The sequence below is a fragment of the Manis javanica genome, chromosome 5, assembly GCF_040802235.1.
Source record: "Manis javanica isolate MJ-LG chromosome 5, MJ_LKY, whole genome shotgun sequence".
Classification (NCBI taxonomy): domain Eukaryota; kingdom Metazoa; phylum Chordata; class Mammalia; order Pholidota; family Manidae; genus Manis; species Manis javanica.
The window spans coordinates 138,055,878-138,200,056 of record NC_133160.1 but is presented as its reverse complement, the minus strand read 5'-3'; the positions used below and the strand labels follow the sequence as shown (position 1 = coordinate 138,200,056).

General features: G+C 37.1%; 2 long non-coding RNA genes across 2 annotated transcripts; one reads left to right on the top strand and one right to left on the bottom strand.

Moving 5' to 3' along the window:
- Positions 1 to 24,007: 24,007 nt before the first annotated feature.
- Positions 24,008 to 39,273, bottom strand: LOC140849407 (uncharacterized). The gene is made up of 3 exons (XR_012131156.1): positions 39,114 to 39,273; positions 28,743 to 28,958; positions 24,008 to 25,915 (listed from the first exon to the last, which is right to left on the bottom strand). It is a non-coding gene; the product is annotated as an uncharacterized lncRNA (long non-coding RNA).
- A 1,281-nt stretch (positions 39,274 to 40,554) lies between these two features.
- LOC118969231 (uncharacterized) lies at positions 40,555 to 139,883 on the top strand. Its single transcript, XR_005057176.2, has 4 exons — positions 40,555 to 40,827; positions 125,768 to 125,888; positions 135,472 to 135,531; positions 138,313 to 139,883. It is a non-coding gene; the product is annotated as an uncharacterized lncRNA (long non-coding RNA).
- The last annotated feature ends 4,296 nt before the right edge of the window (positions 139,884 to 144,179 follow it).

The window sequence follows — 144,179 nt, the reverse complement described above, 5'->3', positions numbered from 1 at the left end:
CGTATGCTGATCTCTCCCTTTTCTAGACAACCACAATACTCTCTGAACTATTACTCTGCTTCCACACTTGCACATATTGAGTCAATTTCCTGCCATGCAATCCCAGTCATCTCTTTCAAAGAATAACCAGACCACATCATCTCCTGGCTCAGAATCCTTCAATGGCTTCATATTTTACTAAGAATGATGTTAAAAACCCCTACTGGACCAATGCTTCACCCTGGCTACTCTGCACATTCTCCATTTTTTTACTCAAGTCACCACAGCCTTTTTGCTGCTTTTTAAACATGCCAAGCGGGCTCCACCACTAGCTTCTGTACCTGTTGCTGGAAATTTATTCCCACAAATGTCTGTGAGTTTCAGCTTCACTGCCTGTAGGTCTCACTGAAATGCCACCTTCTCAAAAAGGATTTTCTTTAATTTCCTTTATAAAATAGTAACTTCTCATGTATTCTTCATTTACTTACCTGGTTTTATTTTTCTGTAATATGTTTATTGCCTCAAGACATGACATACTGTGTCTTTTCACTTGTCGCTGTGCTCCTTTCCACCATGAAGATTCCCATATGGGAAGATTTGGGCCTGTTTTCTGACTCTTGCATCTCCCCACAGTAAACCAGGCAAACTCTAGGTTCTTAGCAAATATTTGTTGAGGAAATGAAATACCCCTTGACGCTCTGATCTGTTTTCAAGACCATTTTTCTGAAACACTAACCATCAAAATAGCTTTTTTATTGCAAAAATGTTTCCTGAGTTCTTGCAAATCAAAACGTCTTAATTTTCAAGATACAAAAGAATTTAAAGACATCTATTTTACAAGTTCTAGTTACCATTACTTAATGAGTGTTTCCACTGGGCTCAGCATAATCTGAGCATTTAATTTACTGCTAACTCATTAACAACATATGTACTTTTATGGTCTCACATTCCCAGGGCAAGTAGATACCCTTGAAAAAACGAATACCTCTAGACCATTTTGGGGAGCTGTAAAGGGCAACTTGACAAAAAAAATGCAAGAAATAAAAAGTTTCTGAATACTCAGACCACAGAAGATTGAAAAGACCCCTTCTCTGTTCACCAGGGACGAATCCTTACTTAGGAGTTCCGAAGGTCAGCTTTCTACTGCTAGAGAAACTGAAAAAAATGACACCTACCAAGGGTCCCACACTCTTGGAATTATGTAAAAATGAGTCTGGCAGAGCAGACTTTTGTAACAAAAATAAATAAATAAATTGAGGGAGAGGGCTTGTATTCTCCCCAAGAACCCTCACATGCCTCTAATTTGCTGCAATGTATAATACCTTTAGGAATAAAGGCATGTGCTCATTCTCATGGAAAATTGGTCATGACTGGCTGAAAATCAGCATATCTTAATACATGAAAGCCCACCACTTAAATATCTAATCAGAAGATTTATTGGCATTGTCACTGAACTACTAATTAACAATTGGGCATTTGAGTGAAAAATCGATGAATAAAGAGGTGACAATTAGCCTAGAAGAAAATTTCAGGTGTTCTCTTTTGTTAACATATCTCATCTCCTGCTTTAAAGCCAACTTGGCTTTATTTTTTTTCTCTTCTTTGTTAATAAAATGTGATTGTGTCTTGTAACGAATGGACCCGTAAACCATCTGGCAGTTGTCTCATGGCTCATTAGGTGCTATGGGCCATTCAGAGAAGCTGCCTCAAGTGACATTTAAACCAGTGCATGCAGAGAAAAACCACTTTTCTATTATTGAGATCAAATTTTGGAAAAAGTAGAGCTCTCTTTCTTCCTGATATCAATATATGAGATAAAGCTGTAGTCAAATAGTTAGTTAAATAATAGTCAAATAGTAATCCAAACCATAATTCTCAGTTTGGAGTCCTAAATGACGTTCTTTGCGCATACATATCTATATGCTTTTACATGAGTTAAAAAGATATGTTTCATACACTAGGCCTGTTATGATTTCTAGCACATTTTTCATTTCTTAATTATTAATTATGTATTTCCATATTACCACATAGTTTTGTAAAGTAGTATGAATATTTCATGGAGACTAGGAACTTGGAGTCTAAGTGGCATTCCGACATTCTTCCTGGGATGAAATTGTGCCCCTAGAGATCTCATCATCATGGGCAGGTGAGTTTCTTTCCAAGGCATGTCACCATGTACTGCATTTTTGGTTCATATCTTCCAGTTTTAATATTGTGCTGTCTCCTGTGCATAATATTTCTTCCTGGCCAAAATAAAAATTAATGCTCTGAATGGCAATCTGTCATTCTGTTGTCAGTTAATGATAAGTTTACTATTGCTGGAAAACTGTGTGGAAACTGTATTTTCAAAGAAAAATGCTTAGAAAGCAAAAAAGCTTAGAAAGTGTTCACAAGGCACAACTGAGATAGAGTAAACATATAATTCCATTCAGGCAGATTATATCATAATTCTGCTGCCTAGCCATGAGATAGATCCATAATCAAAGTACATGAAAGCAACCTGCAAAGAATATGTATCTAAATAATTTTTATGTATTTTTCCAATGGAAATAAAGTTTTTAAATTGCTTTATTATTATCAAAGAGAGAGCATAACTTTGCATGATTGATGAAGGTCAGAGGACAGAGTACTTAAAGACATGGCTCTGGTGTAATGAAAATTGAAAAGCAATTTTGAAATTTCAGGGAAGGAAATCTTGAAGAAAAACTTGTTAAAATTTTACTAGATGCCTAGATAAACTTAATTGGCTAGTTAAGATAGTATAATATTTGCCACTTCTGTTTCGATTTATTTTATGAGACAAAACCCTGAAATAACTCCAGTTATAAGAAACAGTGGTAGTCAATGGAATACTATTCAGCCATGAGAAAGAAACAAATCCTACCATTTGCAACAACATGGGTGGAGCTGGAGGATATTATGTTCAGTGAAATAAGCCAGGTGGAGAAAGACAAGTTCCAAATGATTTCCCTCATTTGTGGAGTATAACAACGAAGCAAAATTGAAGGAACAAAATAGCAGCAGACTCAGAGACTCCAAGAAGGAAGTAGTGGTTACCAAAGGGGAGGGGTGTGGGAGGGAGGGTAGGGAAGGAGGGAGAAGGGGATTGAGGGGTATTATGTTTAGTACACACAGTGTGGGGGATCACGGGGAAAACAGTGTAGCACAGAGAAAAAAAATAGTGAAACTGTGGCATCTTACTACACTGATGGACAGTGATTGCATTGGGGTATGAGTGGTGATTTAAGAATATGGGTTATGTAGTAACCACATTGTTTTTTCATGTGAAACCTTCATAAGAGTGTATATTAATAATACCTTAATAAAAAATTTTAAAAAAAGAAAAGAAACAGTGGTAGTTTATTTTGACCATCATTGTGTAGTTGATTTCCAATTGGATGTTAAAATACACACAAATGCACAGGGAAAGAGAGATGTGAATTGGTCAATAAATACTGGGAAATAGTATTCTTGCAAGAAAGAGTTATAATAAAGATAAAAGACTGGGTGGTTGTATTTTAAGGTCAGATGATGCATTTGTGTGTCTATAGATATGTGGCTAAGATTCTTCGCTGTAAGATTTAACACACAAAAAAATTCTGGACTAAGAACCATGAAACTTTAGACCCTGCTCCATCTTTTCCTTCCTCTGTGGACTTAGACAGCTCATCTCCAAAATTCCAGTTCCTTCTCTGCCAAATGAATTTAATAGTATAACTACAATAGAGATAGCTGCTTCATAGATATCTAATGAAGTTAATTAAAATAGTTGAAAGCATTTTTAGAGTTAAAAAGCATTTTCGACTTGAAATAATAAAATACAGAAGGTAAATGCTTTAGTTTTAATATTGGTTTGGTTACTACTTAAACACTTTGGCCTAATTATGTAATATTGTGTGTGTGTGTGTGTGTGTGTGTGTGTGTGTGAATATGGTTGTATCTTTTTCACGTTGGCAACTTCTTCTTCTTCTCCAAATGCAAATCTAAATAGGTCATTCCCACATTTGTCCTGTAAGATAAAACCCATATTTAGTGTAATACTTGCTCTGAACTTGGTCTACTTGTACAGCTTCTCCACTTGGCAAGCATTGCACTTCATGTACTTGACCAACTACTTGGTTTTTCTCTGAGCCTTTCTTAAGCTATGTTTTTATATGGAATATCTGCCACTGCTCTTTATTTATCTGCAACCCATCCTATAAAATTCGATGTATTTGTGACATTCCTGAATCCCCAAAGTGTCCCTACCAGGCTTCCACAACACATAGGCTTAACTCTACTGTAACACTTGACCTAACTACATTGTGATTACCTGTTTGCATCATGTCTCTATCAAATTCTACGTTCCTAAGGAGGAGATGCATTTATCTTTATGTTTATTTTCCTTTAGATGCAATATGGAAAAGATGCACACAAACTACTAAGAAGTGTTTGATTCTTTGTATCTTCTCTAATGTCCAAAAGAATTTTAATATTATTTCCAAAATCTAATGCTAAGTTTGGACAGAAACTGCAGGAATGTGGCACTACATTGAACGTTTTTTGTTCATTTTGGGTGTACTTATTGGTGCTGCACTATTCATCCTACTGTGTCAGAGAGTGAGCACATTTCAGAGTGTGCAAAATGACTGACTTAGTTTACAAGAGCAGTACAGTCTTAGGTGAATGTTTTAGTGGATTCTGAAAGAGCATTCTCTTACTTTTGAACTCATACCTCTTATTGGTGGGAATTAGTAGCTTCTCTGAGTCACAAATGGAGACTTCCATCTGACCTCAGCTGTTGCCAAGGAAGTCCCACACATTTTAAACCTGTGACTCAGCAAGAGATTACCAAGGACTGGAGATCACCATTTTGGGTACTTGGCTAAGGTACATATCTCTGAATTACAAAGGTGCCTGAGAGCAGAGCCTGCTAGTCTTCTTCAACAATATTAATCAAGTACATTTGATCATCAGCACCTACTGATCATAAGTCAAATGGAACAAGGCCAACACTCAGACAAAATCAGACTATTTAAATTATCCTTCGTGATTAGGCTTCCAAATAAGATAAGAAGAACCATATGTACAGCACTTAGGAAAAAGAGGAATATACTGAGTTCCTAAGGGACGGTGAAGAAGTACTGATATTTTAGGGAGGTGTGATGGGAGTCTTTAAGTAACTTATAATAATAGTGAAGGAGAAATCACATATCCAAAATTGTAGAATCATTATGAAACAATGCATTCCATGAGGATATTCCATTATTATAGAACATTTAAATATAAGATACATTTGAATATACTCATAAAGAAAGAAAATCCTCAAAACCTCCCAGTGAGAGATGAATTTTCTTCACTTTAAGCATTAGAATTCTTAATAAGTAGGTATACTTACAGAGAACAACTAGATTTGGGCAAAAATAATACATTTCACACAGTCACACACATACACACAGTCACGTTTCTGCTTGGCCCTCGTAAACCTCTAATACAGTAGATGTTACAATGATTCTTTCCTCCCAGCTTCAGACAGCTGTTAAAAGCTACTATAAATCCTATTCTCAGGCATAAAAACCAATTACAATCATAGTTAGGAATGAATTTTCCTCTTCCCTTTATGCCACAGTGGCTTATTATATAATTAGCTACATAAGAAGATGGTACATTTTATCTCAAAGCATTTGTTCTTGTCCACAATGAGAAGCAACCACGTTATTGTGGGTAAGTTGTGTTGTGGTGATTCTGTTATTTGCAACTGTGTAGAATATCTTCATTCAAAGGAAGATCCTGGGAGATAAAAAAAGAACTTCCATAACTGAAGATAAATCAAACATTACAAGAAGATGTTGCAAAGAGCACATTGGCACATACCTAGTTCTGTAATAAGCCTCTATTTAGAGCTTCTTGACTCTATGACTCAATGTCTTACATCAGTGTTAGAAAATCCAAGACAGTATCTCCGTAAATATTGCTTTTGTTCTATTGTTCTCTGCTTCTTCCTGAACTTGAGAAGAAAGTGCTAGATCTTTTTCATTAAGTTTCATTAAGTTCTTCTCTATTTTGTTTCTTTCTCCTCCTCCTTTTTAATTTTCAGGCTGCAGTCTGGATATTTTCTGTGGTCCTATATTTCAGTTCAATAATATTATTTCCTGCTCTGTTTGAGTAACAGTTCATCTTGTCTATTAATTTCTTTGTATTAGCCATTACAGATTTAGTTCCATTTGAGACTATGTATATATTCTATTACTCTAGTGAGATTCATGATGTCTTTATTTTCTTGAATATGAAAATTGGAATGATTTTACTGTTCATGTCTGAAAATTTCAATATTTGGGTTATTGGGGTTTTTTTAATTGCCTATTTTTCCATCTCTCATTTTGATTGTCTCTAGGCATGCCTTGGTGATTTTAAATCATTGTATAGTAAAGTACTGTAGAAACTCTAGATGATATATTCTACCCCCAGACGGAATTTTCTTTTAGAAAGTCAATCAAGTGAGGCCAGATAATCTTGCACCAATTTGAGAGGAAATGACTTGAGAGGAGGCTTTAAATCATTGAAGTTTGGTCTACTTCCAGTTTGCTTGACTCCTAGAATATCTTTCAGAGGTCGCTTTTGAAAGCTTGGGATGTTTACTAGAGCCCTTCTCCCTAGTCGACTCCGAACTCACAATTTTATCTCCTCAGCATGACAGAATTGCTAAAGAGCTTTCTTTATATTTTAGCCTCTCTGTTTACCCCTTATCTTGGTTTCTTTGCCTCTCCTTTTATTCATCTTCAAATCTTCAAGTGCTATGAGGAGAAAATTGGGGCAGAAGGCATGGGTTCTCTAACTCCTAGCTGCACCTGTAGCCCGGAACTCCATTTCTTTGTCTCCTGGCCCTGGGGTGATGACAAACGCCCTGACCCCTGGCTTTCTGCTCAGTTTCTGGACTCCGCAGCACTAAAGAACCTACGAACGCCTTATTCAGATTATTTTGAGATATTTGTGTTCTTTTGGAATTTGGCCACCCACATCTTGACTATCTGGGATACTCTCTGATGGCTTCAACAATTTTGCCTTTGTTTTTGTATTTCATTCATCATTTATAGTTTCTGCTTTCAAATAGAGAAAACGGTAAAATACACGGGCTGGTAAAATAGTTTGTCATAGTCAGAAATGAAAGTTGCATAAAGCTTTCTTTAAAAGGTCCTAAATAAGATTTTGAATAATAAGTATAAACAGAAAAATTCAAAATGGGGGCGGGGGAATGAGAAATGGAAAGATAGACAAGGGATTCCTGGAAAAAAAGAGGTAAGAGAGGAAGAATGGCTTTCAAATATTTTACAAACAAGTCAAATTGAGATTTTAAATGTGTTTGCTTTGAAATGAAAAACACTGTCAGAACATAGGTATTTGTAAGGTATTTGCGATCTAGTCAAGTAAAACATTGATTTTTATCTGTAAATTATTACTGACTGTGAAAATCATCTGGCTTCTGTTTTTGGAAATCAGATCACAGTGCATTAGACTGAATAAATACGTTACCTAGTAAATTTGCTTGGTGCTCAGTTGTATTCAACTGGTGAATAGTTTAATGATTTTTTTCTCTAAGATGGGAACATGTTTTTCCCTAAGATGTCTCAAATGGTCTGTTTTACTCAGGCAAATTTGTAGGCAAAGAGCTTACATGGCTCACAAAAAGATAAGAGAAGCCGTAAAAGTGATGAGGCAAAACAGATAATCAAATGGCAAACGTGACCTAATTTATCTGTGAAGGTTTAACTGAAATTAATTCTTAAATGATTGATTATATTTTATAACAGCAACTGTAACTGCCTCTATGCATGAGTTAGAGTCACTCATTGTGGGGATTATAAAGATGATCAATGACTTGGCTTTCTGACAAGTCAAATCACAAATGCATTAAAATTCCTTGTGCCACTCATGAAACATCTATCCATGAACACATCAGTTGTCTGGAATTGTCACGTATAATTCATATATTGATTTTAATATAATTCTCTGAAGCATTGTCAATCATTTGTTATTAGGTGCCCTCTGACTATGTGACCAATTAACAGTATGAACATGTAGAAAATGTACAAATCTTTCAGGGAAAATGTCCTTGGAAGGAAAGATAGTGATGAATATAAATCCATTTGCTGAACAAAGGTGACCGAACATATAAATATCTCTGACATTTGGTAGGTACTAAGACTACAGAGATACCAGTAAACCACTCAATCCTTCTCTCAAGAAGAGTGTAAGAGAGTGAAGTAGCAGGCAAATAAACCAACATAAAGGGTGGGATGTGATAAATGCTACTCATTTATTTCCTTAATGAATCACTTTTGAGCAATTTTATGTACTAGGTTTAAGGGAGTGAGATTTAACGTAGTAAAATTAGATAATTTAGTAAAATAGTAAATATTATATCATAGACATTTGCAGAGTTTGTTATAAGATTTATGAGGAAAAACATTTAAAACAAATTGTGAAATTAGGAAAGGATTCTCTCTGGGGAAGGAGGTGCTAACTCAAGTAGATAACAGAATTGATAAGATGGGACTCTCCAGGCAAAGAAGAGAGCAAATATAGTGTGGTTGTTTTGTATTATGTTAATTTAGTTAAATAGAAATTAAATTTCCAGAAACACCTTCCTTGTATGGTGAGTGTTGGGCACAAGAGGTTCAAATGAGATTTCAAAGGTACAAGTGAAACAGCAGCTATCACCTACAGAAGATGACTACAGGTCCCCACGCTTCACCAGAGGTTGGCACGTCCTTGCTGACCCACTGGCTTCATCACTGATGTGCTCAGAGAACTGCAGCTCCTCTACCTGCTGTTTGATGTCTTCCTTCAGCTTCTCCAAGTACCTGGGCCAGATGCAGTTACAGATTACCTGAATCATTACAGGTAATGATAGAGTTAGAGGCAAATCTAATTTGTTCTTGAGGATTCCAGTTTATTCTCAGGGGTTCTAGTTTGTCTTTATTTTTTTGTTTCACTTAATGCTTTTCTCCTAACCATCTAACTACTGACCAAGGTAACCAAAAAGTACCTTCAGATCCACCAAAAAGTACATAAACAATTCACTCTATAGACTTCTTCACCAGTTTTCCTTCCTGGTCCCTGTTTAGTGATTTTTCTCCTAAGCTCCAACCATCTCCTTCCAGAATTTTATTTCACCAACTTTCCCCACAATTATGTAGAGGCTGTTCCTTATGTAAATGCTGCATTTCATAATATTAGAATGTTCTAGTTCCCTGATTGAATCCTAACCAATACAGAAAGGAATTTTTTAAAAATAGCCTCATCTGGCAACTACAAATAGATGATGTAGCTGGAAGGTAGGATAAATGTGGGGGAGTAACAGTAAATGAAGGCAGAAAGGGACCTCCATTATGATCTACTTTAGAGTAGGTTATATGTCTAGGTCTCCATTTTTTAAAAATCTCACCTGCTGCTTGTGAAAATAGTAGTGGTTAGATTAAGAAAAAATAACAAGTAGATTAGATTATTATATATTTAAGAAGACAGTGGTAAAAATGTCTACATAGGTAGTAGTGGGTGGACAGAAAGAGAGGGACCAGAGATAAGTACAAATGAGTTTTAATGAATGTTTTAAAGAATATATGTGTTCCTTCCTGTCATTAGCCTTTCCACTAACAGGTTTTCCAAAGCTAGGTCTTTAGCTCTGTTTTTAAAACTGCCTGTAAATCATAATGCTTTAAGACTTTGTAAAAGAATAAAGTAGAATAGAAAATTTCAGAGTGCATTAAAGTGAATGCAAGTAGTGATTGTAAAACTTGTTGAGTGTGTTTATGTGTGTGTATACTGAATGTAAATATGTTTCTTAATGCTTTCATCAAGAACATTTGAAATCTTCTACTTTATGGGGACCTAAATGGAGATATCTTCAGGATGGGGTCCCAGACTGGACCTCTGAGAAGACAGATCTCAATAAAATATCAAAGAAAAACATGAATAGTTACAGTGAAATAAATATTGCTACCTGTATATTCATATGAAGACAGAGGACAACTATTATTAGTTTTCTACTCTCAACAATTATTTAAATTGCTACTTCCTACATTTGGAAATTTGTTTCCCATGCCATTTTTCATAATATTGAAAGAAATAAAAACCTTTTAAAATTAAAAAGGTAACATACCTGTTTTCAAACCAAATATATATTCCTAAACTCTTCCAAATTTGTTATTATCATTTTTTTTTCTGGATAAATGAATTGAGGAATAAATAAACTCAGAATTATTTATCTATAGTCTCATCAATTTTTTTTTATCTATTTCTTCCCCTTTGCTGAGTCGAAAAGCAGCCATTTCAATGTAACTAATGTCTACGACAGTATCTTCACAAATTATTGCAGAATAATACATACTGAAATGGCAATTGGAAAGTATTTAAATTTTAATAAACTACTCAGGAAAATATCCCTGCAGTAATCAAGGTCAATAGCTGTTATCTTCAACACTAAATACATGTGACTCTATCTTAATGACAGATAGTAAATAGACCGTGTTCGTGGTGAACATCTTCCATTTGCCCATTCCCTTACACTTTCCCACGTTCTCCTCCTGCTCTGTGCCCTGAGGCAGATGAGGGTGATGATATAAGTGTATAGGGAATTAACAAGTCTCTCTTGCTCTCTGGCTCCTAGTTGGGTTTGATCAATGGAGACATGTAGCAGAGATTTGATGCCTGGAGGAGAGTGAGGAATGGTACATTTTCCCCAGACTCTCTGCCTGCTGAGAATTTGGGTTTTGGAAATGGTTCCCTTCATGTGTGCTGTCTGAGATGGGTTGGTCGTGGCTTCCCCTACATCTAGTCTCAGGTACTGAATTATTCCAAGTTGATACCTAAAACCCTGTCCACACCTTATCAAACAGTCCTTGAAAACAATCTATTCAAATCACCCAATTTGCATGTGCTATTTCCTGACTCACATAAAAGTGTAATTTTTCCTAAAACTATTTCATGCAAAATGTTGAAGTGTCAACAGAAATTGGGAAACACTGCTCCTTATTTATTCATTCATTCAGATATGACTTATTGACCACATATTCACAAATCACTATTCTAAAGGTATAGATGAGCTAATAAAAAAGAGAGATAGGTACCTGTCCTCAGGGAGTTTACATTCTAACAGAAGAGATGGACATTAAAAATTAATTATTTAGATACTTTCATGATAATTGCTAGATGATTGCAAAACTTTTCAAGCATATACAAAAAGATCTAATAAATTACTGGTGAAAGAAGAAGTGAGAATTTTTGTTGTTATTTTTGTTGTTTTTTAAACACTCAAAATGAGGTCTAAAGGATAAAGTTGAGTTTTCTAAGTAAAGAAAGAAAGCAGGAGAAAGAAGAAAGCATTTAGGATAGAATTAGCCTCTATTAAGTTCCTGAAATGATTAGAAGTCTGGTATTTTCAAAGAATGAAAGGAGGACAGTAATTGTACATTGGATAAGAATGAGAGTGGTTAAAGACTTCTGATATATGCATAGACATTCTTAAATTTCATGCAGACATTTAAGAAATACTAATGGACGTGGGGTTTTATTCCCAAAAAAAATGAAAACAATTGAAGGGTTTTAGGCTGGACTTGATGTAATAACCATGTGTTTGAAAGATAATGCTGACTACATTGTGGGAAGTAGTTTAGAATAAAATGGCAGAAAGTGAGTAGATGATCATTTGTGAGCATATATCAGAAATCTGCACAAGAGAAGATTGCAGCTTAGATACAATAAAAAGTGAAGGACCCATCAGTTGGGTCTTCTGAGAAATAGACCCTGAGATGGCATTAGGAGTACAAGAACCTATGAAAAATAAAAACGTAGAGGAGGAATCAGAATTGGAAAAGCCTTCAGGCCATAATGCATATAATGGACATTTTAAAGGATGCCAATATAGTCCACCTTCCCTAATTTTGGAATTGGTTCTTAGCAATAGATCCTAAGGAAAACCAACACCCAGCTTTCATATTTGTGCCATAAAATAGACTGTCTCCTTCTTTTAGTTTCCATGAGATGTCCCCTTATCCTTTCAGCAAACCACTTAGAGTTTGTGTGTGTGTGTGATTTATCTCATATGTACAAAAGATAACAGACAAAATCTTTAATAATTTTTGAGAAAATGATAAGAATATCCTTAATTTTATATTTGCTATTTTCTTGCTTTTCTTTTTAATATTCTTTGTTTATCTATGAGCAATCTATTTAGTTTTGCTTTATATAAAATAACACTGTATATCCTTTTCTAATTTTCTTTTTAAAACTTAACACATGTTTTTAAAAAAATTGTATACATGTTGATGTGATGAAAATTAATTTATTTCCATACCTCCATCATATTTCATTTTATGAATATACCACAATTTATTAATCTTTTCTTCTGAAGATGGACCACTGGGTTTCTCCTCTTAATATATTGAATCAATTCACCTATTTGTGGAGATTTTACATCTTTATGATTTTGAGTTTCCTTAATGTCTTGTAATAAAATTTTAAGATTTAAGCTGTCCCCTCCCCCCTTAATAATATAGAGGTTGAATGATTGACTTATTTCACATATATATTCATGTGCACCCTATATTATGCTGTCTTCTTAACATGAGTATTTATTTGTAAGTTTATCACAGTACCAAACAGATAAGTATCCAGAAACTCTACAGGAAAAAAAGTTGGCAAGTCACTATAATTAGTGACATTTAAAAAAAAATTAAGGGCAAGCAGAAATGAGACACTGTTTTCTCTGCCCCCACCATTTGCATACTTTTGATCATTTCTCCTATAGCTATACCGGTTAGTTGTCTATTCAAATCAGGTAGTATGCTTATGTCGCAAACCAACATTGAATATATTCTGCTGTGCTTATTGCTTATCTGCTGTGACTTGGGTTATTTCCATCCTGGCATGATTTGATCTGGCAGGAATTTGACTATTTCAGATTTGGATGGCTTCTGCTCTTCAGGGCAGAATTCTCTGAGGCCCATAACTCAATAGAACTTGCAACATGGCATCTCACTAAATGTGGAAAGAGAGAGAAAGAAAAAGATACTCATTTGCAGTAAAGGACATATGTCAGAATAGTCCACATGTATGTTTTGCCACATCAACATGTATTAAAATGTAAACTATCTTTAATATATATTGAGCTGTGTGAATCTCTATTTGCATGCAAAAGAATAGCTCTTTTTTATATGTAAGGCTAGGCTGAAAAATCAACAAATGGTTTGGATGAATGTTTCTTCTTCATTACTTGAATATTTTCACCGATAAAGCAAGGATTTCATCCACATTTTATCTTTACTCCATGCACAGTGCAATAGAGAAATACTCTATTTCTCTGTATAATTTTTAAGATAAAATTTGAAAAGTAATGTAAATATGGGAAGGAGGGATCTAAGAGGATTTCCTGGTCTGTAGTCATTAGAATATTCTCTCTATAAAAGATGACTTACAACTTTGAGCTCCCTTCTGTCTAGGTGGTTACTTCTGTATATCAAAGAAGCATGCTCCAAAGTTACATTCTTGATGTAAATAAGTATAATAATTAAAAATACTCTTTTATAGTGGTATCTTTTTGAATATGCATATGCCGTAATTTTCTGCATTCCTTTGAAACAAATATTAGCTGCTATGTTGATCAATGAGTACTTCATGACACTCACTTTTGAAATGGATATGGATTGGCTGGCACTGAACATTTTCTTTATGTCATGGATCTGAACTTTTTATTTTTGCTTTTTTAAAAAAATTTTACTTTAATCAGGGCTCGACTTTAAGGTGGCAAAGTTAAGAAATAAAGAACCAGAATAGTTCTCTTCTCCATCTCTTCCTGCGCTAATATTACGGTTCCCATATTAAATCAAGAGATAAGCAGAGTAAATAAATAAGAGGGACTAAAAATAGAAAAAACAAATATAGCAAAAAGCAAACTATATCTAGTTTTATGGACTTCCTTTAGCCAATTTCTCAATTTCCATTCTCACTCTCACAATATCCATGTGCCCACTATTAGCAGTGAACTGGGTATCCTCTATTCATTAACTATAACTCATTTACAAAATATTTACAAAATATTACAAAATATTTACAAAATACTCTGATCCTCTCAACTCTGTTGCATTTGTTATTCCAACATGGCCTCTGCTGCATGAAACTTATAAAAAGTATTTTTGATGCTACATTCTATTATTTAATGCATATGTAATTTTGAAATTCAAAGAAGTGTCACCTTTTTTGATAAGTTAACATCTTCCATTCACCATTAAACACCTTACATGCATTATCTTGTTTAATTCCTAAAAAAACATTGCAAATTTATGTGTTATAGATAAGGTAGCTAAGGTTTAGAGAGAGTACATGAATTCAAAAAGTTATACAATTGGTATGTGGTTGAGTTGGGATGCAAGTTCAATTCACTGCAACCTTCCTAATATTCTGCCACCATAAAATTGAGAAATTTATCCACTTTCATAACTGGTAAAGTGGGTGTCCTAAAATCTGTTTCACGGGGTTCTAGAAAGGATTAATCCCAAATTTCTATTGTCAGAGTTTGGAAAAAAATTAACTAGAAATTGATTATTCCAATATAATCTCATGGAAGTCCAATAGTAAAAGAGGCACAGGAAGATAATAATGTTAATTATTAATGTTTAGAATATTAATCTTTGGTCTTTCTGTTTCCTTTTTTGTTCATGTGCCTTTCTTTACTATTAGAGGACTCCACATGTCCTTCAGAAGAATTAGGATTGTTATAGAAGAAATAACAAGAACAATAGGATCTATATCCAATTTATGACTTCCAAATAGACTTTGCCACCAGCATTGTATATAGTTATTCTTAAAAGGAAAGCTTTTAATATTATATATACTATCCATGACTTATCAAAACATGGAGCAGGAGATAAATGTTTATGAAAAAAGAGGGACTTCCTGTTTTGGGCTCTGCATGTAAGGAGCGTGGAAGTCACCACTGTGTCCTAACAATTAGTAAAAAGCTGAACAGACTGAAGAATCTACAACTCATCTTGGCTCTGTGAGAGACGGAGGACCCAGGGCAAAATGATGACCCAAGACTGGATAGACAGACAGGTGAATACTAGGAGCTGCAGCTTACCAGAGAAGACTCATAAGCAGAAGCTTCCATGGGAACCAGTACTGGGGTAGGTATTGAAGAATTACTGATATCTCACTGTTTACAACTTTGAGAGCTTAAACAACCACAGAAGTGCAGTCATAAGGCATCCCGCCATTATTGTGAGGTTTACCTCCTGGAGCTCAACCAGACCACAGAATACCTGAGAAACCTGTCCATCCTCCTGTGCTCCTAGCGGCGGAGGCAAAAAGGAACCTCTACAATAGGCCAGAGAACCTATTCTTTTCTTTGTTCTTCTTCGTATTTTTCCATCTTTATTGAGATATAATTGACATATAACTTTGTGTAAGTTTAATATATATAATATAGTGATTTTTATAAATAGGTAGATTTTTATAAATAGATAAAATGATTACCACAATAAGGTTAATTAACATACACATTGCCTCACTCAATCTACTCTTCTTAACAGGACCTGCTCTCAGGGAAACTGGCTAACCAGAGCCTAAGCTGCTGATCAGAATATAGTTTACCTGAGAAAGCAAAATACACAACTCTAGATCACTCCAGCTATCCTATCCCACCTAAAGAGGAAGAAACGCAACTAAGAAACTCTCCTTGTAAAGTTCACAGTACAGAGGAATAGGCTCATTAAAAGACCAAGACCCAGTTAGAAGATCATATAATGCTTCCCCTACCCCACACCTCACCACCACATTACTAAGGCCTATTTACAGCAGTTCCTTTTATCTAGTATATCACAGCCAGCTTTTAACAAAAAAAATTATGACATATCAAAAGGCAAAAAACATAATTTGAAGAGACAGAGCAAGCACCACAACCAGAAATGGCAAGGATGTTAGAATTACCAGACCAAGAATTTAGAACACCTATGACTAATATACTACAGGCTCTAATGGATAAAGGAGAGAGCATGCAAAAACAGGTAGGCAATATGAGCAGAGAGATAGAAATTCTAAAAATAACAATAGAAATGTAGTGTTTTTGATGGGATTGTTAGTAGACTGATGGCTGAGGAAAGAATCTTTGAACTAGAGGATCTTTGAAAAGATCAATAAAATTCATAAGATTCTAGCTAGACTCACTAAATAAAAGAAAGAGAAAGAAGAGGAGACATAAATTCACAATGTCAGAGGAGTCATCACTCCATACCCTATGGACATTACAACAATAATAAAGGAATACTAGGAACAACTCTGTGTTCCAAATTTGATAACCTGAATGGAATGGACCAGTTCCTTGAAAGACACATTTTTCCAAAATTCACACAAGAAGAAATAGACAGCCTGAATAGGTCTATATCTATTAAGGAAATTGAATCAATAATTAATAACTTTCTGACATAGAAAGCACCAGACCAAGGGATTCACTGGTGAATTTCACAAAACATGTAAGGAAGAAATTCATTCGTATTTCCTTTAACTCTTTCAGAAGATAGAAGCAGAGAGTACTTCTCCCAATCTATGAGGCCAGTATTACCTAAATACAAAAACCAGACAAAGGCATTGTAAGAAAAGAAAACTAGAGATCAACATATCTCATGAGTGTAGATACAAAATTCCTCAACAAAATATCAGCAAATATAATCCAACAATATATAAAAACAATTACATTTGACTAAATGGCACTTATTCCAGTTATACCAGACTATTTCAATGCTAAAAAATCAATTAATACAATCCATCATATCAACAAGCAAAAAAAAAAAATCACACAGTTGTAACAATAGATGCAGAAAAAATATTTCACAAAATCCAACACCAATTCATGATAAAAACTCTCAGTAAGTTAGGAATAGAGGCGAACTTCTTTAACCTGATAAAGAATATCTACAAAAAACTCACAAATAACATTATGTTATTTGTTAATGGCATGATAGTTGAAGATCAGATATTAAAAAATGATGTTTTCAAACACCACTCATTTTCAACATCATACTGGAACTTCTAGTTAATTCAATAATAAAAGAAAAATAAATAAAAAGTATAAGGATTGGAAAGGAAGAAATATAACTGCCTTTGTTCTCAAATGGCATAGTTGTATAGGTGGGAAATCTGAAAAAATCAACAAATAAATTGAACTACTAAGTGATTAAAACAAGATTGCAGGATACAAGATTAATATACAGAAATCAGTCACTTTCCTATATCCCAACAATAACTAAGTTAATTTGAAATAAGAACATTAACATCAACAACCAAAAAATGAAATACTTGAGTTATAGATTTAAGAAAATCTGTACAATATCTATATGAGGAAAACTGTACAACTCTGGTGAATGAAATCAAAGAACTGAATGAAAGGAGAGATATTCCTTGTTTATGGATGAGAAGACTCAATATTATCAAGAAGTCAGGTAATCCTAACTTGACCTATAGATTCAATGTAATCCAAACCAAAATCCTAGCAAATTATTTAATGGATATCAAAAAATGTATTCTAAAGGTTGTATGGAGAAGCCAAACTCAGAATATCTAGCACAATAGTGATAGAGGGAACAAAGTTGGAGGACTGAGCTACTTGACTTCAAGACTTAATATAAAGCTATGGTAATGAAGACGGTGTAGTGTCAGAGAAAAAAATAGACAAATAGATCAATGTAATGAAATAGAGATCCTCTAAATAAACCATATAAGTAGAGTCAGCTAATCTTTGACAAAGGAACCAAAGTAACATAATTGAATAAAAAGATTGTTTTTTCAACAAATAGTTCTGGAACATCCACATGCAGAAAAATTATCCTGAATATTTATTAAACTCCTCATAAAAAATAACTAAAAATGGGTCAAAAACCTAATGTAAAATGCAAAACTATACAATTCCTAGAAGATAACAAAAAAGAAAACCTAGATTACTTTAGGTACAGTGATGAACTTTTAGATAAAACACTAAAAGCATGATCCATGAAATACATCATTGATAAATTACACTTCATTGACATTAAATATTTTGTTCTATAAATGATAATGTCAAGAGAATGAAAAGACAAGCCACAGACTTGGATTTGCAAAAGACTTATGATGAAGAACTGTTACCCCAAACATAGAAATAACTCTTAAAACTAAATAATAAGAAAAGAATATGACTAAAACATGGGGCAAAGAACTTAACAGAAGTTAAGTTCTGTTATTAAAGAAGATACGCAGATAATATAAATAGGTTTATGATAAGATCTTCACATCATATGTCGTAAATTGTGAGATGCAAGTTAAAACAATGAGATACCACTACACAACCACTGGAATGGCCAAATCCAGAACACTGACAAAACCAAATGCTATCAAGAATGTGGAGCAACTCTCATTTTCAGCAGGTAGGAATGCAAAATAGTACAGCCACTTTGGAAGATAATTTGGTGTTTTCTTATAAAACTAAGCATAACTTAACATATAATTTAGCAATTGTGCTCCTTGGTATTTACCCAAAACAGCAGACACATATCCATACCAAATCTTCATGTGGATGTTTATAACAGCTTTATGCATAATTCCCAAAACTTGAATACAACCAAGATGTCCTTCAGTAGGTGAATGGATAAAAAATTTGTGGTACATCCAGACAATGGAATATTATACATTTCAAAGAAGCAATGAATTATCAAGTCATAAAAAGAAATGGAGGAAACTTAAATGCATATTACTAAGTGAAGGAAGGCAATCTGAAAAGGCTACATACTGTAGGATTCCAAAAATATGACACTCTGGAAAGGCAAAATTATGGAGATAAGCAGTTGTCAGGGTTGGAAAGAAGGGGATGGATGAGTAGGTGGAGTACAGAGGATCTTTAGATCTGTGAAAAGGCTGTAGGATACCATAATGATTGATGCATGCACTATATATTTATCCAAACCCATGGACTTTACACACTGAGGGTGAATCTCAATACAAACTATAGACATTGAGTATTTATGATATGTCAATGCAGATTCATCAGTGTTACTACAAATGTACCACTCTGCTGGGGTATGTTGATAATAGGGAGACTACACATATGTAGGGGCAGGGAATATGGGAAATCTCTGTACCTTCCCCTTAGTCTTCCTGTGAAGCTTAAATTGCTCTAAAAATTGTTTTTAATGAAAAGAAAAACATTAGAATACAAGAAAAGATAGGCTCTCTTGTTCCAAACTAATTACATAGGAACCACTAGGAATGAATAAGTAAGAGTTGTCTGGAGCTTAGTCTTGTTAAAGTTTGCAGGGGGCATCCAGGATACAAAGACTTTCAAATAGATTGTGACATCATTAGCATGCAGAATTCTGCTTGTAGTGGTAGTGTTGATGGGATGTTATCATATTGACTTGAATGGGACAAGGTACACAGAGTCCTCAGACCTGGGAAAGAACTGGAACCGTGCATTATTCTTGTCCCTCTGGGGAATTCAGGCTTTGGAATCACTTCACTGAATGGAACCAGCTTACAGAATAAATGCTTGGAGGTCAAACTGAGATACTTCATCCCCATTTCAGTCCTCTCAGGGTGGGGTTGGGCAATGCCTAAATTGCTCCAGGACTCACTCCAAGGAGTTGTCTTGGGGCCTCATGCTGGGACCAGTTTCTAGTAGGATGATCTACTTGATGGGCCAAGCACTCATCCTTGATGTCATAATATTTCTTTCACAAGATTAGCCTACTGGAATGGTGCTCACAAACCGGCATTGGGTGAGGCCAACTTAAATTTGATACAAGATATGATCAGGCTCTGGGCTATCATCCTCTGCCTCACCTTATGCTTGAGCCACATGTGTGGACCTGAGTTTCAGGACTTGCCCATGTTACGACTGCAATGCCACCTTCCAACATTAGCATCTCTATGCAGTGAGGTTGGTGGTCGGCATCATATACCATATGCCTACCACCTCCTCCCTACTTGCCTCTAAGGCAGTGATCCTAAATCGTTCATGGGCTCTTCAGTACCAAGCATAAGCACTGGCTTAAGCTATCTCCTTGAGCATTTACAAAACCATTCCCAGGAAGGGAAGCTTGGTGTGAAGACTTTGAAAAATACCTAAAAATATATAGTTTCAACCATTCCCAGAAGCCTGACAGACTCTTGACATCAAGCCCATTAAAGGTTGGTGACTACCTGGATGCTAATGGGGTATGAGGGCATTATGCACAGGTAGGGAATACCTGTTGTTGGTGATGTGGTATGGAAGGTGAGGGTTCAGTCAACATCAGTAGATCATGTGCTAGTAATGTAGAGACAACATGTTTGAACAATGTATTGTTCTATATTTATGGTATTGCATTTCAAATAGTAAATTTAACATGACCAGAAAAGGAATTATCATTTATATATTCCTGTATAATCTAGGTAAGACTTGGATTCAAGAAAGTCATTAGATGCCAGTAGTTAAGGGTGGCATGATGGATGATGGATGATGGATGGAGCAGTCATGAGTGTCTGAGTAAGAAAGGTGTCATGAGTAAGAATCTAATCAACATTAAATAAATGGCATTAGGAGGGTGGAGCTAAGATGGCGGCATGAGTAGGACAGTGGGAATCTCCTCCCAAAAACATATATATTTTTGAAAATACAACAAATACAACTATCCCTATAAGAGACCAGAAGACACAGGACAATAGCCAGACTACATTCACACCTGCCAGAACCCAGCGCCTGGTGAAAGGGGTAAGATACAAGCTGCAGCCCGGCGGGACCCGAGCACCCCTCCCTCCAGCTCCCAGTGGGAGGAGAGGAGTCAGAGCAGGGAGGGAGAGGAAGCCCAGGACTGCTAAACACCCAGCCCTAGCCATCCACACCAGAGTGCAGACACACAGTGCATGCATGGGGTGCTGAGAACTAGGGAAGCAGGATAGTAAGACCTGTGAGCAGGTCCCGAAGCTGGTGCCCCTGGGACAAAGAAAAGCAAGTGCTTTTTGAAACTCTTAAAGGGACAGGGACCCCACAGATGGACGGAAGCATCCTGGGTCACAGTCCAGCAGCTGAAAATTCCAGGGAACTCTGGGTGCACTAACCCCCTAGGCAACAGCTCTGAGACCACTCAAGGAGGTAAACAGCCAAACAGCCCCTCGTCCATTACCCCTCCGGGGCCCCACCATAGCAGAGCTGCAGCCTGAGGCTGGTCACGCCCACAGCAAGGGAGCTTCCTCCATACCGGCTAGGCAAGATACAGAGACCCAATCTACACACAATAGCCCAACATAAGCCACTAGGGGTCATAGTTGTCTTAGTAAAGAAAGGCCAGGAGCAAGTGGAAAGAGTCTTGACTCTCCCAGCTGACAGATGAATCAATAGCACACTACTGCACCTATCAACATGAAAAGGCAAAAATATTTGATCCAGACAAGACTAACCCAGACAGCTTCAACATCTTCTACATCTTCCCCTGAGAAGGAACCTGGGGAGATAGATTTAACGAATCTTCCTGAAAAAGAACTAAAACAAAAGTAATGACCATCCTGATGGACTTGCAGAGAAATATGCAAGAACTGAGGAGGGAGAATACAGAAATAAAACAATCTCTGGAAGGACTTCAAAACAGAATGGACGAGATGCAAGAGACCATTAATGGACTAGAAAACAGGGAACAGGAATGCAGAGAAGTTTATGCAGAGAGAGGTAAAAGGATCTCCAGGAATGAAAGAATTTTAAGAGAACTATGTGACCACTCGTAACGGAACAATATCTGCATTATAGGGGTACCAGAAGAAGAAGAGAGAGAAAAAGGGATAGAAAGTGTCTTTGAAGAAATAATTGCTGAAAACTTCCCCAAACTAGGGAAGGAAATGGTCTCTCAGACCACAGAGGTACACAGAACTCCCATGACAAGGGATCCAAGGAGGGCAACACCAAGACACATAATAATTAAAATGGCAAAGATCAAAGACAAGGACAAAGTATTAAAAGCAGCCAGAGAGAAAAAAATGTCACCTACAAAAGAAAACCCATCAGGCTATCATCAGACTTCTCAACAGAAACCCTACAGGCCAGAAGAGAATGGCATGATATACTTAATGCAATGAAACAGAAGGGCCTCGAACCAAGAATACTGTATCCAGCACGATTATCATTTAAATATGAAGGAGGGATTAAATAATTGCCAGACAAGCAAAAGTTGAGGGAATTTGCTTCCCACAAACCACCTCTACAGGGAATCTTAAAGGGACTGCTTTAGATGGGAGCACTCCCAAAAAGAGCACAAAACAAAATACCCAACATATGAACAACATATGAAGAAGGGAGGAGGAGGAATAAGAAGGAAGAGAAATAATCATCGGACTGTGTTTATAATAGCTCAATAAGCGAGTTAAGTTAGACAGTAATATAGTAAAGAAGCTAACCTTGAACCTTTGGTAACCACAAACTTAAAGCCTGCAATGGCAATAAGTACATACCTTTCAATAATCACCCTAAATGTAAATGGACTGAATGCACCAATCAAAAGACACAGAGTAATAGAATGGATAAAAAAGCAAGACCCATCCATATGCTGCTTACAAGAGACTCACCTCAAACCCAAAGACATGCACAGACTTAAAGTCAAGGGATGGAAAAAGATATTTCATGCAAACAGCAGAGGGAAAAATGCAGGTGTTGCAATACTAGTATCAGACAAAATAGACTTCAAAATAAAGAAAGGAACAAAAGATAAAGAAGGACATTACATAATGACAAAGGGCTCAGTCCAACAAGAGGATATAACCATTATAAATATATATGTACCCAAATACAGGAGCACCAGCATATGTGAAACAAATACTAACAGAATTAAAGGAGGAAATAGAATGCAGTGCATTCATTTTGGGAGACTTCAAATAAATGGCATTAGGAAACTGCAGAGGCAAGAGGACCCAACTTTTTTCAGTACACAGTTGGGAGTAATGACAGTATTACTATGTTTTTTCCTCATAGTTGGAGATATGAAATTTGCCAGAAATGATGCATTTGAAAGTAAAGAACATGAGAATATGGTCCTGGTCATGAACTAGAAGTGATGGTGCCTGGACATTATGAAGAATTTTCAAGTGTAGTAATTGGAAAATAAATATATAAGCACCTCTTTTCCACCTGTTAATTCTAAATCTTTCTGGATATACCTCATGATGCTGTGAAATATTTTAAAACCAAACTGTTTATATGGAAAGGGTTCCACAAAAATATTTGCCTGGGGTCTGCACACCCTTTGGGACCTAGTGATCAGGACAGTGGTGAAATTTCCCACTGTTGAAAAAATGAAAGCAGAAGCAGAGATGGAAGACCCAGAGCCCTACTTCCTCCAGTCCCTCCTTAATTCCTTCTTTCCTTTTTTCTGGAAGATCAGCAGAGACTCACTAAAACTCCACTGAACACAGTTGAAAATAAACCCATCTTTCATCAGCAAATTAATTCTAATCTAGGTAGAGGAATGGTACAGAGTAGGACTTCCCTTTCTCTTAATTAAAGTAAAACAATTGTTAAATATCACTGGATCATTAAAAAATCTGGAAAATATGTAATTCTGCACTAATTTTTAAAAATCAAGCACCAGGAATAAAATCACTTTATTAATACTAATTTGGAAGACACAAACTATCTTTTCAGTATTTTAATGAGTTTTAAAATTTTGTGATATTTATAACTACACCTGTTTTATTAAACAGTTACAGGTTTACTAGTTAGTGGTATTGTTTTATTTTGATTGTTAAAGCTAGCATGTGATCCTTGAAAATTTATAAACATAACTTTCAATGAAATTCTCACTGGATCTCCAAATATTTAGGCAAATATTATTTTCTATTGATTTTCTTTAATTTAAATATTTCATATTTATCTAAATACTTTGTTATTTATATTAATTTAAATATTTCAAATTTCTATGTAAATATAGTAATTTAGTAAGGATTTTTAATATTTTACTTGAAAATGCATAGATAACAAAATCAAACAGTAGTTATATTTTCTTCCAAACAACCAAATTTATCTCTAAAGTTTGTATTAGACCTCTCAGTGCAAAGTTGTATAAACCACAAAAATGAAATAATGTTTTACATTGCAAAAATTGTTATTTATACATTCAACTACCTAAATAACCAGCAATTACTCATATGTACAAATCAATGAGCAAATCTAATACTAATATGTCAAACCACTCCAAATTTTGTTCACTATTTATATATTATCCATTAAACATGAAAAAGAAATAATTCTATGTAAATCTCTTCTTTCTACCAATAGATGGCACTGAAAATGTGTAGATTTCAATAGTAAAACACATTCACCACTATGTTGAAGATACCTTCTTATCATGCACTTTCAGCTATGGTTTGAGTGAAGAACAACTATCAATTATAAAATTACTCTGATGTAAACAAGTGTTTCAATATGCAAATAAAATATAAAATGTTTGTAATGATGGACCATTACATCAAGAATATTTTACTTTACTGGTATTATAAGATTTATATTGTGCTCAACTAAAATTGTATTTTAGTTAGTAAACTGGATAACATGTTTTTCTCTATTATTTCATTATTATCTGGGAAAATTGCCATTTCCATTTTAGTCTGGGATGTTGGTGTTTATCTCAGTAAACTGTGTATATCAAGACTTTTGCAGAATTCAGAAGCATTTTAGCTTTGCTTAGGCTATTTGTAAATATATCCTACGATATTTAATGCTTAATAAAACTGGGAGCAAATATCTGAATATTTGTATTTGCATTAATTTTATTAGCAGTGCTCTTCATTTTACCCATGTGTAAGCAGTTAAAATTCTTCACTTCCCAGAATAAAATTCTGCTAGTTCAACCATTTAGAATCCTTTTAAATCTAGTTCATTCAAGAGGTTTGTTTCAATGAATCACAGAAAAAAAGCCTTATAATGTTCATTCTGAATTTTTAGCAGTTTTATTAAAATGATTTATTGCTGTAAGACAAATCCTAGTAATATCTCTATTTTATAACTGCATTTTATTGTGGGCTTGGTTGGAGTGATTTATTCAGATGTCCCAAGAAAATCTGAAACACTGTGTTGCTACAGCTATTAGATGGCAAGTGTGTTTTACATCATAATAATAAATATACATATTTTATACCCAAACTTTTTGATAATCAGATATTCTTCAGTAGTTTCAATGTTTTTATTGGATCACAGTGAAGTCTCATTATCTTACACAATTTGTCTGAACTACCTTTCCAGATCACTACTATTTTCTGCTCTTTCAGACTGTGTGTAAAACAAACATACCCAACATGGGGCTTTATTTAATTTTATTTCTATTGTCTCATCTCTGAGTAGAGATTGCTCAGTAGAAAATATTTTTCTTTCTCCCATTTGCTATCAGAAATTCAGCTTATCTGTTTTCTTCTTTCTGAGCTGCCAAAACCTTATTTCCACTCACATAACTACTTGTGAAGAAAAATACACACTCATCAGTCCCCCTTGATAACCCTCATCTCTTCAAACCACCATTCTCAGCTTGTATGTTTTTAGCATTTGTCGAATAAGACAGACAAAATATTTAATCACTATGAGGGACCAAAAAAAATGTCTTAAGGGGAAGATGTCTGTTTCTTTAACTTGAAAATGTAAGAAACGTTTCAGATATTGTCAAACATAGATGAATCTAGGACCATGTGGTAGTCATTCTCCAAGATGGCCCCTGACGATCCATACTTCTGGAATTTATACTGTTGTGTAGTTGTCTCCCACATTGTGCCAGAGTTGATTTGTATGACAATAGAAGTGATCGTATGCTGCTTACAAAATTAAGTTTTTGGAAGACTGTGGTTTCTGTTCGGGTACTCTCTTCTTCACTGTATCTCTGTCAGTTGCTTTGATACCATTGAAGAAACCAGATGCCATGCTATGGAAGTGCCACTGGAGGAAGAAGAGAGGTTTCCAGTCAACAGACTACAGGGAAATTGAAGCCTACCAAGAAATCATATGGGTGAGCTTGGAAGCAGATTTCCTAGTCCCAGATGAGCTTCGTGAGAAATGCTGAACCTGAAATACCAGTTAAAGTCACTTCTGTATTTTTGACACACAGAAACTAAGAGGAAATAACTGTGTGTTATTTCAAGCTGCTAAATTTTGGGGGTAGTTATGTGAAAATAACTAACTAATTCAGTCCTCAAATAATATTATCAGAAGTCTGTCAGAGTCTCTTTATACTTGGTTCTGATTATATTGGTTTACATCAATTACAGATGCAAATGGATTCAAGTGATCAAATGATGGCAACCATAGCTGAGTCCTTGTCACATGGATTCTGTATCAGGTATCTACATACTGTAACTTGATAGTCAAATCAGGCTTGCCACTCATTTTTGTAAATAAAGTTCTTTAGAACACAGCCCCATCAATTTGTTTATATTTTGTCTGCTACTTCTCTCCTGTCTCAGTTGCAGAGTTGAGTAGTTAAGACAAAGGCCATATTACTCACAAAGCCTAAACTATACTACATGATGAGCAGCGCACACCTTGGCTTACATCCTTTCAAATTAGTAACAACTACAGAAAGAAAAATAAAGACTCTGAAGTTGACAGAAAAGGTCTGAGAACCCTGATTTACCTATCTTGGGCATTGTGCCAGTTGAAGACAGGTGAAAATGTAACTCTAATTGGTTGAGTTTAGATCATGTGAGCATTCTTGCTTTTAGAGGAGTAGCATATCTACTCAAGCCAGGTGAAATTGGTTTCCCACAGGAAAAAAGGGTTTTCTTAGGAGAAATTAATAGTATCTATGTATACTTGGTGGGGAGTAGGAAAACTGAGTGAGATGTTCACATGAAAACATTGCAGAAATACACTACAGAAAAATAGCCACTCTAATGAAAATCACAAATAGGGATTTCAGAAATGCTCCAAAGAATCATGTTCTTTATTCCTAAAGACTGTATGAAATTCCCTTTCTTAGTAGGAGAATGGTGCCCTGTTCTTTCTTTTTACTCCTGAGGATGAAAATCATGTACTTCCCACTTCCCTGTTCTTAATTCTTTTCTTTTCAGGTAGATCTATTCCTGAGTTACACAATTGGGAACAGGAACAATAGCCATCATCTATGCAAGACCCAGAGGTCATGTACAAATTTGGTAAACTTCACTTAAAGTTCCACATTGCTAATATTAATCATTGAATTATTACAGTGATTTCATGATTTCAGATTCTTATACAACTTTTTGGCAATTTTTCATATAATTTTCAGGTAAAAACTGGTAGATAAATATTTTATTGCTATAGTGCCTCTAGTTCCCCTGGAAAATACTAATTGGAGTTTATCCAATCTTTCACCTTTTCTTCACCTGGTACATAATTTGGGCACTTTATATAAGCTCATGATTTCTTCAGAAATTGAGAAGCTCACACACATAAACAGGTGAGACAGCAAATCATGGACTTTGAATATATACTTAAATCTTTATTTTGCCATTTACTAACTGTGACAAGTTAATAAGTTAATTTGTCTTCTGAATTAAATTTTTCTCCTTCATAAAAATGGATATGGCCGTATTTACTTGGCAGAGATTTTTAGATTATATAGACCAAAGTCCTGAGCACATAATAAACACTCAAAAACCATTAGTGTCCTATAGTCTCAAAATTGTTTAGATCCTACAATTTAATCATCTGGCAAAGGACCATGGATGTTACATTTCTATTACAAGTAATACACAGCCAAGTTTAAATATAGCAGTAGAATATGCCCACTAGAAAAACATGTTTTTAAGAATCTGAGTTTTATAGGAAAACTGAGTGTAATTTTCTTTATATAGAATAGTCATGTTCTTGATTAAGTTGGTTGAATTCTACTAGTTAATTATGCCTCAATTGTATTAATTATGAGGAGAGTTTTCACCCAGCATTTTTTTCACTGATTAATCTTTGATCTAACTTTGGCTCCAGTACTCAGTGCAGATATAAGATGGTTTAGTCCCTTTAAGGACAATCGCTTTTTCTATTTTCTTAATTTTTAAACTGATCACAATTGATATTAGATTGTCCTCTACCACTATATTCTGGATTAAAATAACCAGTTTTCTCTACAAAATTATGTTTTATAACAGTGTTAATGCATGATGGATTAGAAGAGTATATTTCATTGGTAAAAAAATTCTTGGTGCCTGTGGATAAAGTAAAGGTTCTTGTGGCCTGGCCCTGGTTGGCTAGCTCACTACACACATGTGGACAATACATTGTTATTGACTCTGTATAAAGAGCTCTTCCCAGTGCTCTGGGCAACATGGTGTCATAGCTGCAAGGCTGCAGGAGAGCAGAGCAGAGGCTAAAGTGGTGGCAGCACCGAGGACAGAGACTGGGATGGCTGTGCGGGCAGAGAGGCCCAGAGGCAGAGAGCGGCTTGCTGCATGAAGACTCGCTCTGAATGGGTGAGATTTTAGTGGTTGACCAGCCACTGTGAAAATAAAGTTGGGTATAAATCCTTTCACTCCAAGAATGTTTTACTGCCATTTATTTATTTATTTATTTATTTTTGTATCATTAATATACAATTAAATGAGCAACATTATGGTTACTAAACTCCCCCTATTATCAAGTCCCCACCACATACCCCATTACAGTCACTCTCCATCAGCATAGTAAGACGCTATAGAATCACTACTTGTCTTCTCTGTGTTCTACTGCTTTCCCCATGCCCACCCCTCTACATTATGTGTGTTAACCATAATGCCCCCTTTTCCCTCCTTACCTCTCGCTTCCCACCTATCTTCCCCAGTCCTTTTCCCTTTGGTAACTGTTAGTCCATTCTTGGGTTCTGTGAGTCTGCTGCTGTTTTGTTCCTTCAGTTTTTGCTTTGATCTTATACTCCACAGTTGATTGAAATCATTTGATATTGTCATTTCTTTGGTCATCTGGAATCCATAGTGAACTTGCCTGGGGCTGAAATCCATTGGCAAGACAGTGCCTATAATACAGTAAGAACATAGGAGAGGAAATGAGGACCTCCCCTTCAGTTTTCATATTTGATGAAATGTTTAAGTATTCAGTTTGATTTCTAAAAATATCCTCTTTGGTTTTCTTATTTTTTTCTTAGGATTTTTTTTTCTCTCTCTAATGGCTTTAATTTGCTGTTGGGTCACATTCTTGACTCTTGCATTTCCAACCTTTATGACTTGCAGCAAAGAGCTCTATGCTCGTGGGTTGGTAATTTTCTCTACACTGACAGCTACATGAAATCATGGAGCTCAGAAATCTCTCTTATTTCCTGTTCTTCTGACATATATATCCATGTACCTATCTTTAAACACATGAGAGATTCTTAGAATCAATACCTCTGAGAATATAAACCATCTACAGAACTTCCTGCCATCATTAATATGATTTTACTCTTCCTCTATTTTCCTCAACATAACTTTACTTTCCAGAAAATTATTGGCTAGGAAGAAACATGTTGCAAATAACATTATTGTTCATTCCAGGAAAATTCTGAAAGACCTGTCAACTCTTCAGTAGAAAGCCCAAAGTGTAGTTTATACCCCATGGCTCTCTGACCCCTTGTAAAATTCTCACCTTGCTGTGTCCACCAATCATTAATCATGATACCATGGTCCTACCTAGTCATCACAAAGCCCTGAACTCCCACACCCCATTTCTCTGTCTTAAATTGAAAGACTCACCTTAAACTAGTCTTTAAAATCTCATAAATATTCCAGCTTTGCCCTTTTATTCTCTGAGATGCTACTAAAACTGTGAAGCATTGCTCTCAGCACAGTAAGCATTAATTCAGCTTTGTCATCTCAACACACTATTTGGTGATATTTTGGGGATTCAGCAACCAACATATCTAAAACCAAATGAGTATTTCTTTTCTTAGTAACTCTTGCTCTCCTTTATTCTTACTACAGTTCTGATAGAAAAGTTGATTTCAGTTTCAGATTACCTGGTTTGTTTCATGGATTTGAAGTAGTGCTCTAATATGTCTATACTGAAAATAATAACAGACCACACTTATTAAATTCAGACTCTTCTAAGTTCTGGGTTAAGAACTTCAGCCTACTTATATATTTATATATTCAATCATTGATCTTTCTTCCCTTAAATTGATATTCCATAATTTCCTATGTAAGTCTATTTATTAACAACACTGATATCAACATTCACCAATGGCTGGATAGAAGAGGAACTATTTTTGCCATGTTTTTCTTCCAAACTATCTTCACATCTTGTCATTTCTGTTTTAGAACTGTAATTTTTAACTTCATTCCAATCTTACAGCAGCTTCAATACATTTTATGACCCTAACTAGTTATAATAAATTCTTAATTTTTCTTCCCTGGCTTTAGAATAATTCTTAATACTATTAATGCCACAAATGAGCTGGATTTTTAATGTTGATTTTAGCTTAAATATGCAAAAAATCATAAATATATTCTTTACTGAAAGGCTGATAAAATAAATACATACAATGTGATTAGGAATAGCATAATAGGTCCAGATGCTCGTATATCAATAAAAATGTATGAACAGTACCTGGTCCATAATGAAAAATAAATGTTTGTGGAATAAATACATGGAATTAATGGGTGAAAATAAAATTTGGCTCCTATGGTATACACTATTTATTCCAACATCAACAGTCTCTTTTCCTCCTTCTTAAGAAAACTCTAACTTTTCATGTAATACATCATGACCAGGAATAAGGGTCTTCACTTGCAGTTAGTTGATCATGTGACTAACTTTCATTCAAGGAAACGCTTGTAGATATATTATATGGAAATATGCAAAGCCTCCTTAATACATAGACTTCTTTCCAAAGATGAAATAACCCAAAGAGCTATTTCAGGACCCCTCATTTGCTTGGACGCCTTCTGTATATATTTGTAACTAAATTTCCAAGTTATCTTCATTCGAGTGTATTATTTATTTCCTCTCAGGATCCTGACTGATACTACACTTTTGAAACATAATTCATAATTTATAACTTCTTTCCTTTAGATTTATCTCTGATCTAACACCTGCAATTCAATATGAAGGGTCATTGCTTACAATTTAACTATAGTTTATACAGTTATAACTTTTCAGATCCTCTCTATCTTTAGTTTTACCAGCATTTTTATGTTCGAATCTTTTGACAATTTTGTTCATCTGATCTCAGAGATCTTAGAGATCTTAAGCAGGTTGATTATTTTTAGCAAATTGTATGCTGTAAGAATCTGAATATTTCAACAAAAATTTCTGATAAAAATATCTCCTAAATCAAATAAATGTAGTAACGTCAGCATAATAATTAATAATAAAATGTAAACAATTAGCATGAGCATACTTCACAGTGTATCATTTTTAAAATAATACATGATTACAACAGTGGCTGAGAATGAACCATAGAAAGTAGTTAATTACAGATTTAGAGAAACATCATGAGGGAAATCCATTGCTCCAAGAATTGAATTATTCCTATACTAAACAATTCATCAGTGAGAATTGCTAATTGCTGAGTAAGGTAAAGTAGAATGCATATGCCACCTCTGCAACACAGAGCAATTAAAAGTCCTGGAAATAAAAAACAGAGTGCTTGCCCTGTGGATCTCGTTAAGATGAAATTGGTAACATATTTAAATAGGGTGGAATCTGAATGGCATTATATGAGTAAGGGTATTATAGATTGATAGGTATTAATCATATCAGTTAAAGGAATAAAATAGAAAAAATAGAAAAGGAAGACTGAAGATATTTACAGCAAATGAGTGGGAACAAAACTCAGAGAAAGAAAATCTTTATAGTATAAGCAATTAAGCATAGTCAATGTATTTGCAATTTAAAAAAATATTGTATTTGATCTGCTTTCCTTATTTCTTAAATTAAGTATACACATTAAAGAGATGTTATTGAGTTTAAATAATGACAAGAGATGTTAGCAGTAATAGACACAAAAATTTAGTTTATTTCTCTAAATGCTCTTACTTGTAACTTAAAATTAGGAATTACTTATTTTTAAAAACATTAAATAGAATTTTTCTAACTACTCTGCAGCATATAAATCAAAATAATTTTTATATTTTCTTTTGAAAATGTTCTAACAATTTACTTAATTTATTTATTTTGAGAAATTTTGCCACCGATACCTGTAAGGCTGGAGGCATCAGGGGAAGGGGTGAGCCTGATGGACAAGCTCAGGCCTCACCAAACGAGGTGAAAAGACCAGCAGGTTCTGGTCTGACAACATTCCAGAGCCTGCTCAGATAACACTCCCAACTAGAGCCTTTCCCCTAAGCTAAAGATTAGTGGTAACTTTCCAGTACCTGGCTAAAGGCCAATGAGAGACCCCAAGGTACCCTAGATGAGCCAATCCTCACGCCACTGTACACCTTTGCTCTCCCTCCCACTGCCTTCTCTAAAAACTTGCTGCCTGCCCTTCTGTGTGTGACTGCCCAGGCCTGTGTTTCAGACCGCGGAACATCACCCAGGGATTGCGTTCAAATAAACTGCCTGTCCCTTTGTTGCCTCTCCTCACCTGCTTATTTTGGTTGGAATTTATTGGAATTTATCTTACATTTGGTGCCAAAATCCCGGGAAGGAGCATGAGCACAGGCCCCGACTGGCCACCTCTGGCCCCACCCCCTCTTTCCCCCAACCCGGGACCTCAGCCTGCTTTCCGCTGCGTGGACTATTTTCCGGTGAGTCCTTCAGTTTCCCCGGTCTGTTTCCCTTACTAACTCCATTTCACCTGGTCCATTAGAGATCGTATGTATGTCTAGGGGGGCATCTGGCCCCTGGGCATTCAGCCCACCCTCTGCAGGCATTCTGCCCACTCCTGGCCCTGTGGTATGGGAGACATCCCTACCCCAGGCCCCAGGACATCTGCGGGCATCCAGCCCGCCCCTGGCCCTGTGTTGTGGGAGACGTCCCTCACCCAGGCTACCAGAACGTCTCCCCTGACTTGGTGCACTTGGGACGCTGGGCATTCCTCTCAGCAGGATTAGTTGGGGGGTGACACAGACATGGGGAACCAGCCCTCGAAAGCAGAGGCTCAGACTGCATTGGTGTCTCATTTCTAATTTAGCTACTCTTGGGAAGTTCGCAAATGGAAGCTGGTCTTCCTTTGCTCTCAGGCCTGGCTTCAGTATCCCTTGGACAACCAAACTCGCTGGCCCCCTGAGGGAACTTTCGATTTTGGCCTCCTCACCAACTTAACTAATTATTGCCATTGGAGCGGAAAGTGGACTGAAATCCCATATGTGCAGGCTTTTTGGACTCTGCGCACCCACCCAGATTTGTGTGTTAAGTGTACTCCTTCCCAAGTTTTGTTAGTTGAGGCCTCCACCAAAGACCGCCAATCTCTACCCCTCCTGTTACTGGGAGGCTCTTTGACGGACTTGGTGGAGGATTTCAGCTACCCCCTATCCGCTCCTCCAGGCCCACCACAGGGGCCAGCTCCCTTCCTCAGTGTATCTCTCCTCCATCTTGTTCTCCTTCTCTTCCAGTTTCTCTTCCATCTTGTTCTCCTTCTCTTTCAGTTTCTCCACCACCTTGTTCTCCTTCTCTTCCAGTTTCATCACCATCTCATTCTCCTTCTCTTCTGGTTTCTCCGCCATCTTGCTCTCCTTCTCTTCCAGTTTCTCCACCATCTTGTTCCCCTTCTCTTCCAGTCATGCTACCATCTTGCTCCATAGGTGCCAACTCCACTTTGGATAAAACAGATAAAACTCCCACATACCCCAGTCCCCTGCCTTCAAGCTCTGCATTGATTCCCAAGTTGTATCCCCCACTGCCAAGGTCGCCCCCTCCGTCCCCTCCTTCGAACCCACCACCATCTTACTCACCATGGCTGGCACCCAAATGGTCTAGCCCTCCTGTAATCCGCTCTAAGTCACAGCGGTCTCAAGCTCACATGATGTCTCCTCTGAGTGAGGTAGCGGGGGCTGAAAGGGTAGTGCAGGTTCATGTTCCTTTTTCTCTGGCAGACTTATCCCAAGTAGAACAGTGATTGGGGTCCTTTTCCTCCAACCCCGTAATGTTCGCTAAGCAGTTTAAATATCTCACTCAAGCTTACAAGCTCACCAGGCACGATATACATGTAGTCCTCCAATCCACTCTAACCCTGGAGGAATATGACCATGTCATGGCAGCAGCTCTAATCCTGGAGGAATATGACCATGTCATGGCAGCAGCACAGCACTGTGCCAATGAAGCCCATGCCACAGATGAATGGGAACCTATGGGCAGGGAAGCTGATACTCTACAGGAACCCATGTGGGATTATAATACTCCCGAGGGTGAGGTGTGCTGGGATCGCATGGCTCACTATTTATTGGCAGGTATGAACCCAATCACCCAAAAGGCTATCAATTATGATAAGCTTAGAGAGATTACCTCGAAGCCTGATGAGAACCTGTCAGAATTCCTCAAGTACCTAGAAGAAACTCCAGGAGCTTTTACTAAAATTTACCCGGCCTCAGTATTAGGTTCCTCTCTCCTAGCCATGCATTTTATAACTCAGTCAGCTCCTGACATCAAGTGCAAGCTTAAAAAGGGTGAGGATGGTCCCCAGATCCCTCCAGGAGACCTGGTAGATATGGCATTTAAAGTTTTTCATGCCCGAGAGGACGAGAACAAGAGGAGGTCAGCTGCCCGAATGGCAGAATAGACTCGCACCATAACAGCAGCTCTGCAGCCGGCTCGTGGAGATCCTTGGGGTGTCCCTGAAGATCGACTTGAACCTCCAGGCCCTTGTTTTTGGTGTGGTGAAGAAGGGCACTGGGCACGGAAGTGCCCCAACCAACCATGCAGACCAACCGTGCCCCAGCTGCGGTAAGTGAGGTCATTGGAAAGTAGACTGTCCACTTGGGGGCAGTCCTCCTCTGGTGGCAGAGCCCCATGGGGGACAGACACCCTCAAAGGACTACCCTTCAGACCTGTTGGGCATTCTCAAAGACTGAAGACGTCTGAACTCAGACACTCCAATCACCCTTGCTGAGCCCTGGGCCAAGCTGTGGGTAGCTGGTAAGCCCATCTCCTTCTTGGTGGATATGGGGGATACCTACTCTGTTCTCCCCTCCTTTAAAGGGCCTTTGAACCCTGTTAAGGGCTCCATAGTTGGGGTCATGGGAACCCTCTCCAAGCCTTTAGAGACAGGATACTATCCTTTCTAGGATTGGCAGGGTTTTTCAGACACTGAGTGCCTAACTTTGCCCTTCTGGCCAGACTGCTTTATGTGTCTGCCATGGAGACTCCTACTGGGCTGCTGACTTCACCCACCAAGGTGGCTTCTGCTTTCAGTCAGTTGCGGGATGCGTTGCTTTCATGCCCCCTGTTAATGTTCCCTGACTTAACTAAGCCCTTTACTCTATATACAGCAGAGAGGGCAGGAGTGGCAACCGGAGTGCTGGTACAGCCAGTAGGGCCGGGGTACCATCACATTGCCTTTATCTCCAAACAGTTAGATACCACTGCCAGGGGTGGCAACCTTGCCTCTGAGCCCTGGCAGCTGCAGGAAGTCTGGCCCAAGAAACCCTGAAATTAACCCTCCAACAGCCCATTACTGTGTATTCCCCATACCAGTTACAGGACCTTCTGAGTCATAAATCCCTGGCCTCCATGAGTCCTTCAAGGGTACAAGAATTCCATCTTCTGTTCATTGAACATCCACAGATAACCCTACAAGTCTCTCCACCGCTTAACCTAGCCTCCTTGCTTCCCGTCAGCGATCAGGCAGATCAGCCCACTCATTCCTGTGTAGAAGTTGTAGAGGCTCTTAGGAAACTTAGAGAGGGCCTACAGGATGTGCCCCTCGAAGACCCTGACTTGACTTTTTTGTGGATGGAAGCTCGGGGAAGGGGAGTGATGAGGTGCAAAGGGCAGCCTATGCAGTGGTGACTCTGTCACACGTGATAGAAGCAAACCTACTCCCATCTAGGACCACCTCCCAGAAAGCCAAATTAGTAGCTCTTACCTGGGCATTACACCTGGCAGCTGGGAAGAGGGCCACAATTTATACTGACTCTAAATATGCCTTCCTAATTACACACACTCATGCTGCAATTTGGAAAGAAAGGGGCTTCCTTACCACTAAGGGAACCCCGATCATCAATGGTAGGGCTATCAGCTGCCTGCTACAGGCCCTTTAAGGCCCCAAAGAAGTGGCCATCGTGCATTGTAAGGGACATTAGACTAGAAACAATCCAGTAACCAGAGGTAATGAGTTGGCAGATACCACGGCCTGAAAATTAACATCTGGGTTAATCCTCTGTGCTGTTTCTTTCCCCCTCTCTATTGCCCCAATATCCTGATGATGAATGGTGACTGCTTCTACATCAAGGGGGGACGTTGGGAGATAAGGGATGGATATATCTTGGAGGATGAATTGCCCTCCCCCAAGCCCAAGGCAGAGATGTCATATCTAAAATTCATCAGTTTCTACACATTGGGCTGGATGCCATGCACCGGTCTCTCTCCCCCATATTTGCCCCTTATGGTCTCTGCAAGGCCATAGATCAGGTGCACCAAGCCTGCACTACTTGTCATCATGTCTCATCTCAAGGTGCTCTGAAGATCCGGATGGCCCTCCACCAGATGAGAGGAACCATCCCCGGACAGGACTGGCAGGTCGATTTCACCCACTGCTTAAACATAAAAAGCACAGGTATTTACTAGTTCTGGTTGATACCTTTTCAGGGTGGATTGAAGCCTTCCCCACCAGCCAAGAGACAGCTTTGGTAGTGACACAGACATTGATGGGACATATCATCCCCTGCTTTGTCCTGCCTGCCTCGCTACAGTCAGACAATGGGCCTGCTTTCATCTCTCGGGTCACTCAGCTAACAGCCGAGGCTCTCAATAGCACCTGGAACCTCCATATACCCTACCACCCCCAATCATCGGGTAAGGTCAAAAGGGCTAATGGTCTCTTAAAAGACCAAATAACTAAGCTGTCTCTAGAGGTAAAGCTCTCGTGACCCCATCTTCTCCCCATCACTCTCACTCGGCTGTGTGCTGCCCCCCAGGGACCAGCTGGACTAAGCGCATTTGAGCTGATGTATGGCAGGCCCTTCTTACTAAACACAGGCCTGCCCGCTACCTTTGGCCTCCTACCTTCCTTACTTTACACTGTTGAGACATCTTCTTAGGGAACATGCAGACCAACTCCTACCCCAACCTACGTCATCCAGCAACCCAGGAGACATAGTGATCCTTCAGCCAAGAGGTGAGGTACTCCTAAGAGTACTCCAGCCAAAATCTCTCCAAACCCGCTGGACAGGGCCTTACACATTAATCCCCACTACACCCTCAGTAGCCAAACTACATGGGCACTCCTCCTGGAATCATCTTTCTAGACTCAAATGGCTACACAGACATGATGAATGGGTCTCTTGTGAGGTGGGTCCTCTTAAGCTGCAGGTTAGTCATGTCAAGTACAATGAGCCAGATGAATAGCCCTATGGTCTCCAGGCAGAGTTATTCTGCATGGAAGTTTGAGCTCCAACTAACTCTTTATGGAATCAACTGAGAAGTAGGCACCCAAAGTTGCCCACGTGTAGGTTGTCAGGCACTGATTCAAATACTGGTACACAAGACATCTTAAACATTTTCTCAAACTCTATGCTGTGCTTTCTGTATGACCAAATCTCTCATACATATGTTTTCCAGTCTGACATGTATGGGGGATGTCATCCTGAATTAGACACATGTAGAGTTCATGCAGTAGAAAAAACAGCAAGAGGTGTCTCTGACAACATGTTCTTCAGAATATGAGATAAGTTATACATTACCATTAGTGACATATGGGATCCATGCTGGGAAAAAGGAGTACAGGGCAAGCTATATGATAGTTACCAATGGTCCCCACAGGGCACAGTATACATCAAGAGGGAATGGACCACTGTAAATCCCACTCTCACGGAAGTTCTAAACACCCAGGCACAAGTATCAAGTAATATTCTAAAAACAGAACAGGCACTAAAACAGAAGATTCAGTCGGACCCCTACCCCTACTCTCTATGACCAGCAGGAGTACCACTTTCCTGGGCTGGAGTCATTAGAGAAACAGTGCAGTTTCTTAATGCTTCACATATCCTCAGCAATGTGTCTGATTGTTTCCTCTGCGCCTCCCTCCAATGCCCCCCGGTGGCGGCAGTTCCCATTAGTTTTTTCTAGGCTCAACCAGTAAACTCTGGAAAAGACTGTGGCCTCCCTTTAAGTGAGGTACTGATGTGGAAAATGAGCCTTAAGCCCGAAGCTCGACATAGGTCTGGGGCCACCAGAAAATGGCACGAAGAACCATCGTCCCCACTGACCTGCTACCTGACCCAGCATTCCACCATCTCAGAATTGTCAATGGGAAGCCAATGCTGACAACGGGTAACCGTAGACACTCCAATCTCCCTTCAAGGGGGCGGGTTCTTCTGGTGCAATAATATGCTTACCCAATGCATCAACAGCACCATGGTAGGACCCTGCTTTTCAGTGATGCTGGTGCCCCAGCTAACATTGTACAGCAAACCTGAGGTAAGACAGGCGCTAGACGAATGGTCTATATATCAAAATACTAGACAGAAGAGGGTGGTTTTTCTACCTGTGCTAGTGGGAGTGAGCCTAGTTACTGCAGTGGCCATGGCCGCCACAGGGGCAGGAGCATTAGGGCATAGCTTAGTCATCTCTCAGAGTCTAGCAAGTCAATTGGCGGCATTAGATGATAGAGTCAGCCTAACCTTGAGAGAAACCTTGACCTCCCTTATTTCCCTCCAGCGACAACTTACTACCCTTGCCCAGGTCACCCTTCAAAATCTGTAGGCCTTAGATCTGCTTATCGCAGAAAAGGTTGTAACCTGTGTTTTCTTGCAGGAAGAATGGTGCTACTATATCAATGAGTCTGGGGTCGTAAAACAAAATGTAAAAAAATCTACAAGAACTACAAAAAGACCTCCACAAAACATGAATACCTGAAGGTGGCCCTTATGGGTGGCTTCAGTCTCCCAAAATGGCCTGGCTAATGCCTCTGCTAGGCCCCTTAAAAACAGTTTGTGGTTTACACTTAATTGCCCCATGTGTTTTCAAGTTCCTTAACAGCACATGGCAGAATTTTCACACATAAAAGTTAATCAACTGTTGCTGCACAAGTACTCACCCCTCTCGACTGAGGCTTCTCCGGCTGTCAACCAGCCTTAACCCCCCCAACGATGCCCCTTGTCCGCCAGAAGTAGCCAGATAGAGTTATCACCCATTATGACCAAAAGGCTGAAATGTAAGGCTGGAAGCATCAGGAGAAGGGGTGAGCCTGATGGACAAGCTCAGGCCTCACCAAACGAGGTGAAAAGACCAGCAGGTTCTGGTCTGACAACATTCCAGAGCCTGATCGGATAACACTCCCAACTAGAGCCCTTCCCCCAAGCTAAAAGATTAGTGGTAACTTTCCAGTACCTGGCTAAAGGCCAATGAGAGACCCCCATGTACCCTAGATGAGCCAATCCTCACGCCACTGTACACCTTTGCTCTCCCTCCCCCTGCCTTCTTTAAAAGTTTGCTGCCTGCCCTTCTGTGTGTGACTGCCCTGGCCTGTGTTTCAGACCGTGGAACATCACCTGGGGATTGCGTTCAAATAAACTGCCTGTCCCTTTGTTGCCTCTCTTCACCTGCTTATTTTGGTTGGAATTTATTGGAATTTATCTTACAATACCTAGGTCATTTCTTTCCAGACATACCATAGTTTATCTAGAATAAAATTTTGCCATCATTTAATTTAACATTTGAACTAGATTAGAGTATACATACTGTTGTTTATATTAGAAATCATACTTTCACTACAATAATACAGTTATACTCAATACTTTCAATGAGATCCCATGCTGAGCATGAAATTAGCTTTTATCACAAAAAGGATGATCTAACAAATGTCCAATACCAGAAAACCTGAAGGCATAAAAAGGAATATGCTGGAGTCCAGCTCCAGCAAGTCCAGGAGTCCCTGAAGGAGGAAAGGCATCGGCAACTGACCAAATGAATGAGGACAGACACTAGCAAAAGCTGAGCCTGGCCTGTTTATTGACAGAAACCTCAATATATAGGCGATTGGTTACATGAAATCATCATAAAATCATCATAAGGTGTATGTCATTCAGTGATTTATGGCACAATCTACTTCTCGGAATGTTCCCCTGCTTTCCCAACCATGAGAGGTCACCATGTTTTCTTCTTCAAAATTTTCCTGTAGCTCTCATACCTTTAGATTCTAATCTCAGGTTAAATTTCTACAAGGCAACACAATGTCTTCTAAATGTGTCTTAAAACTTGTTTAACTGGTCTCTCAGCTAGGCTCATTGTGATGTATGTTTTTTCTATAGTTCCCTGAAACCATTTACAGTAGAATGAGCAGCACTCAGTGTGCTGACTATAACAATGCTTACCGTAATTTCTAGTAATGATTTTTAAGGGAACTCTTACCAAGATTTTTCCACCTGTTTTCCTGACCCACACTCATGTGAGTCACCTCTTGTTTTTCCTGGGGGCCAAGCTGGCCAGGGAGTTGTACCCTGAAGTCACCTGAACTTTCTTCTATTTTCCAACCCAGGGATAATAACCCACCAGCCTGAGGGGAATGTGCAGGGTCACAAGCTGAGTTTTATGATTGCTTTACGGCTCATAACAGTCCTTTCTCTAGGGGCTTTTTCTGATTCGTGAGGGCTGTTTGGATTGGGGGAACGGTCAGATTAAGCAATAGAAGAGATATCAGTAGCTTCCCCTCTGGAGGCCCACTGTGCCGCAGCCATCCACCGGCTTCCTGGGCTGTGCCATCAGGCAGGTGGAGTAGGTCAGCTCCCAGCAGGAATATATGCATCTCACAGGTAATAGACAAAATTTCCATTTTTTGGAAATATTTACTTATAATTGAACTGCATCTGTATAGTTCTTTTAAATGATTGATGTTGTCATGGATTTCTCTTTTGATTAAAACAGTCTTGTAAGTAATCATCAAGGCCCAGGGTTTACATTTCTCATGGGATTGCTGTAAATATATGTGAAATTGTATTTTAAGAAAGAACAATACATTTTTTTCCCCACTTTTCTTCCCTTTTTGTGGGGAGGGGAGATAAAAAAAGACACTGGTACAGTGGAAACAGAAACAGATATGATGAATCAAAAAATGGGTCAGAGCCCCAGTTCTGCCCTGACTTCATATTTGGTTTGATTCAAATCAATTAATTTCTCTGCACCTCATTTTCCATATCCATAAAGTTATAGGATTAGAGCAGGTGATACCAAAGTTTCCTTGTATGTGTAAAAGTATGTGATTCTGACCTAAACATTTGAAAAATATTAGGTAATCTTTGAAAAATACAAGTGAGAGTTAGTATAATGCAGTTACAAATGCCTAGATACAGATTCTGGTTTATTAGACTAATTAGCTATATGTTTCCTAGCAGAAAATATCATTATATTTTTAATGTGCAGAAAATGAAATTGAAATTAGTTAAGTGACACAAAACATATAGAGATCCTAAAGTTATTTCTAAGCAAACAGTTTAGATACATGAAGATCTACTTAGAGGTATTTATTAATCCTTTCTCACCAAGGCATTGATTTGCTATGTTGGGACACTAGACACAAGGTCCAATCTATGTCTTCTCTTCAGATGTCTTACTTTTCTTAAAATCCATTTTGTTCTTGTTTAAACTGTAACTCAAATGCTTCTTACTTTCTGCTGTCACTCTTCTTCTTAACTGGCTGACGAGATCACATCCGAGTGGTGCTACCGTATCCCAGATGCCTCTGTGTTCTCAGGACTTTTCCACCTTGTAAATTTTGATCACCCCTACTTAAACTTACAATGGCAGGCTTAAACGGCTCTTAGGAATATCTAGTCTTTCAGATGATAAATAGATTCCCAGGGAGTACTGCCAGGGGGTCACATCACTCATAAATTAGTTCTATTGCTTCTTTTCTTTTTTATTTTCTAATTTTTATTATGGTAAATAACCGAGAATAGTATAATAAACTCATATGTGCATCAGTCCGATTAAACAATTATTAAGAGATGGACAATTTTGTTTTTTCAATATATATTCCATTGCCCTTGCCTCCATTAAATCTAAAACAAATCTAGTCCCCATATCATTTCATCTATAATGCTTCAGTATCTACCTGTAAAAATGGGACCTTTTTTCTTAATATAACTATAATTATCACATCTAAAATAGTTTATAATCATTCTTAAGTATCATAAGCTTATGTCTTTTATGTCATCCAGATTATAGCAGAGTGGGTGTTCAGGAAAAATGATTAAGGGTGTTTGAAATAAGAGAAACATCTATTGCTTTTTTCCCTAATTTTTAACATGTGTGTTTACCTATTACTATGAATTCTATATGATTTTGTTGTATTCAGTTTATCATAGGGGTAGTATTATAACCCCCCAAATATAATCTCATTTTATAAGGTGATTTCTACATACCCTAAATGAATTGAGAGTCAATCTAGTATTTTTTTAGCATCTGAGTAGAAAGTATGTGATTGATCTCATTCAAAAAGGAAATTTGTCTTAAGAATGTTACAAAGAAAGTAATTATGGGAATTAAAGGTGCAGTAAAATAGAAAAGAGTAGAGCAGAGGTACAGAAATGTGGAGACACTTTTTTGTGAACCTCAGCAAGTGGTACACAGGGAGAGCAGAGTGTAAGAGGTAGATTATCAGTATGTAAAAAAGATATATGTCCTCTCTCTGACCCTTAGCCTGACTCTTAAGTCTCTCTCATACCTCTACATACCCACAGGATCCTTGACATTTAAAGCAGAGTATTTACAGTAATGCTAAATAACTCTGATCTCAAATAGCACTATTAATCTATTTAAATGTTATGCATGGTGCTGAGTGTAAACCTATTCAGCAAAGTTCACAAATAACAGCAAGTGCTTTCATCAATTTCTTCTACAGTTAACACTGTATGGCTATCTTTCTCTAGTACAGCTGGAAGGTCAAGCCCAATTTCTTAAGGAATTTTAATATACATTAAAATTCACATATCTTCATTGAATTCAGTGTCTATTGATGTAGTACTATCTTTAAAAATTGTGGAATTATGTCAACACAGACTTCATTTCTTGAGACTAATTAATAGATTAATATGCCATTTTAATTTATGCAAAAAATTTGCTCAAGTAGAATTGGGAGAGAAAGAGAACAGGTGGGATTAATGATTTACATTCTTTGCAGATAACAATAACCTGGCATTCTAGGAAAGTCTCAGCTTTATTATAATGGAATTTTTTACTCTTGGAAGCATAGACTTGAGTGCCATTCTATCTTTGCTCCTCCATCTCCGTAGCTCTTTAAGTAAATGTGCCAACATGCAGGCTACTTAACATCATAGACATGGTGTATACACATGTAGATAAGTGACAGAATAAATCTAAGCCATAAATAATTTACATACAACATAACCTTATATTTAGCACAAATCATTTCTAAAACCTATTACAGGACCTTCAGTCTTATTAATGAGATTAAAATTTAAAGGAAATACTTATATGCTAATTCCTAGGCAAATAAAATATTCACTTCTTTGTAGAGTTAATTTTAATTTGTTTAACTTAATAGTTTCATCATGTAGAGTTTGATGGAATAACCAGTGATGAATGTTAAGACTATAATGCTTTTTAATGGATGATAAATCTTTAAAGAAGAATTATACTAATAAAACTCAGTATTCATAATATGGGATTAATTCAGAACTCATGTTGCAAATAAAAAAGAATGTTTTCTTTATTTTAAATTCATTTTCAAGGGTTTTTTTGTTTGTTTAATTCTATTAAACAGTGTTAATTACTTTAGACTTTAATTTAAAAGGCCAGTTTGATTTTCTTTATGGGAGACTAAAATAGCAGAATACAAATGTCATTATTAAACATTTGTTTAAAAAATGATTCTCTTAGTATTTGCCTTGGTCAGCTAGAGACTTCTCACCAGTTTATTATAAAGGATTCACTTCATGTGCCCTAACTTGAAAACTTCCATTTTTTGTACTAGAAGGGAAGTGAAATTTTATTAGGGTTATAAAGAATTTTAAAACTTAAGGACTCATCCTAAAGTTATAATGATGCCTATTTATAATGCCTATTTCCACATGGATACACCTGAAAAACTGTGACTTTGTGTTGCGATGACAAAGACTTGGGGGTGGATCTAACTGAGCACCTTTAACTTTAAAAAGTTACATTTGGGCACAGTTACAGTGGTTTCAGAGTTTGAGAACAGGTTCGATTTTTCCTTTTACCCAAAACCCCAAATATTTTTGTTAAAACCTTAATCCTGAACTAAATATAAGAAAAAGAAAAAGCAACAATTTTTAAATTAATGTAATGCATTACTTCATATCATAAAATAAAATAATTCTAAGAAAAAGAGAAAATTTTCTTTCTAAGAAAAATAGAAATGGTCCATAATTGGTTGGAAAAGAGGGATCAGGAATTTCAAAACAACCTCAACAAACAGTTTCTGAACCATAGTTACACTATTTTTCCTTAAGCCCCTTCTCTCCACTTGGCAACCACTGTCCTCATCCAACCATCTAACATCTAATTCTCTTTAAATTAATGCTTATTGAATTATAATTTCCTCTCATTAACCATCCACTAAATATTTTCAGTCAGATTTCAGTGTCTCTAGAAACCTTCCCTATGGCAAACTGAACTCTCCATCTCTGCTTCTTTCATCTTCGTTCCTGGTTCTATCATGCAGAGCCATAGAGACTATGAATTATTCCTTTACCAGTATGCCTGAGATCAATTATCTGTTCTTCTCCAATCCTTCTCAACTAGTTCTAGTTTATATTTATGTTCAAGAGGTGGTTAGACAATAGTGTATGAGTGGTACAAAGGAAGCTTGAATGTTTATTTTTGGGGGAAGCAGACTCACCTATTGATGTTAAGGAGAAAAAATAAGGTAACTGAAAGGAAAGGAGCGACACATAGCAGCAATTCACCGAGAGTTCCGCTTTATTAGGGAAAGGTGCTGGGTTATATAGGAAGGGGCATGAATTGATTGAGGTGTCACTTCTACGGGGCTGGTGGCTGTTGGCTAGGTGCTGGGATTGGGAGGGGGGCGAGAGGTGATTGGGCTTCAGGTGGCGCCGGCGGGAACTGAGGACCCCGAAGAGAAGCCGGAAGTTTGCCATCTCACTGGTGGGGACCCTTCATTCCCCCCTTTCTCCTCTATGGGTTTGTGGACATTGCTTTCTCTCTGGCTGCTTCCTGCTGAACAGGAGCGGAGAAGGGAGTGAGGGCTTGAGGATTGGGAGGAAAGGGTTGATAGGACTCCCTGCAGTAAGGACAAGTAGATGTGGACTTCTTCAGGTTTGGAAATCAATGAAGGCTCCCTGTAACTATAGGTTGAGGACCTGTTGATTCCAATGGTGCCAAGAGGATATGGGTGTCAGGAGCCAGGCGTCTGTGGCCATTGTTTCCAGGAACAGTTTCCAGTGAAGAGAGGGGTCCATCTCAGCGTGTAGTGAGGCGGTCATGTGAGGATGAGGGATCTTCTGTGGCTAGAAGCTGGTAGTTTCTGAGCAAAAGCTGGTTGAAAGCTTGATTAGAGATTTTTCCGACTTGGGATTTGATGAACTTTATTACACAGGGTAAGAAGAGACAGGCGAGAAGAATGACTATTATGGGGCCTGCAATGGGCCAGAGCCAGGTGAGGAGGGGGTTTGTTAGTATTGAAGAGAATGGGTTGGAATTGGAAGCAGAGTGGAGGCTGGAGGCAAGGTCGGTGAGTTTGGTGATGTTAGTTTCTACAATGCTGGAATAGCAGCACTCTTCTCAGAGGAACATGCAGGTGCCGCCCTTCTTGGCTGTAAGCAGATCTAGGGCCGGCTGGTTTTGAAGGGTGACTTTAGCTAGCGAAGTGACCTGTCTTTGGAGAGAGGCTAGAGAATCGGCAGTGGATGTCAGGGCTCCCTCAAGTTTGGCGTTGAGATCTCTAATTGCCTATAGAGAGTGACCCAAGGCTTCTCCCGAAAACCCTGCCCCAATGGTTGAGGTGATCAAAGAGCTACTGACCATGATGGGAAGCAAAGCAGCTCTTTTTGTGCGTGAGGGCAAGGGAGGTTGGAGCTCAAGGAATTCTGCCATGCTGTAAAGTGTAAACTGTGGGATTAGGGTGACGAGAATGCAGGGTGTATCGGAGTTGAGAGGCACTGAGTTGAAAAGACTGCCATTACACCAAAAGAAGTGTCCCGGTTGCGTAAAAGTCTTAGAGCTGGAGGTAGGGGTGTAGATAGAGAAGCAGTGAAGCGGCTGGAGGGGGGTGGAGTTAGGCCTACACAGTGGTGGATGGTGAGATTATCTGCGTATTCTGGTTCCCATAGGGGTATGTCTGCCAGGGGGCGGAGAGGTTGTCTTTCTGCATGGAAGGAATAGTTGGAAATATTAAGGGGCACGGCGGCCAGCAGTGGGCGCTGTAGTGATGCGCACAAGAAACAATTGGCTGTGTTAAGGGTGTGGTTGAGAAAGATGGTGGTGTCCTGAATGAGCTGTAATGAAGAATAGGAGAAATGGGAAGAGGGGCGGGGATAAGAAGATGAAGAGGCGCCGTCAAGAGTTTGGATAATGACTTTTTCGGAATGTCTGATATCTGATGCAACTTGAGAGATCTGGAAATGAGAGGGAACATACTTTTGAGAGATATGAAGGGTACTGTGGGGGTCGAGGACACCCCCCATAGTAAACTGAGGCTGTGACTCTGGCAGCTCATCGAGAGTCCCAGGGATCTGGGATTGATAAGGAGAATGAGCTGTTGGGATATTTTATGAAACGGTTGGAGGAGTAATACTGTGGGTACTGGAAGTTACTCATCTAGTGAATTGCACAAGACCAGTAGGGACATCCCCCATAGGTGTCTGGCTATCGCCTGCAATAGGCTTGTTTTTGGTCATAGAGGAAGCAGAGGTAGGGAGAAGAAGGGTAGCTGCTAGTGAACACTTCAGTGGAGGGAGGAAAGTGGAGGTATAAAGGCTCAGAGCAGCTTTTCAGAGGGCAGTCTGGTGTGGCAATGAGGGCAGTAACTTTTGTTTGATGCTGTGTGTAAGTCTCTCTGACTTTGAATCGCCATACAAAGGAGGCTGGGGTGGTGGGGAAGACAATAGGAATGAGGAAAAAAAAGCGAGAGAGCAGTAAAGGAGGAAAAAGTCATGATTCGGGTATGGATGGCAAAGGGGGTGAACGGGATTTTGGAGGAAAGAGGACAGTAAGGTCAGGAGACTGGAGGGAGGGAGAGTCTGTAAACTTTTGTAGGTTAAGAGATCTTTTAGATTATGTGGGGACAGAATGGTAAGGGGCGCCCTGAATGTCAGTTTATGAGCTTCTTTCTGCAAGAGCTGTCTAGCGGCTAATGCTCGTAGGCAGGGGGCTCATCCCCGAACTGTGGGGTCTAATTGGTTGAAGAGATAAGCTACTGGGGCAAAGGATGGGCCATAATATTGGCCTGGGACTCTTAGAGCTTGACTGGACCTCTCATGAATGTATAATGAGAAGGGCTTCGACAAATCAGGAAGATGGAGAGCTGGGGCTTCCACAAGGGCTTGACAGAGCTTAATGAAGGAGTGTCGGGGTGAGGAGGATAATGGTTTTTTAGGGGGGGCTCTTGCTGAGGTCATATAGGGGTCTTGCCAAAGGGAGCAGGGAGAAGTTAGGGAACTACGCTCTAAAATATCTAGCCAGGCTTAGAAAGGAAAGGATTTCTGTCTTGGTTTTGGGAATGGGCAGGTCAGAGAGGAGCCATTTTCTGTCTAAGGTAATGGACTTTCTTTGTTGAGATAGAAGGAATCTGAGGTAAGTGACAGGAGGGGAAGAGATTTGAGCTTTGACGGGGAATACTCGGTAACTTCTGGACGCTAGAAGGTTAAGTAGGGAGGCAGTGTCAAATCGAGACTGTTCTCATGAGAGACTGCAGAGTAGAAGATTGTCCATGTATTATAATAAGGTGGACTTGGAGTGATCATGATGAAACTGTTTGAGGTCCTGAGCTAGGACCTGTCTAAAAATATGGGGACTATTTCGGAAGCTTTGTGGCAAAACTGTCCAAGTGAGTTGTTCAGAATGTCTTGTGTATGGGTCCGTCCAGGTGAAGATGAAAAAATCTTGGGAGCAGGGGCTTAGAGGGATAGAAAAATGGGTCCTTGAGATCTAGGACTGAGAAGTGGGAAGCCGAGGCAGGGATCTGCGATAAAAGGCTGTATGGATTTGGAACTAAGGGATGGATAGGGACAACGGCTATGTTGATGAGGTGAAGGTCTTGGACAAGGCGGAAAGATCTGTTGGTTTTTTTAACAGCTAATATGGGGGTATTAAATGGGGAGTGAGTGGGTCTGAGGTAATGTTTGTTTAAGAGATCTTGAATGATGGGTTGGAGGCCTATGAGGGCTGAAGTAGTTAGGGGGTATTGGGCCTGACAGATATACTGAGAGGGGTCATGTAATTTGATAGAGGCAGGGGGACATAGGGCCACGGAGGGGCTTGTAATGTCCTAAACTTGGGGATTTACAGGGTGTATGAGGGCAGAACTGGAGCTTTCATTTGGTAGAGGGGGTTGTTGGCTATGAGGACCATCAGAAAGGGAGTACTGGGGGCTGTGGGAGTGGATATAGTTATGGAAACGTGGAGGAGGGAAAGGATGTCCCATCTTAGTAAAGGGATGGGACACTGGGGCATAACCAGGAAGGAGTGGGAGAAAGGTATGGGATAGTCTTGGATTGTGCATAAAGGGGGGGGGTGTTTAATAGAAAAATCTGTTTACCTCTTACCCTGACTATAGGAGTAATGGCAGGCATGGTAGGGCCCCGGTATTCTCACAAGACTGAGAAGGTGGCTCATGTGTCTAGGAGGAAGGAGATGGGGCGACCGTCTACTGTTAAAGTAACCCTGGGCTCCTGTTTGGTGATGGAAATGGTTGGGCGAGAAGCCCCCGGGCCCCATCAATCTTCTTCTGCCAGCTCCACTACGGCGGGCTTAGGATGGGGGTTGTTCGTCCAGCCTCCCCTTCGGGTGGTTGGGCAATCAGACCCCCAGTGGCCCTTTTTGTGGCATCTCGGGCATGGGGTGGTAGGAGATCTGGGGGAGGGGCATGCCCTTGACCAATGTCCCTCTTTTCCACACTTGAAACAAGCTCCTGGGGGGGTGCTTGTTTGTAGAGGGGCGCCCAGGTTGTGGTTTTATCAGCTGGGCCAACATTTGGAAATTGGCCTGATCAGCCTTTTGTTTACGGCGTTCTTTCTCCTCTTCCCACTTATGGAAGACTTTAAAGGCCACTGTTAGGATCTCAGTCTTTGGGGTAGTGGGGCCCTGTTCTAACTTTTTGAGTTTAGCTTTAATGTCGGGGTAGCCTTGAGCTAGGAAGTATGTCATAAGGACATGTCTTCCGTCAGGTGTTTCTGGGTCCAGGCTGGTATACTGTAATAGGGCTTGAGTGAGTCTGTCTAAGAACTCAGAGGGGGTTTCGTCTCTCTTTTGAATTATGTCTTGGAGCTTTTGAAAATTGACTACAAGCTGCCTTTTTCAGACCTGCTATTAAGCAGGAGGCAAAAATATCTTGAGAGCGGAGACTCATGGCGGTGTTATAATCTCAGTGTGGGTCTTGTTCAGGGACAGCAGTGGGGCCAGGGGGATAGGTGGAGTCAGTCCTGTGGGTTTCGGTAGCCTGCGTTTGGGCAAAGTCTCAAACTCGTCTACGCTCTTCAGGGAGGTGAGTATTGGCCAGGAGCATGAAAATGTCATGATGTGTGAGGCTGTAAGACTGGAGGGTCTATTGAAACTCCCTGATGTATGTTATGGGATCAGTGGAAAAGGAACTTAGGCGTTTCTCTAGTTGGGCTAAATCTCTTAAGGAGAAAGGGACATGAACGCGCACGATGCCTTTGGATCCTGCTACCTCCCGGAGGGGGGCGATAATTTTGGGAGGCTCTCGGGACTGAGTCTGAGAGGGACTGAAGTGTTCTAGCTCAGTCTGTGGGGGAGTGACGCGGTCTAGCCGTGCCTAGTCGAGCAGGTCCTGAATTGCAGAAGGGGGGCAAAGAAAATAAAGAAAGATAGAATCGGACCCACATGTCACCAGCTAGCAGCTCAGCTGCTTACTTCTGCCGCTCTAGTTGGGCTTGAACTCATGACTCTGAATTAAGAGTCCCATGCTCTACTAACTGAGCTGCAGCAGGGCTCTAGTTAATTGCTTATGGAATGCGTAAACAGAATGTTCTTTGTTCTCCATTCCTGCCACATCTGCAAGTGGGGGAAGGGCATATTTAGAAGTAGGGGCGGTGTTTCTACATATCTTCAAGGTCTCCCTATTTTCAGAGTGAGGAGTCTTGGCAAGATATGTTTTTGTGGACAGATAACTTCCAAGGACTGCACCGGTTGTTCTCTAGCTTGTGCTTTCCCATGCTGCGTTCAGACATGGGGGAAGGTGCTTTCCCATTCTCCCTACAAACATGTGAGAAGACAAAGGCAGTCCCTAACAGGGGAGAAACAGGTGATGAGGGCAAAGACGGAGGAGGCTCCTGGGACCTAGTTAAAGGGGGGCTGAAAGGCTCAGGCTTAATCTGCAGGGAATGAAGGTGGAGGAGGTGAGATGGGGGAGGAGATGGTTGGGGAGGAAGGGAGAAGGGCTGTTGTAGGAGAAGAAGGGGAAGGGAGTGAACGGGAGGTTTCTGCGGGGGTGGCAGCTTGCAGGCTAGGAGAACTTGGGAGGGGGAGGGGAGAGGAGGAGGCGGAAAGCTTCGATATAGGGAATCTCCTTCCATTTTTTCAGGCGCTGGCAGTAGTTAAAAAGATCGCGAGTGATGTTAGGATCAAGAGTTCCCCCTGCGGGCCATTGGTTGTTATTGTCTAGGGGGTATGTCGGCCAATCTTGGGAGCAATATTTATGGAGAAGTTTTGGTTTTATATCAGACGTCAGGGAGAGGGTAGCCAGATGCTTAAGCAGGCATTCAAGAGGTGAACTTTCAGGGAGGGATGAGGAGGCTCCCATGGCTAAAGGACAGAGAAGGAGACAAACAGGGGAAGACGAACAGAGATCCTCGGACAGGAAGCAGACCGCAAGAAGACAAAGGGCGTCCCCGATGATCCTTGGTGGTCTGCGGAAACTCATATACGAGTCGGAATTTCTTGGGAAGTGTGGGTCGTCACCCAGACTTCCCTAAGAAGGCAGAGTGCCGGAGTCACGAGGTACCTAGTGCTAGGCGTTTTCGGCGGACGGAGCAGAAGGAGGAGGGGGGGAAAGGGAGCGTTCTCATCCACAAAGGAGTCACCTCGTTTATGGCTGTTGGAGGGGGTGCCTGAGAGTCGGCCGCAGCCGTGAAGTCCTGAGGCGGGGATTTATGACTGTTGGAGGAGGGGCCTGAGTGTCCCCCGCAGCCTTAAAGGCCTGAGGCAGGGATTTATGGCTGTCGGAGGAGGGGCCTGAGGGTCCGCCGCAGCTGTGAAGGCCTGAGGCGGGGAGCGTTCCCTCCTCGTCCCCGAGCATCAGGGCCTTGCCGGACGATCACGGTCAATGGCACTGCGATAGCTCGGGGAAGAGTGGCCCACTCTGGGGGGAAAACTTACCTAAAGGCCAGAGAGGAGTGGTGAGTGTGAGGAGCCAGCGCCGGAAAAAGAGGACGAGGGCAAGCTGCTGCTGGTGTCGGGGGAAGATGGGGCCCAGTTGGGGTGTCCCGTCTCCCGGGTTTCGGCACCAATGAAAGGAAAGGAGCGACACATAGCAGCAATTCACCGGAGAGTTCCGCTTTATTAGGGAAAGGTGCTGGGTTATATAGGAGGGGGCATGAATTGATTGAGCTGTCACTTCTACGGGGCTGGTGGCTGTTGGCTAGGTGCTGGGATTGGGAGGGGGGCGAGAGGTGATTGGGCTTCAGGTGGCGCCAGCGGGAACTGAGGACCCCGAAGAGAAGCAGGAAGTTTGCCATCTTACTGGTGGGGACCCTTCAGTAACAATTTTAGAACCTAAATGCTAGCCTAAGTGAACCATCAGTGTGAGTCAGTGCAATCTTTCTCATATCTTTAAACAGATATGCTATGTCAAATACTAGTTCAGCATCTGGTCAGAATTCAGCCTAAAGGAGATGTTAGTTATACTAAAGTGTTAATTGAGGTGCTGAACCAGTTGTATCAGTCATAATCACCTGGCATAAAGGAATAGCCTGAGTCAGCAAGATTTTAAAGACATACTCAGACTTTCTGTATCAAACAAGGAAAAGTTTACAACTTTTGAAATAAATAAATTATATATACATAGCTAAATATGATACCCAATATTTTTTAAAGTATTTTCATTTCTAGTGCTAGGTACTGAAAATATATTTTAAGAGGTTATATGCCTGTCCTAGGAAAACAGCTTTCCATTATATAAAAGCTGCAGATTTAACTAAAAACATACATTTCAAATATATAAAATATGTATACATATACCATACATATTAAACATATTATTAAATATATATATGTGTAATACTTTAAATATATATGTTTATGCATAAAACACCATGGGTCTTTAATAAGATAAAAGCTAACAAAAAATTCAACTATTTCTTATATATCCCTTGGGGTTCCTTCCTATAAAGGTTTTCTAATTTTATAAATATTGACATGATTTGATATCTACCATCTACTTTCCAAAACATGCACTGGAAAATGTTACTTCTCTGGGAAGAAAAGAAAGGGAAAGAGGTGTGATGGTTTCCTATTTAATTATCTGAAGCACAAAATCCCAGGCTTATTGAAAAAAAAAAAGGAATCCTGCCATTTGCAACAACATGGATGGCTCTAGATGGTATTCTGCTCAGTGAAATTAGCCAGGTGGAGAATGACAAATACCATATAATTTCACTTATTTGCAGAATATAAAAACAAAGCAAAACAGAAGGAACAAAAAAGCAGTAGAGTCCTAGACACTGAGAAGTGACTAGTCGTTACCAAGAGGAAGGGGTTTGGGTGGGTGGGTGGGGAGAGGGATAAAGGGGCACAGAAATTCTCAATCATAGATATAAGCTGGCCACAGGGATGGAAGTACAGCATGGAGAATATAGCCAATGATTATGCAAACATCTTCCTATGTTGACAGATAGTAACTTCACTAGTGGAAGTGAGGATTTAATAATATGGGTAACTGTTGAATCATTGTGCTGTATACCTGAAATCAACATAAGATTGTATATCAATGATACTTTAATAAAAAATAAATAAATAGTATACAAATAAAATTAGTGCAGAGATCTTTAAGTCTCAAAATCCCAGGTTGTGTTATAGCAGTTAGGGCATTTTATAATCAACTCCCAAATTACTTCCTAGTTCCATCTCTATGTTACTGTTACATGGCCTGTTGGCACAGGCCATCATCTCTTCCTGGAATATACTTCTTCATTTATTTCTGCATGAGTTCTGCTTATGCTTTTGAGACTAATTCAAACTGTCTCCTCTGATGTGACAGTGTTAGGAAGGAAGGAACTCGGCTCCATGTCGCAGGGAAGTCAGATACAGTGAGACGAGAGACTGAAGTCAAGAAAGCAGTAAGTTTTAATGCACTCTGCATAGAGTAGCAGAGCAGGCCTGCCTAAGTTGAGACAGGCCCGGGTGCTCATTCTGAGGCTTCTTTTATGTGGGTGTTTCTTACCTGGGGAGACCCTGGACGTTGCCTGAGTCACTCTTGGACCATGTGGCTTCATCTGATCAACTCCCTGAGTCATTTCTGGCTCTCTGGTTCTATCTGATTCACTCCCTGAGTCATTTTTGGGGGAATCCTCTCTTTTTCATCCCACTCATTTCTGTCTTTCTGCCTAACAAAAGCTTTCTCACCTTGCCCTACACATCAACAGTCCTGCTCTTCTCTGATCCTACAGATTCCACTATTTATATACCATATTTTATTAATAGTAAAATTACCTTTCCCACCAGACTAAGATCATCTCAGAAGCAGGGAATGTGTGCAACTTGTTCTCCAATGTCCTGCGTGGTGCCTGATGTTTGCTGGGAACTGGACTTGGAGATTGTCTCTTGACACCTAATATTAGAACTAAGTCTTTAATCTTCAGTCCTTTAACCGTTTTGGTCTGGGAGTAGCATGCTCCTGGGCACATGTACCTTCAAGCAGGGAGAAGGCAGTGAGATACAAAAAACAGCATGGAATTTGGAGTAAGCTGAGTGTGTTCATTTGCTGAGTATGTTAACTTATTTAGATAATTATTATCTCAGTTATGTCTGGTATGAAAAGAGAGAAATAATCACACAACGGGTTTGTGGTAAGGATTGAATGAGATATAGCATGTAATAAAGTATCTCTTTTAGGTTTGACTAGGTGACTTCTAAAATACCTGAGGAATGCTAATAGACTATGGACTGAAGAAAACCTGTTAGAAGCAACTCTCAGTACAAAAAAAAATGATTATTTTCTCACAGTTTTATCCAATGAAAATGTGGTTAAACTGAAACTTCTCAAAGCAGTAAAAATAATAAACTGCTGAAGAGAAGGGCTTTTTGAGAAAGCGTGGGCTGTGTTAATTGGAGTTGTGTACAATTTGGATAGAGTGAGGATGTTATTAACAATTACTGGAATTTAGAAGATGTAAATAGGAAAAGAGAAGCAGAATTCATTAAGTGCTTTGCATTTGAATATAACCTATAAATGAATAGAAATTTAAAAAAAATATTATGATGTGAAAATTGACAGTATACACTAAAACTAAAAGGATTGCCAAGTGACCCTGGTATTATAATGGAAAATCAAAGAAAAAAAGTTTTCTATTGAAAGCTGTGTGATTTTTTTGAACTCATTTTATAGAAGGCAAGACCCAGATTTTAAAATTTTAATAATTTTAAGACTTGAATTATAAATCATTTATTTTTATTAAATAATACAGATTATAGAAAATTGTGTATTGCTTACTTACATTTGCCAATTAACCCTAAAAAAAATATCAGTGACTTGGTCTCCAAACAATAATTTTTAGTTTTCACTTTTTTGAGAAATCAATTTATTCTACTGACAACAAATTTTGTTTCCATTAGAAAACTATATTTGGACTACATTTCAGCAATGTATTTGAATATGAAGTACTTTCTACAATCAATAATTTAACAGTGATGATTGCATTGGTCTTATTCTCTGTTGCAATATATTTTGAAGACTTAAGCAGTTATTTTTCGTTTCATTTAAAAAAACAAACAAACATTTAAGTTCCATATTTTGAGTTAAGAGAAGAATTGTGCTTATGTATGTGGGTTTATTTATTGGTGTTTGTGTGTGTATATGTGGGTGTGTGTGTAAACAACCCCTTCCAACACACACATACACACACACACACACACACACACACACACACACACACCACACATACCTTTTATTTCACTTTCAAATATATTATGATGTTAATCAATCTGATCACTGAAAGATGTTAATGAATATTCATTTCAATTCTACCTATATACTGAAAGCATGTAATAGTAAAATAAAATAAGAAATTAAATAATAATTGCCAATAATAAGAATAAATTCACAATTTAATTAAACTTCCTTTCACTCTTTCAGTACTACGATTGATATCTATAGTTACAGAGCCAAAGGATGATTATACCAAGAGAAATTTTAAAAAGTACTACTTGTTTGAGAAAATTATTACATAAATTGAAATAGGCATAGTTTTAACAATTTTATGTATGAATATTTCACCAAAGATTGCATTTAAATCTTCAAATAATCACTCCCTCCAAGTGATTTCTACATAATGAGGTAATTTAAAAACCGAGAATTCAGCGCAGTCATCCTAATGACTTTTGGTCAGCAAAATAGTGAGCATAACAATATTCTTTCCCATTGTGGTGACACAAAACCTGCTGGGACCTGAGACGCATGTATTAATAATAAAAAATACAGTGGCACTTTTTGTTTTCAGTTTTTTTAACTATTGGGGAATGAACTTGCAAGGAAGTCTCCATTATAAAGATCAATGACCTTTCTGACTACTTGTTTGAGGAAATGTATGTCAGGGTCTTCAAAGTATGAAGTTCTGACAAAAGCCTTGTTAGCATGAGCAGCCGACAGTAGTGGAGGGAACCTAATGTCTGAGGGGCTCAGATTTCATTAACACTGAGCAGCTACATGAACTTTAATGTATGCTTAACTTTCCCTGGAGCTTTGACTTTTCTTTATTAATCCAACAATAAGGTAATACCTCTCTGACTTTCTTTCTAGGGCTATGGAGAAAAAATGCTTGAGGAGAATGTAAAATTTAAGGAAGCATATTATTCTATTCTTTAGTGTTAAACTTAACATAATCATAATCTACACGGTGAGGACCACCTTGTGTAGAGTTAAGCATGCTACCCAGAAACAGGAGTTGTGAGTTCTAGCTGTGGCTCCTGGATTAATTAATTGGTTGACTTTGGAAAAGCTCCTTGACTTCTCTGAGTTTCCTTTATTTTTTTTGTAAAAAGATGATACCTCAATCATGGCATAGAACTGGAAATAATTTCTCCAGGTTAAGCTCACATATATGTTTCAGCAGTGAAAACTTTCAAGATTTTTTGAAGGTAGAAGATAATGAAATTTCAATAATAATAATAATAGTTTATTTTCTATATTAATAATAGTTAAAATTAAAACTCATTGAGTCCCTACATTATTCAGGAAGCACAATATTCTATAGGTGTTATTTCATTTAATCTTTACCAAAAAAATCCTCTGAGAGATAGTATTATTATCATAGTACTCCAAGGAAACTGAATCTCAAAGATTAAATAGCATCATCAAAGACATCGATTAGTGTTAAATTTGAGATATAAGCCCAGTATGATTCTAAAGCCCAGGTCTTTAACCCTTGTGCTACAATCTTCCCAATATAATAATTTTCAGTATTAACAAAAAATGTCAGTTTGAGTCTGTTAGAGTTAAGAGGTAATACAAGTTATGCTTATCTGGCAAAGGCAATTTAGTCTATGTTTATAAGATGCAGCAGTTGTATCTCATTTGGTGATATTTTAATCTGTGGCCAGAATACAGGATATGGATTTTAGACTGGTAACAAGATTATAGCAGGCAGTTAGTGACTTGGCAGAGTCAGCCTATACAGCCACTTGCCCCATTTGAGGCGTGTGGACATCGCTGACATAACTCTCATTTTAGTTATTAGGAAAGCTGTTAGAGCACCGTGGAGTGAAGGAACCAACATTTTCTATGTTATGCCTAAAACTGTTCAAAGCTCAGAGTCTTGCTCCTAGGAATTTTAAGTAGATATGGATCTACTCTATGAAATAGAAACATTTGTAGTGTCCTTCATAATGCAGGCTTTCTGAATTTTTTATTTTTCTCTTCTTTATTCCTTAATTAGGAGAATTAAATTGGAAGGATCCTCTGAGTCCTATGGCAGCTTGTACTTTTCAGTATGCTTACAACAATATCTCTAATTCCTCATACTCATCTGCAAAATTATCTTGTCTGCAAAATGTAGAGGATGGGAACACAGGAAGAAAAAATATTATATATGTCATGTGTTAAATGTTTGAGACATTCCACGAGGCTATGCTGGATTATCCCTTATTTTATCCATGACTCTCTGAGACCTGACTCTAACCCTACAAACATTTCTTTTTAGAACCAGTAAAGCAACCACAGAGAATTGGCTGCCACCAAAACTTGGTTTAAGAGGGGTCTTGAAAAGTCTTCACCTCCCTCGTTCAGCTGGAGCAAGAACAAGGACATTTTCTACTTTGGAAACAGGAGCAGGAGTTAAGGGGGAGGAGCAACTGGTGCCTTTTCTATTTCTCTTCTGTCCCTAAGCTTAAAATTGTGAATCTCTTTTTTTTTCTTTGCAATGTCTGTGGTTGGAGAAATAAATGCTTAATTTAGTTAAACTCTCTGGATGGGCTAAAAAAAGAATGAAGAAGCATACTGAAATTACTGAAGTTAATTCTGAAACCTTTCAACAATTGTGTAGATTTTATTTACCACTGCCCTATTCTGTTCTCATTTAGAAATGTATTACAAATCTAAGAAATATTTTTTGACACTTCTGTTAGCTTGGTATTGTGTTAGATGGCTGTGAGTCAGAAAGACCTGACCCTACTCTTATGCAGCCGACATTCTAGTAGAGAAGATAAACATAAAATTAAATTAAAATTATAATTTGTATTTCCAAGAGAAGTACTTGGATCTATTAGAGTGCAAAACAAGGGCCATAACCTAAACAGGAGTTTAGAGGGATTTTTTCTTATCATAGTAATGTATAATCAATGACAAGAAGGATGAGTAGGTACTGACAGGGTTAAGGTAAGAAAAGGATCAGGAAAATTCCTGTCTGAGGGAAGAGCATGTATAAAGGAAAGGTCTGTCAGTGGAAGGAAGCACTGAAAATGCTCCAAGAGATCTGTGACCCAGAAAGCTAGGAGAAAGGTGAGAAATTGTCTTGAGAGGCAGGCAGGACCACGCCATGCAGGGATATTTGGACTCCTCCATTAAGGATCTTGTACTTCATCTGCAGTCCATGAAAATCCAAGATAGTATTTTTAACAGGAGAATATTAAAACCAGGTTTGGCACCTCTTTGTTTGGTTTGTTTTTCAGAGATCAGTGTCACTGCACTATGGCTACTGGATTGGAAGAGGCAAGAGAAAACGCCTGGAAAACAGGTGGTTTTTCAGACTGAGGTTAGAGATGAAAAGTGATGGGGGCTTCAGTTAGGATGGAGAGAAGATGGGAGAAGCTGCAGTTTATTTTGAGTAGGTAAATAAAAAGACTTGGTAATGGATTGGATTGGAGGAGTGAGAGGTGTTGTGGTGTCACAGATGAATTCCAGGTTATTTTCTTGGAAGTTAGTGTCTTATTGAGACAATATATCAAATTTTCTATGTTATTGGGTTTGAGATACCAGTGAGACATTCAGATAGAGAATATGAGTAATCAGAGCATGGGGGATATAAAGTAGATAACTACCAGCATGATATTTTATACCAGTGAAGAAGTTGGACATGAAATGAGATTTGAAGAGGGCTTAAATCAAAGCTTATGGAATAATGACTGAAAGATTGGCAAGAAGATAGGAATAATGGGTTAATTCTTATTAAATAAGAGAGTATACAGTACAATGGTTGGAAGCACATAATCTAGAATGAGATGACTTGGGTTTAAATTGTTTCACTACCATTTACTGTGTACAGTTGTTAATAATTTGACTCCTTGGAATGACTATCTTCATTTATAAAATAGGGATAATAACAGTGCCTATTTTATTAAGAATTTAATATTTTATTACATATATATATTTAGATAGCACATAATAATAAATGGTAGTTATTTTTAAGATTACATTAAATATTTAAAAAAATGTTTTGTTCATTCTTTTATTGAACAAACACTAAATGAATGCTAAGTATATTGGGCACTAGTCTGAGTGCTGGGGAGAGAGTGTTAACCTATACAAACAAGTCCTTGTGTTCATGGAATTTATGGTCTACTTGAACAGTAAGTCATTTGGTGTACTATTTTTGGCTTTATTGATATTGAAAAAGCAAATGACAAATTCAACCTTAGGGACTTAAAAAATAATGCTTCCCTTTGAAATACAAATTACTGTCGGTTAAGAAATGAAAAAGAAAAGCACATAACATAGGGTTACTCAGAAGAATTATTTTATATACTTGTTTAATGCAAATAAGCACACAGCGAAGACACACAGGCTTCCAGGCAGGCCAACTTAAGGATTTTTGTCTACTGGCCAAATCCTAAAAAGGCCTATTTTTGTTCTCTGCATGAGTTAGTCTTAACATTGCTTCAATAGGGTGTATGAATTGTGCTGTGATAATCTGACTGAGGTATCAGAAGAAATTAGTGTGGATTTGCTTAGCTATACTTAAATGTTGGATGAACCTTGGTATCTTTATTATTCATCCAAGGGCATTATATATCTATGTGGATTTTAAATTTAAACTCTGCTCTATCTCCTTGACTATTTCTTGATATAGAATAAGCATATTCTCATCTGAAATACTTTAAAAATTTTTAATAATTTACATACAGTGTAATTTGAAATTTGAAATTTCAGATGGGGTTTTACAACTTACCAAACACAAAACATATTTAAAGTACCAGTTGTTTTAACCCTAAGGTTTATAGTAATAAGTGATCTGCTTCATTTCCCCTTGATTAATGAAGGCAGGCTTGTTCATCCATAATGATGATCAATTATACTCTGTCAACTAAACTAATTCTCCCAGGAGAGTTATAGTTGTATTAAACTTCTTGTGGTAGCAAATGGGGCCTCTTTCATACCTTCTCCTAATTTAATATGGGTATTTCCCTCCAGTCTTTAGAAGGAACACCAAAACATGATTTTGATACAGACATGTTAGGGAAATAAAGGAGATGATTTGCATCCCATTTGTTTTCTGCGGTCACTTCACTTCATCTGGTGTTACTTTCACCTCCTGGGTTAAATACATACCGAGGTGTTAAATTCTTTTTGAATGCAAATGTGAATGGGACGTTTTCTTAATTTCTATTTCTGATAGTTCATTATTAGATTTTGTGGTGGAGTCTATAGGGTTCTGTTTATGACATCATGTCATCTGCAAATAGTAACGGTTTCACCTCTTCCTTTCCAATTTGAATGACCTTCATTTTTTTTTTCTTGCCTAATTGCTCTGGCTAGGATTTTCAGTATTCTGTTGAATGAAAGCAGTGAGGGTAGACATCCTTACCTTTTTTCTTATGTTAGAGGAAAAGTTCTCAGCTTTTTACCATTGAGTGTGAGGTTAACTGTGGCTTGTCATATATAGCCATTTTTATGTCAAAGTATGTTCCCTATATATTTACTGAGAGTTTTAAATCAAAAGTGGATGTTAAATTTTGTCAAATGCTTCTTCTGCATCTATTGAGATGATTATGATTTTTATCCTTCATTTTGTTAATGTGGTATATAACTTTGGTTGATTTGTGAATATTTACCCATCCTTGAATCTTCATAATAAATCCCACTTGATCATAGTGTATGGTCATTTTAATTCATTGTTGAATTTAATTTGATGGTATTTTGTTGATTTTAACTTCAATATTCTTCAGGGATATTGGCCTTTGGTTTTCTTTTCTTGTGGTAGTTCTGGCAGTAAAACCTTGTCTGCTTTTGTATCAGGATAATCTGTCCTCATAAAAGAGATGGAAGTGTTCCCTTCTTTTCCAATTTTTGCAAGAGTTTGAAAAGGATTAGTATTAATTTTTTAAATGTTTGGTAGGTTTCACCTGTGTAGTCATCTGGTCCTGGAATTTTGAGATTTGTATTTTTTTAAATTGTAAGATGTATCTTTATTAAATGCTAATGAAATATATCTGATAAGGGATTTACCATCCAAAATATCTAAAGAATTCATAAAACTCAACACCAAAAAAGACAATCTGATTTTTAAAAATGAGCACAGGAGCTAAATAGACATTTTTCCAAAGAAGGTGTATAGATGGCCAATAGACACATAAAAAGATGCTCAGTATCTCAGATGCTCTATCTGATCATAGAATGCAAATCAAACCTGTAGTGAGATATCACCTCACTAGTCAGAGTGGCTTCTATCAAACAGACAAGAAATAAATAGTGTTGGTAAGGATGTAAGGAAAGGGAACTCTTGTGCACTGTTGGGAATGTAATCTGCTGCAGCCACTATGGAAAACAGTATGTGTGGAGGTTTTTCAAAAAATTAAAAATAGGAATACCACATAATCCAGTAACTCTAATTTTGGGTATTTATGTGAATAAAACAAAACACCATTTCAAAAAGATATATGTACCCTATTTTTATTGCAGCATTGTTTATAATAGCCAAGATATGAAGCAACCAATGTGTTTACTGATAGATGAATGTATAAAGAAGATATGGTATGTATATAATGGAATATTATTCAGCTATTAAAGTAATGAAATCTTGACATTTGCAACAACATGGATGAACCAAGAGAGTATTATGCTAAGTGAAATAAGTCAGTCAGAGATGACAAATGCCATATCATTTCACTTATAAATTGAGTCTAAAAAATAAAACAAACAAATAAACTAAAAACCCAGAGACAGACAAACAAGTACAGAGAACAAACTGCTGGTGGCCAGAGGAGGTGGGAGAGTAAGAGTGCAAACTTCCAATTATGAAATAAATAATCATAGATAAAAGGTACAGCATGGGGGATACAGTTGATAATACTGTAATTACATGGTGTGCTGACAGATAGCAGCTACGCTTATCACGGTATTTTGTGATGTATATAAATATAAAATCACTATGTTACATACCTGAAATTATTATAATATTATGCCAACTATGCATCAATTTAAAAAAAAGTACTGAATTACCAGGAAAAAAACCTAATAGAATAATCATGTTTTCCATTTACTAAATGACTATTATATACCAGACATTATGCTAAGGACTTTTTGTTTACCATCATATTTAACCTATTACAATATAACCCTTCTGAGGACAGTGAAGTTTATCTGTTTCACTCATTTGTGCCTCCCTACCGCCTCTGATGATCCATGAGTCAGTTGGAACTCAATAATTATTTGTTGACTTTGTGAATTGAATACCCAGAAAACCACTATCCACGAGGAATTGCTTGCCCCATTTACTTATGGGCAAGCTGTGTCTTAACAAGTTTTAACAACTTGCTGAGATGACGATAGCTTGTGACAGAGCTCACAGTCAGGCCCAGTTTTCTGATTCCCAAGCCTATGTCTTTGGCTTTTCTTTGTCTCCAGTGTCCAGTGTGCATCACATTAAACATGTTAAAGTCCCAAGAACATCTTTAGAATAAAGGTATGTTCACATGTGACTCATTTCATATCTTAAGTTTGCAAATACAATTATCAATCATAAAAGGGAGATTTAAAAATATAAAAATCCTTGGACATAAAGCATTCTCTATCATTACATTGAAGAAATGGTATTGGTTGTGATCATTTACTTTGAAATAGAAATAATGAATAACTCTCAGAAGTCTGATGTTTCCCAAAAAAGGCTTTTCCCCAGATTGGTATGTTTATACTTCACTTGAAGAGAGGGATTGTTTTCTTTGTTTTAGAGAATAGATATTTTCCTTAGACTTTATATTTTCTTTTCTACTTAGCCCTTTAAAGAAATACAGATAGGGTTATGCAGCATATCAGAGCCTAATTTTTTCCCATTACCAAAGTCCATCTCCTTGAGAAAAGCAAGCAATAAATCACCAACACAAGAAGGCCATCATTTTGACAAATGTTTTAACCAAAAAGAAATACTATAAGGTATGTCCTCTCAGTATGCACCTCATTTACAGACACATAAACCAGTAGGTTCAGCCTGTTTCTCCCACTGCCACACACACAGACACACACACAAACACACACATGCTATTTTTAGAAAAGCTGTATATTCCCTTTATTTGTAGAAGCACTAAATAATCTAATAATTTTTTTACAGAGTATGTCTATTTTTTTAAGTGTATGACTACTTTTAGAGATCTTAAGTTCAGTTTTTTTCCTAAAGTTACCAGCAGAGCAAAATGCTTGCTAAAATGATTCTACTCCCAAATAAAGAAAGACTGAGCATTATAGAAAGATGACGCTTTGCACATCCATCAATCACAAACTCTTCTTCAACTTGAAAATTTCACAGTATCTAATCTCAATAGAGCAGTGTTACTGAGGTGTGCAATTTTGTGATTTTTAGACTGAAAAAGACACCTGATATTCTAAGCTGATATATAATTTCAGTGTTTTTCTGGAATAAATGAGCATGTAAAAGAGCTCAAAGGTAGTTTCTTCTTCCCTTCCCTTGAACATTATATGTGTATGTCCAGTACATCTTTAAAAAGACCTCATATTTATTTTATTCTTATTTTCTTAAGATGCATGTAATTTCTGAAAAAATTCAAATGCATGAACTTTCAAATATTTCAAATATCTTAATTTACTGTCTTTTATGGCAGCTTTGATAATTATTACCCAAGAGTTAATAATTATTTTAACAGAATTGTAGGACTACAGAAGTAAAATGATTTTCTGGCATAGTCCCTTCCGCCAGTAAAGTGAATAGCTAAATTATATCAACTAGGTAATTATCTCATTTTCAAAGAGTTTTGAGAAAGAAACCCAGCCTGTACCCTTTGCTAAGGCTTTATGCATATTTTTCTCCAAAGGAAACTACCTAATATTCCTTTACAACTCTCTTTATGTCATTTGTTTTTTACTTGATAAAACCATAACTTTTTTATAAAATCTAAGAAAAAAATTGAGTCATAGAAACAGAGATCTCTCTTAAAATGTATTCATTCTCCAACCTCTTTCCACAAAGAATATATTGTTTACATATAACATAAAATGAATAATGATGGAATTTAGGTTAGAGGAAGAAATTTAAGAAAATAATAATAATAAGGCAGGGAATGAGATTAGCATAGAGAATTAGAGAATTCATAGCAAATGATCTTCAACAATTGCTAAAAGTAGGTCCGCTCCATACTTCCCAGAGTGAAATTAGGAAAAACTGGCTTTATATCTTTCCAGCTTCCAACTATTCCAGCCATCTCTGTACTATGTGGTAGGCAGAAATCTAAGATAGAATTCCAAACTTCTTGGACTCAGTGTACCCACAAGCCCCACTTATTCAATCGAACATTAATCTAGGTGCTGCTGTGAAGAAATTATCCAGATAAATTAAGGTCCTAAATTAGTTAACCTTTAAACAAGTAGATTATGTGGGTGTGCCTGACATAATCACATAAGCCCTTTAAATCTGAGTCTGAAGGTCAGAGAGAGAAAAGTCAGAGATTCCAAGTGTGAGTTGGATTCAAAATGAGGAAGATTCACTGTAGTTGGCTTTGAATATGGAAGGGATCACGTGGTAAGGAATTCAGACAACTTGTAAGAACTGAAAATGGACCCTGACAGATAGTCAGCAAGGAAATGGGGACCCAGTCCTACAACTACAAGGAAAAGGATTCTGCCAACAACTTGAGTGACTTAAGGAACTTATATTTCTGCAAACCTCCAGACAAGATACTCAGTTCTTTCAATACCTGGTTTCAGTTTTATGATATCTGGAGCAGAGAACCTGTCCAGTTCTCTGCTGTGGTGGACTTCCCACTACAGTACCAGGAGCTAATGAATACATATTCTTTTAATTTAACTTAGCATTAATTTGTTACACAGAAATAGAAATACTAATATATTACATAATTTCTAGACTATAGGCTTCCACTCATTCTTGTAATGCAGCACACATATAATTATGTTTTGCAAAAAAATGTCTTATTGACATTGTTTCCCTTATATCACGCTCATCCTAAGTTGGATGTACTTCCTTAGACTCCTCAACTTTCAGATCACCCAAATACCCATGCCAGTTGACTTTCATGTGCACACAGTTCTGCATTTAAATAGAAGCAGAGGACATCTGCATTTAGGGATTCACCAAGGAGAAAAACAAAATCTCTGAATCCCAATATTCAACAAAAGGTAAGTTGAGAGAAATAGTACTCCTGACAATTGCCTGAAATCTTGACCATCCACCTGTCTCTAAAAGTGTCACCAAATTGGGCTCAACATTCATTTGTTAAAAAGCCAGGCTGCAATTTTAAACCTTCCACACTCAAGAATCACTTTTAATAGGCTGCTTTTGCCTCTGGTTGGTTTATCTCAGGGCCAAGTTCAGGACCATCTTTTTCCCTTCTATGCTTTGTAGGTCAACCTTCAAGAATCACTGTTGACAGAAGTTTGTCCATCTGCAATTCTTGACTTTCGAGGTTGCCCTTGGCATCAAAACATAGACAACAAATTGGGGAAAATGGAGCATGAAAGATGAGAAGGGAGGCATTAGGGCTCAGGTTTGAATTGCTATAACTTACTTATCACATTTATTGGTCAGACCTCAGTCCTGTGTTCACACCTTACTTTAAGAGCAGCTGAGAAATGTAGTTAGGCTATGTACCCCACGAGTAAAAGCAAAGAGAAATCAGTTTGATAACTAGCCAGTTTCTGTTCATCTCATAAAACTGAACAGGAATACACAGCATGGTTTTGTGTTCTTTTCCTCAATTATATATATATAATTGTATTAGGTGGGGTATTGATTGAAATTTTTTAAAATAAGGTACAGTGAGTTAATCAACAAAATGTGTACTCGAGATGTGCATAGTACTTATTTCAGAGACTTTCTGTGAAAATTCAATGTGTTATTACATATATAGTAAAAGGAAGAAAATGATGATTTTCTTAATTTTGTTATTATTATTTACAGTATAAAGAAACATAGTGATTTCTTAGCAGAGAGACAGCTGTTCCTTGAATTAAGTTCTAAGGTTGCTGTTAGGTCTTCATAAAGTGTATATTATATTCTTGGCAACAATATATATGAATTGTGCCCTTATTCATAACATTCTCCATTCTAAGTCAAAGATGTAAACCTAAACTCCATTTTATTGGAAGCAATATTAATATGGAACCAATAAGATCATGTTTAGCTTGATCTTAGAATGAAATTTTGGATACCTATAGAAGTGAATCACTTGAGGCATTCTGCCATTAAATCAATTCTCACAGCTAGAATTTTGATGAGTTAAACAACCAAGAGTTCAAGGTTTCATTTTCTTATAACCCAGAAAACACATATTTTATGTTATTACTTAAAGAAAGAATTATATTCTCCAACAAATAACTAAGGACAGATAGTTTGACCTTATGTAGAAGATTATTTCTCATTGATTAGCTTGTCACTGATTAGTTTTAATAATGTTTCCTGTGATAGTGATAATGCTAAGCTTGAGAACAACATTTAGGACTTTGTATTAAGAATAGGACAGCAAGAAACATTATACTTATATTGTAAGGGTATCATTCAAATTAATTTCTTCCCCTGATAACATATTTAAACTCAAGATTGACATAATATCAATTAGCAAGAGAAAGTTAATTTGTAACTAAGTTATGTGTGGCCTTATTACCAATTGCATGTTAGGAAATATTGATACAAGAATATCATTTGGGTGTATAAATATTGCAGATACAGCACATTTCTATGATTGAGCCTTTAGGCTCAGAAATATTCTAGCAAGTTTCTCCTTTATACTAACTCGGAAAAGTAGAGATACAAATAGCCACCAAATCTAAAAAGCATGGTTAAAGCATTGATTCCCGTTTTTATTTCTCCACTGAGATACATTTGACTAGATAGTTCTCATGCACCATTTAGGTGTTACAAAGAAAGCCACAAGCTCAAAGATGGAGTCACTCATATTAATGACCCTACATCAGCAAACCAAGCTTAATACCTAATCTAACTGCAGTTTCAACCTCCCTTGGAATGACTTTAAACCAGTTAACATGGAATTTCCTGGTAAGTGAGCACTAAGAAATTTACTAATTGACCCTTCTCTTCTTAGAAGGGCAACTTTGCCTAAAACAATGGATTCTCTGCTAATAATTTTCATTTTTCTGCTCCTCTTCTGCCTTTATAAACTTTTGCTTTTCTGCAGCTCTGTGGAGCTCCTTTCTCTTTGCTAGTTGGATGGAATGCTGCCTGACTCAGGAATTGTTGGATAAAGCCAATTTGAATCTAAATTTATTCAGATGAATTGTGTTTTTTAACACAAGTCACACATATAATGAGCATTGGGTCACACACATTCCTGGAGAACTTGCTTAATTCTACCTTTTCCTCTCCCACTGATTCTCATCATTGAGCCCTGGTCTTTGACCCTGTGACAAATAATTATTTGACAAAATTTAATGTGTGTTTGAAATGTAGTCCTCCTATGTTCTGCTTCAAGAGTATGCAAGTATGTAATGTCATCAAAGTAAAATTACCATTTGTTGAATGTTTCTGTGTGCCGGTAACTATTCTAAATAATTTGTATCTATTTTCCTATTTAATCCTAGATTGGTATTGTTATTTTCTTTATTTTGTAAGTGAAGAGAGTATTTGAGTAATTCATCCAGAGTCACTTGGCTGGTGAGTTCCAGGGCGCATGGTTCCAGGCCTGCTTTCATCACCACACTGACCCTTAGTCGCTACATAGCACTGACTCTTAAAAATAAGCTTAGCATATAAACTTATCGATGGCTAAACTAGGCTAATCAACAACAAGATGACCGACTCTAAGTGAGATTTCCTATGAAAAAAGTAATAGTGATGAATTCAAAGGGAAGACTAATCCCAAGGTAACAGAGTTATTATTTTAAATATCTGAAAATTGGTAAATGTTTGGTGAAATGAAGTATCAAAGGAGGTAACTAATACTTTGTTGAAATCCTAAATAAGAAATCAGAATAATTTGTTAGCTCCCTCTTATATATTGGATATAAATTCAATATTATATTAAATATGAATTAAATTTCAAATTGTACTCACTGTTATTTCTCCAAAATATGGAATTTCTTATATAATCATGATTCTGTTAATTTATTATTTAGGAACTCATTTGAAAAGTTGAGTTAAAAGTATCAAGAGTGAGATGTTGCGCTCAGGGAAACTCAAGCATATATTTACACCTTTGAGAAGAAATTCCAGGTTTCTGATTTTTATATTCTTCAGAGCTATTTAGCTCAACTGCTACAAACACTTGTTGAATAAATTATTATTATTGAATTACTTTTTGATCTGCTTTAATTTAAAGAATGCCACATAATGTTCAATAATGTCACTAAGCATGTGCTCATTTATCTCATTAAGGAAAACAAAACATAACAAAAGACCCCTAATAGTCCAATTAGATATTTTAGAATAACACATATAAATTTTTGTATCATATTTTTAAAAAGACTAATGTAAACACATAAAAACAGAGAATAGTTTGGTAATTTCACAGTCCAATTTAGAATTGAGATCAAGAAAAACTAATGGATTAGTCTTATACTATTCATAAAATAAACTAATGATGATGAATGCTATAATAATTGTTATGAGACTAATCCAAATGTTTACACTGTTATTCTTCCAGAGGCAATTATCTGATTCTAAGAATCTATTTTCTAGATTTGTATGGGAACTCCATCAGTGTATAAACCTGCTTCAAATCTGAATGCCTATTTATGTGTTAAACATACAGTCCAGTGTGCATTACAATGCTTACTTCCTGCTGTTATGTTGAATCAACATCACCCATTATCTTAGAGGGAGTTTTGTATTATTAACATCCAACCAGTCTGGAGAAGTTGTGAACCTGTGACTGCTGGTTAATCTATTTAGTGATGGTCCCACAACTAAATCAAAATGCCTTTTCTATAGCAACCTCTTAATCTCCTCCGTTGGCAGCCATTTACTGAGCTAAGATAGAGATGTACTTCTGCATGAATAATAAAGCCCAGCTTTTTCTATTGCAGGACTTTTATTTTAAACAAATAAGCGTCATGATCTGAACTTTTCTGGTATGACTGTAAGGAGCAGAAACACCGCAGAGTATTTTATTATGGTTTAAATCACGTTATGTGCATTTCTGTTACTGAACACTGCTCTCCTCTTAGTCCTCATGATTCTTTTCACGTTCAAATAATAGATATTAAAATTAGAAGTACTCCACTTACAAGTTTCTGACTTTCCAATTATGTTTCAAATTTCTACCTTGTACATTGTTAACATATACTTGAGGGAAAGAGCATGAAGATATTTGCAGACACAATTGGACAATATTTGCAGAAACAATATTCATTGTCCACAATTTGTGGTATCTTCTAGGCATTCATAAGATTAATCCTCATCACATTCTAATGAAATTAACATTATATTTCTGCATTTTAAAGATGAATATATAGAAATGCTGAAAGAGGAATGTGGACATGAGAGCGCATAAGTAACAAATTTAAAATCAATGATTTTGTCATGATGTAAATGGCACAAATAACCAAGGCTGTTACAAACATAGATGGGAGAGAAACAAGAAAACAGTCATTTCTACTAGATACAGGCTTCAAAATGGTATCTATTTAATGCTCTTTTCAGCTTTGTTAGAAATTCTTTATGAATGAAAAAAAATGAACTCAGTTGTTTGTGGTCAGATATCTGTTGGCATCTCAGCATCATTTCTACTACTTTCTTTGTACACTTCTGCATTGTAGGGACTGGATATTTAGAAACTATATTTTCATTCTTTCTTGCCATGAAGATTCCTACTTATGTTTGATCATGAGAGGACTCATGTGAGATCTGAAAGCAAGAAGAAAAGCAGGAACCATTCTTCAGGCTGCATCAGGCAATACACAGACCCCAGAAGACATGAGATTTTGCCGCACTGGTAGGCACTCTCCTGGGAGTCAGCCTCTTCGGGTTTGCAGGCAGCAGCACTGTGACAACATTTTCTGATAACTTGAAAGTTAAACAGAAAGCTTAAAGGCTTGTTGCAGATTTCCCCATCTTCCCAGTAACTTTGTAAGTAATAATCTCACTTTTTAAATCTTACCTTTTTTTGAACTACGCATACCCATTACTTTAATGACAAAATACTTCCAAATACCCATAGACATTTAATGAATATTACCAAACAATGTTTTCTTTTCATGTTCCATTGCTTTTATAAATCAGTGTATCCTTGTCTGGGCCCCACCTGGCCCCCAGCCTTCCTTTTAATGTTAGAAGCTATTCAAGTCTCAATTAAAACACTAATTTGAAATTCATCTCTCTTTTCCAATTCAAAACCCACAGTTCCAAAAACAGGGTGCTCTTTTAACCTGCCTTTTCCTAAAGATCCAAAGCCCTTAATTGCCTGGTCATATGTAACACAATGCTACAAATGGCATTTAATAGGTTAATAGGGCAGATGCATGTCTCATATCCACCAAACAAAATATCAGTGACTCTGGGTCTATCCAGCTTTCAACACATTTTACGCAGAGATATTCAAATAAAGATATCCAGCATCTCATTCATTAATCTGGATGGGACACAAATATAACAATGTGTTAACATTGTAGGATTTGGTTATCATTTCTGTCTTTGAAAAGCTGAAGCATCATTTGAGTTATTGATCCTGAAAAAGTAATAGCTATAGGTTGTTTTGTAACTTTCCTGAAATTTACTTTATTGTAGTGCACTGAGAATAGAAATCCCAAAATAGCTTTTTAGAATAGCCTCTTCTAAAAGAAAAGGGAGAGATGAATCATAAAACCCTCTTCCTTGTAAAAGTTACAGTTTCTCTTATTGATCTTTCTGAGTATTTTCAACTGAGAAGTGCAAGGAGTTGAAAATGAGTTCTGGAGAGATATAGTGTATCCCAGCATAAACTGTCCCCAAACAGACATTTGTATAAAGATGAAAAAAAAAACACAACTACAGAATAGCAACAACAAAAAAAACCCAACAGTGTTAAAAATTGTTCACAGATCTTATTTCCCTCACCAAAGTATGAGTATCTGATCAAGTTCAACTTTCTCTACTTATACATTTAGATTGAACTTTCCTAGTTTGTGGATTTAAAAAAATAATCATCAATAAATTTGGTTCAATAATTCAGAAGGTAACTTAAAAAATTCCAAGTTGGTACTGTCAAAGTATCCATGTTAATTTTAACTGTTTCATGAAAGCAAAATTTTGGTTAAGAGTTTAAAAGCCAATGCAATTTAAACAAAAGTTAAAGTTCTATTGGTCTTTTGTTTTCTTCTTTTCACTAACATATCCAGGGGCAATTATAATGCCCACTAACATTTATTGGATATTTGTAGCCTGCCAGTTGTTTCACATGATTGATCTAATGTAATACTGATGGCAGACCTGAAAAGTACTAGTCATATAATGACCACTTCGAATCAAAGAAAACTAAGAGAGATGTGAATTACTTGCTCAGAATCATACATCTGTTAAGAAGAAAATGAAGACTAGCAACTGGAGAATACGTCAAAGAGCTTCCATTACAAAGCATTCCAGTATCCAGTATACTGCTACCCCCTGTATTTGTGATATTAGCCAACACTCTCCTCATTTGCAATTAGTGGAGGAGTTATGATTAACTATTTCAAGCCAGTAAATATTTATTGAGCATCTACTAAATGCAAGACATTTTACCAGATGTTGATGATACAACCTAAAAGTTTCCTGTCCAATCATAGTAGATACCTAAGTCAACCCATTCCTGGGAAGTTATTATTAGGGTCAGGAAGCTGATATGTCTGAGCCAATCTGTGACATTCTCTGGGAGTATGTGTTTGGTGTTCGCAGTTTTGACTCTTTGCTCAGAGAGATGACATATAAACTCAAGAGCCTATGGTGGCACTTTTCCTGCTATCATTCTGGAAAATAGTTTTTCTGCAGATGAAAGATGAAGCAGACCAGCAGTGAGAGGCAATATGAAGCAGAGAGAGAGACTTGGTGGTTTATTTTCAATTATTTCTGAGACTCAGCTGCATCTCTGTCCTTGAGTTCTATGAAACCCCCTGGTATCCTATATAAATGTTTTACTTTTCACTTAAGTCAGTTCAAGTTGGGTTTCTGTTAATATCAATCCAAAAGTTTCTAACTATAACAGCAGACAAAATACGACTTTTCAAGCCTTAGTTACCTGTAGCATTGAGAAGGACTTTACCTAATTGGTGTTTCTGTTTCTGATAGCAGCATTTTGAGCATGTGGAAGTATAGAGCAAATTCTTTTTTAAAAATTCAAAATCCACTAACCTTCTACATAAGAGGAAAATGGCTACCAATCAGGTCTCCTAGAAGTTCCTACAAAAATCTCTAAACTTGGGACCCAATCTGTTTCTCCATTTCATCTTTCTCTATCCCATATTACTTACTTAAACTCCAGCTAAAATAACTTGTTCTCATCACCAAAGATTCTTCTCAAAGACATTATTTCTCTCTACTGGATTGGCATTCAACTGGTGTTTACTGATAATGATGTTTGGTCAATATCCCAACTGGACAGGGGTCCAATCTAATCAGTCAATGTCCATGTCATATTATTTGATAAATATTTTAAATTTCTCCTTCATCTTTTGCAGATCTGATATGTTACATGTGTTTCCATCAGTTTGGTTTGCCCTTCTGTAATTGGCTCAGTAGCAAATTTCCACTCACTGATTCATTCATTCATTCACTCAACAAATATTGAGAATCTGTCAGAAGTATTATTTTATTCATTTGGGAGACTAGTGCATGGCTTGTTTTTTTAAGACGACCACTTTCCGGTGTAAGGAAGACTCCAGATGCAAAAGTGAGCCAGGGAGATTAGTTGAGGGGCTATTGTGAGAGCCAAGTCAACAACTAATGATATCTACGGTGATAATGATTGCAAATGGTGAGAAATAATATGTTCTAAATAGAACCAAAATGAGTAATCCAAAGAACAGCATTTATCATCAAAAACAGGTGCTATTCTACATGAACAAAATATGGTAGTACCACATCATGGTAAAGCAAGGAAAAATTAGTTTGTGGATATCTGAGAAGTGGCAACTTGCTGGTGATACCTAAGTTCCCCATTATCTAGAGGCTGTAATTTGTTTCTAAACATAGCTCAGCTCTTTTTTTTATTTAAATGTAGTATATAGTCAATATACAATATTATACTGGTTTCAAGTCTGGTACATAGTGATTCAACAGTTACATATATTATTAAATCCTCACCCCAACTAATGTAGCTACTGTCAACATAGAAAGATCTTATAGAACAACTCATTATATTCTCTAGGCTGTAATCCCTCTGATTAATTTACATTATGATAGGGATTTTGTACCTCTTTATCCTTTTCACCTATTTCTCTCACCCACCACAACCCTCCCCCATGGCAAATACCAGTCACTTTTCAGTGTCTAGTCTATTGCTCTTCTGTTCATTTTGTTTTGCTTTGTTTTTAGACCACATATTAGTGAAATTGTGTATTTGTCTTTCTCCACCTGGCTTACTTAGCATAATACCTTCTAGGTCCATTTATGTTGTGGTAAATGATAGGATTTCTTTCCTTTTTATGGCTGAATAATATTCCATTGTGTATATGTACTACATCTTCTTTATCCATTCATCTACTGATGGACACTTACTTTGCTTCCATATCTTGGCTATTGTAAATAATGTGGTGATAAACATAGGACTACATGTATCTTTTCCAATCAGAAATATTATTTTTCTTCAGGTAAATTCCTAGACATGGAGTCACTGGGTTGTATGGTATTTCTATTTTTAGTTTTTTGAAGAACCTCCACACTACTTTCTGCAGCAGCTGTACCAATTTACATTCCCAACTAACAGTGTAGGAGGGTTCCCTTTCCTCTACATCCCTGATAACACTTGCTACTTCTTGTCTTTTAGACAGTGGCTGTTCTAACTGGGGTGAAGAGATACCTTATTCTGAAATGAGCAGTGAGAGACAATTATGATGACACTGTCATCCTTGGTCATGAATGGCCTGTCTATCCCAAGTGTATGTATTTGAAATAAATATATGTATAATATGTATTTATATAATTAATAACAATATATTTATATAATATAAATGTTATTTTATATATTTATATACAGTTATATAATTATTAATAATATACAATATAAATACTATATAAACAATACAAAATTTACATATTTATATAATTAGTAGTATATATTTCAGGTAATATATATTTTAAAATATATATACATAATATATTGAAATATATATTGTGCCATTATATAATGAATAATAGTATATATTTCAGGTAATATATATATTTAATATTATATATACATAAAATATATATTATGTGTGTGTATATATATATATATATATACACATATATATATACATTTCAAATGACAACATTATTTGTGAACCAGAAACTTCTGTTCTCATATAACCTGAATACCTATTTATCCACAACTTGGATAAATAAATGGAGATTAGAACATTGGTCAATTTTAACAGAAAGCTAATTTCTATTCCATGATAATCTAAAATAATTAGTTTTTTACTTCTAATCATTTGTATTAATTTAAAATCTATAGCTTGTAAAACAAACAAGTTCCCTGGCAATGTTAATGATGGAAATTCTATCAATGAAATTTATGCAATTTTCACTGATGCAAATTTTTTTTCATTTTGTCAATAATGTTCCAGTGAAAATAATTTGATTTCTCTCAAACTATAGAAACAGAACATGAATCACACAGATCTGAACATTTTTCTTTCTTTAATAGCCATAGAATTCATCAGATTTAGCACTTTTTTCCCTATAAGCTCTTTCTATATTATATAGTAAAACGTTTTTGTTTTGAAGAAAATTTGTGATCACAAATGCTGTTGTATAAAAATATTCAAGGCACTACTAAGTTTGTTAATTCTGAAATGACTTTTGTAAACTAATAAAATACACAATTTCTCTAGATTCCAATTGTGAAAAATGCCCTTACCTCAGCACTTATTCATTATGATCAATATTTACTACTTTGAAAAAACTTACTAGTTAGTGGTAAACCTTTACTCATTTTAAAGCGCACATTTGCCATTGACTGCATTATCCAGCTTCTCCACATAATTGATATTAGCCAGGGTCCAGTTCAATGACATTATTGTATGACTGGTGGTTGAAAAATCAATCTTCATTATAGATTTTTCTGCTGAAGCATCATTGTTTCCATAATTTTAAAATTTTGATGTACTAAGAGTAAAGTTCTGTATCTTCCATAAACTTTCTGGACCAAAAAAAAGCAAATAAATATGAAAGTTATTATTTTAAAATATTTCAATCCATCTTTTTTACTCTTGGATGAAGCAAATGACAAAATCTGTGTTTTTCCTTTAGCCATCATTGACTATAGCATACATATTTACAAGGGAAGTTTTATGCTTACTTTAGTTGAGTTTATGCTTGTATAGTTATATATAAACTTAGGTAAGTTAGAAAAAAAGTAGTTGGGCAACAATTAAATCTCAAAACAATTATGCAACTAAAGACCTTACTCGCACACTCAGCTTTTTTGGACTTTAAACTTTCATTAAATTCGTAGCTATATATAACTAACATGTAAGTTTAGCTGGTAAGAATTTTAAAATGTAAAGACTATAATTTTCAGTTTCAGATAGGTCTGCCATTTATGAGATTAATTTAATTTTATTAATTAAATTCTACATCTGAGTTCTTTATCCAGAGCAACAGGTAAAAATTAATTTCTAGGCCTAAAGAGGCACTAAGAAATACTTACGCAGTATGCAGTAAACATCTTTTATTTATGAGATGGACCTAATATATTGTTCTTTTTATATCCCAAATATATTTTATTCATCTTTGTGATGGGATATTTACTTTCATTCTAAAATTCCTTCCAAGTCCAATAAATTCTGCACAGATTTTTAGTGCAGAATTTTATAATTATTAAGAGCAAAAACTAAGAATCAGGCTTTCAGTATTGAAATGTTCTTTACCATTTACTATTTGTGTGATATATGACAAATACTATATATCTCTTGTGACTCAGTGTCCTCAAAAGGAATATGGAAGTAGTAATTTAGCAAATAGGGTTATTGTAGGGATTGATGTCAGAAAGATTGTAATGTTCAATTCCTTTTACTGAATATATAAATTCAACAAATATTTCAGTAACAGCTAGTTTAATGATTATTTTAGAGAAAGAAATTGTTTGGAAAATACATTGATAAACCTCTGGTGAAATCTGGGCAAGGTTTCCTTAATGAGAGCAGGAGAGCAACCTCTCCTGCCTTGATGGTGCTGGAGGAGAGATAAAAGACCATCAAAGAAGAGAGGAAGAAAAGCCAGGACCAAGGTGGGTATGTGAGGTTCGGGAGGATGTGGAGGCATCATCACGGGGTGTCCTCTTTACTGTGTAGTCAGAACGCTTAGGGGCCCGGGGTGAATGATCCTCAATTTCAAGTGATTTGATTGCTATAGGGTATACCTTTCCCTAATTAAGGAGATCATCCCAAATAAGTATTCACTAAAGCCTACTACATTCGTGATTACTTTGTATGACTTTGTTTACTATTTTGCTTTGTGGAAAATGAAAAATAGCCAAAATTTTGTGGCATACAATAAATGCACTGCCCTTGCAGAGCAAGAATCAAGGAGGTAGTCAGCCTCCAGTTATTGGAAAAATGCTTAGGACTGCTTTGGATTTCCATGGACTACAGTACTGGGAATTCTAATTAATCTTATCTAGATACAAAGGGGTTGGGCCATTCTGCTGTTAATACTGACCTTATAGATATAGCCATAACCATGACATTTTTAAAGCACTGCATGGTTTTCAGGGAGCTTTTTTGTATATTATTTCACCTGTTGTTCACAAAGCTCTTTGAGGCCAACAGGGCAGACATTCTTTACACTTTGAAGTTCAGGAATGAGCCTGAGAAGATCGATAAGTGGCATTTCCTATGTAATACTGCAATATAATAAAAAACACAGTTTTGATCTTTGTCCCTTGTTGCTGACACAGAGCTCCTGATTCCTGTATAATTGCCTGTGTGATAAGGGTGAGATAAGTATCTTTTGTTACTTATAAAAGCCCCTTTCCACCACACCTGAGTTTATGTTAATAAGGGGCTCTTGACAGGTCCCTAGATGATTTCATGATGAAGACTAGTTGCCAGAGAAACCAATCAAGTGATTAGGGGGTGGGAAATTCAATCCCACATTCTTGACTTCCTGGGAGGGGAAAGGCAGTGAAGATTGAATTCATCACCAATGGCCAATGATTTAATCAGTCATGTTTACATAATAGAATCGCCATAAGAAAACTCTGAACAACAGAATCTAAAGATCTTCTGGGTTGGTGAACACAGACACATGTCAGGAGTATGGTGAACCCCACCCTCCACAGGGACAGAAGCCCCCATGCTCAGGAGCTTTCAGACCTTGCCATGTGTATCTCTTCATCTGGCTGTTCTTTGCATCCTTTATAAAATCCTTTATAATAAGCTGGTAATAGTAAGTAAAGCATTTCCTGAGTTCTGTGAATCATTACAACAAATTACTGATTCTGAGGTGAGGTTGTGGAAACCCCTGATTTGTCACAAAGTCACAAAGAAATGTGGGTAATGTGAAAACTCACTACTTTCAACTGGCATCTAACGTGTGTGTGTGGGGGGGTATTCCCTGTAGCCCTGAGCCCTTAACCTGCAGGGCCTGTGCTAACTCCAGACAGTTAGTCAGAATTGAATTAAATTGTAGGACACACAGCTGGTGTTTGCAGAAAATTGGAAAGTTGTTTAGTGTGGGAAACCCACACATTTAGTGTCAGAAGTTTTATGAGCAGAGGTTTTCCTTCATTAAAGGTCTCACAAGCAAGAAGAACTGAAATATTCCAGCCTGTTCTTGCCTAGGTTAGCAATCTAGAAATTGGAAAAGAATACTTTGGATCTGGTGACCTTTCAATTTATATATAAATTGAAAGAACACCTCTTATGAAACGCAGGGAAAGGAGAGTGCATGTGTCTTCTTAGTAAAAAAAAAAAAATCAAGTATATTATTTTTTTTAAGTTACGTTAATTTCTCATTTTGGTTAAATAAGAACCTCTTTAGAAGGAAATTAATCCTTTTGGTAACAATCTGTGTTTGATTTCAAATGTGTTATACTGAAACCAGCCACAGAGTGGAATGAAAGTCCTTTGCTCCTTACGTATGCCCGTGATTACACACACATACTCAAGAGTTCCTTCTGTCTCCTCCCTTCCATGCAAAGTGGGACCGGTGGACCCAGAGTTCAGGGCTCATTCATCTTCACCACAAAGAAAAACTGTCTAGAGGATAAAACCATTAATGCATTGAATGCCTCAGGCTGCTGAATAGACCAGACACTTGGATAGGCAGAAGAATTGATATGCTACGATTCTAAATTCATGGATTGTATTTCACAAGAAGAGAAAAATGTAGCAACTTAAATGGAGAGTGTTGTAAGTTAGGGGAAAGATGAAGTTCATTAGGAATCAAGGGAACTCTCATTTTGAAGATCAGTGCAACCTGAAAGATAACTTGCTTGTTTATAAAATAAAATAAAATAAAAACATCATTCCATTTTTTGCATGAGCCAGGACAATGAATCAAATTATAAAAGTAGACTCTCACGAATTGTAGATCTGACCCTGCATCAAGTTTACTAATAATTTCCAAGTCATAAGCAGTGAAAAGGAATCAGTGAAGGAGAAAGAGGTCTGAGACAATGAATGTAGCTCCCTATTTTTTTCCCTTTTTATTCTGGGCTCACACTATCTCAGAGTGATAAAGGAAGTAATCAATGTGTGTGATTACCTCACACTTCAAGGAGCATTTTATTTAAAAAACACCACCATTTTTATACCTAGGTAGTTGTGTGGCTTACCTGATGTTTTTTCCAGAAAACCATTTTCATAAATCTATACATTTAGAATTATTTGCTATAAACAATCTTAAACCAAGGACACCCTGCTATTAGTCTATTTAATAAGATCAATTTTCAGCAAGTTTGCAAAATTAGATTGGATTATCTGCTTTCTATTTCTTATTTCTTTCCCATGAGTATCTGTGTAGCATGAAGAAAGAAGTGGTTCATAAGCCCATTGCCTTATTTCTTTCCCCTTATTATCTTTCCTTTTACCTCTCACCTGATTTCAGTACTGTATAACATAGATGTCTAGGTGTTGTCAGAGATATTACCTAAAATGTTAAGTGATGTGCTTTTATAAGTACATGTAAGATGGTCAAGTCTATATTTACAAAAAGAAGAGGGAAATTTATTTCATAGTCATCAAGAAAATGTAATCCAGTTGGTGCTAGAAGCTAGTTTTCTCTCCTTATCTTGTAGTTTATTTAAGAGGTGATTCAAGTGGCCTTATTTAGGTTAATATAAGAATAGCCTGAGCAAGGAAGGGTTCTTTCTTTCAAGGCCATGTCCTGTCCTGGGAAGCATTACTATTACAAAATTGCTTATATGTTTCTTAATCTTCTTTTGCTGTAAATATCTACAGTTATGGATGTGGGCTTCATGTACTGTACTGAAACCTTTTCAATGATATGTGTAGTTCAGATATCATCAGGTTAAGCACATGTGTCTGTTGGATGATTAAAGTTTGGGGGATTATATGTGCTTTGCTACTTCTTTGCATGTAGATAAATAGCATATTATATTTACATTGTGCAATGGTAGTTGTACATATTTCTGTTTCTTTTTTTTTTCATTTTCTGTTTTGAAGTGCAAATTTTTTTATTCATTTTGTTGTCATTAATCTACAATTACATGGAGAACATTATGTTTACTAGACTCCCCCCTTCACCAAGTCCCCCCTCAAACCCCATTACATTCACTGTCCACCGTAGTAAGATGCTATAGAATCACTAGTTGTCTTCTCTGTGTTGCACATCTCTTGCTATGCCCCCCACCCCACATTACACATGCTAATCGTAAGGCCGCCTTTCTTTTTCTTCATCCTTATCCTTCCCTTCCCACCCATCATCCCCAGTTCCTTTCCCTTTGGTAACTTTTAGTTCATTCTTGGGTTCTGTAATTCTGCTGCTGTTTTGTTCCTTCAGTTTTTCTCTGTTCTTATGCTCCACATATGAATGAAATCTTTGGTACTTGTCTTTCTCCACCTGGCTTATTTCACTGAGCATAATACCCTCTAGCGCCATCCATGTTGTTGCAAATGGTAGGATTTGTTTTCTTCTTATGGCTGAATAATATTCCATTGTGTATATGTGCCACATCTTCTTTATCCATTCATCTACTGATGGACACTGAGTTTGCTCCATTTCTTGGCTATTGTAAATACTGCTGCAATAAACATAGGGGTGCATCTGTATTTTTCAAACTGGGCTGCTATATTCTAAGGGTAAATTCTTAGAAGTGGAATTCCTGGGTTAAATGGTATTTCTATTTTGAGCTCTTTGGGGAACCTCCATACTGCTTTCACAATGGTTGAACTAATTTACATTCCCATCAGCAATGTAGAAGGTTTCCCCTTTCTCTACAACCTCACCAACATTTGCTGCTGTTTGTCTTTTGGATGGTGGTGATCCTTACTGGTGTGAGGTGATATCTCATTGTGGTTTTAATTTGCATTTCTCTGATGACTAGTGATTTGGAGCATCTTTTCATGTGTCTGTTGGCCATCTGTACTTCTTTGGAGAACTGTCTGTTCAGCTCCTCTGCCCATTTCTTAATTGGATTATTTGCTTTTTGTTTGTTGAGGTGCGTGAGCTCTTTATATATTTTGGATGTCAACCCTTTATCAGATCTGTCATTTATGAATATATTCTCCCATACTATAGAATAACTTTTTTTTTTTTGAGAGGGCGTCTCTCATATTTATTGATCAAATGGTTGTTAACAATAATGAAATTCTGTATAGGGGAGTCAATGCTCAATGCACAATCATTAATCCACCCCAAACCTAATTTTCATCAGTCTCCAATCTTCTGAAGCATAATGAACAAGTTCTTACATGGTGAACAAATTGTTACATAGTGAATAAGTTCTTAAATGGTGAACAGTACAAGGGTAGTCATCACAGAAACTTTCAGTTTTGATCACGCATTATGAACTATAAACAATCAGGTCAAATATGAATATTCGTTTGATTTTTTTTTTCCAAAATGTAAGTAACCTTTATTTACCACTTTTGGATAGGACAAAATACTCCTTGTCTATACAAAGGTTTCTTTTTCTAACATATTCTTCAATTGAATGGTTAGGTGTGATACTTTCATCCGATATGTAGATATGTAGACCCTGATTCAAAACTTATATCTATTCTAAAATGATCATGAGTTTCATTGAAATTTCAATTATTTTGTCTCAGATACAATTAAAAGACAAAAATCCCAGAGTTTAAAAAACATACCTGTGAACTAAGTAAAAGCAGACACACATGCACACACATGCAGGAAAGCTAAATCTCAGTAACATACACACGAATAGGAAAGTATAACTAGAAATGTGGCATGGATAAAGCCATTTGTCAAAACAATCAGAAATACAAAGTAGAATTGCTTCCTGTCCCAAAGAGTTCCCAAATAAACAAAAAGTCACAGAGTGAAGTTAAAAATCAAAGCACCTCTCTTACATCCTTCAAGAACCTGTAGTTTTGGGGCCTCTGCTATGTATTCTTAAGACCATCTTCCAATTTCACTTTTTTTTTTTTGAGAGGGCATCTCTCATATTTATTGATCAAATGGTTGTTAACAACAATAAAATTCTATATAGGGGAGTTAATGCTCAATGCACAGTCATTAATCCATCTCAAGCCTAATTCTCGTCAATCTCCAATCTTCTGAAGCATAATGAACAAGTTCTTACATGGTGAACGAATTCTTACATAGTGAATAAGTTCTTACATGGTGAACAGTACAAGGACAGTCATCACAGAAACTTTCGGTTTTGATCACACATTATGAACTATAAACAATCAGGTCAAATATGAATATTCGTTTGATTTTTATACTTGATTTATATGTGGATCCCACATTTCTCCCTTTATTATTATTATTATTATTTTTTTAATAAAATGCTGAAGTGGTAGGTAGATGCAAGATAAAGGTAGAAAACATAGTTTAGTGTTGTAAGAGCGCAATTGTAGGTGATCAGGTGTGTGCCTGTAGACTATGTGTTAATCTGAGCTAGACAAGGGCAATAAAACATCCACAGATGCAGAAGATTTCTCTCAAAACAGGGGGGGTGAGGTTCTAGGCCTCACCTCTGTTGATCATAGGATAACTTTTTGTTCTATTGATGGTGTCCTTTGCTGTACAGAAGATTTTCAGCTTGATAGAGTCCCACTTGTTCATTTTTGCTTTTGTTTCCAATGCTTGGGGAGATATGTTCATGAAGAAGTAACTCATGTTTATGTCCAAGAGATTTTTGCCTGTGTTTTTTTCTAAGAGTTTTATTGTTTCATGACTTACTTTCAGGTCTTTGATCCATTTCGAATTTACTTTCGTGTATGGGGTTAGACAGTAATCCAGTTTCATTCTCTTACATGTAGCTGTCCAGTTTTGTCAGCACCATCTGTTGAAGAGACTGTCATTACCCCATTGTATGTCCATGGCTCCTTTATCATATATTAATTGACCATATATGTTTGGGTTAATGTCTGGAGTCTCTATTCTCTTCCACTGGTCTGTGGCTCTGTTCTTGTGCCAGCACCAAACTGTCTTGATTACTGTGGCTTTATAGTAGAGCTTGAAGTTGGGGAGTGAGATCCCTCCCCTTTATTCTTCCTTCCCAGGATTGCTTTGGCTATTCAGGGTCTTTGGTGTTTCCATATGAATTTTTGAACTATTTGTTCCAGTTTGTTGAAGAATGCTGTTGGTATTTTGATAGGGATTGCATCAAATCTGTATATTGTTTTGGGCAGGATGGCCATTTTGATGATATTAATTCTTCCTAGCCAAGAGCATAGGATGAGTGTCCATTTCTAAGTGTCCTCTTTAATTTCTCTTAAGAGTGTCTTAGAGTTTTCAGGGTATAGGTCTTTCACTTCCTTGGTTAGGTTTATTCCTAAGTATTTAATTCTTTTTGATGCAATTGTCAATGGAATTGTTTTCCTGATTTCTCTTTCCATTAGTTCATTGTTAGCGTATACAAAAGCCACAGATTTCTGTGTGTTAATTTTGTATCCTGCAACTTTGCTGTATTCCGTTATCAGTTCTAGTAGTTTTGGAGTGGAGTCTTTAGGGTTTTTTATGTACAATACCATGTCATCTGCAAATAGTGACAGTTTAACTTCTTCTTTACCAATCTGGATTCCTTGCATTTCTTTCTTTTGTCTAATGGCTGTGGCTAGGAGCTCCAGTATTATGTTAAATAACAGTGGGGAGAGTGTCCATCCCTGTCTTGTTCCTGATCACAGAGGAAAAGCTTTCAGCTTCTCGCTGTTCAGTATGATGTTAGCTGTGGGTTTATCATATATGGCCTATATTATGTTGAGGTACTTGCCCTCTATACCCATTTTGTTGAGAGTTTTTATCATGAATGGATGTTGAATTTTGTCGAGTGCTTTTTCAGCATCTATAGAGATAATCCTGTGGTTTTTTTTCTTCTTTTTGTTGATGTGGTGGATGATGTTGATGGATTTTCCAATGTTGTACCATCCTTGCATCCCTGAGATGAATCCCACTTGGTCATGGTGTATGATCCTTTTGATGTATTTTTGAATTCAGTTTGCTCATATTTTATTGGGTATTTTTGCATCTACGTTCATCAGGGGTATTGGTCTGTAATTTTCTTTTTTGGTGGGGTCTTTGCCTAGTTTTGGTATTAGGGTGATGTTGGCTTCATAGAATGAGTTTGGGAGTATTCTCTCCTCTTGTATTTTTTGGAAAACTTTAAGGAGAATAGGTATTATGTCTTCTCTGTATATCTGATAAAATTCTGAGGTAAATCCATCTGGCCTGGGGATATTGTTCTTAGGTAGTTTTTTGATTACCACTTCTGTTTCTTTGCTGGTAATTGGTTTGTTTAGATTTTGTGTTTGTTCCTTGGTCAGTCTTGGAAGGTTGTAGTTTTCTAGGAAGTTGTCCATTTCTTCTTGATTTTCCAGCTTGTTAATATATAGGTTTTCATAGTAGTCTCTAATAATTCTTTTTATTTCTGTGTGGTCTGTCTTGATGTTTCCTTTCTTGTTTCTGATTCTGTTGATGTGTGTTGATTCTCTTTTTCTCTTAGTAAGTCTGGCTAGAGGCTTATCTATTTTGTTTATTTTCTCAAAGAACCAGCTCTTGTTTTCATTCATTTTTTTCTCTTGTTTTATCCTCAATTTTATTTATTTATTCTCTGATCTTTATTATGTCCCTCCTTCTGCTGACATTAATTCTCATTTGTTCTTCTTATTCCAATTTTGATAATTGTGATGTTTGACTATTCAGTTGGGTTTGTTCTTCCTTCCTTAAATATCCCTGGATTGCTATATACTTTCCTCTTAAGACTGCTTTCGCTGTGTCCAAGGAAGCTGGGGCTTTGTGTTGTTGTTGTCATTTGTTTCCATATATTGCTTGACCTCTATTTTAATTTGGTCATTGATCCATTGATTATTTAGCAGCATGTTGTTAAGCCTCCATATGATTTTGAGCCTTTTTACTCTCTTTGTACAATTTATTTCTAGTTTTATACCTTTGTGGTCTGAAAAGTTGGTTGGTAGAATTTCAATCATTTTGAATTTACTGAGGCTCTTTTTGGGGCCTAGTATGTGGTTTATTCTGGAAAATGTTCCATGTTCACTTGAGAAGAATGTGTATCCTGTTGCTTTTGGATGTAGAGTTCTATAGATGTCTATTTGGTCCATCTGTTCTAGTGTGTTGTTCAGTGCCTCTGTGTCCTTACTTATTTTTTGTCTGGTAGATCTGTCCTTTGGAGTGAGTGGTGTGTTGAAGTCTCCTAAAATGAATGCATTGCATTCTATTTCCTCCTTTATTTCTGTTAGTATTTGTTTCACATATGCTGGTGCTCCTGTGTTGGGTGCATATATATTTATAATGGTTATATCTTCTTGTTGGATTGAACCCTTTATCATTATGTTATGTCCTTCTTTATCTCTTGTTACTTTCTTTGTTTTGAAGTCTATTTTGTCTGATACTAGTACTGCAACACCTGCTTTTTTCTCCCTGTTGTTTGCATGACATGTCTTTTTCCATCCCTTGACTTTTAGTCTGTGCATATCTTTGGGTTTGACGTGAGTCTCTTGTAAGCAGCATATATATGGGTCTTGCTTTTTTATCCATTCAGTGACTCTATGTCTTTTGATTGGTACATTCAGTCCATTTACATTTAGGGTGATTATTGATAGGTATGTACTTACTGCCATTGCAAGCTTTAGATTTGTGGTTACCAAAGATTCCAGGTTACTTTCCTTACTATCTAAAAGTCTAGTTTAACTCACTAGTATGCTGTTACAAACACAGTCTAAAAGTTCTTTTCTGTTTTTCCTCCTTTTTCTTCCTCCTCCATTATTTATATATTAGGTATCATATTCTGTACTTTCTGTCTATCCCTTGATTGACTTTGGGGATAGTTAATTTAATTTTGCGTTTGCTTAGTATTTAGCTATTATATTTTCTTTACTGTAGTTTTATTACTTCTGGTGACAGCCATTCAACCTTAGGAACACTTCCATCTATAGCAGTCCCTCCAAAATAGACTGTAGAGATGGTTTGTGGGAGGTAAATTATCTCAGCTTTTGCTTATCTTGAAATTGTTTAATCCCTCTTTCAAATTTAAACGATAATCTTGGTGGATAAAGTAATCTTGGTTCCAGGCCCCTCTGCTTGATGGCATTAAATACATCATGCCATTCCCTTATGGCCTGCAAGGTTTCTGCTGAGAAGTCTGATGTTAGATTGATGGGCTTTCCTTTGTATGTGACCTTATTTCTGTCTCTGGCTGCTTTTAACAGTCTGTCCTTATCCTTGATATTTCCCATTTTAATTACTATGTGTCTTGGTGTTGTCTTCCTTGGGTCCCTTGTGTTGGGAGATCTGTGGATCTCCATGGCCTGAGAGACTATCTCCTTCCCCAGATTGGGGAAGTTTTCAGCAACTACCTCCTCAAAGACACTTTCTATCCCTTTCTCTCTCTCTTCTTCTTCTGGTATCCCTATAATGTGAATATTGTTCTGTTTGGGTTGGTCACACAGTTCTCTCAATATTCTTTCATTCTTAGAGATCCTTTTTTCTCTCTGTGCCTTAGCTTCTTTGTATTCCTCTTCTCTAGTTTCTATTTCATTTAGCATCTCCTCCACCATATCCAACCTGCTTTTAATACCCTCCATTGTGCTCTTCATTAATTGGATCTCCAACCTAAATCCATTCCTGAGTTCTTGGATGTCTTTCCATACCTCCATTAGCATGTTGATGATTTTTATTTTGAACTCCCTTTCAGGAAGAGTCATGAGGTCCATATCATTTAAATCTTTCTTGGGAGTTATATTAATAATTTTACTCTGGACAAGGTTCCTTTGGAGTTTCATAGTTGTATACAGTGCCCTCTATTGTCCAGAAGCTCTATTTTGGAGCTGCTCAGCCCCTGAAGCAATGTCAGGGGTCACAGGGGAGTGGTATTGGTCCTGGGGGGAAGAAAGAGCTGTCCTCCACTTCCTGGCTGCTGTGCCTGTCTCCACTGCCTGAACCAGTGGGCTGAGCACACAGATATAAGCTTTTGTCCCAGAGCCACCGGATATAGATCCCTGGTTTCCACAAGCAGCTGGAATCCCCATCTCCCTAGGAACTCTGCCTGTCCCAGCTTTCCAACCCTGTAATCAGAAGAGTATGATGAAAGCACCATGAAATGTAGTTTTGTGCTCCCAGCGCAGATCTCTGGAGCTTGGTATTCAGCAGTCCCAGGACTTCCACTCCCTTCCTGCTCAGTTTCTCTTCCTCCCGCCGGTGAGCTGGGGTGGGAGAGGGGCTCAGGTCCCGCTGAGCCACAGCTCTGGTACGTTACCCCATTCTCTGAGGTCTGCTCTTTTCTCCAGGTGTATGCCATCTGGCACCATCCTCTTTCCTGTTGCTCTCTCAGGATTAGTTCAGGATTAGTTGCACCAAGTATATTTTCTAATTGTATCCAGTTTTAGGAGGAAGCCTCTGTCTCTCCTCTCATGCTGCCATCTTTAATCTGTCCCTCTGTTTCCTTTCTTGCACAACAATTATCAGATGGACACTGGCACACACTGTAATGTGGACTACTGACTTGTGAATGAAAAACAAGTTAGAAAATGTGATACCACCTGCCCCTTTAGCCTTTTCCTTCTTTGTGGTACAGACAGAGGAGATTCCACCACCAAGAATTCATTAGTAATGATAGTCCTATAACCAAAAGTTCAACCTAATTATGCCTAGTACAATAACACTTTTACTAAAATCACTCACTCATGTAATTATTGAGCATCTACATGGTATATAGTGATCAAGTTCCAAAAAAATATCCATGCTTCAAGACTAAGAGGAGTACAACTCCTATCATTCCATATACTAGGGGAATTTTTACATTCATAGAACACTTATGAATAAATATGTCATCATAAATAAAGTATTTCAGAATCATTTGTATATCTTTAAGTTATAGTTTATAACTTTTGAGATGGCTAGATTTTCTTGTTCTGAAAGAATGTACCCCTGCACTTAATTTTCCAATTACCATAATGATGTGATTCTCACATACAATTCTTCAGTAAAATTTTATTGACTCAAAAGTATAATGGCATATTTCTCAATCATACTTGGCACCTTGAAAATACAATAAAGATAATTTAAATATGAATTTTCAAATATATCTGGTGTTTACTTTTGCACATAAGAATTAAAAATATAATAATATTTAGGACTTTATATGTGCAATTAGTGTAGCATAAACAAGAAAGTTTAAACAGTGGCTCTGGTCTCCTTGGGCTAAATTTATCTAGTAGTAATTTGTTGAAAAGTTGATGACTATAAAATAATTCATCAGAATAAATATTTTAAAGGGAATATAGGAAAAACAGGTCATCTGCAGTGACATTACAGCCCTGAAGACCAGCAAATGCTTCAACAAAAGCCAAGGCATTTGCCTGGGATAAGATATTTTAGAGCGAATAATAGTGACTCTAATTATATGCTGAAGTCTTCATACCCTCAACCTCATGTTTACTTTAGGGCTTAAAGATATACAAAATAGAGGAAGGATGACATTTTAGATCTTAGAAATAGTACTATTATTAATGCATGAGACAGCTTTATTAAGGCCCACTGTCACGGGATTTATGTGATATTTAGGATTCATTATTAAGTTTATGAGCTATTTATTGTAAATCAGTACTTTGTAACAATCTCTCTGAAAACTTCAATGGCATATGGCAATAAACATTATATTTGTTATGAGTCCATAGGTTTCCCAAGTGGTGCTACTGATACGGTGCAGACTTAGCTTATCTTGGCTCAGCTTGTACATTTGTCTGTGGGCTCTTTTCAGATCAATTGAGAATTTGCTAATCTGGGATGATCTTGGCATGGATTTTCCATTTGTGCTGCATGTGGTCCCTCCTGCAACAGTCTAGGCCATGGTTTTGTTATGTCACAGACAGGGATTGAACAGAAAGAATTGAAATATATGAGCCCTTTTGAGGCCCTATCTCCGAAACGGCATTGCAGCACCTACGCTCAATCTGATGGGTGAAGTAACAGCTATCCCAGATTCCAAGTAGGAGGTGTATAGGAGGAAGAATTATTTTTCCTATTACTCTCCTAGGCCTAGGTCCTTTGGTTGATTAGACTGGAATACAAATTTATTTATTTAAGTTTTATGTGACACAGGAAACTCGAAAGGAAATGAAGATCCAAAGAAATGCTTGTACCTGAGTATTTTTATAATAAATTTGATGAAAAATGGAAGGTCATGGCAGGACAAAATGGTAATTAACTGGGAAAAAAGCAATTCTTTTTCATTCAGACTCCTTTGGGCATCTCTCCATTTTCAGAGATAAAGATGCTTCTTTCCTCTTTTAGAAAGGGAACCACCCCCAAGAGGGTCCTATGACCTGCTTCAGGGAGAAGGGAAGGCCAGAAAGTCTTTGCTGTACCTGTCATTTCTCAAATATCTTCATTTTAAATAATCAATATGTCCAGGTTCCATATTTTAGGGTAGTATGAAATCCATCAGAAGTAATTAAAAATTACAAAGCAAATGTTAGACCCATGAAGGATTAACTGACCCTTCACTATTTACTATCAATCCACCAAAGAGTGCATTAGAAAGGTACAAAATGTACATCAGCCTTGCAATGTATAACCAGGGAACTGGGTCTAAAACTGTTTGTTTTCCATGTTTAGAAGTCATGCAGTGTAATCATACTCTGCTGAAGCCGACATTTAAAACTTTTTAAAAGCAAAGTAGCACTCTTGGCACCTTAGAGGTGTTGTTACCTAAATTCGCTGTAGTAAACAGTGAGAGGAAACCACAACTCTTCATCTTGGAAATACACCAGGCAGTCTTGATAAGCAGCAGGGCAAGGACAGACTTGAACAGATGTTAATGGAAGAGAGATGCACATTTGCAATGAACTGAAGCACAGAAAATCCCTCCCACACCAGGTAAAGGAAGATAAGAGCTGCAATTTAGAGGAGACAGCATCTTCCCAGGAGGAGTGAGTCACGTGCTTTTTGAACTAAAGTCAGAGATCATAAATAAGAGGGGTTCTGTAGTAAAAGTCAGTTCATTTTTATTTATTAGATCACTTATTTATCTAAGTTAAAATTCCTGTAAAAGAGCTCATATTTTCTTTCTGCAGTTGATCCGAGAACACATTAAAATGTGGGAGAGGAGGAATGACAGGTATTTATCCAGTTCATCCCACAAAATCAATCTCCTTTTAAATCCATGTGAGCAAAACCATCGGAAAAAAACCATCACTTGCCAGGTTGTTTTTATTAACATTGCCTTATTGAATAATAACAATAAACATATATTGAGTCCAGAGAAAAACCGAAAATGCTATCTGACACACGCACACACACCTATACACACGCAGATAACACTAGGTTTCAAAAAAAATGTGCCACCAAAACCAGTTGAAAGCTTAATGATTTTTAAAGATACACTTTAGCTTATTTACTGTTGGGTCCACATCTTAGCATGTTAAATTGTTAAAGAATTATACTCAGATAAAATTTAGTTTAGTCAGATGTTTTGGCGGCCAATTCCAACCCTCTTGTTTCCCTTCTATGTCAGTATTTCCTGAGTGCATTTCAAGTTCTAGGTTCCATACTTTAGATTCAGCTCATTTTTTGTCTATTGTTAGTAGTAACGACTCCAGATACCCTAATCTGTGCATGTTATGCCTCCCATATAAAAGTACTTTGCCCCGGAGAAAGACAAGTACTACATAATTTCACTTATATGTGGAATGTAAACAAGTCAACCAACCAACTGGAAATAGACTCATAAACACAGAGAAACAACTAATGGTTGCCATTGAGAGGGGATGGGGGAAGGACAAAGTAAGTGGTGTGGACAAAGAGGTACAAATTTCCCCCAGTAAAAAAAAATTTTATCCTATTATATAAAAGCCTCCTTAATTTTCACACAGCATGGTAAGAATAGTTGGGACATCAGCAGCCTGTTAGCATGTTCTTGGAGACAAAACTTTTATATGAAATCACTGCAAGGTGCTAGCTAGTACCAGCTGAAACAGAAGGCTGAACTTCTTTTCTATATGATTCCTAACTAATTGATCTATTGTCCTTGAATATATCATATTTGTCTTGAAAAACCTAACCAGAGCTTTTATAAACTCATAATCACCACTCCTTACATTTAAGAATCATCAAATTTTGGTTGATTAAGCTCTGGAATATGTCTCAAATTTAATAACTCTTTTCTGTCTCAAGCTCATTGCCTCTGTCAGGTCTACTCATTTTTCTCTAGACTATTCATTATTCTGCCGCCTTGACATTCAGCCTTTAGCACTGCTCTCAGCTCAAATTTCCATTTAGTATTCATACTTCTATCTAAGTTCTCTAAATTTGTTTTAAACTTTCATGAAGGGCCCTTTCTACAAACTCCTCATAGCCAACACACTGAGTTTCTCCTCACCATCAAAATCCGTACACACATTTACTACTTTCTATTTTTCTATGTTTCTCTACTTCTCCTGCTTTCATTTTCATAGAGGTAAAACATACACACAAATAATGACAAACCTGATTTTTCTTTGAAGTCTCATAATTTAATCCTCCATCCTGACATCCTGGACCTTCCCAACTTCAACAGATTCTTGTTTCTCAGGCACTTATTATATCAAATCATAAGACCCCCCCAGTGACATCTTCCTCAATCTTATACCTGGTGTGAGATTTTGTTATCTGCCCTGTTTCTATGATTAATTTGTGGTTATTATTCAAGACATCATCACCTCTAATTAGACTATTAAAATATTAAATTGTGTTGGATGTTAATAGATGCCTGTTGTTTTCCCTGACCAACATTCTTTCTCTAAGTAATACTAATTATATTGGTTCTTCTGTTTACAATGAATTAAGAGTATGAAAACATTATTTCTCTCTCCTTTTATCATTGTTCACATTGACATCATTATTTAAACTATGCTTGATAAGCAAAATTTAGTTCTCTTTTTTGTTTGTTTTGTTTTGTTTTTTAAAGATAATTTTTCATTACCATACTGTCTTTTTCTAGTTTCGTTTAGTCTTACTTGGGACATCAATTGAGATTTTATGCTCATCTGGCTTACAGGTGGCCATGTGACTTATGTTAGGTTCATATTATTGCATTTCCTGGAATTTGAATCATGAGTGGAAAGATACAGCAACAAAAGCATTGACCATAATTAACTCTTCTGGACTGTGAAGAGATATTCCTTAGATTTCTATCCTTTCTAAGCTTGCTCATCAGTTTGTCTTTGATTCTGTTATCACAAAATGACTCTTCAGAGGTTCTCGTTAAATTCCGTTCATAGTATTCCCATGAATTAAAAAACACAGAGAAGGTGAAATCACAATAAAAAATTAAAACCCTAGATGGAACAAAAACCCTATGAGTAAAAGTCGAAAGATACAACAGATTAAAGTATTAACATCACAAGAACAGGAAATAATTGAACAATTTGAAAAATCACTTTAAACATTTGGAAAGGATATAGAAGTAAAAATAGGTAGTTATTAAAATTAAAAAATAATGGATTAGATATCAGAAAAGACAAACATGGCAGAGAAATTATGAACTGGATAACCAAATGATTTTCAAAGTACAAAATGTAATAAATATCCAAAGGATTTGGTAGCTAGAATGAAATATTGTAGCATGTAGGTAATAGGATTTCCAGAAAGATAACACAAAGAATTGAAATAACGTGATGGCTAAGAATTTTCAAGAATAGAAAAAAGATCTAAGAATGTTCCAATCCCAAAGCAAAAAAATAAAACATATATAATATGGGCACATTTTAATAAAATTGGAAAGCATTACATATAAAAAGAATAAACAAAATTAAACACAGATTCTCAACCAAGAAACGTTAATTAGCTAGTAGCAGATTTTCCATCCAATACAAATGTTAGAAGACAATAAAATAATATAACAATAATGGCAAGGGTAAATGATTTTCAATTTAGAATTCTATTACTAATAAATTTCAACCACATGAATTCTCTGACCAGCTAAGAGTAAGGGAAAATCAATGACATTTTTAAACAAACACTATTCAAGATTTCCAGACTTCCAAAAGATGAGGGAATATAGATTTTTCAGTTAGCAAGCTTAAAATTCATTAGCTTAGAATATAGTTTTGAACCCTCTATCTCTTTTATTATTTTTTTGTGATTATGGGTGCTTGAAACTTTATTCAGTATGGTTAAACTGTGTAACTAATGGTTATAATTAGTGCTGCCTATGAATAGAATTCCTACTGATCTCTCTGACTGTAACAAATTCTTCACATCCTCTCCAACTCCAGTTTGATCACCCTGTAATTGTCCACATCTCAGTAAAAGCAGTTCAATTTTTCCAGTAGCTCAGCATGGTGTCATCCTCTTCTCTACACTTAATATCCTAGTCTATCAACAAATCTTTTCAGCTCCCTGAAATATACCCAGATCCAGCTTTCTTTCAGCATCTTTACACCATTGCAGCTTATATAGCCACATAACCTTTCACCTAGACCTTTGTAATAGACAATAATTGATCTCCCTGTTTCCTTAGTCTATCCCACACATAATTGTGAGCAGGATCCTTTTAATCTGTGTCTTGATGGTTGTAATCAGTTTGGGAAAAAATTTTCCATAGCATTATCCTTCAAATATTGTTTGTGCCCTATAATTCTTGACTCCATGATACACAATAAGAGTTTTCACCATGTCTTACAGGTCTCTTATTCTTTTCAGTATTTTCTATCCTCAGTTCTTTGAACTTCCCCTGGGACATTTTACCTTGTCCTGTAGTCCTGCTCATTAAGCATCTCCTATTATACCCAATTTTCAGTTGAACCCCTCATTAGGATCTCAATTTTTAATTATATTTTCTTCTGTTATGGAATTCAAATTTGACTTTTTATAGATAATAAGGTTTTTAAAATTCTCTCTTGTAACCTATTTTCCTGAATGTAATAGTCACAGTTATTTTAAAATCCATGTTCAAGAAATCCAATAACTGGGTCATCTGTAAAATCCGTTTGTATCCTCTACTTTTTTTCTTGGTTTTGTTTCTGGGCATTTTGCAATTCTAGATTGACCACTGAGCATCGTGTATGAAGATTTTCAAGAATCTGGATGGTGTTTTCTTCCTCCATGGACCATGGACAGTTCTAGTAAGCACTTAGAGTTGGGCAACATCAGAGAACCCAGTTAAAAAATGAGCTGATTTAAGGTTAGGCTTCAGTTTTGGAAACTTTGTCTACCTACATCTAGTTCACCCAACTTTAAAAGTTCTATATGTTTAACAGAGCTCTTTTTCTTGCAGTTAAGGAGGGAGCAGTAGTGGTTCCCAAATTCTAAATTTTGTCACTTTAGGTCTTGAGTGAAATTAGAAGTTTCAGGAATTTGAGTAAGACAATCAAAAACTCTGTTTTGTTTGTCAGTGGTTTTCTGCTTTGCTTCTTAGATTCTGGCTCCACACAACTGGAGAATCTGTCAAACACTTCGAGTGAAAAATGACAGAAGGTTAATTTGACACCATGCAGTTTCCTTCTCTCTGAGGTCTTGTTTCTAAAACGGACTTTTCTAGTTGTTCTTGGTGAAAATCTTTGTCTACTACAAGAATTGCCATCCTAACTAGAGGTGGAAGTCTCCCTCATGTGATCCTTTTAATATGCATCTGATAATGCCATTCTTCTGCTTAACATTCTTCAATAACTTCCAATTTCACACAGAGTTAAAGCCAAACTACTGAATATGTCCAAAAAGTAAATGAATAAATGTCCCCCTTGATATATTTGACCTTATCTATTGCTCCTTGATCACTCTACTCTACCCATGTTAGTTCCCTGTAGTTCCTCAAAACATTAAGCCCATAGCTGCATTAAATCCTATTTATTCATTCTTCATTTCCTTACTTTACTTAGATTTCATGGTATCAGAAAAGTCTTCTCTGATCACTCCAAATAACATAGCAACATGTATCATCCAGGTTTATTCAGATAAGCTAAATCACTAAAATATAAACATATACTGAGATGTATACACATCCTTATAACAGAATGGTTTTTATGGGCATTTGGCCTTATACAATTGTGGGAGCTGGTTATGAAGTTTATAGGAGGCTTTTGCTTCTGTATCTGGTGATATATTGTAAAGTTTGTGAGGCAGGTAGTCAGGAAGAGAAGATGGTTGTGAAGTGTAAGAAACAAAAATCAGTTCGAACCTCTGAAGATGGGCTGGAAAGCTCAAGATGAATTGGAACCTATAAAGACAAATTACAACCTGCTCCACTACCTCCACGTCTCCAACTTCAGAGATGGCAGTGTTTTGCAGGAAGTGCTGGCTCTGTTCATTACCCAACTAAACACAAACCTGGGTGAGGAGTTGGAGAATCTACAGAAGAAAATCTGCCATGATCTTAAGTCACTACAGACCTGGCTACTACCTCACACAAACAAGGGGAACCAGCAGATAATGAACATATTGTATGAGCTTCAAAAACTTTCTGTACCTGCACTGACCTCTCTCAGGTAACAAAATGTTGCTGCCCTAATCTGTGTGAGATCTCTCTTGCAGCTCACACTAACAGTAAACAAAGGAATTCCAGCAAACAGAGTTCCAGCTTAGCTAAACTGACACAATACAAATCCACCATAGTCCATTCTTTGTCAACTTGGATCTATTATATACATATCTTTTAACAATATTCAACATTCAAATAAAAACAATAGCAAAAGCAGACTTCTGATAACTTTTACAACTCTTTCTTTCATAACTGAAAATATTCCAACTATCCTCCCACAAGACAAAAATCCTCTTTATCTGTTTGTGGGTGATATTCATTGTTTATTTAGCTGAGACATACACCCTTTGATATCCTGTAATTTTAATTTTGAGATCTAGAAGCAATTATTATTAACAGACTTGTAATAGATGGTAGGGAAATGGAAAAGAGGAACATTAGAAAAAAACAACTGGTTAATATACACAAATCTATCCACGTCAGAATAAGTAAGAAACATTCATAGGTATTACATTCCTTTGCATAACTAGTTTTATAGTAGTAGTAGATAATCATAATTGCTTTCTTCCACTGTCTTTCTATATTTTTTGTCTTACCCAGGTACCTTGGCTTGTCATGGTTCCTTGCCTGATGAGAAGTAATCCAAATCTTCCTTCTTGGTTTACTGTAGTTTTCCTTTGACTTTAATCATAGACATGGGAGTACTAAGAAATACCCCAGGGATTTTTCGCCTTACAGATATATTTCTTCTTACCATATGGTGTAGAAGAAACAAAATCTCTGCTCTGTAATAAACGTCAATCACCATCAACAATCCAGTAACCCCATTTTTACTTTATTCACTGGCCTGAAGAGTCCAGAGTACTCCAATGGCAGTCTCAAAGCCAGTTTAATGAAATCATTGATGTTCCCTCTTGTGGAAGCCTTCCTGCCTTGGACATTCAGAGCCTAAACTTGCAGTGGAAGGAAATAAAAATTTTTCTAGAACATCATAGATAATTGTGAGAAAAAGCCACTCCTTTTTTAATTCTTTGATTTCCTGGCTTGTGAATCCTGGCTATAGAAGAAAGATTACCTTATTTATTGCTGATATATTAGAAAACATTATTTAAGCTTTGCAAGGGTTTATTTACTACCAACTAATGCATAACTGAGACTTTGAAAAGATTCCAACTTCTGCTTCTAGTTAACATGAAGTAGTAAAAACCAGATAAACCCTTCCTCCTGAAAATAAATAATAAAACAAAAGACAGGGGAAAAATGATTTTCAAGACATTGTACATCAGGCAATGAGGGGTAGTGATCCCTGATCGGTTGTTGTTATGTCAAACTGCCTCAAAATTTAGGTTTATTCATATTTAAATAGGGATCCAAAACTGATAACCTCAAGCCAAATAAAAGTGACTCTTGGCTCTTCTATATTAGTGAAGAATGCATCCTTCTTTCCCCCCACCCCACTAGTCTGTTATGGTGAGGCTTACACCACAATTACCATTACCATTCATTCACTCAATGATTTTTCTAGAACATCATAGATGTTTTAAGCTTTATTTTTGCAAAAACTGTGCTGAGAGTGATGCAAAAAGAGCAGATAAGTTTTATTTCCTAATGGGACATACCCCAAGTAAAGTTTATTTCTGTAAAAGCTGTGAAATGCCATAGCAACCAGCTTCAAAAGCACACTGTGAAGTTACTAGTCTCCAAATTGTTTTATTCTCTTTCAGAAACCTGTGAAGAAGTAACAGTATGAGGCAGTTAGCTCTTGAATTGGTCTTTTGGAGCATACAAAAAATGAAAGCACTCAAAATTCTCTGTATGTTTTATCTTTGGGAATGAACTAGTGAAAGGGAATCCATTAATAATAGTTATTGATTACCTTCCATGTTCAAAAGTATTATTATTATTATTTGTCTTGGAGGTTTTTTCTGTTCTGAATATAGAAAGGTTTTCTACACATAGGTTTCCCCATATAGATTTTCCATACTACTGACATTGGTGAGCTTGTTGGAAGTCTTCTTTCCTTTTCTCCCTGTCTTTTCCTGTAAGTGTAGTACAGAGACTTCCCAAGTAGTATAATGTAAGTCAACATTCAGTAACAAATATTTCATCAAAAATCTAATAGGAGTTAGATATTGTTCTGGATTCAAGGGATACAACTGTGACCAAAAGGGCTAAAAACCTCCAGCTTCATGGAACTTCTATCATCATAGAAGGAGACAATTATTTGCTTAAAAAATATCAAAAAAAGGAGGCTAGAAACACAAATTTACTAAAGAATGATTAAAAGAGTAATTATTTACATGCTTTCAGAAAACGAATATTAACAAAAAATCAGATGTGGAATTAGATGAGCCAAAACTCTTTGGGTCTGTCTGCCCATTTCCTTCATCTTGCACATTTTCTTCACTACACAGAACAGCTTAGCCTTTGCATAAGATCATTTGCTTACTAGCTTTCTTGTTTCCCTTTTTACTTTGTAAATTGACTTAGAATATCAAATTCACTACTGCTCTATTAGAAATCAGTCTCTCTAATTTGTAAGATATATTTATTTATTTAAATGCTTTATTTAATTAAATACTTTACTATGTAATTTTATAAAACCCTAGAAAGCACAGGTGAATGTAAATCAAGCTTAGACCATTTACTTGACTGTGGTTTCCATAATATGGCATATATTTTTTAAAAACTGAAGCAAAACAACAACAAAATAAATATGGAACAAAACCTTCAGATTCTTCAATTACTTTCTGTGTCTTCCTATAAGCCATTCCAGGATGCTACCCCATTTGGCTTACCAAAGAGTTCATTTTATTGACCTAAGAATTTGTTGCTTTTGCAAAAGGATTCACCCTTAATTTTTTTAATAAGTTCCTCTCTTACGGATGCCATTTCAGTGTTACATAATGTATTTTTCATCTTCATGTGACAAAGAAAATTTATTAGACCTTTTATTAGGCAAGAGGTTAGATTTCTGGGGACTCTAATGTCTCCCTTTCTCTAGGACCTGTAGAAGAAAAATACATTCAAAATTTGGCTTGAAAATGAATGACCTGGGTCAGAAAACTTACAGGACAAAAATCATATTCCTGGTAAAATGAGAAGTAACTTATTATGAACAATAATGAGACTGCATCTTGCTCTGAAAAAGCAGCCAAGAGGACCTTTGGTCAAAAGGCTAGTAACTTTTCACCAGACATTTCTTCCTTTGTCTATTCTAAAAATCGTATTTCTGAACACCCTTTCCCATAAATTCTATCAAGAGAGAAATATTTGAATTGATCTGTTAGAGGCTTTTTGCCTTTCAGGAAGATTATAATGCCTTTATGTGTACATATAAGTAAATTGTCCAAAACAACTTAGAAAAAATAGGACCTAATACAAACAATACCGAAAAGACTGATATTAACATTTTTTTGTCCCTCATTGAAACTTCTATTCTAGACATTAACAAAAGATAGCTCATTTCTCCTTGAAAAGAGCAATTGAGAGTTTTTTAATCAAATAATTGAAGAAAATTTGATCTCTTTAAAAATCATAGCTAACTTTTGCCACTTGTTAATCATTACTCATGAAATTCACTCATCTCTGAAAAATTAGACAGCTAACTAGAAACAGAGCTTTACTATGATGACACCTATTCATTTGCAGTGAGTTTTGCTGAATAAACAACAAGGAGGAAAGCATTTGTTAAGTAGAAAAATGTGGGGAACCGAATGGCTATGTCCTGTATTAGAAAGTGCTATGTAGGGCTGCATTGCAAAGCAGAACCCCGTTTCCTCGGCATGCTGAAAACAGCAAGACACGCTGTTATCTGTTAACAGGTACATAGGGTTTTACTTTCCTTTGAAGTCTTGGGAATGGCTATACTTGATTGCCTGTACATACCCGGCAACATCCTATTTGGCCCTTAGCCTTCTGATGTACCCTACATTGTTTTTCTAAATGTATGCTCAGTAAGTATGAGAACTTGAGAGCCGTTCAGGGAGCCTTCCCTTAGCCTCCCTCTCATCCCTCTTGACTTTCCTATAGTGTAGAGTAATTCTTGCTGCCTCCGCTGTCTTTGCTGGACAAAGTCCACAGACAAAAAGCCTAATTTCCCACCTCTGGGGTCTTCCCTTCCAGATTATTCCAAATTCCCCTGTTAAGCCTTGTTCTTTTATTACCCTCCAATCATATAACTCTGAGAACTTTTATCTTAAGGAAACCAAAATCTCTGAAGGTAAGTGTTCTAGCCTCCTATACACACACTCAGATGTACAACCCTAATGTGTGTTCTTCAATTCTTACTAGAACTTTGTCCCATTAGTCCACAATATTCTCTTTCTAAAAATTCTCCTCCCACCTAGTCAGCCATATGTATTTTTCTAGCAAAGTCAACAATGTTAGTCAATGTCTTGGAATTGGTATATGGAAACTCGGAAACTCAGATCAGGAGTTGGTTAGGCACAATCACTAGAAGAAACAGAGAAGTTGGTTTGCAGAGGGAGAGATCAAGATGAAGACACTGAGAGAAACATAGATGTACAACCATTGTCGGGGAGAAAGCGATTGTAACCTTAGTTGCTGATATGTTTCTGTTTCTTCTCTCCAATTCCTGAAGAGGTCTTATGTACAGTCTCCCTTTAGTAATAATAATAAAAATAGCTTCCTTCCTGCTACAGCTAATAATGACAATAGTAGGGTTTGCCATGAAACAGGCAGTGTTCTAAGCACTTCCTATATGGTAACTGATTTCATTGTTATATTAACTTAGTGAAGTAGTTACCTTTATAACCCTTATTTTACACATGAGGTAAATGAGCCATAGAAATTAAAGGAAATTGCCAAATCATACCTCAGGGGAGCTAGTTAACATTAGATAAACCTAAAAAGTCTAGTTTCAGGGTCTGTGCTGTGTTTTTATATGCATTTAATTTTAAATTTTTCCCTTGTGGACTTCTATTACTTAAAGTGAAAAGAGACTTTTACATCTGGGCAAAAATGAGTTGTCTATCATACACTGAATCCACACTGAATTACCAATCCACCTGAAAAAGAGAATAACCACACAAAATGTATGAAATAACTGTATTTAGGAAATAAAGATTTGCTGTCATAGATAAGAAACAAATGAGATAATCTCAGCAATTACAGTGGCATAATTCTATGAGAATATTTCCAGGTTGTGGTGCATGGAGGGGAAAACCAAGGAGAAATTAGTGCATCTTCTGAGTTGAAGAGACAGAACTGACAATTCAGGAAGATAAGAGCAGCTATAGATTTCAGGGAAGAATACTTATAAGTTTAGAGCTAAAGAGAGAGAGAACTCTGAAAATCTACAGTAGATGGCTCTGTAATATTAAGCAGAATACTGCACAGTACATGTGTGGGAGAAACTACCAGGCCATGTAAAGATGGAATCAGAAGGAATAATACCTAACGCTCAGATGATACAGGAATAGTGCCTGTTACCCAGTCAGACTGGAAAGCCTAGTAATTCATGCATAATTTTTTTTCTCTTGGTATCATTAATCTACAATTACATGAAGGACATTATGTTTACTAGGTTCCCCACTTCACCAAGTCCCCCCCACATCCCGTTCACAGTCACTGTCCATCAACATAGTAAGATGCTGTAAGATCACTACTTGTCACCAAGTTCACAGTCACTGTCCTTCAACATAGTAAGATGCTTTAAAATCACTACTTGTTTTCTCTGTGTTGCACAGCCCTCCCCGGGCCCCCCCAACACTATACATGCTAATCGTAATGCCCCCTTTCTTTTCTTCCTGCCCTTATCCCTCCCTTCCCACCCATCCTCCCCAGTCCCTTTCCCTTTGGTAACTATTAGTCCATTCTTGGGCTCTGTGCCTCTGCTGCTGTTCTGTTCCTTCTGTTTTCTTTTGTTCTCATACTCCACATATGACTGAAATCATTTGGTACTTGTCTTTCTCTGCCTGGCTTATTTCACTGAGCATAATACCCTCTAGCTCCATCCATTTTGCTGCGAATGGTAGGATTTGTTTTTTTCTTATGGATGAGTAATATTCCATTGTGTATATCTACCACATCTTCTTTATCCATTCATCTACTGGTGGACATTTAGGTTGCTTCCATATCTTGGCTATTGTACATAGTGCAGCGATAAACATAGGGGTGCATCTGTCTTTTTCAAACTGGAGTGCTGCATTCTTAGGGTAAGTAGAAGTGGAATTCCTGGGTCAAATAGGATTTCTCTTTTGAACATTTTGAGGATCCTCCATACTGCTTTCCATAATGGTTGAACTAATTTACATTCCCACCAGCAGTGTAGGAGAGTTCCCCTTTCTCCACAACCTCACCAACATTTGTTGTTGTTTGTCTTTTGGATGGTAGCCATCCTTACTGGTGTGAGATGATATCTCATTGTGGTTTTAATTTGCATTTCTTTGATGACAAGCGATGTGGAGCATCTTTTCATGTGTCTGTTGGCCATTTGAATTTCTTCTCTGGAGAAGTGTCTGTACAGCTCCTCTGCCCATTTCTTAATAGGATTATTTGCTTTTTGTTTGTTGAGGTGCGTGAGCTCTTTATATATTTTAGATGTCAACCCTTTATCAGATCTGTCATTTATGAATATATTCTCCCATACTGTAGGATAACTTTTGTTCTATTGATGGTGTCCTTTGCTGTACAGAAGATTTTCAGCTTGATATAGTCCCACTTGTTCATTTTTGCTTTTGTTTCCCTTCCCTGGGGAGATATGTTCATAAAGAAGTCACTCATGTTTATGTCCAAGAAATTTTTGCCTGTGTTTTTTTCTAAGAGTTTTATGGTTTCATGACTTACATGCAAGTCTTTGATCCATTTCGAATTTATTTTTCTGTATGGGATTAGACAGTGATCCAGTTTCATTCTCTTACATGTATCTGTCCAGTTTTGCCAGCACTATCTGTTGAAGAGACTGTCATTTCCCCATTGTATGTCCATGGCCCCTTTATCGAATATTAGTTGACCATATATGTTTGGGTTAATGTTTGGAGTCTCTATTCTGTTCCATTGGTCTGTGGCTCTGTTCTTGTGCCAGTACCAAATTGTCTTGATTACTGTGGCTTTGTAGAAGAGCTTGAAGTTGGGGAATGAGATCCCCCCCACTTTATTCTTCCTTCTCAGGATTGCTTTAGCTGCTTGGGGTCTTTGGTGTCTCCATATGAATCTTTGAACTATTTTTCCAGTTCATTGAAGAAAGCTGTTGGTAATTTGATAGGGATTGCATCGAATCTGTATATTGCTTTGGGCAGGATGGCCATTTTGACGATATTAATTCTTCCTAGCCATGAGCAGGGGATGAGTTTCCATTTGTTAGTGATGTCTTTAATTTCTCTTCAGAGTGTCTTATAGTTTTCAGGGTGTAGGACTTTCACTTCATTGGTTAGGTTTATTCCTAGGTATTTTATTCTTTTTCATGCTATTGTGAATGGAATTGTCTTCCTGATTTCTCTTCCTATTAGTTTATTGTTAGTGTATAGGAAAGCCACAGATTTCTGTGTGTTAATTTTGTATCCTGCAACTCTGCTGAATTCCAATATCAGTTCTAGTAGTTTTGGAGTGGAGTCTTTAGGGTTTTTTATGTACAATATCATGTCATCTGCAAATAGTGACAGTTTAACTTATTCTTCACCAATCTGGATTCCTTGTATTTCTTTGTTTTGTCTAATTGCCGTGGCTAGGACCTACAGTACTATGTTGAATAACAGTGGGGAGAGTGGGCATCCCTGTCTTGTTCCCGATTGCAGAGGAAAAGCTTTCAGCTTCTCGCTGTTCAGTATGATGTTGGCTGTGGGTTTATCACATATGGCCTTTATTATGTTGAGGTACTAGCCCTCTATACCCATTTTCCTGAGAGTTTTTATCATGAATGGATGTTGAATTTTATTGAATGCTTTTTCAGCATCTATGGAAATGATCATGTGGTTTTTGTCTTTCTTTTTGTTAATGTGGTGGATGATGTTGATGGATTTTTGAATGTTGTACCATCCTTGCATCCCTGGGATGAATACCACTTGGTCATGGTGTAGGATCCTTTTGATGTATTTTTGAATTCGGTTTGCTAATATTTTGTTGAGTATTTTTGCATCTACGTTCATCAGGGATTTTGATCTATATTTTTCTTTTTTTGGTGGGGTCTCTGCCTGGTTTTGGTATTAGGGTGATGTTGGCTTCATAGAATGAGTTTGGGAGTATACCCTCCTCTTCTATTTTTTGAAAACCTTTAAGGAGAATGTGTATTATGTCTTCTCTGTATGTCTGATAAAATTCCATCTGGCCCGGGGGGTTTTGTTCTTTGGTAGTTTTTTGATTACCACTTCAATTTCGTTGCTGGTAATTGGTCTGTTTAGATTTTCAGTTTCTTTCTGGGTCAGTCTTGGAAGGTTGTATTTTTCTAGGAAGTTGTCCATTTCTCCTAGGTTTCCCAGCTTGTTCCCATATAGGTTTTCATAGTACTCTCTAATAATTCTTTGTATTTCTGTGGGGTCCATCGTGATTTTTCCTTTCTCATTTCTGATTCTGTTGATTTGTGTTGACCCTCTTTTCCTCTTAATAAGTCTGGCTAGAGGCTTATCTATTTTGTTTATTTTCTCGAAGAACCAGCTCTTGGTTTCAATGATTTTTGCTATTGTTTTATTCTTCTCAATTTTACTTATTTCTTCTCTGATCTTTTATGTCCCTCCTTCTGCTGACCTTAGGCCTCTTTTGTTTTTCTTTTTCCAATTTCGATAATTGTGACATTAGACCATTCATTTGGGATTTTTCTTCCTTCTTTAAGTATGCCTGGATTGCTATATACTTTCCTCTTAAGTCTGCTTTTGCTGCATCCTATAGTAGTTGGGGCTTTGTGTTGTTGTTGTTGTTTGTTCCCATATATTGCTGGATCTCCATTTTGATTTGGTCATTGATCCATTGATTTTTTAGGAGCGTGTTGTTAAGCCTCCACGTGTTTGAGAGCCTTTTTGCTTTCTTTGTACAGTTTATTTCTAGTTTTATGCCTTGTGGTCTGAAAAGTTGGTTGGTAGGATTTCAATCTTTTGGAATTTACTGAGGCTCTTTTTGTGGCCTAGTATGTGGTCTATTCTGGAGAATGTTCCATGTGCACTTGAGAAGAATGTGCATCCTGTTGCTTTTGCATGTAGAGTTCTGTAGATGTCTATTAGGTCCATCTGTTCTAGTGTGTTGTTCAGTGCCTCTGTGTCCTTACTTATTTTCTGTCTGGTGGATCTGTCCTTTGGGGTCAGTGGTGTGTTGAAGTCTCCCAGAATGAATGCATTGCATTCTATTTCCTCCTTTAATTCTGTTAGTATTTGTTTCACATATGTTGGTGCTCCTGTATTGGGTGCATATATATTTATAATGGTTATATCCTCTTGTTGGACTGAGCCCTTTATCATTATGTAATGTCCTTCTATATCTTTTGTTACTTTCTTTATTTTGAAGTCTGTTTTGTCTGATACTAGTATTGCAACACCTGCATTTTTCCCTCTGTTGTTTGCATGAAATATCTTTTTCCATCCCTTGACTTTAAGTCTGTGCATGTCTTTGGGTTTGAGGTGAGTCTCTTGTAAGCAGCATATGGACGGGTCTTGCTTTTTTATCCATTCTATTACTCTGTGTCTTTTGATTGGTGCATTCAGTCCATTTACATTTAGGGTGATTATTGAAAGGTATGTACTTACTGCCATTGCAGGCTTTAAGTTTGTGGTTACCAAAGGTTCAAGGTTAGGTTCTTTACTATGGTACTGTCTAACTTAACTTGCTTATTGAGCTATTATAAACACAGTCTGATGATTCTTTATTTCTCTCCCTTCTTATTCCTCCTCCTCCCTTCTTCACATGTTGGGTGTTTTGTTCTGTGCTCTTTTTAGGAGTGCTCCCATTTAGAGCAGTCCCTTTAAGATGCCCTGTAGAGGTGGTTTGTGGGAGGCAAGTTCCCTCAACTTTTGCTTGTCTGGGAATTGTTTAATCCCTCCTTCATATTTAAATGATAATCATGCTGGAAACAGTAATCTTAGTTCAAAGCCCTTCTGTTTCATTGCATTAAGTATATCATGCCATTTTCTTCTGGCCTGTAGGGTTTCTGCTGAGAAGTCTGATGAAAGCCTGATGGGTTTTCCTTTGTAGGTGACCTTTTTTTTCTCTCTGGCTGCCTTTAATACTTTGTCCTTGTCTTTGATCTTTGCCATTTTAATTATAATTTGTCTTGGTGTTGCCCTCCTTGGATCCCTTATCATGGGAGTTCTGTGTACCCCTGTGGTCTGAGAGGCCATTTCCTCCCCTAGTTTGGGGAAGTTTTCAGCAATTATTTCTTCAAAGACACTTTCTATCCCTTTTTCTCTCTCTTCTTCTTCTGGTACCCCTATAATGCAGATATTGTTCCATTTTGATTGGTCACTCAGTTCTCTTAAAATTCTTTCATTCCTAGAGATCCTTTTATCTCTCTCTGTATCAGCTTCTCTGCATTCCTGTTCTCTATTTCTAGTCCATTAATGGTCTCTTGCATCTCGTCCATTCTGTTTTGAAGTCCTTCCAGAGATTGTTTTATTTCTGTATTCTCCCTCCTTAGTTCTTGCATATTTCTCTGCAAGTCCATCAGCATGGTTATGACTTTTGTTTGAATTCTTTTACAGGAAGTCTGGTTAAATCTATCTCCCCAGGTTCCTTTTCAGGGGAAGATGTAGCAGATGAAGCAGATGCTTCAGAAGATTGGAGACTGACGAGAATTAGGCTTGAGATGGATTAATGATTGTGCATTGAGCAGATGTCGAAGCTGTCTGGGTTAGTCTTGTCTGGATCAAATTTTTTTTGCCTTTTCATGTTGATAGGTGCAGTGGTGAGCTATTGGCTTTCTGTCAGCTGGGACAGTCAAGACTCTTTCCACTTGCTCCTGGCCTCTTTACTGGGACAACTGCGACCCCTAGTGGCTTGTGTTGGGCTATTGCGTGTAGATTGGGTCTCTGTATCTTGCTCAGCCGGTATGGAGAAAGCTCCCTTGCTGTGGGCGTGGCCAGTCTCAGGCAGCTGCTCTGCTATGGCAGGGCCCTGGAGGAGTAATGAACTGGGGGCTCTTTGGCTGTATACCTCCATGAGGGGTCTCAGAGCTGTTGCCCAGGGAGTTAGTGCACCCAGAGTTCCCTGGAATTTCCAGCTGCTGGACCGTGACCCAGAATGCTTCTGTCCAGCTGTGGCATCCCTGTCCCTTTAAGACTTTCAAAGAGCACTCGCTTTTCTTTGTCACAGGGGCGTTGGCTTTGGGACCTGCTCAAAGATCTTGCTGCCGTTTCCATAGTTTCCAGCACCCCATGCATGTACTGTGTCTGTGCTCTGGTGTGGATGGCTAGGGCTGGGTGATTAGCAGTCCTGTGCTCCCTCTTCCTCCCTGCTCTGACTCCTCTCTTCCCGCTGTCAGCTGGCGTGGGGGTGTTCGGTCCTGCTGGGCTGGGGCTTGTATCTTACCCCTTTCAGCAAGTGCTCGGTTCTCACAGGTGTGGATGTACTCTGGCTGTTGTCCCGTGTCTTCTGGTCTCTCTTTTAGAATTAGTTGTATTTGTTGTATTTTCAAAAATATATGATTTTTGGAGGAGATTCCCACTGTCCTACTCACGTTGCCATCTTGGCTCCACCCTCCTCATGCATTATTTTATAGCCCAGAAAGACCTGTTAGTAATACAGAGAAATGTCCCTTAGACTAATTACTTCTCTTGTCCCACCCAAAATAAACATTAAAAGCAAGACCCTTGAAATTTTTTACAAAAAATGTAAACAAGCCCCAGAAAAGAGCTCAAGAAAACTTATGTGATTGCAGGAACACCTAGCATTGAGGCAAAATTTTACTCAGAAAGGCAAAATTAAAAAAGTCTTGCATCAAATAAAAAACCTCCAAGCATGGAAAGAAACAAAAAATGACTCACAGTGAGGAGAAAAATTGATCAATCACAACCATTTCAAAACTGAAACAAATAATAGAATTATCAGACAAGCATTATTATAATTGTATTCCACACATTATAAAAGCTGTAAGAATGATTGAACATATTTCTTTAAAAAGAGCCAAATTTCATTGCTAGAGATAGAAACTGTAATGACTGCAATGAAAAATGCACTGGACAGAATTAAAGAAAGATGATATATTGTAAAAATTAAGTTAGTTAACTTGACCAAATATCAATAGAAATTACCAAAAATGAAATATGGGAAGAAAATGACTTTTTTAAATATGAAGGGATTATCAGTTAACTGTAGGACAACTTCAAGCAGCCTAATCTATGGACAATTGCTTCCCCAAAGGCAGCAGGAAAATATATAAAATATTGTTGAAATATTGTCCCCAAGTTTTACAATTTGATGAAAACTATAAATGGACACACTTAAGAAATTCAACAGACTCTAAATAAAAGGCACATGAAAAGACAGGAAAACATACTTAAGGTATTAGAAAACAAACAAAATAGTTAAACAGTAATTCTATACCCAGAAAAAATATCCTTTAAAAATGATAGTTAGGTCAAGACTTTTTCAGACATGCAAGAGAAGAAAGAATTCATCTTTGCACTATAAGATATCTTAAAAGAAGTATTTAAAGCAGAAGAAATATGATACCAGGTGGAAATCTGTAACTACAAAAGGCAATGAAGGGCACTTGAAATGTTTATAAGATATTTTTCTCTTTTTTTAGAACTCTTTGAAAGGTAATTGACTATTTAAAAACTGATAGAGTCTAAGGCTTATAGTATACATGAAAGTAATGTCCTAATCACAGGAAAGGAAAAAATGAAAGCATATTATTAGAAAAGTTTAGATATTAACTGAACTTTTGTGGTATACATAGAAGGTATACTATAATAAGTTAAATTGCAAACACTTAAGAAACCACTGAATTATCAACAAAAAGAATTATAGCCAACAATTCTTTCTTTAAAGACATAAAATGGAATCATAAAAATATAATTCATAGAAAGATGAAAATGGAGGAGGTAGCAATGAACACATGAGCCAAATAGAAGATGAGTATCAAAACAGTAGATGTAAAACTGATAATATCAAAATATCAATGATTGCATTAACAGTAAGTGGACTAAACATGACAAGTAAGAGGTAGACATTGTCAGACTGAATTAAAATATTCAACCATATGCTGCCTTATAAAATATCCATGTTAAAAATAAAGTCACAAGAGGGCGGAGCCAGGATGATGGCGTGAGTAGAGCAGTGGAAATCTCCTCCCAAAACCACATAGATCTATGAAAATATAACAAAGAAAACTCTTCCTAAAATAGAGACCAGAGGACACAGGACAACATCCAGACCACATCCACACCTGCAAGAACCCAGCACCTCGCGAAGGGGGTAAGATACAAGCCACAGCCCGGCGGGCCCCGAGCGCCCCTCCCCCTGACTCCTGGTGGGTGGAAAGTAACCGGAGCGGTTTTTTTTTTTTTTTTTTGGCGAGTGCTTTTTGGAAGCCTTAAAGGGACAGGGACCCCAATACCAGTGAAACAGGGCAGCAAGACTGGTGAGCGGGTGCCTGAGACCGGCACCTGAGGACAAAGAAAATTGCACTTTTTTCCCAGTACTGGGGAGGCAGGGTGGCAGGACCGGTGAGCGGGTGCCTGAGACCGGCGCCTGGGGACAGGGAAAATCGCGTTTTTCCCTTTTTTTTTTGGCAAGTGCTTTTTGGAAGCCTTAAGGGGACAGGGACCTCAATGCCAGGGAGGCAGGGCGGCGGAACTGGTGGGTGGGTGCCTGAGACTGGCACCTGAGGATGGAGAAAATCACACATTTTTTTCCTTTTTTTTTCTTTTTGGCGAGTGCTTTTTGGAAGCCTTAAAGGGACAGGGACTCCAATACCAGGGAAACAGGGCAGCAAGACCGGTGAGCGGGTGCCTGAGACTGGCACCTGGGGACAAAGAAAATCACGCATTTTCCCAATACTAGGGAGGCAGGGAGGCGGGACCAGTGGGCGGGCGCCTGGGGCCGGCGCCTGAGAACAAAGAATATCACGCGTTTTTCCCTTTTTTTTCTTTTTGTAGGCGAGTGCTTTTTGGAAGCCTTAAAAGGACAGGGACCCCAATACCAGGGAGGTGGGGCGGCAGGACCAGTGAGCAGGTGCCTGGGACCATGCCTGAGGACAAAAAAAATCGCGTGTTTTCCCCTTTTTTTTTGGCGAGTGCTTTTTGGAAGCCTGGAGGGATGGGGACCCCAATACCAGGGAGGCAGGGCAGCAAGACCGGTGTGCAGGTGCCTGGCGGACAAAGAAAATCGTGCATTTCTCCCTATTTTTTCTTTTTAGTGAGTGCTTTTTGGAGTCCGTAGGGGGACAGGGACCCCAGTGCCAGGGAGGCAGGGCGGCAGGGCCGGTGGGCAGGTGCCTGGGACCGGCGCCTGGGGACGGAGAGGGTCGTGCGTTTTTCCCTTTTTTTTTTGGTGAGTGCTTTTTGGAGGCCTTGGAGGGATGGGGACCCCAGTGCTAGGGAGGCAGGGGTGCAGGACCGGTGGGCGGGTGCCTGGGACCGGCACCTGAGGACAAACAAAATCGCGTGTTTTCCCACTTTTTTTTTTTTTGGCGGGTGCTTTTTGGAAGCCTTGAAGGGACAGGGACCCTGGTGCTAGGGAGGCAGGGCAGCAGGACCAGTGAGTGGGTGCCTGGGACCGGCGCCTGAGGAAAAAGAAAATCACGCGTTTTTTCTTTTTTTCTTTTTTTCTTTTTTTTTCCCTCTTTCATTGTTGCTGTTGTTGTTTTGGTTTGGAGAGTGCTTTTTGGAAGTCTTAAAGGGGCAGGACAGGACACTTAGACCAGAGGCAGGGAATCTGGGGATCTCTGGGCACTCTAACCCCCTGGGCAACAGGGAGCACAGAGGCCCCTTACGGAGATAAATAGCCTCCCCCTCCAACGAGGCTCCACCATTTTTGAGGAGCATCCTCAGCCAGGCCATGCCCACAGCAACAGTGGAGATAAACTCCATAGCAAACGGGCAGGTAGCAGAAGCCCTCTCTGTGCACAGCTGCCAAGCATAGGCCACTAGAGGTCGCTAATCTCCCAGGAGAGGAAGGCCACAAACCAACAAGAAGGAAAGATCTGCCAGCTGTCATTCATACCAGCTCTGCAAACTATCTCTATCACCATGAAAAGGCAAAACTACAGGCAGAAAAAGATCACAGAGACAACACCTGAGAAGGAGACAGACCTAACCAGTCCTCCTGAAAAAGAATTCAAAATAAAAATCATGAACATGCTGACAGAGATGCAGAGAAAAATGCAAGAGCAATGGGATGAGATGCAGAGAAAAATGCAAGAGTAATGGGATGAAGTCTGGAGGGAGATCACAGATGTCAGGAAGGAGATCACAGAGGTGAAACAATCCCTGGAAGGATTTATAAGCAGAATGGATAAGATGCAAGAGGCCATTGAAGGAATAGAAGCCAGAGAACAGGAACGTATACAAGCTGACATAGAAAGAGATAAAAGGATCTCCAGGAATGAAACAACACTAAGTGAACTATGTGACCAATCCAAAAGGAATAATATTGATATTATAGAGGTACCAGAAGAAGGAGAAAGAGGAAAAGGGATAGAGTCTCTTTGAAGAAATAATTCCTGAAAACTTCCCCAAACTGGGGGAGGAAATAATCCAACAGACCACAGAAATACACAGAACCCTGAACAGAAAGGATCCAAGGAAGACAACACCAAGACACATAATAATTAAAATGGCAAGGATCAAGGACAAGGAAAGAGTTTTAAAGGCAGCTAGAGAGAAAAAGGTCACCTATAAAGGAAAACCCATCAGGCTAACATCAGACTTCTCGACAGAAACCCTACAGGCCAGAAGAGAATGGCACGATATATTTAATGCAATGAAACAGAAGGGCCTTGAACCAAGGATACTGTATCCAGCACGACTATCATGTAAATATGATGGTGGGATTAAACAATTCCCAGACATGCAAAAGCTGAGGGAATTTGCTTCCCACAAACCACCTCTACAGGGCATCCTACAGGGACTGCTCTAGATGGGAGCACTCTTAAAAAGAGCACAGAAAAAAACACACAACATATGAAGAATGGAGGAGGAGGAATAAGAAGGGAGAGAAGAAAATAATCTCCAGACAGTGTATATAACAGCTCAATAAGTGAGCTAAGTTCAGCAGTAAGATACTAAAGAAGCTAACCTTGAACCTTTGGTAACCACGAATCCAAAGACTGCAATGTCAGTAAGTACATATCTCTCAATAGTCACCCTAAATGTAAATGGACTTAATGCACCAATCAAACGACACAGAGTAATAGAATGGATAAAAAAGCAAGCCCCATCTACATGCTGCTTACAAGAAACTCACCTCAAACCCAAAGACAAGCACAGAATAAAAGTCAAGGGATGGAAAACATATTTCAGGCAAACAACAGTGAGAAGAAAGCAGGGGTTGCAGTACTAATATCAGACAAAATAGACTTCAAAACAAAGAAAGTAACAAGAGATAAAGAAGGACACAACATAATGATAAAGGGCTCAGTCCAAAAAGAGGATATAACCATTCTAAGTATATATGCACCCAACACAGGAGCACCAGCATTTGTGAAACAAATACTAACAGAACTAAAGAGGGAAATAGACTGTAATGCATTCATTTTACGAGAATTGAGCACACCACTCACCCCAAAGGATAGATCCAATGGGTAGAAAATAAATAAGGACACACAGGCATTGAAAAACACACTAGAACAGATGGACCTAACAGACATCTATAGAACTCCACATCCAAAAGCAACAGGATATACATTCTTCTCAAGTGCACATGGAACATTCTCCAGAATAGGCCACATACTAGCTCACAAAAAGACTCTCAGTAAATTCCAAAATATTGAAATTCTACCAACCAATTTTTCAGACCACAAGATATAAAAATAGAATTAAATTCTACAAAGAAAACAAAAAGGCTCACAAACACTTGGAGGCATAACAACATGCTTCTAAATAGTCAATGGATCAATGAACAAATCAAAATAGAGATCAAGGAATATATAGGAACAAATGACAACAACAACACAAAGCCCCAACTTCTGTGGGACGCAGCGAAAGCAGTCTTAAGAGGAAAGTATATAGCGATCCAGGCACACTTGAAGAAGGAAGAACAATCCCAAATGAATAGTCTAACATCACAATTATCAAAACTGGAAAAAGAAGAACAAGTGAGGCCTAAATTCAGCAGAAGGAGGGACATAATAAACATCAGAGAAGAAATAAACAAAACTGAGAAGAATAAAACAATAGCAAAAATCAATGAAACCAAGAGCTGGTTCTTTGAGAAAATAAACAAAATAGATAAGCCTCTAGCCAAACTTATTAAGAGAAAAAGAGAATCAACACAAATCAACATAATCAGAAATGAGAATGGAAAAATCACGACAGACTCCACAGAAATACAAAGAATTATTTAAGACTACTGTGAAAACCTATATACCAACAAGCTGGAAAACCTAGAAGAAATGGACAACTTCCTAGAAAAATACAACCTCCCAAGACTGACCAAGGAAGAAACACAAAAGTTAAGCAAACCAATTACGAGCAAAGAAATTGAAACGGTAGTCAAAAAACTACCCAAGAACAAAACCCCGGGGCTGGATGGATTTACCTCGGAATTTTATCAGACACACAGAGAAGACATAATACCCATTCTCCTTAAAGTGTTCCAAAAAATAGAAGAAGAGGGAATACTCCCAAACTCATTCTATGAAACCAACATCACCCTAATACCAAAACCAGGCAAAGACCCCACCAAAAAAGAAAACTACAGACCAATATCCCTGATGAATGTAGATGCAAAAATACTCAATAAAATATTAGCAAACAGAATTCAACAGTATATCAAAAGGATCATACACCATGACCAAGTGGGATTCATCCCAGGGATGCAAGGATGGTACAACATTCGAAAATCCATAAACATCATCCACCACATCAACAAAAAGAAAGACAAAAACCACATGATCATCTCCATAGATGCTGAAAAGCATTTCACAAAATTCAACATCCATTCATGATAAAAACTCTCAGCAAAATGGGTATAGAGGGCAAGTACCTCAACATAATAAAGGCCATATATGATAAACCCACAGCCAGCATTATACTGAACAGCGAGAAGCTGAAAGCATTTCCTCTGAGATCAGTAACTAGACAGGGATGCCCACTCTCCCCACTGTTATTTAACATATTACTGGAGGTACTAGCCACAGCAATCAGACAAAACAAAGAAATACAAGGAATCCAGATTGGTAAAGAAGAAGTTAAACTGTCACTATTTGTAGATGATATGATACTGTACATAAAAAACCCTAAAGACTGCACTCCAAAACTACTAGAACTGATATTGGAATTGCGCTAAGTTGCAGGATACAAAATTAACACATAGAAATCTGTAGCTTTCCTATACACTAACAATGTACCAATAGAAAGAGAAACCAGGAAAACAATTCCATTCACCATTGCATCAAAAAGAATAAAATACCTAGGAATAAATATAACCAAAGAAGTGAAAGACTTATACTCTGAAAACTACAAGTCACTCTAAAGAGAAATTAAAGGGGACACTAATAAATGGAAACTCATCCCATGCTCATGGCTAGGAAGAATTAATATTGTCAAAATGGCCATCCTCCCCAAAGCAATATACAGATTTGATGCAATCCCTCTCAAATTACCAGGAACATTCTTCAATGAATTGGAACAAATAACTCAAAAATTCATATGGAAACACCAAAGACCCCGAATAGCCAAAGTAATTCTGAAAAAGAAGAATAAAGTAGGGGGAATCTCACTCCCCAACTTCATGCTCTACTACAAAGCCATAGTAATCAAGACAATTTGGTACTGGCACAAGAACAGAGCCACAGACCAGTGGAACAGATTAGAGACTCCAGAAATTAACCCAAACATATATGGTCAATTAATATTTGATAAAGGAGCCATGGACATACAGTGGCAAAATGAAAGTCTCTTCAACAGATTGTGCTGGCAAAACTGGACAGCTACATGTAGGAGAATGAAACTGGACCATTGTCTAACCCCATATACAAAGGTAAACTCAAAATGGATCAAAGACCTGAATGTAAGTCATGATTAAACTCTTGGAAAAAAACATAGGCAAAAACCTATTAGACATAAACATGAGTGTCTTCTTGAACATATCTCCCCGGGCAAGGAGAACAACAGGAAAAATGAGCAAGTGGGACTACATTAAGCTGAAAAGCTTCTGTACAGCGAAGGACACCATCAATAGAACAAAAAGGAAACCTACAGTATGGGAGAATATTTTCATAAATGACAGATCCAATAAAGGCTTGATGTCCAGAATATATAAAGAGTTAACACGCCTCAACAAACAAAACACAAATAACCCAATTAAAAAATGGGCAGAAGAACTGAGCAGACAGTTCTCAAAAAAGAAATACAGATGGCCAAGAGACACATGAAAAAAAGCTCCATATTGCTAATTATCAGAGAAATGCAAATTAAAACTACAATGAGGTATCACCTCACACCAGTAAGGGTAGCTGCCATCCAAAAGACAAACAACAATAAATGTTGGCAAGGCTTTGGAGAAAGGGGAACCCTCCTGCACTGCTGGTGGGAATGTAAATTAGTTCAACCATTGCGGAAAGCAGTATGGAGGTTCATCAAAATGCTCAAAACAGACCTACCATTTGACCCAGGAATTCCACTCCTAGGAATTTACCCTAAGAACGCAGCAATCAAGTTTGAGAAAGACAGATGCACCCCTATGTTTATCGCAGCACTATTTACAATAGACAAGAATTGGAAGCAACCTAAATGTCCATCGGTAGATGAATGGATAAAGAAGATGTCGTACATATACACAATGGAATACTGCTCAGCCATAAGAAGCGGAAAAATCCTACCATTTGCAGCAACATGGATGGAGCTGGGGAGTATTATGCTCAGTGAAATAAGCCAAGCGGAGAAAGAGAAATACCAAATGATTTCACTCATCTGAGGAGTATAAGAACAAAGGAAAAACTGAAGGAACAAAACAGCAGCGGAATCACAGAACCCTAAAATGGACTAACAGGTACCAAAGGGAAACGAACTGGGGAGGAAGGGTGGGCAGGGAGGGATAAGGGGAGGGGAAGAAGAAGGGGGTTATTAAGATTAGCATGCATTGGTGGGGGAGGGAGAAAGGGGAGGGAGGGCTATACAACACAGAGAGGACAAGTAGTGATTCTACAACATTTTGCTGTGCTGATAGACAGTAACCGTAATGTGGTTTTTAGGGGGGACCTGATATAGGGGAGAGCATAGTAAACATAGCATTCTTCATCTAAGTGTAGATTAAAGATTAAAAAAAAAGAAAGAAAGAAAGAAAAGGGGGATTACTCCTTGATAGGATAAAAGTATTGGTAAATCAAAGATTAACACATGCTTTAAATATCCTTAATGTTGATCTCTTAAAGGGTGTCAGATGATCAGCTATGGAGGTACTCTTTTCTGACAATATGCCTTTCTCTTAATAAAAAAAAAAAGCAGCTCTTGTGTGCTGACCTCCAATGAGTTCTACACAGTGGTACAGAGGGCATGTCAAAGTGTGGGCAAAGGGTCTGTTTGTTTCTATGCAGAAGATCAAGGCCTAGCTTGGCTACCCAGAAAATGAACTAAGATACGATATGAGGAGGAGCTTCCGGCATCAGCACTCTCTGGAGGACTCGTGCTGGGGGATGATCATCAAAAAGCCTCCACAGGGATCCAGGCAATGCTGCGGTTCTGGCTGTGTCCACCCCACCGTTTCCTGGACTTGCCATAGGAATGAGGAGGGAGATGTCTAGGCTGGCATGTGCATACAGTGAGACAATGAATTTGACCGGATCTGTACTGTTGGAACTCAACCAGGAGTTGGGAGGGGTACAAGTTGTAGCACTCCAAAATCTTACGACTATAGACTATCTATGGTTAAAAGAACATATGGGATGTGAACAGATCCCAGAAATGGGTTGCTTTAATTTGTCTGATTTCTCTCAGACTGTTCAAGTACAGTTGGACAATATCCATCATATCATAGACAAATTTTCACAAATGCCCAGGGTGCCTAAATGGTTTTCTTGGCTTCACTGGAGATGGCTGGTAATTATAGATTTGCTTAGTTTATGTCACCATATTCCTATTATGTTAATATGTGGACGCAAGTTAGTTAGTCGTTTAAAACCTATACATGCTTAAGGTACTCTACAAGAAGATATGTCAAAGAAATAATCAATCCTCCCATGTTTTCTTCCATACGCTACCTCTATAGCTTTTCTTCTTCCTTCCTAATTACAACCCTTAAACAGAATTCGTGCCTCATATCGACTTTACGGGGTATCATAATTCCTCCAGGTGGTAAAGATACCTCGAGACAAGTGCTGGGCATAGAAGCCACAGGGCATAAATCTGCAAAGAAGTAAAAAGCTAACCTTTTCAAACAATATGGCTTCTCTCTCACTTACCAACTTTACATTTCCCTGTATGGCCCCGGAAGATGACTGGTTAGCCAGAGACGGGTAAGATTCCTCAAGGGAGGAACAACCTAAGACAGTTACAGTAGGAGAGGGGCAATCAGGTGAGAAATCGGGGAACAACAGTGGTGAAGCTTAGAACCTCACCCCCCCCCCCCTGTTTTGAGAGAAAGCTTCTGCATCAGTGGATATTTTATTGCCCTTGTCTAGGTCGGATTAGCACATAGTCTACAGGCACACATCTGATCATCTACAATTGCTCTCTTACAACACTAAACTATGTTTTCTAACTTTATCTTGCATCTACCTACCACTTCAGCATTTTATTAAAAATAAAAATAGTAATAATAATAAAGGGAGAAATGTGGGATCCACATATAAATCAAGTATAAAAATCAAATGAATATTCATATTTGACCTGATTGTTTATAGTTCATAATGCGTGATCAAAACCGAAAGTTTCTGTGATGACTGCCCTTGTACTGTTCACCAAGTAAGAACTTATTCACTGTGTAAGAATTCGTTCACCATGTAAGAACTTGTTCGTTATGCTTCAGAAGATTGGAGACTGACGAGAATTAGGCTTGAGATGGATTAATGATTGTGCATTGAGCATTGACCCCCCATACAGAATTTTATTGTTGTTAACAACCATTTGATCAATAAATATGAGAGATGCCCTCTCAGGAAAAATAAATAAAAAAAATAAAAACCTAAAAAAAAAGGAAAAATAAATAAATAAAGTTACAAATAGATCAAAGGAAAACGATGGAAAAAGATAAATTGCGCTAACAGCAATTTTTCTTTAAATGCAGAACTGGTTTACATTAATATCAGTCAAAGCAGATTTTAGAAAGAGAATATTACTGGGCATAAAAAAAGTTAATTCATATAAATAAAGCAGAAATTCAAGACACTACAAATCTAAACATTTTCTACCTAATATCCTTATAACAATATTTTTGCACATGCACACACACAAAATTCAAGAGAAATAGAAAGCATAAGCAACACTGTTAATCATGGTGAACTGATTTACATTTATAGAAGACCTCACCCAATGAGGAGGATGGAGGGGACAGAAGGAGGGGGTAAGGAAGGAAGGAGTGGAGGAAGGAAGGAAGGAAGGAAGGAAGGAAGGAAGGAAGGAAGGAAGGAAGGAAGGAAGGAAGGAAGGAAGAAAGAAAGGAAGGAAGGAAGGAAGGAACGAACGAACGAACGAACGAAGGAAGGAACGAAGGAAGGGAGGAAGGAGGGAAGGAGGAAAAGAAATTTCTCATTGACCTGTCTCTTCAATGTGAATTTCTCATTTGAAGTATCTACTTGGTGTTTTAATTTGTATGACCACATTTCTAATTTTAACATTAGCAAACGTAACTTTCTAAATCCTTTCCTACACGTAACATACGCATACAAATACCTCTCCCAGTCTAACCTCTAAAATTGATCTTTTAATTTTCTTTTTCCCATGGATTCTGATTCTCCCATTCATGCATCATCTAACTTTCCCAGCCTCAAAATCAGTCCTTTTGGATACCTTTCTACTTTTTATTTCATATTAATTAATATATTCAAATTCTGTTAGTTCATATTTTTTATTCTTTCAAATTCTCCTCTTGCATTTCTTCATAATGTCATTTTTTAACTTCTAACTTGAATTCCTTATCATCCCTAATTATTGCACCTGGAGGCAATTGATTTCTCAGCTTCCAGTCATGTCTTTCTAATTTTCTTTGATCCATGTCCCTCTATATTTTTTTCTTTCAACCTCCTGTTTGAAAACCCATCCAATCTGCTCATTTTTATTAGGATCCTAAACTGGATATGCAAGTTCTTTACAATTCATCCTAATTTACTTTTCTAAACCTGCCTCTCAATACGTATCATAATAATCCCTTTATTTCAGCCAAATTGCTTTTCTCATTATTCAGTATGCCTGAGGTTTTACCTGTAAGCCTAAGCTCACACCATTTCCCCTGCTTTATTCTACTTCAGTAATGCAATTTCATTCACTTCTCAGTTTCAATCACAGCAGCATAGACAATTTAAGAAGTAGCATTACAATGAAATTCAAGTCTCTGGACATTTTCACATTATGAACAACTAGTCCTTCCTAGGTGTTGATTTTAAATAAATAATGTTCTTTTGGCAAAAATAAAATGTTCATTTAATTTTTGGTCTCCAATGAAGGCTTTATTAGAGTCAAAAATGGTGCTTTTATTGGTAATAAAATCCATAAAGATTTACTTGGTTAACAAATTCATATTTAATATAGTTTTGTAGAAAGATCCAGAATTCAAATGGTATTCAATATTTACAGCAGATCTCATGGCCTACTTATCTGAAAAAGGTATAGAGTGGCTGAAAATAAATAAAGAGGGACTAAAGGGAATTACATAATAGAGTTTAAAATTTTAATTGAAGTATTTTTATAGATACATTCAATCAGCTATTTCAGTATGAGAAAAAGTTGCATATTTGGGAATGATTAGGAAAATGCATGTTTCTTCTATTCTGTTGGCTAAAAAAATCTCTCCTCATTCACTGGTAAAAATAATCTTTCACACAGATCTCACTTTGTTGAATGGCACACATTCCTAATGATGCCTTGGTACATTGGAGGGCCTACCTGTGTGATGTGATCTATTACCCACAAATATGATCTATTAGAAAACATTGAGATTTCCCTTTTAAAACAGAACCAACTCACTTATAATCAAAGTAAATCTTTTCCTGAAAATTTTAATAATTCCAACATCTGTTCCTGTCTAGAGAGCAATAAGATATGTAGAAACTGTAGGCAGATTCCTTAAAGCTTCTATTCATTATACAGGTTAGAATTAACAATAGAATTAGTGTGTGAAAATTAATAAAAGGGAAACCTCATTAAAGTGGAGTCAAGAGGCTAGAAGTGGGAGCCATACCGCTGCACATCATTTGCAGGAAAAATTATCACTTATAGACCCCAACAGAAGAATCTTTAACAGGAAGGAATCATTAATTATAGACCAGATGTACACTGAATCTCCTACAAGAAATTGACTACCTCCATAACTCAGCCAAACAGAAAGCTCATCACCCTGAACTCTTGCTTTTCTCTAGTGGACTTTCATTCAAAACTATCCCTCCCAACTTCCTCCTTTTTGATAAAATAACTTTCCTCTCCTTTATTTGTTAGATTTGCCTATGTTTTTGCTGTAGCTTGGCTAAAAAAAATCTCTGCTCACCCACTGCTAAAAATACTCTTTCACACAAATCTCTGATTTTCAGGTCTCTGATTTTCCCAAATAAACCCATTTTTGCTGTTAAAATAACAGTTTTATTTTTAAGGTTAAAAAGTATTAGGATTGATTCAGCATGCATTTAATGAAAACAATGAGAAAGTGAAGATTTTTAACAACAAAGGATATATGGTAATTGGTATTATTTTTCAAAATATTTTCTACCCAGGGAAGATTTATAATTCTTTTTGCCGTTAACTTAACACTTGAGTCTTTGACTTGAGATGCACCTCTCCTTCATGAGAAGATTATACTTTCTGTCTTAGTGAATTTAGGAGGGACCATATGACTTGAATTCACTAATAAAATGTTGTGAAGTAATAAGTAATGTGTATCACTTTTAAGAAATCCTTAAGGGTTTACAGTTCACTATCTCACTCTTTTCCTTCTGGCATGAGACTCCCAGAAAGGAGTAGTTCCATCAACATTGACCTGGAATGCAGACAATGTAGAAAAGAACTGAAGAAGACCCCTCTCAGACATGTAACATGAGAAAAAAATTTATTTGGGATAACAGTAAGATATTGAGTGTGGCTGTTAATGCAATATAATATGACTAGACCCTATCTAATACAAAGAAGTTGTTTTTTGAACGCTTTCTTTTAACTAAGATGTATTGTTTAGTTAGTTGTACCAATTTACATTTTGTGCAGATGCAAAAGTTGTGATTGCACATTTTCAATTTTATTCCAATAATATTGATAAAAGCTTTACTTATTTTTCTATTAGGTAGTATATCTATAAGTATAAAATGTTACCAAAGTTTCCTTCCCTTCCGGCTTGCTCCTCTGTCCATTCCTTATCCCTCAGCATGGAAATCATTGTTATTAGATTCTTAGGTAGCTTTTTGAAGTTTCTTTATCCAAGGAAATATAGATACAATTCTTATTTTCTGTACTTTTACACCAAAGGTGGTGCATTATTCATATTGTTCTGAACATGAGATTTTATTTATGATATTATCCTGGAGGACTTTATCAGTGAAGAGATAGCTCTCATTCGTTTTTATCCACATAGTATCCATCATATGTCTGTATCACAATTCAGTTAAGCCTGGTTCTTTGAAGGGTCATTGGGTGGTTTGATTCTTTTGTTATCACAGTGTTGCCATAGCTAGGAAGTGACTTGCCTGGGCTTTCACCCAGGCCATCTGAACCTATCCTGTTAGCCACCAGGCTATGCTTAGATAAGCAAGTTAGTGCAGTGTGTAGTTCATGGAGTATGGGAACATGCACTGATCCTGGTGGGTATTTCACTCATACCTTTAAAGTATGTTCTTTTAGCTCACAAACTTAGGTTGTAATAGTGTGTTTGGTGCTTACAGTTATTATGCATTACATGTTTCTTATATGTCTTATGTTCTATAGTTATGATTCTTTGAAGAAATTCTTCTAATTTTTGTGGGGTTTTGTTTTTTTATGGAGTCAAAAAAGGTTGCACTAGTTAAAAAACAGTGTTGCAACAAACAAACTTGTACTTATGCCATTTTGCATATGTACAATCACATTGGTTGACTAGATTCTGAGAAGCAAAATTGATTGGTCAAAAGTATGTGTGTTGCAATTTTGACAGACAATTGCTACATTTCTTGTTACAGAAATTGTACTAATTTACACTCCCACCAGCAATGTATTAAGGTCTCTGATTCCTTGACTAGCCAAGAGTGTGTTATCAAACTTGGGAATATTTACATATCTGAGATGCAAATAATGGCATCTTAGTGTACCTTTAACTTGCATCTTTCTTATCATAAGAGGGATTGCTTATTACTCCCAACAATGTAGTTAAACCTCTGTATTCATTGGTGCCCTGGGTACCTGCTTAGCAGGTCAGCCCTGACTCAGGCTCTGCTCCAATTCAATTTCTCCTTTCTTTCATTTGTTGCTATGACTCTAAATACTCTCTGGCTCTAACTTGTAATACGCATTTCTAGTTTTCTTCCTCTGGCTTAGTGCTTGTTGACCAACTAGAATAAAAATATCCCCTTTACAGGGGAATAGTTTACAACAATCAGTCTTTCACAAATAATGAAAATAATCCATTGGTATGTTTTGTAGTAAGATTTCTAAATGGGAAGAGCCAGGAGTATCAGGCTCATACCTGGAGAGAAAATGGAAATGGCAGCACAGAAAAGATTCTTGACAGCACCAAGAAAAATATCTGCCAAAGGAAAATGATTAGAACTGGCTTCATTTTATACAACTTCTTACTTAAATATCTTGACTTGAAATCTCTTTCTCTGTCTCTTTCTCTCTGCTCTCCTTCCAACTCCACACTGTACTTCACGCAAAATTAGGAACCATAGAGACTATTGAATGAGGAGTTGAGTTGAATGTAGCCTTTCCAGGGAAGAAAATTTAGTGTAAGAACTGGAGAAAATGAAACAGCATTTCTCATAATCTGCAGGTTTGTAACTGATATTATTTTTTTCTAAACTGTACCATGGTTATTATCATGCAATCAAAGATCCTAGCTTCATATTTATTCATTAGTAATTCCTGGCTGAAAGCCTTATATAACAAACTGGTTCTTTCTATTCTTCCAAAATAGTTGTTCATCAAATTGAATTATGAACAAATGGGGTTTTCGCCAAGAAACACACTCTTACATTTTCAGCATAGCTGTTAAACAGTCAGTATTTAGGTAATTGAAATCTCCCATGAGCAGCATTCTGACTTTTCTGACCATTTTTGATCTACACAAATATTTCACAATTTGATTTCATTAATGATTTTGCAGATCAATAGGAAACTAGAAGCATCTTGTTCCCTTTTGCAATATTAAGTTTTATCTGGATAGTAAAGATTATCTGTCAGTTAAGATGTTAAATATTCATCCATCTGGTAATTCACAGTTTTCATTACAGACCCTGCCAGAATGTCAAAATCCCTGTCAGAGAATATAATGCTCATTTTCAAGATGTATAAAAATTGTCATGTCAATATTCACAAAGTAAGTATGCAAATTTACATTTATGTCAGAAATATGTATTTAACCCAGCTCTTTCTCCAGCCCTTAGCACATGCTTTGAGGAGGCAATCTAGAGAAACATTTTCCTCAGCGAGACATCTCATCCTCCTCCTCCTACTTTTGAAGTGGCAATGACTGCTATCAGCCCAGCCTTTCCTTCTAAAGGAGCCCTACTTGTCTTTGATGTAGTTTGCAAACTCACCCTCAAGAAAAGATAGATTTTTCTTATCACCACTTGGGGTGGTAGAAGGAGAGAATGAGGATCCATTCCTCCCAGCCTGACACTCCTTTATATCTCCACAGCATGATGTTCGATTTTTTCACAGGCTCTTACTGAATTTTCAGATAATAGATATATACATATTTTTTAAATTCTTTATTAAGGTGTGATTGATATACACTCTTATGAAGGTTTCACATGAAAAACAATGTGGTTACTACATTTACCCATATTATCAAGTCCCCACCCATACCCCAATGCAGTCACTATCCATCAATGCAGCAAGATGCCAGAGATCCACTATGTGCCTTCTCTGTGCTACACTGTTCTCCCCATGATCCCCCACACTATGTGTACTAAACATAATACCCCTCAGTCCCCTTCTCCCTCCCTCCCCACCTGCCCTCCCCCACTCCTCCCCTTTGGTAACCACTAGTTCATTCTTGGAATATCTGAGTCTGCTGCTATTTTGTTCCTTCAATTTTGCTTCATTGTTATACTTCACAAATGAGGGAAATCATTTGGTACTTGTCTTTCTGCGCCTGGCTTATTTCACTGAGCATAATGTCCTCCAGCACCATCCATGTTGTTGCAAATGGTAGGGTTTGTTTCTTTCTTATGGCTGAAGAGTATTCCATTGTATATATGTACCACATCTTCTTTATCCATTCGTCTACTGATGGACACTTAGGTTGCTTCCATATCTCAGCTATTGTAAATTGTCCTGCTATAAACATAGGGGTGCATATGTCTTTTTTAATCTGAGAAGTTGTATTCTTTGGATATATTCCAAGGTGTGGGATTCCAGGGTCAAATGGTATTTCTATTTTTAGTTTTTTGAGGAACCTCCATATTGCTTTCCACAATGGTTGAACTAGCTTACATTCCCACCAGCAGTGTAGAACGGTTCCTCTTTCTCCGCATCCTCTCCAGCATTTGTTGTTCTTAGTCTTTTCGATGCTGGCCATCCTTACTGGTGTGAGGTGATATCTCATTGTGGTTTTAATTTGCATTTCCCTGATGATTAGTGATGAGGAGCATTTTTTCATGTGTCTGTTGGCCATCTGAATTTCTTCTTTGGAGAACTGTCTCTTCATATCCTCTGCCCATTTGTTAATAGGGTTATTTGCTTTTTGGGTGTTGAGGCATGTAAGTTCTTTAAATATTTTGGATGTTAACCCCTTGTCGGATATGCCATTTACAAATATATTCTCCCATATTGTAGGATGCCTTTTTGTTTCGTTGATGATGTCTTTTGCCATTCAAAAACTTTTTAGTTTGATGTAGTACCATGAGTTCATTTTTGCTTTTGTTTCCCTTTCTTGAGGAGATGGGTCCAGGAAGAAGTTGCTCATGCTTATATTCAGGAGATGTTTGCCTATGTTGTCTTCTAAGAGTTTTATGGTTTCATGACTTACATTCAAGTCTTTAATCCATTTTGAGTTTACTTTTGTGTGTGGGGTTAAGCAATAACCTAGTTTCACTCTCTTGCATGTAGCTGTCCAGTTTTGCCAACACCAGCTGTTGAAGAGGTTGTCATTTCTCTATTGTATGTCCATGGCTCCTTTATCACATAATAGATATTTATGTATTGTACTTAGTACCCTCTAGGTGTAAACTTTGAAGAAAAAGCTTGGTACCCATTGCTTTGTGATATGTAAGTAATGAAAAATTTGTGTTTATTTGAATTAAATAATTAATGTGTGACTAGGTTTGATTTGCTGCCACCTTGTTTTATTTTCTTAGACTATTGGTTTTTCAAGTGAGTAGTGAGAAAATGTATGGATGTATATATAAATTTACATCAATATTCACAGTTCACTCATTATTTTAGAATTTATAAATTTTGTTTATTTTCCTATAAATTAGTATTAGTTTCTAAGATATAGTGTTTTATAATACATAACATTTATTTTAGTATAATGTGTGTAAGACTTATAAGTAGAAAAATACACATGCTAGAGGTGTGTACCCAGATTTCTTTATTGAAATGATTACAAAACCATAAAATTTTGGAAACCATTATCTAGAATATAATACATGATGAGGGTAAGGGTCGAACCTCTAAGAAGAGAACAATTTCAGGGGATATTCAAGTAATGTTTGGATTGTTAAATCTTCATGTTCTCTTCTTGGAACAATAAAAGGTAAAAACGTTGAGTCTGAAATTCAAAATGCAAAGGAATATTGCCTTTCAATTGCATGTAATTTTATTCTCTGTTCCTAATGTCACCCTTCTCTTTTCCCATTAGGAAATTACACATGAAGGAGAAATGCCAATATGACATTTAACATACTGTGGGAATCCTAACAAGAAAGTCTATTCAAGCTACTAGATGTGACACTGAAGTGGAAGGAACCAGGAGAGTCAAAGTGAGATTGTGTAAAAATTTGGATTTTTTATTCCATGTGCACATAATGTGGCCTTGCAAGTCATGGACAGCCTCCAAACTTTTCTTAAATAAAGAACAGAAACATATCCTATGGGCACAGCAGGATTATTTTGATAATTAAATGGAAGTGAAAATGAAGCAAACTAAGGTTTTATTTTTATACTTTGTGATAGTATTTGCAATTACCATAAAAATACTCAGGGATGAAGAGGGGTATCATGTTAATAAACCAGACCAAACAGAAAATATTTTCTAAGTCTTTAAATAAGTTCCAAGTTTATTTATTTGAAAACCCTACTGTCTTAAAAAATTTTTTCAGGATACTGCTAATCTAAATGAAATTAAAAATATAATTCTATAATGGAAAGGTCTTTCTTGGTTTAAGACATGTTTAATTGAAATTTATATAGCTGTCCTGTATATGTTAACATCTTGTGGCTGCTGCTTATTTTCTAGCTGAATTTGAGTGAGATAAATAATAGCTGAAGATGGCAAAATTTACACAGAGATAGTGTATGGCTCTAAAATTAGAGAATGGAAGCAATTGTACATTGACAAATCTATTTTGTAGAAATATTTATATTATTTTATATTTTAATAAACTTTATTTTTTAGAGAAGTTTTAGGTTCACGGCTAAATTGAGCAGAAAGTACAGAGATTTCCCATATACTCCCTACCCCTACAGCATAGTCTCTCTAAAACACCCTGTACTAGAGGCGTACATTTGATATAACTGAACCCACATTGACATATCATTATCACCCAAAGTCCATAGTTTACATTAGGGCTCAATTTTGGTGTTACACATTCTATGGGCTTTGGCAAATGTATAATGGCATAAAGCCACCATTATAGTTTTATGTAGAATGGTTTTACTGTGCTAAAAATCCCGTGTTCTAACTTGCCGTCCCTGTCTCCCCTTTGATACTTGACAACTACTGATATGTTTACTGTCTCTGTAGCTTTGCCTTTTTCCAGAATGTCTTGGAGTTGGAATTTCATAGTATGTAGGCTTTGCTGATTGACTTCTTTCATTTAGTAATACGCATTACTAGGATTTAAGATTCCTCCATGTCTCTCATGGCTTGATAGTTCATTTATTTTTAGTAGTGAATAACTTTGGGTAAAACTGCAATATTTCCAGAATCTCTCACTTGGCCTTAGTGTATCTTCATATCAATAGGTGATTACAAGTGTGGGGGGAACAAGGGCATATCTGGACTGGAGAGGTTTTGTGGCATCCCTTCTTTGTAGCCAGGTTGCAAGAGACATGGGTGAGCAGAAGTGGATAACTGCTTGTAAACAATAAATGTGTTTCTCTCTGACTGATTTTGGCTGCAAAAGTTATTTGCCCAGGGCTAGGAATATATTTTCCCCCCAGAGTTGCAATAATATAGTCTAGTTGTACCACAGTTTATACATTCACATTTGCTTCCAAGTTTTGGCAATTATGAATAACACTGCTACAAACATCTGTCTGCAGGCTGTTTTGTGGACATACATTTTCAACTCCTGGTTTTTAATACCAAGGAATGTGATTGCAGAATCATATGGCAAGATTATGTTTACTTTTGTAAGAAATCAAAAAACTGTCTTCCAAAGTGGTTGTACCATTTCGCATCTTCCCCGGTAATGAATGAGAGTTCTGTCATTCCACATCCTTGCCAGCATAGGAGTTGTTTTGAGTTTTGGTCGTCCAAATAGGGGTACAGTGGTATTTCTTTATTGTTTTAATTTTCATTTCTCAGATGACATACAATGTGGAGCATCTTTTTGAGACAGTGAAAAGACAGAGGCAGCCCCTGTCTAGTTAGAAGGGACCTCAGGGAAGAACAAAAGCGGGGACCTTACTGAAGTTCTCAGGAATATACAACAACAGGATGAGTTTGGTGGGAACGCCCTTGTTTTTCTTGTTTGCTAGCAGTAAGGGTCGCATGAGAATGCCAGATTTGAAAATATAGACAATCTTCAACAAGATTGGTCAAAACAATGAACAACATGCCAGCAGGAATCAGCAGAAATTAGACAACTCAGCTAAGTCTGAGATACATACCCCTAGACATACCCCAGACATGGGCACTCTTGCCCCCTCCCAGCATGCACTGGGAGTTCTGTACTATTACTTCCTCTAAACAGAAAGCTTTTTTCCCTGCTTGCTACCTTCAGCATTTGCAAAGTTCATTCTTTGACTCCATGAACAAGAACCCTGGTATCATTTTCATGTGCTTCTTTGTCGTCTGTGTATTTTGTCTGTTCAGATTTATAGCCCATTTTTTAAGTTGGGCTGTACTTTTTCTTATTGGGTTTTAATTTTTCTTCATATATTTTGTAAATTAGCCTTTTATGGGATATGACTTTTGCAAATATTTTCTCCCAGTCTGTGACTTACTTGTCTTCTCATTCTATGGATATTATCTTTTGCAGAGCAGAAGTCTTTAATTTCAGTGAAGTAAGCTTATTTCTTTCACAGGTCATGGCTTTGATATTGTAACTAAAAAATCATTGCCAAACTAACGTCATCTAGATTTTCTTCTATTATCATCGAGGACTTTTAAAGTTTTGTATTTCACATTTAGGTTCTGTGATCCATTTGAATTAATTTTTGTGAGAGGTACATAATCTGTCTAGATTCAGTTTTATCCAGTGTTCTAGCACCATTTGCTGAAAGACTATTTTCCATTGTATTTCCTTTTCTCCTTTGTCCAAGATCAGTTGACTATATTTGCATGGGTGTTTTACATAATTTAATTTCCATTATAAACAAACAGTTCATTTAAAGGCCTGGAATTTCTGATCTTTCTTAATTATAGATGAGAATATTAAGGTCTAGAGTTTTTCTAGAATTCACCACAGCCAAGATAAGAATCTTTTGACTTCCACTTGACTTTCAGTGATCTTTCTTCATCAGTCTATTTTTTAACCTGAATTCTATTGTTATAAAATTTATTTTTACTTTGATGACCTAATATACTGTTTATATTTTTGGAAATCAATTTTCAGTAAATATTAACAATACAACGTGATGCTATTTTAGCTAGTGATCTAAGATTTAAGAGTGTCAGTCAGGGTGGTGTAAGGGACTTCACTGTTTCTAATATAGTTAATTCCATATAGTCTCTGGGAAAGGAAAGGTAAGAGGAGTCACAAATTTCACTGGAATATTCCAACCATATTCTGGTTTGATATGTAGTTGCTATCCCTCTGACTTCTGCTTCTCTCTGATTGAGATAGGTGAATTTCAACTCTTTGCCTAACCTTATATTTGGACAACAACTTTTCTTTCTTTATCTTTAGATACAAATGATCCCCGTGACAACCAAGGCCTTTAACTGACTCAAAAGTCATGTAGAAGGAAATATTTAAAAGAAAGTCACAAATGTATATTTTAAAAAAAAGTACCTTCTTATATTGATGATTTTCCACTTAGGTACTTTATCTCAATCTCTTCTACCTCTGAAATCTAAATATCCCAATCTCTGATAGCACCTCTGTATTTTAAACATATCTCATAAATACAGCCTATTTTTATATTTTTATTCTGTCTAACAAATTGTCTTTTAATTGGAATGTTCAGTATATTTACATCTAATAAATTATTGGTTATCTATCAATGGTTAATCTACCATATGTTATGGTTAATCTAAAATATTACTTTGTTTTCTTTGTATACTATCTTTTCTTTGTTCATTCGATTTCCCTTCCAGCCAATGGTATGGAGTTGACATCAACTCTTGTTCATTCCCATTTCCGAACAATCACTAATTCCTTCAAATATCTCTTCAACACTTTAAAATTAGTCTATTTCTCTCAACTGTTATCATTGCTTCCTTTGTTTAGATGATTTCTTGTTCATTCATGCTTGGTTACAACAGTAGACTTTTGATTTCCTGCACCTGCTTTTTACAAATTACCAATAGAAATATCTTTCCAAAATCTCAGTTTGAATATATCATCTTCTTGTATAATCATTTGATGGTTAAACTTTGCCACACCAGTTTTGGAAATACCTGAACTTCTTACGTAAAGCTCAAAAGTTCATGTTTCTCCATAATCTCCTTATGTTCTATGTAATATATACTGAACTACGTTATGTTCTTCAAACATATCTTTTTATTTCTCTGCTTTGTGCCTGAGAATACCCTCATTTTCCTTGTAAGCCAACATCAAACATTTCTCTGTATAACCTTCCCCAAATCAGCTTCCAAAAAAAGAACTAACCACTCCCTTCTTTATTCCAAACCTTTTCCTTGCACAGGTACCTATTTTACTATACAGTGCTGAGTCACAATGGATTGTCTGTTCATTTTCAAAACAATGGAATTATTGAGGGCTTAGAAATGAATTTTGTATATATAGCTCTTGAAATATAATAAGTATTGTATAAATGTTAATTGTTATTTCCTGTCTATAACAAAAGAACTGTATTTAACAAAAAATAGCTCATTAATATGTTAAATAAATTTTTCTATGCATGCATGAGTCAGTAAAGGGTGAATAAGCTAAAATGTGAAAATTTGTGCTAAAAAAAAAATTATGCCAGATGGTAGCAAATACTTCGCTTCATCTTTTAGAATCTCAGAGGCAATATCAATGTCATCATGTACTCATAAGAATCTTTCTTAATTTTTATAGTTCATGTTGAGAATGTCTTTCTTTTAAAACCAATACCTAGAGTTGGAAGGCACCATAAAGCTCATGACAGATTTTGGAGAAGCAATGACAGTTATACTGACACAGCACTGAAGACTTGTTTAGAATAGTGTCAGTTAAATATAAATAAGTGTAGGAGAGGAAAAGTAATTTTTCCTCTACCATTCTAAGCTTTCAGTTGGGACCTCTATAAAAAAAGGACAGATTAACAAGAGAAAAACAAACATAAGTTTTTTGACATTGTATGCCTCAAGTATACATGGGAGATAACCAGGGAAAAATGAGTAACTCAGAGTTTCGGTTAGAACTTGAATTTATATAGAAGCTTCACTTAGGAACAACAAAATTTTAGAGAAGTGACAAAACAGAGGAAAAGGACCTTGAGTCTCTAGGGAAAACAAATTATGGGAAGGAAAATACATGGGAAACTAATGGTAGATAAAGACAACTTGGTAAAGTTTCTTATGTAGATTCTGCTGATGCCCTAATCAAGCTGATGGGATCTAATGTTGTCTCTGGTGATTAATTTTTGTCCTTCCTGACAGAGAAGGGAAGAAGTATATGTTTGAAATTTAATGTCCTGCTTTTAGGCAAATAGAAAGAAGGCAGGGAGCTTTTCCTCTATTTTTTTTTTCTCAATTGTCTTCAGCTTGAAATAGTCCTTAAACCTAATTAGCAAATTTGTGGGTGATATATTCTGCCACTCTAAAAGAAATGAACTTGACTCAGCTGAGTGCAATAATAGTTTTTTTTTTTGTTAACCGAACAGATAAAAATAAAAATAGCTTCAAATTCCTTTATTACATGCATAATATACACAGACTCGTAATTTCCTTCATCATAACTTCATGATACAATCATTAGACCTTTTTTTCTTTGGCTGACTGTAAGTACGGGGAAAGGAAATCCTGGGGCAAAATACCCCTATAAACCAAAATCAGTCAAAGGAGGAAGAAAAAGTTTAAAATCCGTTTATTGCTCACAAACTGCAGTTCCAGGCCGTCTTTCTTCTCTGCTCAAGCAGCAACCACACCGGCCCTCCCCCTCACCTCTCAGGTACAGATAAGCCCTCTGTTGCCCAGGTAATTACCCATTGATATGGAGACGAACTTCTCCACCGCTGAGGAAAGATGCAAATGCACTAAAGCCATACTTCTCTCCACCTCTGAACACCTGTTAATATGCAGATGTATTAAAGCAAGGAGAGATATTCTGGAAATATTACAGTTTTATCCACAATCCACCCCTCCAGAAATCTCTACTCGATGTTAGGGTCCAGGCTTCCGAGGCTTCCCCAGAGAACAAACTACACAGGCATAGAGGTGTAAATTCAAGCAAAGTCTTTATTCAGCTAGCTAGCTGAGGTCCAAGTCAGCCCGATGCAGCGGGTCTCAACAAGGACCTCGAGCACTCAGAGCCAAGGGTTTATATAGCAATTTCAAAGCACTTAACTCATAGCAATTTTCTATAACTATACATTATTCTTGCAAGACATATATCCTGGGGTTAAGCAAGGGCAGGGTAAGACTACTCCTCAATGGTTAGGGAGGTTCTGCACGATAAGCTTGGTATGTAAGATTTACTGACCAAGGTTAGCTGACCAAGGGTCACAGCTGCCCACCACCCGGTGCTCATGATTAACTTGTTTTTCAAGGCCTTACCCAGGCCCAGGGTTTGTTTTTTTTGTTTTTTTTTTTTTCCTCTGAGTCACACTCTCAGAAAATGGTTTCTAGGTTTCTAAGATGGCTATGCTTATGCTAATTTACTAATCTTACTAATGCTTAGATTCTACATTTCCCCACTTTCCTTTGACCATTCCAATCATGGAATGTTTGTTTCTTCCTGCTGTGTGAGTGAATGATACTGAGGTCTCAGCATTAGCACCTGAACAGCACTCACTCTTTCCCTAACAAAGGCTATTAGCCGGTTCAAGATACAGGGACCTAAAGTGAGAAGCAGTATAAAAATAAGCAAGGGCCCTGCCAGGGTGGATATCAGGGTTGTAAACCATGGGGATTTAGTAAACTAGGATTCAAATAGCCCTTGGCTGGCCTCTCGCTCTCTCTTCCTTTGATCTGGTCTCTCTCTAAGTTTAGACATTGAATCTCTTACTATTCCGGAATGGTCTGCTGTTAAGGTTTAGCTAAGTTTTATTAGTTCTTTTTCCTGACTCTTAATGCTCTCTGCACTCCTTTACACTCGATCCCCCTCTTCTGATCAATTTAGTAACATGGAATAGCAACAGCAATAAAATCTTGATAATCCTCAAGCCAGAGGATTCAGTTTATGCAAATTAAGCAAATGTACTTTACAGCACCATCTCTCACTAAGCAGAAAATATTTTTACACTTGTTTACTCATTCCTAACAATCATGTTAGATTGCTCACAAAACTTTTATCAAACATTAGACAAAGTCAAGCCTCTCTTTAAACATTTTCTTAACAACAGCAACACAATCATAATTCTTAAACCAGATGATTCACCTAGCTTCAGAGTCCCATGCAGATTAAGTCCAAAGCTCGTCTATTCCAGCCACCACGTGGCAGCTGCAGCCAGGGAATGCATCCAGGACACAAAGACTGTAGAAGAAAATAACCATGATTGTCAGGGGCCAATTTGCTGTTATAACAGGAATACACAGAAGGCCAGCTTCCAGGCCTTTTCCCCAAGGTGCCAGAAGAGCCAGCCATCGCTGGTCCATGTGTTGAAATGTCCAGGGCCACATCCATTTTACTCCTAATTCCTGCACCAATCCTTGCAACACATGTCCAATAAAGTGGGTACCTCAATCGCTCTCAGTAACTGGCGACCAACCATAGGCTGCAGAGAGATACTCTAGGCCCCTCTTGGTGCTTTGATGATCTGCACAACGTGCAAGGCACTCCTTCCAGGCTTGGCTGACTTCTTCAAAGGTGAAAGACAAGCCACCCCAATGGGCCCACATTGTCTTTTGAGGTGTCTGTGTGATGCCACTCTGTAGCCTTTGGGTCCAGTCTTGCATCCACCCCACGATGGGATAGGAGGTTATTACCTTGGTCGGAGCTTTTCCAGTGATGGGCTCTGTAGCCAGCAAGGCATGGTACACGCAGCCAGTTGTGACCCGGACCTCTGCTTTGTGGCCAGGTCCCCGGTTGTGGCCAGGCCCCTGTTGGCAGTAAGAGCAGCAGTGGCAGAAGCAAGTAGCCTTAGGCTCAAGCCATGGTCTGGGGTCAGTGTGGCCAGCAGCGGTGGCACCTCCATGACCACACGAGTGCAGACAGATATCCCTCAGCACAAGCGCTGCTTCTCCCCATAATTTCTAGGGGTGGCCCTGCCAGAGGTCGCACCCATTATGACAAATTTCGGGTTCACAGGAATCCTGCTAACTATGCCAATTGTAAGTCCAGGGAAAGGAAATCCGGGGCAAAATACCCTTAAAAACTAAAATCAGTCAGAGGAAGAAAAAGTTTAAAACCCGTTTATTGCTCACAAACTGCAGTTCCAGGCTGTCTTTCTTCTCTGCTCAAGCAGCAACCACACCGGTCCTCCCCCTCACCTCTCAGGTACAGATAAGCTCTCTGTTGCCCAGGTAATTACCCATTGATATGGAGATGAACTTTTCCACCCCTGAGGAAAGATGCAAATGCACTAAAGCCATACTTCTCTCCACCTCTGAACACCTGTTGATATGCAGATGTACTAAAGGGAGGTGAGATATTCTGGAAATATTACAATTTTACCCACGCTAACTTATTGTTGAACTTTGCAAATTCATGAACAGATAGAATTACAATCTGTATGTTAGAACCCACTTGTTAAATGTGAGCGCAATTTAGATTTTATAAGCTAGATTAGCAAATCTCTCTTGGAGGTGTTCAGAATTTTTGCTAAATATATTTGTTTAGAATCATGTCATAATAGGTGTATTTGTCACTTTTTTGACTTTATATAGGTCTTTCTTTTTCTATAGTGACCATAGTTCACATCCCTATGTTTATAAGTTTTCAGTGGAGGTCAATGCACATCTAAAACCCAACTTCTCTTCCTCATCTTTATCTGTAATTATTTAATTTGTTTAAAATTGACTTAACTAGTAATTTTCTATATTTAGGGAAAAATAGTCACAGGAAATTAAAGTTATGGGCATATTTTTTCTTGCAATTTCAGAAGAATCATCTTTTTTTCTAATCCAGAATCAAAAAGGGAGACATTGTTAAGGAAAGCACTGATACTGAAGTATAAACCTCAAACTAAGAGAAAAATGACATGAACTGTATTCTGAAATCCTCCCCAAAATGAGTTTAAATCCCACCTCTGATATCTGCCATCTAAAACCTGAGTTGTATAGGGAAAATCACAACACACTCTGAGTGTTTTCTTATTTAAAATTGAGGATAGTGGTTCAAATTTGTTGAGATTATATGATTATATGTTTTATTATGGGACAACTGAGACTATTAACCTAGAACCTCCATAGGAAAGAGATCATGAATCTCTTCCATGTTGCTGTGAATCCAACACTCTAGTGTAAATGGGGCTCAATGAATATTTATTTAATAAATAATAAACATGGAATGTTATACTAAAAACTGACATGTAAATTAATTGGTACACTCATAGATACTCAGCATTAATATATATTCCCCTCTTATAAATTTGAGTTGGCCCTTTCATGTTTTTCATTTTTATAATTTTTTATATGTGTTTTGTCATTTTGTTGAAGGTGAAATTCTGCTGAAACTGTTAACATTTTTGAACATTATTAATCATTTTCATGGATAAGCATATTATATTTAAATTATATTTGAAATTTATTTCACAATGATCCATCATTAAATCATACTACAAAATTCAATAGAAAAAGTAAAATGCATTAACAATAGAAGAGATTTTCATGGATTTTCTTTAAAATAACTGTGCAGTGTTTTGTAGGGAAGGCCTCCTGCTTCCCCAACTGTTCTATGAGGACAGCTGCCCGCTGCTTCACCCCAGGTATGTCTGGCCTTGAGAAACCTGTTGTATCCATGGGAAAAGCTAGATAAGGGCCTTGAAGGCCAGATCCCATGAAGGACATATGCATGCGCACCTTAAAACACTTATGTAACCATGAATTAGCAGTATAGCAGTATAAGAAGTACAGCTGTGTGCAGAAGAAAGTGGCTTCTTTGACTACCCTGCATGACTACTCTGGCTGCCTTCTTTGCTCTTCTTGTTACCCCAAAACCTCAACGGCAACCCCCGGACCCTAACACATTTCAACAGAAAATTGCTTTTCTTATCTTTCCACATCTGCAGCTCATGGGAACCCTATAAGTCTCCAGGCAGATTATGGCTTTATGTAAACGAAGAAAAGAAAATTTAAACTGAGAGATTTTCCATCCCATGAGCAGCACTGTTTAAAGAAAAAAACAAATGGCTTTCCTTACTTACATGTCACAGAGAAACAGGTTTAAATCACTAAAGCCCTGTAATGTGAGTCATGTTTAGAAATTTAGCAAAGCAAAAAAAGAAAAAACCTTCAGTGCTAAGTATCAGCACCTGATTGACACAGCTGCCCTTCTAAAGTGTCTAAACGCCTCATTTACCTTAAAATGTAGCTCGAATGTCTCAAAAAGTTCAAAAAACAGATGAAAGATTGCTTTGACATCAGTCCTTAAGAATTAGTTTTATATTCAGTTCTTTTGTTAAACATGGTTATTTGCCCTCACCCTTGGGTTCTCTCTCTTTGAAGGTATAATCTAGTTAAATTTGGAAAGAATTAATTTACATCATAATATTCCAGGATAGAAGAGGATTAAAAACAGTTATTGAACCAATCTCCCACAGTTTCTTGAATAGACTCCACAATAATAGCTATGGGAAATTCAACACATTTGGGTACCTCTAGAGATGGCAAACTCACTATTTGTCAAAGAAACCATAGCATCATTGTATACTCAGGTTTAACAAAAGATCACACTTCCACTGAATTGAAGTGTGGGTATTTTTAATTGCCAGTCATTACTAAATTTTCCTATATGTAGCCATCCAGAATAAATCTCATATTTTTCTAGATTACAGAGGCACACTCATTTCACAATGAAAAGTAATGCCTTGATTTTTAGTCTAAATTATGCTACCAGTTTTTTCCACCTGCTCTCAAATGATGTATAATAAAAATGTTTCATTTGAAGATTGTCTATAATGTGCAAATAAGTAACAAAATCATTATCTATAATGAATTTCCCCAGTTAATTAGTATATTTTTAAAAGGAGATGGTTCTGTTACTTAAATTTTCTAACTTACATAATTTGTGATGAATGGAAGCAAATGTGTATTGATAATTTTCAAGCAGTGTGCTACCTATGTAAGACAGGCACACTTCTGAATACTGTACTAATACTAATTTATTTAATTCCCATAACAACTTATAACAAATACTTTTATGAATCCGATTTTATGGAAGAAAAAAATGGATATTTGAGAATATTTTTTTCAAGATCATATATTAAGGAAATAATAGAACTGAGATTTAGATGCAGGTTTGCCTCCAAAATACTTTTTCTTAACTAAGCAATCTTATAAGGTAGGTATTATGAGTCTCATTTTATAATTGTAGCAACTGAGATAGAGAGATTAAAGAATTTTCTTATGATTATTGGTTAAGTGGAGATCTGGAATACATATCCTGTAGAAAGAACAGATAGAAGAAAATTAAAATGTAAATTAGCAAGAATAAATGTAAGATAAAAATAAAAAAGCTAAGCCTTTACTAAGTTTCATCAAACTGAATTGATGAATTGAATATAGTGATATTAAGACTGTATATGGTCATTTAACAGTTTGTGTTTAAGTCCACTGACTCAGTAGCTTTCCCCTTTTAAATAACAGAATTTAATTTCATCTACTTTTTTAATTACTGAGAGTCAATGGGATCTATTAAAACATATAATTCATATTGATGGCATTGCCTCTAGTTTACATCTGTTCAGCTGCTGCTTCCAAAGCCTCTGTTGGCTCTTGGCAGACGTTGCTGTTCCCATTTCTTTAATGTACCAATCTTCTGGGCTCCTGTGCTCTTGTTCAACCATGCACACAATAACAATGGTCTGCCCTGATTTTTTACCTAGAAGTGCCTTTTTTTCTGTGCTTCACCAATTACAGCTATGTCTCTAGATGCTTCTGTATCTCAAGCTGTTTGAACTAGGAAAATGCCTTTTCTATCTCTTGCATTTTGTAACAGAGTACCTTGTGTTCTGTGCATAGGACAAATGTTGACTGCAGCATCCATTCACAAACTAACTTTGATTTCCCTCTAGGAAACACCATTAGCCTCAGGCCATTAGGGGTCAAATAAAGCTGACACCACTTTTAACTCACAGAAAACATGACTGACACTTAAGCTAATATTAGAGAAGTGTTTGGTTTTGTGATGGAAATATGACTCATCAGGACAATGAAATACGAAAATTTTGTCAGATTGTCATGTGAGAAGGTCTGTAGATATTTCTCTGGGACCTGAAATTTAAGAACCAAATAGAAACTACCATTCTGCTGCACATGACATTTAAGAATAAAGATAAGAAATTGCAAAACAACCAAGAATTGTAAACAAATCTTGTCTGATGATTATGTTTGAACTCTGCATTGAATCATATCTAAAGCCTAGTCACCACCAGATAGTTCCGGTTTGAGTCTTTTGTAACTTTCAAGAAAAAAATTAGGATTGTCTTAACCTGTAATTTTCAGAAAGCCAACTCTAAGGCAAATGTTTATTTTCCATATTTCACTAGAATTGCAATCCAAGGAAACAAGAATGAGGAACAAAGGAAATGACAAGAAAAGAAGGAGAACCAACCGGAGACCACCAGGGATGACTGATCCTAATAAGCTGGCATCTTCTTTTTAGAAGTTATCACATGAGCTGTATCTCAGAACAGTCCACAGTGATGGCAAATACATCCATCAGCCCCTATTTCATACTGGTCAAAGTTTCTGCCCATGGAGAGTAATTCTCCCCATACTTCTGGGTTTAAAACTTGGCATTCAAAGTAGGGTTCCAAGGTATCCCAAGCCTTTACACTGACAAAGACTCTCTCCTTAACCAAACCCCAGTCAGGCTCCACAATCCCTTTCCAACTAAGCCTCACTCTTGTATCTTGACCTCAAGAACAAGAATCCTTCTAAATCAGTTTAGGGGAAATTTCCCACTCCCAATATCTGATTGCCCTTCATAACTCATCAAATCCTCATTCCGGTCAAGTCAGTTTAGCCAGAAATCCCCCTCTTGACCCTGAGTTTCCCACTGAGCATTTCCATCCACTGCTCCTGACCCTGTCCCATGGCCATGAATCCCCATTTGTCCATGCTGTTTTCAAATTAAGCACAGTTAAATATTCAGATCCTTTTTTTGCCTGTTGCAAGTAGGAGTAAACTGTATTTTTACCACTTCACTGTCAGGCTCTGATTTTATTTAACATCAGTGGGAAATATGGAGTGGGAAACAGGAAGTTTTGGTGACATACTGTCAGGTGAACCTTTGTGATGCTGGTCAAAGCCCCTCATTGAGCTGGTTATGGCAACAATGGCTGAGACAAGAGGCTCCTGGGGGATCTAAGATGCTTCACAACAGGTACCTGATAAATCTATATACCCTAGTGATTTAGCTCTTCTAGTTTTATTTATGACACTGGGAGGGTGTCCCACGATAGAATTTCCTGGAATGCTAATTTCTTCATTTTTTAAAATTTTACTTCATAAACATCTCCTTTGAAGGTCACATAATAATGTTCTTTGACAGATGGTTGAGTTGGGATTGTTTTAAGTGTACATCTATACTGTTCTTTGAGTCCTTGATCCCTTACAACATAAGCATACCAAGGCTAAGTCACAGAGGCAGAGAGAAAAAGCTTTGGCTGCATTCATTCATTTCATTTATCTTCTTCTCCAGGAGACTGAATAGTTGAGGGCAGAGGAAAGGTTGAGGTACAGAGGAAGTCAGGGGCCTAACCATTACACTGCAGCAACCCACACCAGCAGGCTTACTGGTAAAAACACATGAAATGTTATCCTGGAAAAAACAGTGTTTTAGCTGTTGTATTTATATATATTTTTAATGTGACTTTTGTATTTTGAGATTTTTAACACACCTTCAGATTTCCATGAGTATTATGTTCATCTTTGATTTGCCTGTTTTCAGGTCTTACTCCCTTGGATGAAGTTATTTTGTCTTCTTGAGATATGTGCTTTCTAAAATGGGTACAAGATAAATATTTGATCAAAGTCTAGAAATATTTGTATATACTTCATGTGCAAATTATCAAAATAATTATGCCAGTTAAAAAGAGGTGTGGAACATGTAATAAATTTTATCCTACACATGCGTTCAGTTTTCTTCAGTTTTATTTTCAATAACTTCCAATTTATATTTTATGTACTTAGTGCAGTTTGAGTTGTCTTAAATGCTTTTCTGAACCCAAGCAATTTAATACACTTTAGAATTGATTTTCAATCCACTGCTTTATTGCTTGCTCTATCTTTTTTATCCATCCAGGTGAAATCATCACACAACTTTCTACGATTTTCTCCTTATGTTTTTAGTAAAATATATCAAAAAGGTTTTTCTTTATCCATATCCTCATGTATATGACACTTTTAATTCATGCTTATGATACTGTTTGTGACATAGACTTCACAGTGGTCTACTTTCTTCAAACTAAGAATATTTTATCTAGTACAGGAGTTTGTTGATATTTGTAAAGAAATGAAAAGGTGGGAGTAAGTGAATTAACTCTTGCCCAACAAAACTGATGACATTTTCACTTGGGTGAGAACCATAGCTGTTTTGATTGCCACTGCATACCTAGTGCCTAGCAAAAGTCCCCAGTGTATTCTTGAATGGGTGAATAATGAAATCTCATTCATAGATAGTTAACTGAAGAATTAGTTGATATGTGCAACTTCTGTCCAGTTAACAGCATCCATCAAGCATTCATCTTTACTGATTGTTTTTCCCTTTTCCCCTTGCAGAGTTCTATGACCATGTCAAGTTAACAAATGAAAATAACTACCTTCTCTAAACACACACACACACACACACACACACACACACACACACACTATCCCAATTTCACTGAATCCTATTGGGCTTTATTTGTGAGGATTTCATTTTATCTTAGGCAGGTCTGCCACTTTAGCTTTTGTGGAAACTGTAGTCTAAAAATTTGGAATCCAAGAGCACAGCCTAAATACTCAAAACATTATATAATGCTGGCAAGTTTTCCTGGTTAGTTCAGGGGGGCAGGAATCAAATAAGAAAATGTGTTTAAGCTTATCACAACTGCCTCCCAGTGAAGTTCTTTCATGATAATTTTCCTGGACTCAAAGAATTTGACTGACCAAACATGTTAAGTTTTGGTGCTGTCATGAGTTTCTTTCTTTTTAATAATTTCACTTTTTTCCCCCTTCCCAGTTTTGTCAGAACTTCAGATACTGCTAGCCATACATTCAATTTTGGAAATTGTACTAGTTTTATTTAGGATTATATGAATACTTCGAGATGCAATCTTCTGGGATTAAAGCTGGCCCTACTGTTCTGTTACATATATGTAATATTTTCTCAAGAACTGCATAAGGACATGGGGAAGAAATTGCTGGTGTATCCAATATGTTTGTTTCTTTTATTCAGCCATATTAATATTCATCTTGGAAAATGGCTGCTCAGCTAAAAAACTACATTTCCCAGCTTCTGATTTTGTTAGTATGGACAAATGATTAAGTTCTGGTCAGTGGGAGGCAGGTGGAAATTACCATATAGCAGATTCCAGGGAACAGACTTAAGAGATAGCTGTCATAAGTTTTAATGTTTTATTCTTCAATTTTTCTTCCATCCTGCTGCTTAGAACATGGATACCTTGAATGTAAATGTCACCCTCCTGAACTAAGATCTTAAGATATCATGGAGTAACAAGATCTAACAAGTTTAATTTTGTGAGTTTTAGGAATATGAAAAGGACTAATTTTCGGGAATTACAGTTGCATATTTTCTAAACATTTTCTGTTTTATTTACAAATACATCAGCAGTAATTCCTTGTGTGGGCGATGATAGGGAATTAAAAAAATAAAATACTCACTCATTATTAGATTCAAAAGAAAAATCGCCATTACCAAGAAGAATAAATGTTCCCTTGGAATCTTATGCAATAGAATTTATAAGTTGAAGACATCCTTCAGAAGTCATTTTGGGAATAGTGTGGGTGGCATATCATTTAACTGCTCCTTGAATAGAAGTTATTAATTTGAACCCCATATATTCAGATTTGTGATCATATGAAAGGAACTCATCATTACCTAGGGAAAATGGCTTCTCTTTAAAATTGACAATATAAACATTGTTAACAGATTTTGATGCATCATTTTATGTGTAAACAAAGATATTCTAATTTCCAATTTTCCTCTTCTGCTAAAAGCAGGTCCCTGAACACCTAATTTAGGCAGTGCTTATTTATGCTTGAGCTCCTGTGTGGCTTGTATAGGAATAAAACTCAGTCTCTTATGAACTGTTCTGTGATTTAAATATTTTAATAGTTAGGGAAAGTTTCATTTTACGTCAGACACATGTATAAAAAATGTTACCAGACATTTTAGGTACTTTTCAAAAAAAGGCTCTCACAAGGACATATATATAAGGGCAAATAAAATATAACCTAGAGACTTTCAGCTCCATCCGGAAGGTTCTTGCTCAAGAGTTCGGAATTCTGGCCAGAGAGATGCAACAGTTGCTACTTTTAACTTAGTTAATAATTGATAGGGAAACTTAAAATAATCTTACCTGTTTCATTTTTTTTAATCTTACCTGTTTCCATCAAGATTATAAATATATTTACCCATGGACCTAATAACTCCACTTTTAAGGATATGTCCTGCAGATATTATTGCATATGATTAAAATACATTTGAGAGTTTAACACTGATACTTACTCATAATCCCAAAGGACTGGTAACACACAGGTGTTTATTAAGATGGGATTGATAAAGTCAACTGTGAAATATCCATACTATGGAACTTTCTGCAACTGTTGAAAACTTTAAGGAAAGAGAAGGCAAATGAGGAAATTCTCCATGTGCTAAAGTGACTAGATTTCCAAAATATTAGGTTTTGCCATATAAAATTGATGAGTCAAATGTAATAGTCCTTGGGCAGTTTTATGTGGTTCATATTACTAATCCTAAAACAAGCAAACAAAAAACAAGATGTAGACAATGCATACGTCATGCTAACTTTTGTGGAAAAAATGGAAGAACTGTGTGATTTCTTGGATATGATATGGTCCTTTTTCCTTGGAAACAGAGACATTCATAAATTAGTTACTTAGGTAGAGGAGTAGGAGGGACAAGGTGAGATAATTTTCACTGTAAACATTTGTATATTATTTCATATTTTACCAAGTGAGTGCATTACTTATTTAAAAGAACCACTTTATTTTTGCCTTCATTTTGCATAGTGAATTTTAGCTCAGCCTCCTACATTTTTTTGGAGAAATTTGTGCTATAAGTCTTCAATAAATTAGATAAAACAAGAACTGATATATTAGTTGCTTTCAAAATGTCCTTTGTCTAATTAAATATTCATTAATACAGTTTTTTAAAGTACCTAATGCCAGAGCTTTTAAGTAGTTTACCTAAAAGTAGCATTCTTTTAAATTCATTTTGTGGTTTATGTAAGTTTTAATTTTCAGTATTCATGCTTGAGAAATTAACACTTTCCTACAGCATTCATGTTATTTTTCACAGCCTCTTGAGTCTTTCCAGCCAAATGTTTAATACTATCTTTGACTTTACTACATATGTAGATATTATAAGGGGGTAAATGATTATTAAGAGTACAATCTACCAGATTTGATGAGCATCTGTGAAGACCGTGGGTCAGTGTTTTTATTTTTATTTTTTTATTTTATTTTTTATTTTGGTATCATTAATGTACAATTACTTAAACAATATTATGGTTACTAGACTCCCCATATTATCAAGTCCCTCCACATACCCCATTACCATCACTGTCCATCAGTGTAGTGAGATGCTATAGAGTCATTACTTGTCTTCTCTGTATGTACTGCCTTTCCCATGTCCCCCGCCCCTGCTACATTATATGTGCTAATCATAATGCCCCTTTTTCCCCCTTATCCCTCCCTTCCCACCCATCCTTCCCAGTCCCTTTCCCTTTGGTAAATGTTAGTTCATTCTTGGGTTCTGTGAGGCTGCTGCTGTTTTGTTCCTTCAGTTTTTTCTTTGTTCTTTTACTCCACAGATGAGTGAAATCATTTGATACTTGTCTTTCTCTGCTTGGCTTATTTCACTGAGCATAATACCCTCTAGCTCCATCCATGTTGTTGCAAATGGTAGGATTTGTTTTCTTCTTATGGCTGAATAATATTCCATTGTGCATATGTACCACTTCTTCTTTATCCATTCATCTACTGATGGACACTTAGGTTGCTTCCATTTCTTGGCTATTGTAAATAGTCCTGTGATAAACATAGGGGTGCATATGTCTGTTTCAAAATGGGCTGCTGTTTTCTTAGGGTAAATTCCTAGGAGTGGAATTGCTGGGTCAAGTGGTATTTCTATTTTTAGCTTTTTGAGGACCCTCCATACTGCTTT